General features: G+C 38.4%; 2 pseudogenes; one reads left to right on the forward strand and one right to left on the reverse strand.

The window, feature by feature from the left end:
* Positions 1 to 10,113: 10,113 nt before the first annotated feature.
* LOC128576933 (putative high mobility group protein B1-like 1) lies at positions 10,114 to 74,352 on the forward strand (annotated as a pseudogene).
* Positions 74,353 to 125,064: 50,712 nt separating this feature from the next.
* On the reverse strand, positions 125,065 to 126,431 carry LOC128577655 (probable ATP-dependent RNA helicase DDX47; annotated as a pseudogene).
* Between the last annotated feature and the right edge of the window lie 17,748 nt (positions 126,432 to 144,179).

The following is a 144,179-nucleotide window of genomic DNA, read 5'->3' on the forward strand; positions in this document are numbered from 1 at the left end:
ACATTGGTTTGTTCAAAATTTTTAATTCTTTCTGGTTGAATTTAATGAGGTGATGTGAGATCAGGTATTGGTCAATTTTCTCTACATTTTCAAATTTATGATCAGAGAGTTTTTTGTAGTTATCAGTGATGATCTTTTCTATCTCTGTGGTATCTGTTGTTATTTCATCTTTTTGGTTTCTGATTGTGGTTATTAGATCTTGGTTTTCTGTTTCTGTTTAATCTCGCTGAAGGTTTATCAATTTTCTTAATCTCTTCAAAGAAACAACTTTTTGTTTTGCTCATCTTCTAAATGGTTCTTATGTTCTCAATTTTATTTAATTATGATCTAATTTTCCATTTTTCTTTTCTTATGCTAGGTTTGAGATCGGATTACTCTCCATTTTCCAGTTCCTTAAGATGACTCATTACATTGTCATTTTGCACTTTTTCCGGTTTTGGGATGTGAGCATTAAATGTGATAAATTTCCCTCTTAAAACTGCTTTGCAATTTCTCATAGGTTTTGATAGCTTGTAGCTTTATTGTTATTTTGTTTAAGAAATATCATGATTTCCTCTTTTTTCTCCCTCCTTGACCCAGCTGTCATTCAGCATAAGGTTGTTTAGTTGCCACGACTTTATATGGGGATGAATATTTTTGTTGGAGTTTTTTTATTCCATCACAGTCCAAGAAGATACATAGTATAAATATTATTCTTTTATATTGGTTGATGTTTGATTTGTGCACTAAGATATGATCAATTTTAGAGTATGATCCATGGACTGACAAGAAGAGCATATACTCAAAGTTATTAAGGTGGAGTGTTCTGTATGTGTTTGTTAAGCCTATGTTCTAAAATCATGTTTAAGTCCATTGACTATTAATTTAGTTTTTGTTTAGAGGTTTTGTCCAGTTCTGTCAGAGGGGTATTGAAATCCACAATTACTATGCTATTTCAGGATATCATACAGTTCAGATATGTTAGGCTTCATTTTATGTAACTCAGCGTTTAAGTTGGATGTATAGATATTTTGAATCAAAATGTCTTCTTGTTGTATTGCTCTCTTGACCAGTATATAGTGTTCATCTCTGTCTTCCTTTTCTTTTGTTGGTTTGAAGCCCAAGGAATCTGCAGATAAGGTGGTGAGTTCTGCTTTTCTTTGATTTCTGTGTGCCTGAAATATGGTTTTCCAAGCCCTCACCTTAAATCCTATTTTGTCCTTGGAGGTTTCATGAATGAACATATACTTGGCTTGTGGCTTTTAATCCAGTCAGCCAGCCTGTGCCCTTTCAGTGGGGAATTCAAGCCATTAACATCAACTGAGAAAATTGATAAGTTTGGTGTTGTTTCTGTTCTTGTTTCATGAAGGTCTGTTACACAGTTTTATAACTTACGCCATTATGGAAGCTAGCCTTTGTCTTTTTGTTTCTGGTTGTCTTTGGTTGTAGCCTATTGTTATGGTCAGTGTGAAGAATGGGTCTGAGTACTTTCTTCATAGCTGGTCTTGTTGTGGTGAATTTCCTCAATGTTTGTTTGTCAATAAAATATTTAATTCCCTCCATTGAATATAAAACTTAATGCAGCTGGACACAGAATTCTAGGATGAAAATTGTTTTGTTTGAGAAGGTTAAAGACAGATGAACTCTCTCTTCTGGCTTCAAATGATGGCTGAAAAGTCTGCTGTCACCCTGATGTTTTTCCCCTTTTGCTAAGAAGTTTCTTACACCTGGCTATTTTCATAATCCTCTCTTCATTTTGTCTTTGACCAAGCTAATTACAATGTATCTAGTACATGCTTTGTTTTACTTGAGTCGTTCTAGGGTTCTGAAACTATCTAGTATTTAAATTTCGAGGTCTCTCCCAATACTTGGGAAATTCTTCTTATGATGTCTTGAAGTAGAGCTTACATGCTTTTACGACTTTCTTCTCTTTCAGGAATCCCTATGATTCATGTTTGAGCACTTTATGTAGTCCTATATCTCTCTAAGAGACTGTTCTGCTCTTTTCTTTCTGCTGTTTTGAATGATTGGTTACTTCAAAAGTCTTGCCTTTGATTTCTGACATTCTTTCTTCTCCATGTTCTACTCTGTTGCTGAGATTCTCTACTGTGTTTTGATATTCCTTGAATGCCTCTTTTGACACTTTAATCTCTGTTATATCTTTTCTGATTATGTCCAGATCCTTGGTGACATTGTCTTTAATTTCATTGATTTCTTGAGACAGTTTTTAGAGTTTTTTTCATTTTTTTCTATATTATCTTCAATTCCATTCATCTTATTTGGCATCGATATTCTAAATCTATTTCTGTTATTTCAACCATTTCTCTATGAATGGTTTTTCAACTGTATCACCCTGTAATATCTTGGGGGAATTTATATGCTCTGATTTTCAATGTTGCCAGGGTTGTTCTGATGATTCCTCCCCATGTGTGTTTTCAATTTATTTACATATTTATTATACTATTTAAGGTGTAATTGCCAGTTGTCATTAAATTATTATTGAGAAATATTCTAATTGGAGTCCCTCAGACAGCAACCAAGAATTGTTGTGGGCTGAAAGGTGGAGCCTGCAGCAATGGATTGCAGCACTTATTTTTTTCTTTGTTTTTTATTAAAAAAATCTGTATACATTAATGTGATCTTGGGGTACCATACACTGGTTTAATAGACCGTGTGACACATTTTCATCACACATGATTAACATAGCCTTCCTGGCATTTTCTTAGTTATTGTGTTAAGACATTTACATTCTACATTTAGAATGTAACAAGGTTACATAGCCTTGGTTAACATATGTAACATACATATGTTAACAAGGTTAACATAGCCTTCCTGGCATTGTCTTAGTTATTGTGTTAAGACATTTACGTTCTACACTTACTAAATTTCACATATACCCTTGTAAGGTGCACGACAGGTGTAAGCCAACCAATCCCTATACCACCGCCCAACTCCCCTATCCCTTCCCTCCCTTTCTCCCTTTCTCCTATTCTTGGGGTATAACTGGGTTATAGCTTTCATGTGAAAGCCCCAAATTAGTTTCATACTAGGGCTGAGTATATTGGGTACTTTTTCTGCCATTCTTGAGATACTTTACTAAGAAGAATATGTTTCAGCTTCATCCATGTAAACATGAAAGAGGTAAAGTCTCCATCTTTCTTTAAGGCTGCACAATATTCCATGGTGTACATATACCACAATTTATTAATCCATTCGTGGATTGATGAACACTTGGGCTTTTTCCATGACTTAGCAATTATGAATTGGGCTGAAATAAACATTCTGGTACAAATATCTTTGTTATGATATGATTTTGGTCTTCTGGGTATGTACCTAGTAGAGGAATTATAGGATTAAATGGCACATCTATTCTTAGATCTCTAAGTGTTCTTTAAACATCTTTCCAGAAGGAAATTATTAGTTTGCATTCCCACCAGCAGTGTAGAAGTGTTCCCTTTTCTCCACATCCACACCAACATCTCTGGTCTTGGGATTTTGTGATATGGGCTAATCTTACTGGTGTTAGATGATAACTCAAAGTAGTTCTGATTTGCATTTCTCTGGTGATTAAAGATGATGAGCATTTTTTCATATGTCTGTAGGCCGTGGGTCTGTCTTCTTCAGAGAAGTTTCTCTTCAAGTCCCTTGCCCAGCCTGCGATGGGATCACTGTTCTTTTCTTGCTTATATGTTTGAGTTCTCTGTGAATTGTGGTTATTAAACCTTTGGCGGAAACATAACCTGCAAATATCTTCTCCCATTCTGATGGCTGTTTGCTTGCTTTTTAGTTTGATCAGGTCTCAGTAGTGTATTTTTGAAGCTGTTTTAATTGCCCAGAGGGACTTCCTCATAAAATACTCACCCAGACCGATTACTTCAAGGGTTTTCCATGCACTCTCTTCTAGTATTTTTATAGTTTCATGTCTTAAGTTTAAACCTTTAATCCAGTGAGAGTCTATCTTAGTTAATGGTGAAAGGTGTGGGTCCAGTTTCAGTCTTCTACAGGTTGCCAGCCAGTTCACCCAGCGCCATTTGTTAAATATGAAATCTTTTCCCCACTGAATGTTTTTAATTGGCTTGTCAAAGATCAAATAATAGTAAGTAGTGGGATTCATCTCTTGGTTCTATATTCTGTTTCAGACATCTACTTCTCTGTTTTTGTGCCAGTAACTTGCTGTTTTGATCACTATCGATTTATAGTATATCTGAGGTCTGGTAGCATGATTCCTCCTGCTTTGCTTTTATTTCTGAGTAATGTCTTGGCTATTCGAGGTTTTTTTCTGATTCCATATAAAACGAAGTATTATTTTTTCAAGATCTTTAAAGTATGACACTGCAGCTTTAATAGGGATTGCATTAAAATTGTATATTGCTTTGGGTAGTATGGACATTTTAACAATGTTGATTCTTCCCAGCCATGAGCATGGTATGTTTTTCCATTTGTTAACATTTTCAGCTATTTCTTTTCTTAGAGTTTCATAGTTCTCTGTATAGAGATCTTTCACATCCTTCGTTAGATAAACTCCCAGATATTTCATCTTATTTGGCAATACTATGAATGGAATAGAGTCTTTAACGGTTTTTTCAGCTTGACTATTGGTGGTATATATAAAGGCTACCAATTTATGAATGTTGATTTTGTAACCTGAGATGCTGCTGTTTTCCTTGACCACTTCTAAGAGTTTTGTAGTAGAATCCCTGTTGTTTTCCAGATATACAAACATATCATCTGCGAAGAGCGAAAGTTTGATCTCTTCTGACCCCCTATGTAGGTACCCTTGATCACCTTTTTTCCCAATTGCGGTGGCTAAAACTTCCATTACAATGTTAAAGAGCAGTGGAGACAATGGGCAGCCTTGTCTGGTTCCTGATCTGAGTGGAAATGCTTTCAATTTAACTCCATTCAATACGATATTGGATTGGGTTTGCTTTAGATGCCTCTATCAGTTTAAGAAATGTCCCTTCTATGCCAATTTTCTTAAGTGTTGTGATCATGAAAGGATGCTGGATATTATCAGAAGCTTTTTCTGCATCAATTGAGAGAATCATTTGGTCTTTGTTTTTTAATTTTTTTATGTGCTGAATTATACTTATAGATTTACGTATATTGAACCAGCCTTGAGACCCTGGGATAAAACCAATTTGGTCATGATGTATAATTTGTTTGATGTGTTGCTGTATTCTGCTTGTTAGGATCTTTTTTTTTTATTATTATTGTTATTAAATCAAAGCTGTGTACATTGATATGATCATGGGGCATCATACACTAGCTTCACACACGGAATTTCTAATTCTGACTTTTGAATTGCTGCTTGAATTTCTTATTCCAAATTTTCCTCCATTTTGTTCATCTTATTTGCCATCCAAATTCTGAATTCAATTTCTGACATCTCAGCCAACGGTTTATGAATGGGATCTTCAGTTAAATCTGCCATATCTTTCCTTGGGGCGGTTGATCTATTCTGGTTATTCATGTTATCAGAAGTTTTCCACTGATTCCACCCCATGATTGTTTTACGCCATTTGATTTTTCCCCTGGAGCTTTGTCGAGGACCCATACAGTGCTATGGCCACAAAACTGGTGACCTGTTTCGTGTGGTGGGGCTAAGTGGTTCTGTCTTGTTTTCATCTGGTCTCTGTTTGACCCTAGTGAAACAGTTACTCTGGGTTGAAGTCTCAGCTGTGGAGAAATACCAGCAATTAAGTCACCCTGCCCACCACAGGCAACAATTGGAAAAGGAAAATGAAACTTTCCTACACCCACACACACAGAGCACCACCTGAATAGTCCTCAGGCATTTGCCTCAGTTCAAAAGGTCCAAAGAAATTGTCTCAGTCAGCACCTGCCTCAGGTGGGAGAGTTTAAGAGGTCTCCGGCAACTGGATCACAGGGGTCTGGTGACTACTCTGATATGGCTTTCTCCAGTGCTCCATGGAGTCAGGAGCACCCACCCAGCAAATAGATCAGTCTGGGAAGGTTGATGTCTCCTTCCCCACCTTGCACCTCTCTCACACCCAGTCACTGATATCCCACAGGGCTTTGACCCATTTGCCTGTAGTGAATAGATACTCCATGGGTTTGCATCTGCCTGAATCGCAAGGAAATCTATTTCTGCTCAGCTGGGCTGCTGTGCTTTGCCTCTATCCAGCAGGGGGAGGTGAGGCCTGACAACCTTGGGTGCTTAATGGAGGCTGGGGGGCTGTTCACTCAGTTCCAGCTCTGCCCCTGTTTGATGTCACTGACAGAACAGAACAGAACAACTTTGTGAAAATTTATTTCTGTCCATGCTAAATTCTCCTGCAGAAGAGAAGCTCTTTTGAGTTCCCAGAGCCTGCGCCTCAGGCCCTGTCTTTGCTCCTGCAGGTTTGTATTCCGTAACCTGTTAGTTTTAGCCTAGCCTCCTGCCTTCCTTTGTCTATCGGCTGACGATCCCCTGAGGGCTGGGTGCATCTTAGGCTCAGTAAAGCGATCCTGTGTGTCAGCCCCACCCTGGAACTTCCCTGCTCTTTACATGTATTTCTAGACCCCATGCTCCACCCAAGCCAGTAATGCTTCAGGCAAACCTTTTACTTGTGGGGCCTGCGTTTCCATCCCAGATCTGTTCCGTGGTGGTTGCCACGGCCAGATGCCCCACCTCCTCTGGTTGCCCAGGGAGACAGTGGGTGTGGCTTCAGAATATCCGGGAGTGAGCCCTATTGTTGCTAAAAGATGGCTGCTGCTCTGTGCCTCATGGCACTGCCACTCTAGTGTGGTTCCCTCTCAGCTGACTGTCCTCTCTTCACTCCCGTGCCCCAGGGCCAGCACTGACCAGCTCCAGTTTAGGCCCTGTCCACACCCCTCTATAAATTACCCAAGAATCTGGACTGCTGGGGGACAGGCCTCCAAACCTCAGAGTGAGAGTGGAGGGGAGTGCTGGGAGCTCAGAGTTGCAGGTAGAGAATATATATAGTTTTATGCCTGGCAGGAGAATGCCGTGGCACCCTAGTAGAGGAGGTAGGTCCAGTTTTTAGAGGGTGTCTCCCGTGTGGTATAGTGGGAGGACCTTTGAACTCCGCTCGTTTATGTGTGAGGCACTCCGAGCCATTCTCATGGAGGAGGGGACTCCCATCCGCTTGGTGATAGATTTTGTACATTTTGTTTGTATCCTTGTGGTCGCAGCTTCTCTCAGCAGGGTTGATGTGCATTCTTCAACCTTCTGTCTTGGTGCAGCTCAAATCCACCAGGGTACTTGCTAAATTTCTGTCCTGTAACTCCCCTTCTGAATGGGAGCCTCTGTGGAAAGCTGGCTTCAGTTTGCAGCACTTATTTATTTGTAAGAGTGCAATTCATCTAGCTGTGGGCCATTTTCGATGTTGAGTCAGATGGGCTGATAGTGACACTGGCTTCCCTGAAGCACAGAGCTTTCCATGCCCTTTTAGAACTTGCCAATGCCTACTGGCATTTCCTTGTTCCTCTAGCTACTCAGAAAGTATTAGGGTTATTTGGCTGCCTGTTTTAGAACCATTCCCCCCACCACCCCGGGATCATTTTCTTTTTCTTTCTTTCTTTTTTTTTTTTTTTACTATTAAGGATATATTTTTCTTTTTTCTTTTTTTTTTTTTATTAAATCATAGCTGTGTACATTGATGTGATCATGGGGCATCATCCACTAGCTTCACTGACCGATTACCAAGTTTCACATATACCCTTGTAAGATGCACCGCTGGTGTAATCCCACCAATCCCCTTCCCTCTACATACCTACCCCCCTTCCTCCCCTCCCTTTCCCCCTTACCCTTATTCTTAGGTTGTAACTGGGTTATAGCTTTCATGTGAAAACCCTAAATTAGTTTCATAGTAGGGCTGAGTACATTGGGCACTTTTTCTTCCAGTCTTGAGATACTTTACTAAGAAGAATATGTTTCAGCTTCATCCATGTAAACATGAAAGAGGTAAAGTCTCCATCTTCATTTAAGGCTGCATAATATTCCATGGTGTACATGTACCACAATTTATTAATCCATTCGTGGATCGATGGGCACTTGGGCTTCTTCCATGATTTAGCAATTATGAATTGAGCTGCAATAAACATTCTGGTACAAATATCTTTGTTATGATGTGCTTTTTTGTCTTCTGGGTATATGCCCAGTAGAGGGATTACAGGATTGAATGGCAGATCTACTTTTAGATCTCTAAGTGTTCTCCATATCTCTTTCCAAAAGGAATGTATGAATTTGCATTCCCACCAGCAGTGCAGAAGTGTTCTCTTTTCTCCACATCCGCGCCAACATCTCTGGTCTTGGGATTTTGTGATATAGGTTAGTCTCACTGGAGTTAGATGGTATCTCAAAGTAGTTTTGATTTGCATTTCTCTGATGATTAAAGATGATGAGCATTTTTTCATATGTCTGAAGGCCGTGCGCCTGTCTTCTTCAGAGAAGTTTCACTTCAAATCCCTTGCCCAGCCTGTGATGGGATCCCTTGTTCTATTCTTGCTAATGCGTTTGAGTTCTCTGTGGATTCTGGTTATTAAACCTTTGTCGGAGACATAACCTGCAAATATCTTCTCCCATTCTGAGGGCTGATTACTTGCTTTACTTACTGTGTTCTTGGCTGTGCAGAAGCTTTTTAGTTTGATCAAGTCCCAGTAGTGTATTTTTGAAGCTGCTTCAATTGCCCGAGGGGTCCTCCTCATAAAATACTCGCCCAGCCCTATTTCTTCAAGGGTTTTCCCTGCACTCTCCTCTAGTATTTTTATAGTTTCATGTCTTAAATTTAAATCTTTGATCCTGTGAGAGTCTATCTTAGTTAATGGTGAAAGGTGTGGGTCCACTTTCAGTCTTTTACAGGTTGCCAGCCAGTTCACTCAGCACCATTTGTTAAATATGGAATCTTTTCCCCACTGAATGTTTTTAATTGGCCTGTCAAAGATTAAATAATGGTAAGTAGCTGGATTCATCTCTTGGTTCTCTATTCTGTTCCAGACATCTACTTCTCTGTTTTTGTGCCAATACCATGCTGTTTTGATCACTATTGATTTGTAGTATAGTCTGAGGTCTGGTAGCATAATTCCTCCTGCTTTGTTTTTATTTCTGAGTAATGTTTTGTCTATTCGAGGTTTTTTCTGATTCCATATAAAACAAAGTATTGTTTTTTCCAGATCCTTAAAGTATGACAGTGGAACTTTAATAGGGATTGCATTGAAATGATATATTCCTTTGGGTAGTATAGACATTTTAACTATGTTGATTCTTCCCAGCCATGAGCATGGTATGTTTTTCCATTTGTTAATATTTTCAGCTATTTCTTTTCTTAGAGTTTCATAGTTCTCTTTATAGAGATCTTTCACGTCCTTTGTTAGATAAATTCAGAATTATTTCATCTTCTTCGGCACGACTGTGAATGGGATAGAGTCCTTAACTGTTTTTTTCAACTTGACTGTTGTTGGTATATATAAAGGCTACCGATTTATGAATGTTGATTTTGTAACCTGAGACGCTGCTGTATTCCTTGATCACTTCTAAGAGTTTTGTAGTAGAGTCCCTAGTGTTTTCCAGACATACTATCATATCATCTGCAAAGAGTGAATGTTTGATCTCTTCTGACCCTATATGGATACCCTTGATCACCTTTTCTTCCCTAATTGCAGTGGCTAAAACTTCCATTACAATGTTAAAAAGCTATGGAGACAATGGGCAGCCTTGTCTGGTTCCTGATCTGAGTGGAAATGATTCCAATTTAACTCCATTCAATATGATATTGGCTGTGAGTTTGCTGTAGATGGTCTCTATCAGTTTAAGAAATGTCCCTTCTATACCGATTTCTTAAGTGTTCTGATCATGAAGGGATGCTGGATATTATCAAAAGCTTTTTCTGCATCGATTGAGAGAATCATATGGTCTTTGTTTTTTAATTTGTTTATGTGCTGGATTACATTTATAGATTTACATATATTGAACTAGGGTTGAGACCCTGGGATAAAACTGACTTGGTCATGATGTATAATTTGTTTGATGTGTTGCTGGATTCTGTTTGTTAGGATCTTGTTGAATATTTTTGCATCTATATTCATTAGTGATATCGGTCTATAATTTTCTTTTCTTGTTGGTTCTTTTCCTCGTTTTAGAACCATTTGTATGCCTAATCTGAGGGGCTGATGTTGCTGTCAGAGGCCCTGAGATTTGGAGCTTGCTTCAGCCCATCCAGGATCTGCCAGAGCAAAGCAGCTGCTTGGTACAGAGTTAGTCTGCTTAGAAGTGACTTGGAACAGTTGATTACTGAAACTTGTGACTGATATTGGTTTCAAGGGTCCTCTGTGTGAAGTTCACCATGTTACTTCCAGGACCTCTCAAAGAGATGGCCACTTGTTGTTAGCTTGATCCTCTCAACAGGGTTTTAAGACTGTCTGGAAACTAAAACAGTGGGCTGAAATCAGAGCCAGAGGCCTCAGGATATGGAGCTTGCCACTCCTTTCACCACTGACTGTTTATTATACTTGTGGCCCTTCCTGCACATAGCCTCCCAAAAATCCCTTTTGGGGCTACAATGTGAGGGTCCATGAGGACTGGTCTTGCTTTTTCAATGCTAGGTGGAGTGGCACTAGGCGCAGGACTTCCATGTAAGGCTTCTAGGCCAGGGGTGGCTCCCAGATAGCAAGTGAAACTCTTCTAGCCCAAGTACCAGTTCTACACACAAACAAATTTAAAAAGCCATGGTTTTTTACCCTAATACCAGCTATAACAGATTTGAAACACCGTGGCTTTCACCTATGGTTCAGGGATGGAAATCTGCAGCTTGCCATAGAGGCAAGCTTCCCTCTTGGGATTTCCCAGAGGGATCTGTGCAAATTTAAATGAATTTTAGACATATACATAAACTGCTAAACGTTTTACGTCTAGTTACCATGAAGTACAAACTAATGAGCCATAGTCAAGTAAAAAGAATATGCATTTTTTTAAGAATATGCATTTTATAGTCACATTACCTGGGTTCTAAACTGCATTTCTGTCTTACTAATTAAATGACCTCAGGCAAGTTATTCAATGTCTCTAAGCATCATACTTTCTTATTTGAATCCTCAAAAAGAAGGCATAATTATCTCCACTTTATAGATGAGCAAACTGTGTAATACACAGTCTCATAACTAATATGCCAAAAGAACCATTTTAATCTTTATAAATAATGTACATCATTAAATGTGTTATATTAACTTTTTACTGAACATTGTTTGATAATAACAGATATATTATGTATGATAATATTATTCTCCTAGAATTCTTTTTCATCCAATCCCTACATATCCTGCAGTATCCTTTAAAGTCTTACTCAGAATGCTATCTCCTCTATATAGACTTCCAGATGCCCCCAGTGAAAAACATTATCTCTCTTTTCTGAAGTATCAACATTTTGTGCTTTTTGGGTGTGTATTCTATTTTAATTATACCTACAATTATTTACATTTTTTTCATCCTTAGAGTTATAGGACTTTGGAACTGGAAGGAACATAACACACAATCTCACCTAGTCTCTTCATGTTACATAAGAGGAAAGAGATACTGAAAGGGGAAATGAATGATCAAAAGTCAGACAAAGCTTTAAGAATAACTGTGCTTTCTCAACTATGAATAGAATATTTTCCCACTATATTGTTTGTCTTCTATTTCCTAATTTTCTTCTATCTCCCCTACCTTGATTATGCTCAATCAACCAGTCTTACCAGCTGTCTTTCTCTGTTTAGTGTTGCTATAAAGGAATATCTGAGGCTGGGTAATTTATAAATAAAAAAGGCTTAATTAGCTCATGATTCTGCTGGCTCAAAGTTTTAAGACTGAGCATCTGGTACAGGTTTCATTTTGGAAAATGAAGGGGAATCAGCATGTGTAGAGTCACATGGTGAGAGAGGAAGCAAGAGAGAGAGCAGGTGGGGGGAAGAGGACCAGGTAAACAACCAGCTCTTGTAGGAATTAATACAGTAAGAACTTTCTTATTCCTCATTCTCTCCCCAAGGAGGGTGTTAATCTATTCTACTCATGGCTTCCATTAGGTCCCACTTTCGACGTTGGAGATCAAATTTCAACATGAGTTTTGTAGGAGACAAATATACAAACTATAGTACCAGCTTTATGTGACTTTCATTTCTTTTCAAATTCTCTTTATAACAATATATTTCATGGAATAACAACAACAGACCTGGAACTATTATTTTTCCATGTCTAAAATTGTCTTCTCATTACAAGTCTCTTTCTGGTTCAAATCACAGTATAGCATACTGCCAGGTTAACCTTTGAAAACACCAACTGTCATTCTACTACTCAAAATATATCCATGACTCCACATTACACCTAACACTTTCTGGAACTGGAGGCTCTTTACAACCTCTACTTACTTTTTGTTGCTTAAAAATGCTGGCAAACTAACTTAGGTGGAAGTAAAAAGCTCAAAATTTCTATCTTTCTCGTTTCTTCTCCAGATTATTCCTCTGTCCCATAGGTGTGAACTCTTCATCTATCTTTGCCTTTGGCTATTTAATTCTCTTTACTCTGAATACTATCCTTTATTTCTATTTACTTAATAAACACCATCCTTATAGATCCAGCTTTAATTATAGTTACTGATGAAGATTCTCCTGACTATCCCACTCCATAGGAGTTGCATCTACTTTTGTTTTCCTAGATGTATTATTATTATTATTAGAATATTTCACTTTGTATTCTTGTTTCTCAATCATGGTCTATCTTCAAATAGATTTTAGAAAAATTGCAAGAAGGATCATAACTTGTATATATTTTTATCTTAGTATTTGACAATTAATGTTTATTGAGCATAGTAATACATTCCTTTTGGTATGTGTAAAAATGTCTCAAAAAGACAATATTATTCTGGGTTGGGTGATTCAATAGCATTTTCCATAGCCAGATGTATTTGTTTTTCTGATGGTTTCTTAGAACTTGATTGCATTAGATAACTTCTAGTACTAGTTTAGTTCTCTTTAAGAAATATTTTTTTGCACAGCTTGTTTCAAAAACTATAGTCTATAAGACAAAACAAAAAGTATGCTTGAATCACTTTCACATTGCAGCATGTTATTGGCATCATGTGGCTCTCAATGTGGTTTTCATAAACTTTGAATGTAGTATAATGTCTGTTCAGAAAGAAATGACAGGACTCATCAGCTTATGTGATTATATAAAAAGGTTGTCATATAGTGAGTAATTATGGCCTGAATCACATTTGTCATGTGCATGTGACTAAAAGAGTTCAGCTGTAATATCAAGCCAGATTTAAATAAATTATATCAGACTTTACAATCTGGGTTAAATAACCGAAAGTCTACACAGGTTATTCTCTCTCTTCATTGCAAATAGATTGCATAGGAAGTAAAATGAATTGATAAATGAGATATGGCTTAGTGTAAAATTAATCTGTGGGCTTTCTAAGTGAAATACATAGTTTGAATTTTAGATGCATAATGTAGAACTAAATGTCCTTAATCTAAAAAATAAAAAGTATGCTCCTGAAATTTTAAATAATTTATTATATTATAATTCTGTTTTAGAGGTAAATTCTATAATAACAATATGTGAGTCAGTAATATTTTTAAACTGCACATTCAAGTGTGGAACCCCAATATCAGAGTGATTCACTGAGAAGACATGTTTTAATTCCATTCCCAGTATGGAAGTGCTCTTTGACTTTGGAAATGCCATTTTTAAAGCAGCACTCATGGGGCCCCAGCTGAACACAAAGCTTTCCACATTCACATAAAGGTAAGTATCTGGTCCAGGTTGACAGAATGGCATATCCCCCTCTCTGCCACTAGAGTTAAGATTTATGTCCAAGTTCAAAAGTCTTTCCTTCAGAGAACGTGGTAGGTCAGTAATTCCAAGGTGTTTTCAATAAAGCATTTGGAAAAAAGAGTGGAAATTGAAATTGTTTCTGCATAGTATATCCTTATCATAAATGACAAATAAGAAAAATGTAATATAAACTACCGTTTTATTAAATGTCACTCAGCATTCATGATTTCATCATTCAGGTAAACTATAGGGTACAATGTGGCCAATATTCCCAGAATCAATGAATATACTTAGAGTAATACAGTGTGTAAGCTATGGAAAACCTGTGGAAGAAATGTTAAAATGCAGAAAAAACAAATTCACATACAGAAAAAAAGCAACTCAATTACTCTGGAAGTGTTATTGCAATTCACTTAAATTATATTCTTCACATGCATAGCTCCAAATTGTTTACTTTGCTGTTTATCTTTGTGTGTGTTCATGTCTGCCTTTCTGGATCTCCCTTTCTCTGTGTATTTACATATAGTACATATGGAAAGGGTTAAATCAAATAAAATTATAACACGTATGTGAATAAAACAAGTGCTTGATTTAAGTCTGCGATAGTAGACAGTGACATGAGTCAAGAAAAAAGAATTAATGTGGCACCTACAATTTACCATGGCACATTTACAGAAAGTAGTATCTATGAAAAGGTCTTGAGAACTGATTACATTGAGATTACATTGAACAACAAAGAAATACACACAGAAACACATACTCTCTGATCTATGTATAAACAAGAAGAAAAATTTAGCTTTGAAATTCAGTAAACAGAATTTTCTAATGTATTCTATCCCAAATAGAAATATAATTAGTATCTAGAACTAGAAAGACTTAGTTTCTTGCTAACTTTACACATGTATAGTTTAATACATGGTAGATAAAATAAAAATGTGAGTCAATGTGTGGATTTTATTTTTTGAAATGTCAAAATATTCAATTAGACTTACATTTCCATCTATAATGGAGTAAGACAGAATAGATTTACCCAATTACTTTAAACAACTAAAAATCAAGAAAAATATTAAAACAAGAGACATTGCAGGGTTGTTAGCAGTGAAAGAAATTTTAAAAATAAGCTGATTGCCCAACTTGCTGTCTAGAGAGAGATTCCAGACTGTAGTGCAAGGAGGGGAAACCCAAACAGGACCTAACACTCTCCCTGAATTGAAACAAAATTCGGCATTCAAAGAAATTAAGATGGCTGGAATTTATAAGGCAGTGCTACCTAGAAAGACACAGTCCAAAGGTTTACAAAAGTATTCTTTTGTGTTCTTGGCTCTATATTGACCTACAGTGTGTGTCAAAGAAAGAACCACCCGAAAGGAGCAAGAAGAAAAACTAATGGAGTTCACACAGGGCTGGGAATGCCTAATGTTCCATTAATCCAAAGTGGCAAAATCATCTAAAAACCAGAGAACAAAATGGAGGCCTCAGAAGGGTGTTTGTGTCAGCAGTGAGGGCAAATTAGCTCTAAAACGAAGGCTTTTTTAGATCTATATATCAAAACCTAAAAGTAAAACTATAAAATGGTCAAAGTGTTTTAAAGCACCTTACCTACATCCTAGAACAAAGTTCTAAAATTTTCAGAAATAACAAAAAATTGAGCACCAGTGAGGAAAAGCTCAAACACAATGTCTAGTATCCAATTAAAATGACCAGGCATTCAAAAAAAAACAGGAAAATATTACCCTTCATATGAAGTACAATCAAGTAAAGAAAGAAAAACACAAGATATGAGACAAATTAAATACTTAGTAGGAAAGGACATTAAAATAACTATTACAGATATATTTTGTATTCTTAAGAAGGTAAAGAAAGATATAAGAATGATAAAAATAGGCGTGGATGAAAAAGCAATGACCCAAATTGAATATCTGAAGTTGAAACATACATGATCTGAATTAAAAAACACAGTTGATGTCATAATCAGCAGGTTAGATACTGTCCAAGAAAATATGAGTACAGTGGAGACAACATTAGAAGCTATCAAAACTGAAAAAAAAGAGAGAGAAAAAAGCCTTCCAAAAAGAAAAACCTTTAACATACTATTGCACAACATTACATATGACAAAGACAAGATTGTCAACTTTCAAATATTTCTATTTAACACTTATTGAAGGTTCTCACTAGTACAATAATGAGAGAAGAAAAAGAAGTCATCCAGATTAGAAAGGAAGAAGTAAAACTGTCTTTAACAACATATGAAATGATCATCTGTAGAAAACTAGAAATCTACAGAAATTATACTAAAACTAATGAATGGATTAGCAAAGTTGCAGGACAAAAGTTCAATAGACAAAAATTAATCTAATTTCTATATTCTATTCAAGAGCAATTGGAAGTTAAAATTCTAATGAACCATCTTAAAGAAACAGAAAAGGCAGAAATCAAAGGACAGAACCTAACCTCCACACTGATGCAAAAGATAAAACTAAGCAATGGACTCTCACCAAATAAGACGAATAGAATACTACCACACTTATCAATTATCTCAATAAATGTTAATGGCTTGAATTCCCCACTGAAGAGACATAGATTGGCTGACTGGATTAAAAAACACAAGCCATCCATTTGCTGTCTGCAAGAAACACACCTGGCTTCAAAAGACAAATTAAAGCTCCGAGTCAAGGGTTGGAAGACAATTTTTCAGGCAAATGGAATTCAGAAGAAAAGAGGAGTTGCAATCTTATTTTCAGATACATGTGGATTTAAAGCAACTAAAGTCAAAAAAGACAAAGATGGTCACTTTATATTGGTCAAGGGAAAACTACAACAAGAAGACATTTCAATTCTAAATATTTATGCACCCAATTTAAATGCTCCCAGATTCTTGAAGCAGACCTTACTCAGTCTGAGCAATATGATATCTGATAATACCATCATAACAGGGGACTTTGACACCTGTTACAGAGCTGGACAGATCCTCTAAACAGAAATTAAACAAAGATATAAGAGATTTAAATGAGACCCTAGAACAACTATGCTTGATAGACACATATAGAACACTCCACCACAAAGATAAAGAATATACATTCTTCTCATCACCCCATGGAACATTCTCCAAAATTGATCATATCCTGGGACACAAAACAAATATCAACAGAATCAAAAGAATTGAAATTTTACCTTGACCATAAGGCACTAAAGGTGGAGCTCAACTCTAATAACAAAAATGCTCAACCCCAACCAAAGGCATGGAAATTAAACAATCTTCTGTTGAATAACAGATGGGTACAGGAAGAAATAAAACAGGAAATCATTAACTTCCTTGAGCATAACAACAATGAAGACACAAGCCACCAAAACCTGTGGGATACTGCAAAAGCAGTTTTGAGAGGAAAATTCATCGCTTTAGATGCCTACATTCGAAAAACAGAAAGAGAGCACATCAACAATCTCAGAAGAGATCTTATGGAATTGGAAAAAGAAGAACAATCTAAGCCTAAACTCAGTAGAAGAAAAGAAATATCAAAAATCAAATCAGAGATCAATGAAATTGAAAACAAAAGAATCATTCAGAAAATTAATGAAACAAGGAGTTGGTTTTTTGAAAAAATAAATAAAATAGATAAACCATTGGCCAGACTAACTAGAAATAGAAAAGGAAAATCTCTAATAACCTCAATCAGAAATGATAAAGGGGAAATAAAAACTGATCCCACAGAGATACAAGAGATCATCTCTGAATACTACCAGAAACTCTATGCCCAGAAATTTGACAATGTGAAGGAAATGGATCAATATTTGGAATCACACCCTCTCCCTAGACTTAGCCAGGAAGAAATAGACCTCCTGAACAGACCAATTTCAAGCACTGAGATCAAAGAAACAATAAAAAAGCTTCCAACTAAAAAATGCCCTGGTCCAGATGGCTTCACTCCAGAATTCTATCAAACCTTCAAGGAAGAGCTTATTCCTGTACTGCAGAAATTATTCCAAAAAATTGAGGAAGAAGGAATCTTCCCCAACACATTCTATGAAGCAAACATCACCCTGATACCAAAACCAGGAAAAGACCCAAACAAAAAGGAGAATTTCAGACCAATCTCACTCATGAATATAGATGCAAAAATTCTCAACAAAATCCTAGCCAATAGATTACAACTTATCATCAAAAAAGTCATTCATCATGATCAAGTAGGCTTCATCCCAGGGATGCAAGGCTGGTTTAACATACGCAAGTCCATAAACGTTACCCACCATATTAACAGAGGCAAAAATAAAGACCACATGATCCTCTCAATAGATGCAGAAAAAGCATTGGATAAAATCCAGCATCCTTTTCTAATTAGAACAGTGAAGAGTATAGGCATAGGTGGCACATTTCTAAAACTGATTGAAGCTATCTATGACAAACCCACAGCCAATATTTTACTGAGTGGAGTAAAACTCAAAGCTTTTCCTCTTAGAACTGGAACCAGACAAGGTTGTCCTCTGTCACCTTTACTATTCAACATAGTGCTGGAAGTTCTAGCCAATACAATTAGGCAAGACAAGGAAATAAAGGGAATCCAAATGGGAGCAGAGGAGGTCAAACTCTCCCTCTTTGCTGATGACATGATCTTATACATAGAGAACCCCAAAGACTCAACCACAAGACTCCTAGAAGTCATCAAAAAATACAGTAATGTTTCAGGATATATAATCAATGTCCACAAGTCAGTAGCCTTTGTATACACCAATAACAGTCAAGATGAGAAGCTAATTAAGGACACAAATCCCTTCACCATAGTTTCAAAGAAAATGAAATACCTAGGAATATACCTAACGAAGGAGGTGAAGGACCTCTATAAAGAAAACTATGAACTCCTCAGAAAGGAAATAGCAGAGGATATTAACAAGTGGAAGAACATACCATGCTCATGGATGGGAAGAATCAACATTGTTAAAATGTCTATACTTCCCAAAGCAATCTACCTATTCAATGCCATTCCTATCAAAGTACCTACATCGTACTTTCAAGATTTGGAAAAAATGATTCTGCGTTTTGTATGGAACCGGAAAAAACCCCGTATAGCTAAGGCAGTTCTTAGTAACAAAAATAAAGCTGGGGGCATCAGCATACCAGATTTTAGTCTGTACTACAAAGCCATAGTGCTCAAGACAGCATGGTACTGGCACAAAAACAGAGACATAGACACTTGGAATCGAATTGAACAGCAAGAAATGAAACTAACATCTTACAACCACCTAATCTTCGATAAACCAAACAAGAACTTACCTTGGGGGAAAGACTCCCTATTCAATAAATGGTGTTGGGAGAACTGGATGTCTACATGTAAAGACTGAAACTGGACCCACACCTTTCCCCACTCACAAAAATTGAGTCAAGATGGATAAAGGACTGAAATTTAAGGCATGAAACAATAAAAATCCTCAAAGAAAGCATAGGAAAAACACTGGAAGGTATTGGCCTGGGGGAAGACTTCATGAAGAAGACTGCCATGGCAATTGCAACAACAACAAAAATAAACAAATGGGACTTCATTAAACTGAAAAGCTTCTGTACAGCTAAGGACACAATAACCAAAGCAAAGAGACAACCTACACAATGGGAAAGGATATTTGCATATTTTCAATCAGACAAAAGCTTGATAACCAGGATCCATAGAGAACTCAAATTTATCCACATGAAAAAAGCCAACAATCCCTTATATCAATGGGCAAGAGACATGAATAGAACTTTCTCTAAAGATCACAGACCAATGGCTAACAAACACATGAAAAAATGTTCATCATCTCTATATATTAGAGAAATGCAAATCAAAACAACCCTGAGATATCATCTAACCCCAGTGAGAATGGCCCACATCACAAAATCTCAAAACTGCAGATGCTGGCGTGGATGTGGAGAGAAGGGGACACTTTTACACTGCTGGTGGGACTGCAAACTAGTACAACCTTTCTGGAAGGAAGTATGGAGAAACCTCAAAGCACTCAACCTAGACCTCCCATTCGATCCTGCAATCCCATTACTGGGCATCTACCCAGAAGGAAAAAAATCCTTTTATCATAAGGACACTTGTACTAGACTGTTTATTGCAGCTCAATTTACCATTGCCAAAATGTGGAAACAGCCTAAATGCCCACCAACCCAGGAATGGATTAACAAGCTGTGGTATATGTATACCATGGAATACTATTCAGCCATTAAAAAAAATGGAGACTTTACATCCTTCGTATTAACCTGGATGAAAGTGGAAGACATTATTCTTAGTAAAGCATCACAAGAATGGAGAAGCATGAATCCTATGTTCTCAATCTTGATATAAGGACAATTAATGACAATTAAGGTTATGGGGGGGGAAGAAGAAAGAGGGATGGAGGGGGGAGGGTGGGGCCTTAGTGTGTGTCACACTTTATAGGGGCAAGACATGATTGCAAGAGGGACTTTGCCTAACAATTGTAATCAGTGTAACTGGCTTATTGTACCCTCAATGAATCCCCAACAATAAAAAAAAAAAAAAAAAAGAAACAGAAAAGGAAAAGTAATCCAATCCCAAACCTAGCATGAGAAAAGAAATAACCAAAATTAAATTAGAAATAAATGAAACTGAAAATAAAAGAACCATTCAGAAAATTAATCAAGCAAAAAGTTGGTTCTTCTGTTTTGGCGCCCGTAGCTCAGTGGTTAGGGCACCAGCTGGCGAGTTCAAACCCAGCCCAGGCCTGCTAAACAACAATGACAACAACAACAAAAATAATTGGGCATTGTGGTGGGTGCCTGTAGTCCCAGCTATTTGGGAGGCTGAGGCAAGAGAATCGCTTAAGCCCAAAAGTTTGAGGTTGCTGTGAGCTGTGACTTCATTTCACTCTACTGAAGGCAACATAGTGAGACTCTGTCTCAAAAAAAAAAAAAAGATTGCTCTTCAAAAAGATAAATAAAATTAATAAACCATTGGCCAGATTAACCAGAAATAGAAAAGTAAAATCTTGAATAACCTCAATCAGAAGTGAAAAGGGGAAAATAGCAACAGCTACCACAGAGATATAAGAGATTATTTCTGACTATTACCAAAAACACTATGCCCAGAAATTTCACAATGGGGGAGGAAATGGCCAATACCTGGAATCACAGTATCTCCCTAGACTTAACCAGGAAGAAATAGATATCTTGAACAGATCGTTATTAACCACTGAGATTTCAAAAATAATAAAAAAGCTTCTAAAAAAATAATAAAGCCCAGTACCAGATGGCTTCATATCAGAATTCTATCACACCTTCAAAGATGAGCTTGTACCTCTACTTCAGAGCTTATTCCAAAGCATGGAGAAGGAAGGAACCTTCCCCAACACATTCTATAAAGTAAACATCACCTTGATTCCAAAACCAGGAAAGGACTCAACTAAAAAGGAGAACTACAGACCAATTTCACTAATGAATATCAATGCAAAAATACTCAACAAAATCTTAGCTAATAGATTGCCATACATTGATCTCCATAGAGACAGCTCAGGGGCAAGTGAGAGCTGGACAGACACTGGGAAAATCTGTACCTCGCTGAGGAAAAAAAATCATGAACAAAGGCGATCCCAAGAAGTTGAGAGGCAAAATGTCATCACATGCATTCTTTGTGCAAACCTGTTGGGAGGAGCACAAGAAGAAACACCAAGATGCTTCCACTAACTTCTTATAGTTTTCTGAGAAGTGTCAGAGAGGTGGAAGACCATATCTGCTAAAGAGAAAGAAAAATTTGAAGATATGGCAAAGTTAGACAAGGCCTATTATGAAAGAGAAATGTAAACCTATATCCCTCCTAAGGGGGAAATTAAAAAGTAGTTTAAGGATCCCAATGCACCCAAGAGGCCTCCTTCAGCCTTTTTCTTGTTCTGCTCTGAGTATCACCCCCAAATCAAAGGAGAATACCCTAGCCTATCTACTGGTGATGTTGCAAAGAAGCTAAGAGAGATGTGGAATAATACCAGCCTTATGAAAAGAAGGCTGCAAGGCTGAAGGAAAAAAATACAAAAAGGATATCATGCATACCAAACTAAAGGAAAGCCTGATGCAGCAAAAGAGAGAGTCGTCAAGGCAAGAAAAGCAAGAAACAGGAAAAAGAGGACGATGAGGAAAATGAAGAGGATGAACGGGGGAGAGGGCCAGGGATGAAGATGAAGATGATGATGAATAAGTTGGTTCTAGCACAGTTTTTTTTTCTTGTCTATAAAGCATTTAACCACTCCATACACAGCTCACTCCCTCTAAAAAAAAAAAATTGAAATGTAAGGCTGTTTAAGATTCGTTTTTAAACTGTACAGTATCTTTTTTTGTATATTAACATGCTACTGAATGTGTCATTAGATAGCCCTGTCCTGGTAGTATTTTCAGTTGCCACTAATCTTGCCTGGTACAGTATGTGGGTTGTAAATTGGCATGGAAATTTACAGGTTCTTCTTGGTGCACAGCACAAATTATTTATATATGGGACTGGTAGTTTTTTCATCTTCGGTTGTCTCTGATACAGCTTATACAAAATACTTATTGTTCTGTTAACTGCATACAACTCTATAGCTGCAAAAAAAAGTTGCAGTTGTTTTGTTAACATTGTGAATGCTTCTAAGTAAACACAAATTTTTTATTTTAAAAAAACATTAGTTAATAGATTGCAGCTACACATTAAAAAAATTATACATCACAATCAAGTAGGCTTCATCCAAAAGATGCAAGGCTGGCTTAACATACACAGATCTGTAAATGCAAGACACCATATCAATAGAAGCAAAAAACAAAGACCATATGATACTCTCAATAGATGCAGAAAAAGCTTTGGACAAAATTCAGCATCCTTTTCTAATAAGAACACTTAGGAAAATAGGCCTAGGTGACACTTTTCTTAAGCTAATTGAAGCCTTCTAGGACAAAGTCACAGATAATATCATACTGAATGAAGTAAAACTGAAAGCTTTTCCACCAGAACCGGAACCAGACAAGTGTGTTACACTATCATCACTATTATTCAACATTGTGCTGGAAGTTCTAACTTATGCAATTAGGCAAAAGAAGGCTATAAAGGGCATCCAGATAAGGGAAGAGGCTGTCAAAGTCTCACTCTTTGCTGATGATATGATTTTATACTTAGAAAACCCCAGAGACTCAACCACAAAATTCCTGGAAGTGATCAGGAAATACAGTAATGTCTCAGGGTATAAAATCAATGTCTACAAATTAGTAGCCTTTGTATACACCAATAACAGCCAAGTTGAGAAGCAAATCAAGGACTCAATTTCCTTCATAGCAGCTTCTACAAAAAGAAATACTTAATAATATACCTAACAAAAGAGGTGAAGGATCTTTACAAAGAGAATTATGAAACCTTAAGTAAAGAAATTGCAATAGACACTAACAAATGAGAGAACAAATCATGCTCTTGGCTGGGAAGAATCAACATTGTCAAAGTGTCTATTCTACCCAAAGCAATCTACATATTTGAGGCAATCCCCACTAAAATACCAACATCATGTTTTGAAGAACTGGGAAAAAAAAATACTTCATTTTGTATGGAACCAGAAAAAAAGCTATATAGATAAGGCTATTCTTAGTAATAAAAACAAAGCCAGCAGCATCACCCTAGCAGACTTCAGGCTATTTTATAAGTCCACAGCAATCAAAGCAGCATGGTATTGGCACAAAAATAGTGATATAGACATATGGAACAGAATAGAAAACCAAGAGATGAAACCAGTGTCTACTTGTTATCTGATCTTTGAGAAACCAATAAAAGGCATACAGTGGACAAAGAATGCCCATTCAACAAATGGTTCTAGGAAAACTGGATAACCACATGTAAAAGACTGAAACTCGACCCACACCTTTCACCACTTACAAAAATTGACTCAAGATAGATAAAAGATTTAAATCTAAGATGTAAAATGATGAAAATCTTAAAAGAAAGTGTAGGGAAAACTCTTAACGATGTTGGACTGGAGAAAGATTTTATGACAAAGACTTCAGCAGCCAGGACTACAACAGTAAAAAATTAACAAATGGGACTCAATTAAGCTGAAAAGCTTCTGTACAGCTAAGGACACAATGAGTAAATCAAAAAGACAACCTTCAGAATGGGAAAAGGTATTTTCGTGGTATGAATATGAGCAAGGGTTTATTACTAGACTCTACAGAGAACTCAAATTAATCAACCAAAAAAGAGCAAACAATTCCATCTACCACTGAGCAAGAGATATAAACAGAACCTTCCCTGTTGAAAACGGATGAATGACTAACACACATTAAAATGATCATCATTCCTAATCATCAGAGAAATGCAAATCAAAACCACCCTGAGATATCACCTAACCCCAGTGAGAATAGCCCACATTGTGAAGTTTCAAACCTGCAGATGCTGGCATAAATATGGAGAGAAGGGAAAACTTTTGCACTGTTGGTTGGACTGGAAACAAATACAACTTTTTTGGAAGAAAGTATGGAGAATCCTCAAAGAACCCAAATTAGACCTCCCATTTGATCCTGCAATCCCATTACTAGGCATCTACCCAGAAGAAAAAAAAAATCATTTTAATCATAAGGACATTTGCACCAGATTGTTTATCGCAGCTCAATTTACAATCGCTAAAATATGAAAACAACCTAAATACCCACAAAACCAGGAAAGAATTAACAAGCTGTGGTCTATGTATATCATGGAATACTATTCAGCCTTTAAAAAAGATGGAGACTTTACATCTTTTGTATTTACCTAGATTGAGTTAGAACACATTCTTCTTAGTAAAGCATTATAAGACTGGAGAAGAAAGAATCCAATGTACTCAATTCTAATATGAAGCCAGTAGACGATCTCAAATTAAGTCAAGGTGGGGGGCAGGGAAATGAGGGATTAGGGAGAGGGGCATATGGAGGGGGGTGGGGGATTATGACATATGGCACACCTATTGTGGGCAGGGCACAATTATAAGAGGGACTTTAACAAATGCAATCAGTGTAACCTAATTCTTTGTATTGTCAGTGAACTCCAAACAATAAAAAAAGGAAAAAAAAAATACCAAAAGCATGAACTACATCAAAAAAAATGATATTTTCTACTTTATTAAAATTTAGAACATTTCTCTTCAAAAAACACTGCTAAATAAAAGAAAATGTAAACCACAGACTGGTAGAAAATATTTATAAAACAATATCCAACCAAGAACATCTGTGTGTACTACAGTACATAAAACACATGCTTATAATTCAACAATTGGGAGACAGCAATCCTATTAAAACAATTTGAGTAGTTACTTCACCAAAGAATGTTTTCAGATTGTAAATATTGACATGAGAAAATGATCAACAGTCTTGGTCTTTAAGGAAATACAAGTTAAAACCACACGTTGATACCCCTATGCAACATGTAGAATGTAGAAAATTTAGACATCTAGCCATATCAAGCGTTGTTGAGGATATGTACATAGTAGCTGTGCCTCCCATACATTCATAGTGATAAAATACAATATTTTAAGCACTTTATAAAATAAAATGTATTAGGTTTTTAGGCCTGCAATAACAAATTACTACAGATTTGTTAGCTTTAAAAAAAAAACACAGAAATTTATTCTTTCGAATTTCTGGAGGCTGAAAGTCTGAGATTAAGATGTCAGCAGCTTCAGCTTTCTCTGCAAAGGCTGTAGTGGAGAATCCTTCCTTGTCTTCTCCCATTTATGGTGATTCCAGAAATTCTTAGCTGTGGCAACATAACTCCAACCTCTGTCTCTGTGCTCACATGTACTATTCCTTTGTGTCTATGTCTTTTCCTCTTCCATTTCTTGCAAAAAAACAGAAACAAACAAACAAACAAAAAACTTGTCATTAGTTTAGGGTTTATCTGGATAATCCCAAATGATCTTAAGGGGAAGAAAATATACTTTTTCTCAACTTCCATAAATTCACAGATGTGAGAGATTCCTATTGACAAAAGACAGATTAACAAGAGAAAAAAGCATTTTTATTTACATGGGCAGTGCCAATCAAGCAGGAGAAAACTCAATTCAAAAGCATCATTTTCTGGAAAGTAACTCTTTCAGAGCAGTGGCTTAGAACAATGGTTCCCAACCTTTGGAGTACCAGGTACCAGTTACGTGGAAGACAATTTGTTCATAAGTCAGGGTGGGGGAATTCTGTCAGGATGACTCAAGCACATTACATCTCCACTTCAGATTGTTAGGCATTAATTTCTCATAAGGAAGGCACAGCCTAGATCCCTCACATGCAGAATTCACAGTAGTTTCATGCTCCTATAAGAATCTAATGCCTCTGCTTGTCTAACAGTTGGTGGAGCTCAGTGGTAATGCAAGTGATGGGGAGCAACTGTAAATACTGATGAAGTTTCATTTGCTCACCTACCACTCATTTCCTGCTGTGAAGCTTGGTTCCTAACATGCCACAAATCAGTACCTGTCTGTAGCCCAGGGTTGAAGAACTACAGGCTTAGAGGCCTGGCTTAAATAGGAAAATAAATTTTAGCTTAGTAACAAAACAAAGGGGTAAGCAGCTTCAGAATAGGTCAGAGAACTGTAGAAAGACAGTAAAGTTTGCTCCCAGATTCCCCTGGCCCAGGTGGTGTTGTTTCTGAGCTGATAAAGCTCAGTGACTTCTCTAATAAAGACAGGAGTTACACTCTGCCTTTAGGCTGTAAGGGGAGGCAGAAAGTCCCCTGCATCTTTTCTTGTTGTTGTATTGAGACAGGTCTTGCTTTGTCATCCCAGCTAGAGTGCAGAGGCATCATTATAGCTCATTGCAATCTCAAACTTCTAGGCTCAGAATCCTCCTGGGCAATCCTCCTACCTCAGCCTTCCAAGTGGCTGCAACTATAGGCATACGCCACATGTCTATTTTTCTGTTTTTAGTAGAGACAGGGTCTCACTTTTGCTCAGGCTGATCTTGAATTCCTGAACTTAAGCAGCCTCCTGCCTCAGCCTCCCAACATACTAGGGATTACAGGAATGAGCCACCATGCCTGACGTGTGCATCTTTTCCAAAAGAATTTTTAAGGCCTCCCATAAGGAAGAAAGAGCAACTTGGAGCCCACCCTTCCTGTAACTGTTGCTTCCCAATTGCCCCTGGATTAAAATACTTATTTCAAATGGGAATATTTGGGGATGAAATATTCTTGTCTTCTTCAATCTCATCTCAAGATGGTTGACTCAGCTCGCGCAGCTGAATGGAGCTAGGTAAACACCAGAGACCTGAGAGCCGGAACACTTGGCCCTCTGCGGCTTTCTCCTCGCCTACGACCTCCCTGGCGCCACATTCCCAGGTGGGATCAGTTCCTCGCCTCACTCCTGGCTGGCGTTGAAAGCCCCGGGCTGAGGCCACCTGGGGCCACTTCGTAAACTGGAAGTTTTAAGTGGAGGCAAGCTGCAGAGACCACCCAGCCCCTTTCTTGTACAGAGGAGGACACAGGCCAGAGCAGGGAAGGGACTTGGCAAAAGGCACGTAAGCATTTGGAGCTAGGCCAGAGATGGATCTCAGGGCCCTAGATTACATCCAGGGCGTTCCTGGACCCTTAACAAAGCTATAGAAATTAAGAGCTGAAAGGATCCTTAAAGAATCTTTTGTTCCTGCTAACATTTTTTGCTCACTTACTGCTCCAGGCCTTCAGGTGCATTATTTTGTTTGCACAATCGCCCCACTAAAGTGGGTTGTATCCCTCTCCCACACCACCCCTTTTTTTCCACCAAGCACAAAGTTAGATGACTTCAGTAAGGAGCTGAGCCAAATTGCAAACCCAGGTGAGCAAATCCAGAGGCTACCTTCGACCCTACCTACCTCCATGTGGGCTAAATACCCAACAAGCTGTGGGATATCCTAGACAGTAAAGAGCAGTAACTTCCTTTAAGGTTAGGAGCATTTTTTTTTTTTTGGAGACAGAGCCTCAAGCTGTCACCCTGGGTAGAGTGCTGTGACAACACAGCTCACAGCAACCTCCAACTCCTGGGCTCAGGCGATTCTCCTGCCTCTGCCTCCCAAATAGCTGGGACTACAGGTGCCCGCCACAATGCCCAGCTATGTTTTGGTTGCAGCTGTCATTGTTGCTTGGCGGGCCTGGGCTGTATTCAAACCTGCCAGCTCAGATGTATGTGGCTGGCGCCTCAGCTGCTTCAGCCACAGACACTGAGCCTAGGAGCACATTTTTAAATGCATAGTTTTCTTGTTCTTCTTCTTTTTTTTTTTTTAAGTAAGTTTTAATTCAAAAAGTGGAAGGGCCTAACCTTGGAAACCTAACTTTTTTTTTTTTTTTTCTCTCGAGACAGCAGTCTGTGTGCTCTGTCTTCTGGGATAGAGTGCAGTGGCATCATCACACCTCAAGGCAACCTCCAACTCCTGAGCCAAGCAATACTACTGTCTCAGTGCCTCAGGTAGCTGGGACTACAGGTGGTTGCAGCCAGGAGGATACCTGGGAAAAGTAAACTCTAAAAAGTAAAGGCTTCTCAGAGAAGCCCAAGGACACTCCTGCAAGATCCTCCCTTTGGTAACCCAATCCCTAAGAATTTGTAAAACTTAGCTTCCTACTTCCTTGAAACTAATACTAGCTACTTGCTTCTACTTCTGTAAACCCTGCTCGGTATTTGACACCTCCGGTGAGAAATAATATGGTAATTTCTTGGTCTGCTTGTAAGTCCAATAAAAGCACAGGAACAGAGCTGATCAGGGGCTCATTACTTTAAGGCTGATGGCGTGCTGAGTTTCTCTGCTGGCAAATAAAATTCCTTCCCCTTTAAAAAAAAAAAAAAGATGGTTAACTCAATTTTATCTCTAAACCTGCTTTTTCCAAATATGGTCACATTCACAAGTTCCAGAGCTGGGCTAAGATATGGACATCTCTTTGGGGGGCAAGAGGGACACCAATAAACCTTCTACACATACTTGGCAATTTCTCTAGAAAGTTAAATAAACACCTGCCAAATGATCCAACCAACCCCTTCATTCCTAGGTATAACTGAAGATAAAATACATATCCATGTATAGACTTGCATATGAATATTCGTAGCAATTTCATTTGTAATAGGCAAAAATAGGTTTGGGAGCCCAAAAATGTCCTCAGCCCAATTAAAAGACATTCCAAACTATGAAGCTTGGCCAAGCAGAAGCTTTCCAAGGAAAGCACTTATCCCTGGAATCTCCCCCGGTATGGCTGCCTGCTTATCCAGTGCACCAAGTCCAGTCTCTCACCAGCTTCCTGTGTCACCAAAGGGAAGCTTCTGGGCAAAACCCACTGGCCAGAGATGCCTGGAGTCTTCTCTCGCCACTCTCACTGCTCCCTGCTGCACAGAACCTGTTACTCAATTGCCATCTTTTTTCAACCTCCAAATGGACTCAGGTTTTTTTCCTTGAATTAATTTTGTATGTGATGAGACATATGGATATTCTTTCATTCTGAACAAGGATAACTTAATGTCTTTTTTTATTTTTTATTTTTTTGCAGTTTTTGGTGGGGGCTGGGTTTGAACCTGCCACCTCCAGCATATGGGGCAGGCACCATACTCTGCTGAGCCAAAGGTGCCACCTAATGTCTTTTGCAACAATTTGAATGGAACTGGAGACTGTTATCCTAAGTGAAGTATCCAAGGAATTGAAAAATAAACACCACATGTATTATTAAATTGGAATTAGTCTATTAGCACACATGTGCACAGAAGGAAGTAAAATTTAATAGGAATCAAGCAGAGGGGACGGGGTATGAGATGATGGGCAAAAACCTACCTAAATGATACAATAAACACTATCTGAGTGATAGGGACACTTATCACCCTGATTCAAGTGTTATGAAACTGATTCATGTAGAAAAAATACTCTTGTACCCCGTTAATACTTGGAAATTTAAAAAAATATATAGTATCTTCTGTATGAAGCAATTTATTTGAAATTCTGGAGAAGTCCCACTACTCTATAATGACAAAAAAATCAGTGGTAGCCTGCAGATAGGAGAGCAAGGAGGGAGATAGTACAAAGAGGTATGAGGATACTTTTGGGTGTGATGCATTTGTTCATCATCTTGATCATGGGATAGTTTCATGGGTGTATACACAAGTTGTAATTATTCAAATTTTACAATTTTAATACTTGCAGTTTATTTTAAATACTTCAATAAACAAGAATGAAAATAAATTTTTTTAAACTAGAAATTTCAACTATAACTCTTGAGTATTTCAGTCAAGCTGTTATCTCGGGCTATGAATATAGGGGATGGTATGTGTTGATTTTGTCTTATCATCAATGAATATCTCCTGCTACTGTCTGTTTCTTTGATAATCAGTCAAAGATATCTTTCTCCATGATTACAGTCTTGGTCTCACCCAGTCCTCTGAGGTTCTTATTTGATTCTTCTCCTGATGGCTTCCCTTTGAACACTAGATATAGGGACCATTTTATTTATATCTCCTCTCTTCAAGACTAACCCTGTAAGTGAATTGAATGGGAAGTTACCAGGTTAGTGAGATTTGAGGCAATGTCATTATCTCCTACCCATAAATGTCTTCCCTTTCAAACTTTACTTTTTCTTTCTTCATGTTCTGAAATTTCCAACACACTAGATACTTACAGTTAGGCAACATGAGCTAGAGAATTTGCTTCAAGATAACACTGTTAAAATGTTTCTGATGTGCCTATTTCTCTCTGGTTAACCTGTTAGTCCACATTTGTTAATTAGATTATCTAACTATCCTTTTGGAAAGCTCAGAGAATTTCCTTTTGAGGGAGTAGGATATAATATCCAAAAGTTTCAAAGAGAAGTAGCAAAGAAATGACAAATACAAGATAGAAGTAGTGGTAGTTAGGGAAAGGGAAATTTCTGAGTACAGATGGGTCACTGAGAGGGCTGGGCCTCAGTCTTGTTTGGAAATAAGGAAGTTAGTAAAAAAGGGAAATTGTGCTCTATTTATAAATTTCTCTAGAGGCAATCTTGACAAAATGTTTTTGTTTTGTTTTGTTATTATTTTAGAGAAAAAGAGAGGGCTGAAGAAAGAAATAGCAGAAAGTAGAATTAGCTCAAAGTGCCAGCAGGTATGAGGGTAGCTTGACATTATTTGATGTTAGATATTTTTTCTCTATACTTTGGATGTGGTTTTTGCATACATAGTTTCCTCTATATTTCTGAATTGAGAGAGAGTTCAGAGAATGAATTATGTAGTTCTGACGTTAGAGGAAAAGACTCTACATAGTCTTCTAGTATATTCCATACATATATATGTCCCCAAGCAGTGAAATTTAATAAATATTTGGAAAATAAATTTTGTATATCTATAATTATGAATGTTTCCATTACTATTCCGTGGCATGTATTTAAAATTTCATATAAATAGAGTGAGTTTGAATCTAATGTTTATATTGGTGGCATAATGAAAAGAAAAATCCTCAGTTTCAGCTCCATTTAAGTAACACAGAGTTTTGAATACTGGGGCTTTTACTCTCCAAAATACAGTGTTCTTGGCTTTTTTTTTTTTTTTTTACAATTTGAACACTTTTCTTTTATTTCTTTTTTTTTAATTTATTTTTTTATTGTTGGGGATTCATTGAGGGTACAATAAGCCAGCTTACACTGATTGCAATTGTTAGGTAAAGTCCCTCTTGCAATCATGCCTTGCCACCATAAAGTGTGACACACACCAAGGCCCCACCCCCCTCCCTCCGTCCCTCTTTCTGCTTTTCCTACAATAACCTTAATTGTCATTAATTGTCCTCATATCAAAATTGAGTACATAGGATTCATGCTTCTCCATTCTTGTGATGCTTTACTAAGAATAATGTCTTCCACGTCCATCCAGGTTAATACAAAGGATGTAAAGTCTCCATTTTTTTTAATGGCTGAATAGAATTCCATGGTATACATATACCACAGCTTGTTAACCCATTCCTGGGTTGGTGGGCATTTAGGCTGTTTGCACATTTTGGCGATTGTAAATTGAGCTGCAATAAACAGTCTACTACAAGTGTCCTTATGATAAAAGGATTTTTTTCCTTCTGGGTAGATGCCCAGTAATGGGATTGCAGGATCAAATGGGAGGTCTAGCTTGAGTGCTTTAAGGTTTCTCCATACTTCCTTCCAGAAAGGTTGTACTAGTTTGCAGTCCCACCAGCAGTGTAAAAGTGTTCCCTTCTCTCCACATCCACGCCAGCATCTGCAGTTTTGAGATTTTGTGATGTGGGCCATTCTCACTGGGGTTAGATGATATCTCAGGGTTGTTTTGATTTGCATTTCTCTAATATATAGAGATGATGAACATTTTTTCATGTGTTTGTTAGCCATTCGTCTGTCATCTTTAGAGAAAGTTCTATTCATGTCTCTTGCCCATTGATATATGGGATTGTTGGCTTTTTTCATGTGGATTAATTTGAGTTCTCTATAGATCCTAGTTATCAAGCTTTTTTGTCTGATTGAAAATATGCAAATATCCTTTCCCATTGTGTAGGTTGTCTCTTTGCTTTGGTTATTGTGTCCTTAGCTGTACAGAAGCTTTTCAGTTTAATGAAGTCTCATTTGTTTATTTTTGCTGTTGTTGCAATTGCCATGGCAGTCTTCTTCATGAAGTCTTTCCCCAGGCCAATATCTTCCAGTGTTTTTCCTATGCTTTCTTGGAGGATTTTTATTATTTCATGCCTTAAATTTCAGTCCTTTATCCATCTTGACTCAATTTTTGTGAGTGGGGAAAGGTGTGGGTCCAGTTTCAGTCTTTTACATGTAGACATCCAGTTCTCCCAACACCATTTATTGAATAGGGAGCCTTTTCCCCAAGGTATGTTCTTGTTTGGTTTATCGAAGATTAGGTGGTTGTAAGATGTTAGTTTCATTTCTTGGTTTTCAATTTGATTCCTAGTGTCTATGTCTCTGTTTTTGTGCCAGTACCATGCTGTCTTGAGCACTATGGCTTTGTAGTACAGACTAAAATCTGGTATGCTGATGCCCCCAGCTTCATTTTTATTACTAAGAACTGCTTTAGCTATACGGCTTTTTTTTCCGGTTCCATACAAAGCGCAGAATCATTTTTTCCAAATCTTGAATGTACGATGTTGGTATTTTGATAGGAATGGCATTGAATAGGTAGATTGCTTTGAGAAGTATAGACATTTTAACAATATTCATTCTTCCCATCCATGAGCATGGCATGTTCTTCCATTTGTTAATGTCCTCGGCTATTTCCTTTCTGAGGATTTCATAGTTTTCTTTATAGAGGTCCTTCACCTCCTTCGTTAGGTATATTCCTAGGTATTTCATTTTCTTTGAAACTATGGTGAAGGGAGTTGTGTCCTTAATTAGCTTCTCATCTTGACAGTTATTGGTGTATACAAAGGCTACTGACTTGTGGACATTGATTTTATATCCTGAAACATTACTGTATTTTTTAATGACTTCTAGGAGTCTTGTGGTTTAGTCTTTGGGGTTCTCTGAGTATAAGATCATCTCATTAGCAAAGAGGGAGCGTTTGACCTCCTCTGCTCCCATTTGGATTCCCTTTATTTCCTTGTCTTGCCTAATTGTATTGGCTAGAACTTCCAGCACTACGTTGAATAGTAAAGGTGACAGAGGACAACCTTGTCTGTTTCCAGTTCTAAGAGGAAAAGCTTTCAGTTTTATTCCATTCAGTAAAATATTGGCTGTGGGTTTGTCATAGATAGCTTCAATCAGTTTTAGAAATGTGCCACCTATGCCTATACTCTTCAGTGTTCTAATTAGAAAAGGATGCTGGATTTTATCTAATGCTTTTTCTGCATCTATTGAGAGGATCATGTGATCTTTATTTTTGCCTCGTTTATGGACTTGCGTATGTTAAACCAGCCTTGCTTCCCTGAGATGAAGCCTACTTCATCATGATGAATGACTTTTTTGATGATAAGCTGTAATCTCTTGCCTAGGATTTTGTTGAGAATTTTTGCATCTATGTTCATGAGTGAGATTGGTCTGAAATTCTCCTTTTTGTTTGGGTCTTTTCCTGGTTTTGGTATCAGGTTGATGTTTGCTTCATAGAAGGTGTTGGGGAAGATTCCTTCTTCCTCAATTTTTTGGAATAATTTCTGCAGTACAGGAGTAAGCTCTTCCTTGAAGGTTTGATAGAATTCTGGAGTGAAGCCATCTGGACCAGGGCATTTTTTGGTTGGAAGATTTTTTTATTGTTTCTTTGATCTCAGTGCTTGAAATTGGTCTGTTCAGGAGCTCTATTTCTTCCTGGCTGAGTCTAGGGAGAGGGAGTGATTCCAAATATTGATCCATTTCTTTCACATTGTCAAATTTCCGGGCATAGAGTTTCTGGTAGTATTCAGAGATGATCTCTCGTATCTCTGTGGGATCAGTTGTTATTTTCCCTTTAGCATTTCTGATTGAGGTTTCTAGAGATTTAATTTTCTGTTCCTCGTTAGTCTGGCCAATGGTTCATCTATTTTATTTATTTTTGAGAAAACCAACTCCTTGTTTCATTAATTTTCTGAATGATTCTTTTGTTTTCAATTTCATTGATCTCTGATTTGATTTTTGATATTTCTTTTCTTCTACTGAGTTTAGGCTTAGATTGTTCTTCTTTTTTCAATACCATAAGATCGCTTGTGAGATTGTTGATGCGCTCTCTCTCTGTTTTTCGAATGTAGGCATCTGAAGTGATGAATTTTCCCCTCAAAACTGCTTTTGCAGTATCCCACAGGTTTTTTTAGCTTGTGTCTTCATTGTTGTTATGCTCAAGGAAGTTAATGATTTCCTGTTTTATTTCTTCCTGCACCCATCTGTTATTCTACAGAAGATTGTTTCATTTCCATGCCTTGGGGTAGGGTCGAGCATTTTTGTTAGAGTTGAGTTCCACCTTTAGTGCCTTATGGTCTGAGAAGATACCAGGTAAAATTTCAATTCTTTTGATTCTGTTGATATTTGTTTTGTGTCCCAGGATATGATCAATTTTGGAGAATGTTCCATGGGGTGATGAGAAGAATGTATATTCTTTATCGTTGGGGTGGAGTGTTCTATATGCGTCTGTCAAGCACAGTTGTTCTAGGGTCTCATTTAAATCTCTTATATCTTTGTTTAATTTCTGTTTAGAGGATCTGTCCAGCTCTGTAAGAGGAGTGTTAAAGTCCCCTGTTATGATGGTATTATCAGATATCATATTGCTCAGACTGAGTAAGGTCTCTTTCAAGAATCTGGGAGCATTTAAATTGGGTGCATAGATATTTAGAATTGAAATGTCTTCTTGTTGTATTTTTCCCTTGACTAATATAAAGTGACTTTCTTTGTCTTTTTTGACTTTAGTTGCTTTAAATCCACATGTATCTGAAAATAAGATTGCAACTCCTCTTTTCTTCTGAATTCCATTTGCCTGAAAAATTGTCTTCCAACCCTTGACTCGGAGCTTTAATTTGTCTTTTGAAGCCAGGTGTGTTTCTTGCAGACAGCAAATGGATGGCTTGTGTTTTTTAATCCAGTCAGCCAATCTATGTCTCTTCAGTGGGGAATTCAAGCCATTAACATTTATTGAGATAATTGATAAGTTCTATTCGTCTTATTTGGTGAAAGTCCATTGCTTAGTTTTATCTTTTGCATCAGTGTTGAGGTTAGGTTCTGTCCTTTAATTTCTGAGTTCTTACTTTGCTGCTGATCCATTGTGGTGGTCAGTGTGCAGAAGAGGTTGAAGTATTTCCTGTAGAGCTGGTCTTGTTGTGGCAAATTTCCTCAATGTTTGTATATCCGTAAATGTTTTGATTTCTCCGTCAATTTTTACGTTTAGCTTAGCAGGGTACAGAATTCTGGGCTGGAAATTGTTCTGTTTAAGTAGATTAAAGGTAGATGACCATTGTCTTGTTGCTTGGAAAGTTTCATTAGAAAAGTCTGTGGTCACTCTTATGGATTTGCCCCTGTAGTTGAACTGGCGCTTATTCCTGGCATATCTACTATGTTGGAATGCTTCATAAAGTCCCATAATTCTGACAGTGAATGTTCTACTTTCTCACTCTTCTTTTCTGCCTCTTTTACTATCTGAGTTATCTCAGGAACTTTGTCTTATACCTCTGAAATTCTTTCTTCTGTATGGTCTAACCTGTTGCTGATACTTTCCATTCCATGTTTAAGTTCCCTAATTGACTTTTTCAGTTCCTTCAGCTCTGCTATATCCTTTTTATATTCTTCGTATCATTCATCTCTTATTTGATTCTGTTTTTGGATTTCCTTTTGGTTATTTTCCACTTTATTAGCAGTTTTCTTCATTGTTGCCATCATTTCTTTCATTGTTTTCAACATGTGTATTCTAAATTCCCTTTCTGTCATTCCTAACATTACTTTATAGGTGGAGTCATCTGCAGTAGCTACCTCATGGTCCCTTGGCGGGGTTGTTCTGGACTGGTTCTTCATGTTGCCTGGAGTTTTCTGCTGATTCTTCCTCATGAGTGATTTCTTTTATCTGTTTCCTTGCCCTAATTTTCCTTTCACTTCCTCTTGCTCTTTAAGTTCTTGTGCCTGTGGACTAAGGGTTACAGGACCAGAAGGGTGAGAAGGTTAAAGAGTAGAAAAGGGATGAAAGAAAGGAGGACCGAGTGATTAGAAAAAAAAAGAAAAATAGAAAACGGAGAGCGGTGGGTAAAAGGAATATTGACAAAAAGAAGAGAGGCACAGAAAGAGGGAGACAGAGCAATATAGATGTACAGTAGGGTACTTTGACACAACCTTAAAAAATCCCCCACCTTCTGGGTTTGCCCATTTGGGTGGGTCCCTTGAGGTCAGCAGCTCTTTGTAACCTGATCAGACACAGTACCCCACCTCCACCAAGTAGAGAGGAAAGACAAAAGTGCTATAATTCAAACCAAAACAAGCAAACAGAAAACTTTTAGGGATAATATTGGGTGAAAAACCAAATAATAGCAGTAGAAACACTAGCAAAAATGAAGTTCTAGTTATTGAAAAAGGCAGCAATGGGAAATTATAATTAAACTAGAAAAATTGAGAAAGAAAAAGGATCTATATGGAAAAGGTTCAAATTAAAAAAGAAAACAACATCAACAACATCAAAATAAACAAAAAAAATAAACTACGAAACCAAAAAACAAAAAACAAAAAAAAGACAACCAAAAACAAAGCAGTATGTGTATGTTATTGAACATTGTTCGGGCAACACGTGGTCTTCTGGGGTATGCGATGTTAATCACAGTTCTGATACGACTGGAGGCTGCTGATTTCTCAAACTGCAGCAGATAGACACCCTAAATCTCTCTTCAGCCCACTTAAAAGGCACTTTGAACTTGTAAACTTGCTGAGCAGAAGGTTTCCCAGGAAAGTGCTTGTCGCTGGAATCACTGCTGAAGTGGCTATCCACTTACCCAGTGTGCCAAAACCGGTCTCACTCTGCCCCTGAGGGTTAGGGCTGCAAGGCAGCTCAAACCCCACCCTTAGGCTACTTGGTTGCTGAGTTACCAGCTCTCATCTTATTCTAGCTCTGAGACCCTGAGGGCAGAGCTTGCAGGGGCACATCGCTCACTATTAGCTCCATTTGGCTCCGCGGCTCAGACTGGGGCCCTAGACAATGGCCAAAGTTCTCCGCACTTTCGCTCAGGCTCTCCCCAAGGCAGTTCAACTGAGTGCCAAGTCCAAAGACACCAAAACAGTTCACAGGTAAGGCCGTTCTGGCTTGCAGTCTCGCTGCTGTTGATCTTATAGTTGCGGGCGGGTTTAGATGGATTGAACACTCGTGACCACTTGCCGTTTTTCCACTGTTTTAGTCCTCCTCTTGGGGTCCAGAAGTCTCTCGCTGACTCCCTGTATCCTCATAGGGGTGATGATAGGCAGATCCCACCAGCCAGAGATGCCTGTAGTCCTATCTCCCCAGACTCATGGTGCCCAGATGAAAGGAAGCTGTTACTCGGCCACCATCTTGCTCTGCCTCTCGGCCTTAATTTTCTTTATATTCTTGCCTGCCTGGATTTGGAATTGTACCAGTAACAGAGTAAGAGTCACTCCATCTTAAATCTCATTAATAATTCTTTTTTTTTACAATGTCTAATTTTGTGTTTGCTTAAGAATCCAAAGGAACTAACGTTGAACCACTTACCCTGAAACCAAGATTATGGGACTCCCCTCCAAGGGAAAAACACTGAACAGTAAAGCTTCAATTCTATTGCAGTGTAGCTGATGCAGTCTAGGTTACCAGATTGCCACTACCCAAGATAACAGTCAGAACAAGATATGATGACCTGTATGTAGCCAGATCCTCCACCTAGTTTGCCAGAACTCTTTCCTGTTTAAAATCATCCAGTCAGCCTGAAATATTTGAGATGATTTTCGTGAGATTATAGTCTGCCTTCTCAAGGTGTGGGCTCTTGAATGAACTCATTTCCTATCACCAACACTTGTCTTCTGAGTCTAGATTCCCAAGTAATGGGCAGCCAGACTTGTGTTCAGTAACAGTATCAGGGTAATTGTGGCCTTTAGAGAATGAGTTTGTTAGTACTTCTCTCTCTTCAACATATTTGTAAAGGTAGCAGAAAGGGTGTATATATATATATATTTTATGTTTAGTAGAATTTAGTGGTGAAGCTATCAGGTCCTGGGATTTTCTTTTTTATGGGACACATTTTATTATGACTTTGATATCATTACTCATTGATTTGTTGAGGTTTTTTTGTTTCCTCGTGGATCAGTTTTGCTGTTGCATATGTCCAAGAATGTATAATTTTTTTTTCTAGCTTTGCTAATAGTAGTTCATAATAATCTGTAATGATAATTAGAATTTCTGTAATCTCAGTTTTAATGCCCATTATTTTATTTCTAATTTCATTTATTTGAAGCTTCTCTTTTTTGTTCTTAGTCTAGATAAAAGTTTGTTGATTTTGTTTTTCTCTTCCAAAACCCATTTTTAAAATATCATTGATCTTTTGTATTATTTCCTTAGTCTTGACTTTTTTTATTTCTGCTATGAGCTTTATTATTTCTTCCTAAGAATTTTGCCTTTGGTTTGTTCTTGATTGTTTATATGAAGTCTTTCTACTTTTTTGATATAAATATTTATTGCTATAAGCTTCCTTTTAAATACTTCTTTAAATGTATCCCATGGATTTTGGTATATTGTATTTCTTAATTCATTTGTTTCAAAAAATTTTTATTCCCTTCTTAATTTCTTTATCGATTCCTTAGTCATTCAGCATCACGTAGTTCAGTTTCTTTTGTGTTTGTTTTCTGAGGTTCTTCTTCTTATTAATTTCTACTTTTATTCTATTTTGGTAAGAAAATATACTTGATACAATCTCTACTTCTTTTCATTATGTTTGTACACTGTTTTGTGATCTAAGATATGGTCTATTCCAGGGAATATTCCATCTACTGTTGAAAAAAATGTACTCACTTGGGTGAAATATTCTTTTTTTAAGAGATAATAGATTTATTTAATGCTTAATAACTTGTAAATAATTATTATGGAATATAAACAATTATACGCCTTAATTAGTATTTTGTTTAAAAGACTAGAATTTAACTCTTCTACTCCTTTGTGTTTGAAATTTTTCTATTTTGCCATGTAAGATTTATTTATTTATTTTTATTTTGGATTAAATCATAAACACATAGATCATGTGTACATTAATGCATTTTTGGTTTACAATGTGCTAATTTCATATACAATTTGGAACATCTACATCACACTGGTTAATATATACCTCATCTCATTTACTTAGATGTTATTGTGTTATTTACTTAGATGTTATTGTGTTAAGATATTTATACTCTATACTAATAGATCTGATATATACCCTTGCATTATGCACCAAAGGTATAATCCTACAGTTCACCCTCTTTCGATCCGACCTTTCCCCTACCCTCCCACTTCTCTCCTCCCTCTTTCAATTTGGACCATAGTTGTGATCCATTGTTCATATGAAAGTGTGAGTGATTGTGAATTGGTTTCATAATAGTACTGAGTACATTGGATACTTTTTCTTCCATTCTTGAGATACTTTACTAAGTAGGAAGTTTCATCTCCATTCATGTAAATATAAAAGAGGTAAAGTCTCCATCTTTTTTAAGACTGCATAATATTACATGCTATACATATGCCACAATTTATTAATCCTTTCATGGGTCGATGGGCACTTGGGCTTCTTCCATGACTTGGCTATGATGAATTGAGCTGCAATGAACAATCTGGTGCAAATATCTTGGTTATAAAGTGATTTTTGTTTTTTTGAATATACACCTAGTAGAGGAATTGCAGGATCAAGTGGTAGGTCTACTTTTAGATCCCTGATTATTCTCCATACTTCTTTCCAAAAGGGGCGTATTTGCTTTCACTCCCACCAGCAGTGCAGAAGTGTGCCCTTTTCTTCACATACACACCAACATCTGTAGTTTTGGGATTTTCATATGTGAGCCACTCTTAAGGGACTTAGATGATACCTCAAAGTGGTTTTGATTTAAATTTCTCTGATAATTAAAGATGATGAGCATTTTTTCATGTGTCTGTAGGCCATGCCTCTATCTTCAGATGAGCTTCTGTTCAAGTCCCTTGCCCACAATGAAATGGGATTACTTGTTCTTTGCTTATTAATGTTTCAGTTCTCTGTGGATTCTAATTATCAAACCTTTGTCAGAAGCATAACCTGCAAATATCTTCTCTCATTCTGAGGGCTGTCTGCTTTCTTTACGTACTGTGTTCTCAGCTGTGTCTAAGATTTTTAATTTGATCAGATCCCAGTAATGTATTTTTGGTGTTGCTTCAATTGCCCTGGGCTCCTCCTCATAAAGTATTCTCCCAGGCTAATTTCTTCAAGTATTTCTTCTGCACTCTCTCCAAGAATCCCTATATTTTCATGTCTTAAATTTAAATCTTTTATCTAATGAGAGTCAATGTTTTTTAGTTGTGACAGGTGTGGGTCCAGTTTCAGTCTTCTACAAGTCGCCAGCCAATTCTCCCAGCACCATCTGTTAAATAGGGAATCTTTCCTCCAATTTATATTTTTGATGGCCTTATCAAAGATCAAATGACAATAAGTGTCTGGGTTCATCTTTTGGTTCTCAATTCTGTTCCATACATCTACTTCTCTATTTTTGTACCAATACCATGCTGTTTTGATCAATTTAGATTTATAGTACAGTTTGAAGTCTGGGAGCACGATTCCTCTTGAATTTGTTTTTATTTCTGAGTAATGTCTTGGCTATTTGAGTTTTTTTCTGGTTCCACATAAAATGAAGTACAATTTTTTCCAGATCTTTAAAGTATGATGGTGGTGCTTTGATAGGGATTGCATTAAATTTGTAAATTGATTTGGGTAATATGGGCATTTTAACAATGTTGATTCTTCCCAGTCCTGAGCATGGTATGTTTTTCCATTTGTTAACATCTTCAGCTATTTCTTTTCTCAGAGTTTCATAATTCTCTTTATAGAGATCTTTCACATCCTTTGTTAGGTACATTCCCAAATATTTCATCTTCTTTGGCACAACTGTAAAGGGAATAGAGTCCTTGACTGTTTTTTTGTCTTGACTATCATTTGCATATATAAAAGCTACTGATTTATGAGTATTGATTTTGTATCCTGCGATGCTATTGTATTCCTTGATCATTTCTAAGAGTTTTATGGTTGAATCCCTGGGGTTTTCCAGATATAAAATCATATCATCTGTGAAGAGTGGAAGTTTGATCTCTTCTGACTCTTTGTATACCCTTGATTGCCTTCTCTTGCCCAATTGTGAAGGGTAAGACTTCCATTACAATGGTAAATAGCAAGGGAGATAATTGGCAATCTTGCTTGATCTGAGTGGAAATGTTTTCAATTTTACTCCATTCAATGTGATATTGGTTGTGCATTTGCTGTAGATGGCCTCTATCAGTTTAAGAAAATTCCCTCTGTACCTATTTTCTTAAGTGTTCTGATCATGAAAGGATGCTGGATATTGGCAAAAGCTTTTTCTGCATCTATTGAGAGAATCATATGGTTTTTGTTTTTTAGTTTGTTTATGTGATATAATATATTTATTGATTTATGTATATTGAACCAACCTCGAGACCCTGGGATAAAACTCACTTGGTCATACTGTATAATTTGTTTGATGTGTTGCTGGATTCTGTTTACTAGGATCTTATAGAATATTTTTGCATCTATGTTCATTAAAGATAACTGTCTATAGTTTTCTTTTGTACTTGGGTCTTTCTGGTTTGGAGATTAGGGTGATATTTGCTTCATAGAAAGTGTTGGGAAGTTTCCTTCTTTTCCTATGTTTTGGAAAAGGTTAAGTAATATAGGTACTAGTGTTTCTTTAAAGGTTTTGTAGAATTCTGATGTGAAGCCATCTGGTACTAGGCTTTTGTTTTTTGGGAGATTTCATATAGTTGATTCTACTTCAGTACTTGATATAGGTTTGTTCAGCATTTCCAATTCATTTTGAGTAAGTCTAAGAAGTTGGCCTGCTTCCAAGTATTGGTCAATTTCTTTCAGATTTTTATATTACTGAGAATAAAGATTTTTGTATTCATTAAGAATTTTTTGAATTTATGAGGTGTCTGTTGTTATTTCACCTTTGTCATTTCTGATTGATGATATTATGGACTTTAATTTTCCATTTTTGGTTTTGGCCAAAGGTTTATCAATTTTGTTGAATTGTTTGAAACAACCAACTTTTGATTCATTAATCTTTTGAATAATTCTTTTGCTCTAAATTTTATTTAACTCTGCTCTAATTTTAGTTATTTCTTTTCTTCTGCTGGGTTTGAGGTTGAAATATTCTTCCTTTTCCAGTTGTTTAAGATGTCCCATTAAGTTATTGACTTCCTCTCTTTCTGTTTTCTTGAGAAAGACTTGCAACACTATATTTTTTCCTCCTAGGACTGCCTTTGCAGTATCCCACATGTTTTGGTAATTCATGTCCTCATTATTGTTTTGTTCCAAAAATTTGGCAATTTCTTTCTTAATCTCATCTATGACCCACCTATCATTAAGCATAAGGTTATTTAGTTTTCATGTCTTTGTATGAGTATGCAGATACCTGTTATTGGTGAGTTCAACTTTTATTACCTGATGGTCTGAGAAAATACAAGGAGTAATTTCTATACTTTTACATTTGCTGAGGTTAGACTTGTGACCTAAGATGTGATCAATTTTGGAGGATGTTTTAATGGGCTGATGAGAAGAATGTGTATTCACTTTTGTTAGGATGAAATTTTCTGTACATGTCTTTTAAATTTAATTGTTGTATGGTGAAGTTTAAGTCCAAAATTTCTTTTCTAAGTTCCTTATGGAAGGAACTATCCAACTCTGTCAAAGGGGTGTTAAAATCTCCAACTTTTATGGTGCTGGAAGATATTAAATTGCTCATGTCTGTTAGGGTCTCCCTTATAAATTGAGCAGCATTCTGGTTGGGCACATAAATGTTATTAATTGACATCTCATCATGTTAAGTGTTTCCCTTAACAAACATAAAGTGGCCATTTTTGTCTTTTCTTACTTTTGTTTTTAAAGCCTAGTGTATCTGCAAATAAAATTGCCACCCCTGTTTTCTATGATTTCTGTTTGCCTGGATTACAGATGCCCAACCCTTCACCCTGTGTCTATATTTATCCTTTAAAGTAATATGAGATTCTTGTATGCAGCAGATGTCTGGCCTGGATTTTTATATCCAGTCAGCCAACCTGTGCTTCTTAAGAGGACAGTTTAAGCCATTCACATTAATTGACAGTATTGATAAGCCTGGTAGTATTTTGGATATCAAGATTTTTGAAAGTCCAGTGGACATTTTGAATCTTTTCACCACTGTGGAAATTGGGTTTTGGTCAAGAATTTCAAAGTGAATTTACATTGGTGGTAGAGCATTATGCTGGTCATTATGGAGGATGTGTCTGAGGATATCCTGAAGAACTGGTTTGGTTATTGCAAATTTCTTCAATGTGTATATGTCATTAAAATATTTAACTTCTCCATCATGAATGAAGCTCAATTTAGCTGGATACAGGTACCTGGGCTGAAAGTTGTTTTGTTTTACAGGATTGAAGATTGATGGCCACTTCTTGCTTCAAAAGTTTCAGCAGAGAGATCTGTAGTCATTCTAATATTCTTCCCCTTGTAGCTTATGATTTTTTCATGTCTGGCTGCTTGCAGGATTTTGTCCTTCTCATTGACTTTGGCAAATTAAATTATAAGGTGTCTAGAAGATGCTTTATTTAGGTTGAGTCATGCTGGGGTTCTGAAACTGTCTGCTATCTCCATTTCAGTATCTCTTACCATGCTTGGAAAGTTCTCCTCAATTATCTCTTGGAGTAGGATGTCTGTGCCTTTCAGACCATCCTCTTCTCCATCAGGGATTCCTATGAGGCAAATGTTTGTTCTTTTGGAGTGGTCCCACAATTCTTTCAGGGAACGATCCATTTTTGCTCTCCACTTCTCTTCCTCTAAGAGAGTTTGAGAGTGTTCAAAAGCTTTATCTTCAATATCGGAGATCCTTTCTTCTGCCTGCTCCGTTCTGTTACTGAGGGAGTCTATGGTATTTCTCAATCTTTGAGGGGTAGAAGTTCTTGCCTCAATGTGTCAAAATCTTTGGTGATTTTGTCTTTGAATTCATTTAATTCTTGAGACAACTTTTGAATTGCTCCTTGAATTTCTAATTCCAACGTTACCTCCATTCTTTGCAATCCAAATTCTGAATTCGATTTCTGACATCTCAGCCATTTGTTTGTGAATGGGATCTTCTGTTGTGCCTTTTTTGTCTTTCCTTGAGTGAGTTGATCTACTCTGATTATTCATGTTTCCAGAGTTTTTCAACTGATTCTACCCCATGATTATTTTTCACCTTTTGGCTAAGGTGAAATTGAATTGAGGACTCCTGGAATTGTAATTAACTAGCCCTTCACCTAGGAACTGGGCCTGGTGATTGCAGCTTTTCCCTTAGAACTTTACAAAGGTCCCATTCAGAACTACAGCCTGAAACTCTGGGGACCTGCTTGGTGTGGAGGGGCTAGATGGCACTGACTGGAATTCAGCCAGTCTCTGCCCAATCCTGTGAATCTGTGGCTTTCAGATGAAATCTCAGCTGTGGAGTTATATACGTCCCTTTCTCCCCCAACCCCCTGACAGGTGACAACTGGAAGGGGAGAATCCCCCATTCCCACATCAACACAACCAGGGTACAACCTCGGTCCCCTGGTGATTGGACCAGGTCAAGAGTTCCATACCAATTGTCTTGGTCAACACAAACACTGATCAAGTGGGAGAGTTCAAAAGGTATTCAGCATCTAGGCAGCGGGGGTCAAGTGGCAGTTCAATTTGACCCCAATGGGAGGGACTGTGGAGCCACCAGCACTGTTACGTGTGGGGCTGCCTCTGTTGAGGGTACTGCTGTGCAGGTTGCAGGACCTGGTAGGGAGCACTGCCACTGGCAACAAGGGTCACAGGAGCAGGACAGGGAACCATAGAGTGGAGCCACTGACCCCTGGCCTCAGGCACTGGTGCTGGGTGGGGAACTGTAGGGCAGAGCTGCTGATCTCCAGCCTCTGGCTGGGGACTGGGTGGGAAGCCAGAGGGTAGAGTTGCCACCTCAGGGGCTGGGCAAGAGTCTCTGGCTGCAGGCCACAGGTCTCAGGAACTGGGTGGGGAGCCAAAGGACGGAGTTGCCATCCGGATTGTGGGCCTCAGGAGCCAGTCAGGGAGCTGAAGGGTGGAGTCAGTGGCCACAGGCTGTGGGTTGCTTGAGCTGGGTGGGAGTCACTGGCTGCAGATCATGGGTTTCAGGAGCCATGTGGGGATCTGGAGCAAGGAGTTGCTAGCCATGGGCTGCATGGGTTGCAGGAGCTGGGCAGGAGTCACCTGCCTGCGTCGGAGGGGCTGGGCTGGACTCACAGGCCACTGGCAGGTTGCAGGAGCCAGAGGGAGGAGTTGTCAACTGTGGGCCGAACTGGTCACAGGAGCTGGGTGGGAGTCACTGGGCACAGGTTGCAGAAGCCAGGAGAGTGTTGCCAGATCGCAAGGGCCAGGTAGGAGTTGCTGGCTACATATCTCAGGTCGCAGGAGCTGGGTGGGAGTTGCTGATGCAGTCGCCAGTTGCAGGAGCCTAGCTGGGAGCCAAGCTGCCCACCATGGGCTGCTGAGCTGGGGAGCCGGTGGGTTGCTGTCTATGCTCATTCCAACGCGGGGCAAATCTCTCTCCCCTTGTCACTCCCCACCTCTATTAAAGTTATAGGTTCAGTGAAACTGCCCCACAGCTCCTGAGGTGCCCCGTCCTAGCAAAAATCTGCCAAATGTCAGGAGGGTTCTCTTCAAGACAACCAGGAGAGGTGGGGAGGGCTGAATTGGGAGTTCAGGAAGGTGGGGAGAATATTAGATCAACTTTCGGCCCAGGCAAGAGATTGCCTGGGCTTGTAGCAGTATCTCTCTGTGGAGGGAGTCCCAACCTTCAGGCATTCCAGCTTGGATGCACACCTATCCATCCTCTCTCTCTGCTCAGCTCCCTATCTTCTGCTTTATTTTGTTATTTGGGGCCATTACTTATCTCTCTGAATGGGAGCCTCTGCTGAAAGCTGGCTTTAGTCAGCCATCTTGCCTCCAGGAATACACGTCTATTAGCTGTCTTAATGCTTCATCCAGAATGAATATCACATGAGAAGAATATCCAGAGGTTTTTTTTTTTTTTATCTTTTACCCTGAGATGTTACTGTATTTCTTTATATCTTCCAAGAGTCTGGTGGTTGAGTTGCTGGATTTTTCTGAGGATAAGATAATATCATCAGCAAAGAGTGAGAATTTGACCTCCTCTGCCCCCATTTGATACCCTTTATTTGGATCCTTCTCTTGCCTGATTGCATTGGCTACAACTTCCAGAACTATGTTAAATAGTAGGTGTGATAGAGAACATTCTTATCTAGTTCCAGTTCTAAGTGGAAATGCTTTCAGTTTTATTCATTTCAGTATCATATTAGCTGTGAGTTTGTTAGAGATGGCTTTAATCAGTTTAAGAAAATGCAACCTCTGCCTATATTCCTGTTCTTGTAAAAAAAAAAAAAAGCTAAATTTTATCCAGTGCTTTTTTTTGCATCTATTGAGAATATTATATGTTCTTTGATTTTGCTTTTATTGATATGGTTAATTACATTTATGGATTTGCATATGTTAAATCAGCCTTGCAGACCTGAGATGAAGCCTACTTGATTGTGATGTATAATTTTTTAAATATGTAGCTGTAACCTATTAGCTAAATTTTTTTTCAGAGTTTCTGAACCTGTATTCATTGGTCTGTAGTTATACATTTTAGTTGGGTCTATTTCTGGTTTGGTGTCAGAGTGATGTTTGCTTCATACAAGTGTTGGGGAAGGTTTCTTTGTCCTCCATGTTTTGGAATAGTGCCTGCAGTATAGGTATCAGCTCTTCTTTGAAGATTTAACAGAATTCTGGTGTAAACCCATCCGGTCTAGGACTTTTTTTATTTTTTATTTATTTATTTATTTTTCTTTTTTTTTTATTAAATCATATCTGTGTACATTAGTATGATCATGGGGCACCATACACTTGGTTCATAGACTGTTTGACACATTTTCATCACACTAGTTAACATAGCTTTCCTGGCATTTTCTTAGTTATTTTGCTAAGACCTTTACATTCCGCATTTACTAAGATTCACATATACCCTTGTAAGATGCACTGCAGGTGTAATCCCATTAATTCCCCTCCCTCCACCTCCCTCCCCCCTCCCTCCCCTCCCTTTCCCCCTTCTCCCTATTCTTAGGTTGTAACTGGGTTACAGCTTTCATGTGGAGGTCCTACATTAGTTTCATAGTAAGGGTGAGTACATTGGGACATTGGGTACTTTTTCTTTCATTCTTGAGACACTTTACTAAGAAGAATATGTTCCAGCTCCATCCATGTAAACATGAAAGAGGTAAAGTCTCCATCTTTCTTTAAGGCTGCATAATATTCCATGGTGTACATATACCACAATTTATCAATCCATTCGTGGATTGCTGGGCACTTGGTCTTTTTCCATGACTTAGCAATTATGAATAGGGCTGCAATAAATATTCTGATACAAATATCTTTGTTACAATGTGATTTTTGGTCTTCTGGGTATATGCCCAGTAGAGGGATTACAGGATTGAATGGCAGATCTATTTTTAGATCTCTAAGTGTTCTCCATATCTCTTTCCAAAAGCAATGTATTAATTTGCATTCCCACCAGCAGTGCAAAAGTGTTCCCTTTTCTCCACATCCGCGCCAACATCTCTGGTCTTGGGATTTTGTGATGTAGGCTAATCTCACTGGAGTTAGATGATATCTCAAAGTAGTTTTGGTTTGCATTTCTCTGATGATTAATGATGATGAGCATTTTTTTCATATGTCTGAAGGCCGTGCGCCTGTCTTCTTCAGAGAAGTTTCTCTTCAAGTCCCTTGCCCAGCCTGCAATGGGATCCCTTGTTCTTTTCTTGCTAATGCGTTTGAGTTCTCTGTGGATTCTGGTTATTAAACCTTTGTCGGAGACATAACCTGCAAATATCTTTTCCCATTCTGAGGGCTGTTTGCTTGCTTTACTTTCTGTGTTCTTGGCTGTGCAGAAGCTTTTTAGTTTGATCAAGTCCCAATAGTATATTTTTGAAGCAGCTTCAATTAGGACTCTTTTTAGTTGGAAATTATTTTTTTATTATTTCTTCAATTTTAGTGCTTTATATTGGGGTGTTCAAGAGGTCCATTTCTTCCTGGTTAAGTCTGGGGAGATGGTATAATTCCAGATATTGTTTTGTTTCTTTTACATTGTTAATCTTCTGGACACAGTGTTTCTTTTAGTAGTCAGAAATCATCTATTGTTATCTCTGTGGTATCTGTTATTTCCCTATTTCCATTTTTCAGTGTAGTTATTAGAGATTTTACTTTTCTCTTTCTATTTAAACTAGCTAATGGTTTATCAATTTTATTTACCTTTTTGAAGAACCAACTTTTTGTTATGGTAATTTTCTGAATGATTCTTTTATTTTCAATTTCATTTATTTGTGATTTAATTTTGATTTTTTACTTTCTTCTGCTGGATTTGAGATTGGATTACTCTTTCATTTCTATTTCCTTAAAATGATTCATTAGGTTGTTGATGTTTAATGCTGTCTTTCTGTTTTTCAAATGTGGGCATCTAATGTGATAAATTTCCCAGTTAGAACTGTTTTTGCAGTATCCCAAAGGTTTTGGTACCTTGTAGCTTCATAGTTGTTATGTTTGAGTAATTTGACAATTTCTTCCTTTATTTCTTCTTTGACTCAACTGTCATTCATCATAAGGCAGTTTACTTTCCATTCCTTTGTGTGGGGATGAAAATTTTTGTTGGAATTGAGTTCCACCTTTATTGTCTCGTGGTCTGATAAGATACAAGGTATAATTTCAATTCTTTTGATTTTGTTCAGGTTTGATTTGTGTCCTAAGGTATGATTTTGAAGGATGTTACATAGACTGATGAGAAGAATATATATTCCTTGGTTTGGGATGTTGTATTCTGTATATGTATATACATATGTATTATGCCCAAATGTTCTAAGGTCATCTTAAAGTCTCTTGCAACATTATTTAGTTTTGTTTAGAGGATTTTTCCAGTTATTTCAGAGAGGTGTTAAAGTCTCTAGTTATTATGAAGTTATAGAATATCATATTGCCCAGACCAATTAAGTTCTGTTTATAAATCTAGAAGTATTTAGTTTGGGTGCATAAATATTTAGAATTAAAATATCCTCTTATACTCTGGTTTTTCTTCTGATTGAATAAAATGTCTTCTTATGGTATTGTTCCCTTGATCAGTATGAAGTGAGTCTTTGTCTTCCTGAGCTTTAGTTGCTTTAAATTCACTTGTATCTGAAAATGAGATTGTGACCCCTCCTTTCTTGTGATTTCCATTTGCCTGAAATACTGTTTTACAATCAACACTTCACCTTGAGTCTTGTTTTGTCCTTCAAGGTTAGGTTTGTTTCCTGGAGATAGCATACAGATGGCATTTGCTTTTTTTATCCAATCCAATCAGCTATCCTGACTGGATAGCTTTTACATATATTAAGAGAGTTGATATGTGTTGTGAAGTTCCATTCCTCCTATTTTGTGAAAGTCCGTTGCTTAGTTTTATCCTTTGTCCCAACGTGGAAGCTAGGATTTGACCTTTAATTTCTGGGTGTTTACTTTGCTGTTGGTCTGTTGTGATGGTAAGTGTGTAAAATTAGTCTAGGTGCTTCTTGTACAGCTGTTCTTGTATCAAATTTTATGAGTGTTTTCATATCAGTGAAAGATTTGGTTTCTCCATCAGTTTTGAAGCTTACTTTAGTGGGATACAGAATTAATGGCTGAAAATTCTGCCTTGAAATGTTTCAGCTGAAAATTCCACTGATGGATCTGCCCGTGTAGGTCTATTGGCACTTACTCCTGGCTGCTTGCAGAATTTCCTCTTTCATCTTGACTTTGGACAGGTTCATTACAATGTGTCTTGGAGATGCTTTATTTGATAGCCCTCTAAAATGAGTGTGTCAGAATATTTGGTGATACTTGGGAAATTTTCATTTATGTCATGTGCCAATAGGGCTTTCTTTCCTTTGGGATATTCTTCTTCTCCTTCTGGAATACCTATAATTTGTATGTCTGAACACTTTAATATATATATATATATATATATATATATATATATATATATATATATACACATATATATATATACTGGATACCAGGTGGTGCTGTGTGTGATGTTAACAGACAGAGAACACATAGGCTGATTTTGTTGTATAAGATGGGGGCCAAAAGCCACTATCTAATTGCCAAGGAGATGTGATGCTGTCTTCCTGATTTATTTCCCCTCAGTCAGGGCTTGGTCATTTTGATAGCATTGAGTCCCTGCAGAATTGGGATCTTGAGGCTCTTGCCAGATTTCTTAGGAGGCTCACCTTCACATTCCAAACAGTGCCTACTGGTCGTAATATGGCTTTCCCAGGGATTTGGGAGCCATTTAATTAACCCCAAGTATGGCTGCTCAAGCACTGCAACTGCACCAAAGCCAGCCATCCACTAGGACCCTGCAGACTATTCCTCCTAGGCAGCCCTCCTACAATGATGGCACACCGCTAATAGCCAAGCCATCCAATGATTCAATCCTGGCTGCCAGGTAATGTTGAAATTTACTTGCTCACTCAAGCCCCTCCAAGGTAGCTCCAGCGACCAGTCAAGTCCAAGAACAACAACAACAACAACAACAACAACAACAACAACCTGTAGGACAGGTCTTTCCTGTCTCTAGCCCTCCACTGGAGTACTGATTGGCCTCTTCCCATACCCAGGCACTGTCCTCAACTCCTGACCTCCTGATTGGCTACTGGTGACCCTATTGCCTCACTCTGTCCCGGTGTTTCCAGGAAGGATCCCCCAGCCAAAGGAGGCTGGAGTCCTCTCTTTTCTGTCTTACTGTATGTGTTTGGTAAGGTGATGTCTCTAGTCAGCCATCTTCCTCCTAAAGTGTCCACAGGGCACTTTTTCAACACAAATAGCTGAAGTAGAGAAGCTGAAGAATTTTGAAGAATAAATTGTTTTCAGGAATTTGGCTCCCCTTCCACAAACCAAAAATGTGCTTCCTCATGTGCAGCAACCTTGTTTCTGAGGCTCACATTCAGCAGGGCAATTGGCCCTGGATGGGCAAGGTTTAGGCATTGGTACAGAACATGGGCAGGGATGACCCAGGGAGTGCATTGACAGAGGGATCCTCCACATGTACTTATGTTTACCAATGGGTTTTATGCTGTTAATATTTTCTGTTTGCACATTTATATATTTTATTCTTTAGATTGAAGAACTCCCTTTAGCATTTCTTGAAATATAGGTGTGATGGTGGTGAATTCTTTCATCTTTTGACTGAGAAAGACTTTACTTTTCCATCATATTTGAAGGATAGCTTTACTGGATACAGTATTCTTGGATGACAGGGTTTTTTTGTTTTCTTTCAATGCTTGTATTACATTGTTTTAGTCTCTCTAGGCCTGTAGGGTTTCTATTGAGAAGTCTTCTGCCAAACAAATTGAAGCAGCAAGAAAATTGTAATTAGCTTTTGTTTCTTTTTTATTTCTTTTTCTTTGTTCTTTCTTTCTTTTCTTTCTTTCTTTCTTTTTTTTTTTGCTGCTTTTAGGACCATCTCTTTGACCTTTAACAGTTTATTATATGTGTTGGGGTGGGATTATTATCATCTAATTTATTTAGTGTTCTGTAGCCTTTCTGCACCTCAATATTTATCTGTTTGTCAAGTTTTAAAACCTTTCAGGTTATTATTCTCCCAAATAAAATTTCTATGCCTTGCCCTTCCTCAATGCCCTCTTGAACAGCAATAATTCCTAGATTTGGTCTTTTTTTTTTTAATGTTGGGGATTCATTGAGGGTACAAGAAACCAGATTACACTGATTGCAACTGTTATGTAAAGTCCCTCTTTTAATTGTGTCTTGCCGCCAAAATGTGTGTCACACACTGAGACCCCCACCCCCCTCCCACCTTCCCTCTCTCTGGTCTCCCCTTACCCCATCTCCCACCATGTCTTAGGTCAATATTGTCCTCATATTAGACTTGAGTACATAGGATACTTGCTTCTCCATTCTTGTGATGCTTTACTAAGAATAATGTGTTCCACTTCCATCTTAATAGAAAAGATGTAAAGTCTCCATCTTTTTTAGTGGCTGAATAGTATTCCATGGTATACATATACCACAACTTGTTAATCCATTCCTGGATTGTTGGACATTTAGGCTATTTCCACATGTTGACAATTGTAAATTGAGCTGCGATAAACAGGCTAGTGCAAATGAGGCTGTGGTAAAAGCACTTTTTCCTTTTGGGTAGATGCCCAGTTATAGGATTGTAGGATCAAATGGGAGATCTAATTTGAGTTCTTGCAGGGCTCTTCATACTTCCTTCCAGAAAGGTTATATCAGTTTGCAGTCCGACCAGCAGTATAAAAGTGCTCTTTTCTCTCCACATCCATGCCAGCATCTGCAGTTTTGAGATTTTTGATGTGGGCCATTCTCTCTGGGGTTAGATATCTCAGTTTTCATTTGCATTTCTTTAATAATTATGGACAATGAGCATTTTTTTGTATGTTTGCTAGCCATTCATCTGTCTTTTTCAGACAAGGTTCTATTCATCTCTCTTGCCTAGTGATATATGGGATTGTTGGTTTTTTTCATGTGGATTAATTTGAGTTCTCTGTAGATCCTAGTTATCAAGCTTCAGTCTGATTCAAAATATGCAAATATCCTTTCCCATTGTGTAGGTTGTCTATTTGTTTTGGTTGTTGTCTCCTAGCTGTACAGAAGCTTTTCAGTTTAATTAAGTCCCATTTGTTTATTTTTGCTGTTGTTGCAATTGCCCCCAAAGTCTTCTTCATAAAGTCTTTCCCCAGGTCAGTATCTTCAAGTGTTTTTGCAATGTTTTCTTTGAGGATTTTTATAGTTTTATGCCTTAGATTTAGGTTTTTTATCCATCTTGAATTAATTTTTCTGAGTGGAGAAAGGTGCAGATCCAGTTTCAATCTTTTACATGTGGAAACCCAGTTCTACCAGCACCATTTACTGAATAGGAATCCTTTCCCCCAGTGTATGTTCTTGTTGGGTTTATCAAAGATTAGGTGGCTGTATGGTGTTAGTTTCTTTTCTTTTATTTTTTTTATGAAATCATAGCTGTGTACATTGATATGATCATGGGGAATCATTCACTAGCTTCACAAAGTGTTTGACACACTTTCATCACACTGGTTAACATAGCCTTCCTGGCCTTCTCTCAGTTACTGTGCCAAGACAATTACATTCCACATTTACCAAGTTTCACATATACACCTGTAAGATGCACCGCTGGTGTAATCCCACCAATCCCCTTCCCTCTACCCACCTCCTGCCTCCCTCCCCTCCCTTTTCCCCTTCCCCCTATTCTTGGGTTGTAACTGGGTTATAGCTTTCATTTGAAAGCCCTAAATTAGTTTCATAGTAGGGCTGAGTACATTGGGTACTTTTTCTTCAATTCTTGAGATACTTTACTAAGAATAATATGTTCCAGCTCCATACATGTAAACATGAAAGAAGTAAAGTCTCCATCTTTTTTTAAGGCTGCATAATATTCCATGGTATACATATACCACAATTCATTAATCCATTTGTGGATTGCTGGGCACTTGGGCTTTTCCCATGACTTAGCAATTAAGAATAGGGCTGCAATAAACATTCTGATACAAATATCTTTGTTATGTTGTGATTTTTGGTCTTCTGGGTATATGCCCAATAGAGGGATTACAGGATTGAATGAAGATCTATTTTTAAATCTCTAAGTGTTCTCCATATCTCTTTCCAAAAGGAATGTATTGATTTGCATTCCCACCAGCAGTGCAAAAGTGTTCCCTTTTCTCCACATTCGCGCCAACATCTCTGGTCTTGGGATTTGGTGGTATAGGCTAATCTTACTGGAGTTAGATGATATCTCAAAGTAGTTTTGATTTGCATTTCTCTGATGATAAAAGATGATGAGTATTTTTTCATATGTCTGAAGGCCACGCGCCTGTTTTCTTCAGAGAAGTTTCTCTTCAAATCCCTTGCCCAACCTGCGATGGGATCCCTTGTTCTTTTCTTGCTTCTACATTTGCGTTCTCTGTGGATTCTGGTTAATAAACCTTTGTCAGAGATATAACCTGCAAATACCTTCTCCCATTCTGAGGGCTGTTTGCTTGCTTTACTTTCTGTGTTCTTGGCTGCGCAGAAGCTTTTTAGTTTGATTAAGTCCCAGCAGTGTATTTTTGAAGCTGCTTCAATTGCCTGGGGGGTCCTCCTCATAAAATGCTTGCCCAGACCCATTTCTTCAAGGGTTTTTCCTGCACTCTCCTCTAGTATTTTTATAGTTTCATGTTTTAAGTTTAAATCTTTAATCCAGTGAAAGTCTATCTTAGTTAATGGTGAAAGGTGTGGGTCCACTTTCAGTCTTCTGCAGGTTGCCAGCCAGTTCAACTAGCACCATTTGTTAAATAGGGAATCTTTTGCCCACTGAATGTTTTTAATTGGCTTGTCAAAGATCAAATAATGGTAAGTAGCTGGATTCACCTCTTGGTTCTCTATTCTGTTCCAGACATCTAATTCTCTGTTTTTGTGCCAATAGTATGCTCTTTTGATCACTATCAATTTGTAGTATAGTCTGAGGTCTGGTAGTGTATTTACTCCTGCTTTGTTTTTATTTCTGACTAATGTCTTGGCTATTTGAAGTTTTTTCTGATTCCATATAAAATGAAGTATTGTTTTTTCAATATCTTTAATGTATGACAGTGGAGCTTTAACATGGATTGCGTTGAAATTATATATTGCTTTGTGTAGTATGGACATTTTAACAATGTTGATTCTTCCCAGCCATGAGCATGGTATGTTTTTCCATTTGTTAACATTTTCAGCTATTTCTTTTCGTACAGTATCATAGTTCCCTTCATAGAGATCTTTCACGTCCTTTGTTAGATAAATTCCCAAATATTTCATCTTCTGTGGCACTACTGTGAATGGGATAGAGTCCTTACTGTTATTTCAACTTGACTATTGTTGGTATATATAAAGGCTACGAATTTATAAATGTTGATTTTGTAACCTGAGATGCTGCTATAGTCCTTGATCATTTCTAAGAGTTTTGTAGTAGACTCCCTAGTGTTTTCCAGATATACAATCATATTATCTCCGAAGAGCGAATGTTTGATCTCTTCTGACCCTATATGGATACCCTTGATCGCTTTTTCTTTCCTAATTGTGGTGACTAAAACTTCCATTACAATGTTAAAAAGCAATGGAGACAATGTGCAGCCTTGTCTGGTTACAGATCTGAGTAAAAATGATTCCAATTTAACCCCATTCAATATGATATTGGTTGTGGGTTTGCTGTAGATCGTCTCTATCAGTTTAAGAAATGTCCCTTCCATACCAATTTTCTTATCTGTTCTGCCTGGATATTATCAAAAGTTTTTTCTGCATTGATTGATAGAATCATCTTGTCTTTGTTTTTTAATTTGTTTATGTTCTGAAGTACATTTATAGATTTACGTTTATTGAACCAGCCTTAAGTCTCTGGGATAAAACCCACTTGGTCATGATGTATAATTTGTTTGTTGTGTTACTGGATTCTGTTTGTTAGGATCTTGTTGAATATTTTTGCATCAATATTCACTAGTGATATCGATCTATAATTTTCTTTTCTTGTTGGGTCTTTCCCTGGTTTGGAGATCAGGGTGATGTTTGCTTCATAGAACGTGTTGGGTAGACTTCCTTCTTTTTCTACCTTTTGGAACAGGTTGAGTAAAATAGGTACTAATTCCTCTTTAAAGGTTTGGTAGAATTCTGATGTGAAACCATCTGGTCCCAGGCTTTTCTTTTTGGGGAGATTTTTTATGGTTGATGTTATTTCCGAACTTGATATGGGCCTGTTCAACATTTCCACTTGATTCTGTCTAAGTCTTGGAAAGTGATTTGCTTCCAAGTATCGGTCAATTTCCTTCAGATTTTCATATTTTTGATAATACAGTTTCTTGTAATATTCATTAAGGATTTTTTTGATTTCCGAGGAGTCTGTTGTTCTTTTGCCTTTGTCGTTTCTGATTGTTGAGATTAGAGATTATAGTTTTTTTTTCCTAATTGGGTTGGCCAAAGGTTTATGTATTTTATTGACTTTTTCGAAAAACCAGCTTTTTGATTTATTGATCTGTTGTATTATTCTTTTGTTTTCAATTTCATTTAATTCTGCTCTAATTTTGGTGATTTCTTTTCTTCTCCTGGGTTTAGGGTTGGAATGTTCTTCCATTTCCAGTTGCTTGAGATGTCCCATGAAGTTTTGACTTCCTCTCTTTCTGTTCTCTTGAGGAAGGCTTGCAGTGCTATAAATTTCCCTCTTAGAACTGTCTTTGCAGTGTCCCAGAGGTTCTGATAGTTCGTGTCTTCATTTTCATGGTTTTCCAAATAGTTGGCAATTTCTTTCTTAATCTCATCTCTGACCCAGCTATCATTCAGCATAAGGTTATTTAACTTCCATGTTTTTGTATAAGTATGCAGATTCCTGTTGTTACTCAGCTCAAGTTTTATTCCATGGTGGTCCGAGATGATGCATGGAATAATTTCCGTTCCTTTAAATTTACTGAGTTTAGCCTTGACCTAAGATGTGATCAATTTTGGAGTAAGTTCCATGGGCTGATGAGAAGTATGTGTATTCAGTTTTGTTGGGATGAAATGTTCTGTAGATGTCTGCTAAATCCAAATGTTGGATGGTTAGGTTTAAATCTTAAATTCCTTTGCTCAGCTTCTTGGAGGATCGATCCAACACTGGTAAAGGAGTGTTGAAATCTCTGACTATTTTGGAGCTGGAGGAAATCAAGTTGCTCATGTCTGTTAGATTTTCTCTTATAAATTGAGGTGCATTCTGGTTGGGTGCATAGATATTAATAATTGAAATCTCATCATATTGAGATTACCCTTAAGAAGTATGAAGTGACCATTCTTGTCCTTTCTTACTTTTATTGGTTTAAAGGCTATTGTATCTGCAAATTAAATTGCAACACCTGGTTTTCTCTGATTACAATTTGCCTGACGTATGGATGACCATCCTTTCATCCTGAGTCTGTATTTTTCTTTTAGTTAAGATGTGATTCTTGTATGCAACAAATATCTGGCCTGAGTGTTTGTATCCATTCCGCTAACTTATGTCTCTTTAGAAGACAGTTTAAACCATTCACATTGATGGAGAACATTGATAAGTCTTCTATTGATGAGAAATTTTGGATATCGAGTTTTTCAAAAGTCCAGTGCATAGTTTTAATTATTTCTCCAGTGTGGAAGTTGGAGTTTGAACCGAAGTTTCTGAGTGAGTTTACTTTTGTTTTATAGGATTAGGTTGGTCATCATGGACGACTTGTCTCAGAATATCCTGAAGAGCTGGTTTCGTTATGGCAAATTTCTTCAACATATGAATGTCATTAAAGTATTTAATTTCTCGATCATAAATGAAACTCAGTTCAGCTGGATAGAAGATCTGGGGTTGAAAGTTATTTTGCTTTAGGTGATTAAAAGTCGATGACCACCCTCTTCTGTCTTGAAAAGTTTCAGCAGAGAGATCTGCAGTCATTCTAATATTCTTCCCTTTGAAGGTAATGGTTTTCTTCCTCCTGGCAGCTTTGAGAATTTTTTCCTTCATATTAACTTTAGTGAAGTTAATTACAATATGCCTGGGGGATGTATTTTTTGGGTTCAGTCGTGCTGAGGTTCTGAAGCTGTCTGCTATCCGAATTTCAGAATCTCTAGGCATGTCTTGAAAATTATCCTTCATAATTTTATGCAGAAGGGCCTCTGTGCCCAGCTAGGCCACTTTATATGTTTCAGGAACTCCAATTATTTGAATATTGACATTCCTCGAATTATCCCAGAGCTCTCTGAGAGAATGATCCATTTTTGCTCTCCATTTTTCTTCCTCTTTGAGAGTTTGGGACCGTTCAAAGGCTTTACGTTCAATGTCAGAAATCCTTTCTTCTGTTTGCTCCATTCTGTTGCTGAGGGATTCTACTATATTTTTTATGTCTTTGAGGGCTACAAATTGTTGCTTCAGTGTGTCTAAGTCTTTGGTGGTTTTGTCTTTAAATTCATTAAGTTCTTGAGACAACTTTTGAATTTCTCCTCGAATTCCTAATTCCACTTTATTAATCTTGTCTGCAATCCAAATTCTGAATTCAATTTCTGTCATCTCAGCCAGTTGTTTATGAATGGGATCTTTAATTACATCTGCCATATCTTTCCTTGGAGGGGTTGATCTATTCTGCTTATTCATGTTACCAGAGCTTTTCCACTGATTCCGCCCCATGGTTGTTTTACTCCCTCTGATTTATTTCCCCTGGGGATTTGTTGAGGGCCTGTACAGTGTTGTGGCCTGAGAAACTGGGGCCCTGTCTGGTGTGGTGGGTCTAAGTGGTTCTGTCTTGTTTTCAGCTTGTTTCTGTTCTACCCTAGTGAAACAGATACTCTGGATCGAAGTCTCAGCTGTGGAGAAATATCTGCAATTATGTCACTCCTCTCCCCACAGGCAAACAATTGGTAAAGGAAAATCAAACCTTTCTACCACCACACACCCAGGGCACCAACTGATTTGTCCTCAGGCAATCAGTTGAAAAGGTCCAAGTCAATTGTCTCAGTCTGCACCTGTCAGTGTGAGAGAGTTTAAGAGGTCTCTGGGAACTAAATCACATGGGTCTGGTGACTACTCTTTTGTGGCTTGCTGTCTGGAGTCAGGAGGAGCCACCCAGCCAATAGATCAGTCTGGGAAGGTTGATGCCTCCTTTCCCAGCTTGCACCACTGTCACTCCCAGTCACTGATAGCCCTGCATTTGGCTGACCCAGTTTCCTGTAGTGAACTGATACTCCAGGTGTTTGCACCTGCCTGAATCACAAGGAAGTCTGCCAGACCACTGTGCTCTGCCTGTCTCCAGCAGGAGGAGATGAGGCCTGACAACCTCGGGTGCTTGATGAAGGTTAGGGGTTTTCACTCAGGTCCAGTCTCACCCCTATTAATGTTACTGACAGAACAGAAGAGAACAACTTTGTGGTTCCCCTGTAGAAGAGAAGCTGAATTGAGTTCCAAATCATCTTGTATTTGCTCTTGTATTGTCTATAGTCTGACGATTCCCTGAGGACCAGGTGCATCTTAGGCTCAGTAATGTGGACCTCTGGGTCAGCTCTAGCCTGGGAGTTTCCCCCATTTGCAAGTTGGAGTTGCCTCAGGCAAATCCTATACTCACAGTCTGGTTACCCAGGGAAACAGGGGTGTGGCTTCAGAATATTTGGTAGTGAGCCATATTACTACCAAAAGAGGGCTGCTCTTTTATGCCGCAGGTTACCGCTGCTCCGGGGCAGCTCCCTTGCAGCCAACCTTTCTTGCTCCGCTCCCACGCGCCAGAGTCTGTACCGACCGGCTGTAGCCCCTGCACTGTCCACACCCCTCGAGCAATCGCCCAAGAGTCTGGACTCCTGGGGACAGACCTCCAGATCTCAGAGTGAGAGCGGAGGGGAGTGTTGGGAGCCCAGGGTTGCAGGGAGAGAACACACACAGTTCCACACAGTTTTATGACTGGCTGTATTGTCACCAAAAGATGGCTGCCACACTGTGCCTTAGGGAACCACCGCTTCCGTGCTGCTCCCTCTAAGCCAACTGTCCTCTCCTCACTCCAGCACCCCAGAGCCAGATACACCGGCTGCAGCCCAGGCACTTCCACACACCCCCGAGAAACCACCCAAGAGTCTGGACTCCTGGGGGCAGGCCTCCAGACCTTGGAGTGAGAGCGGAGGGGAGCACTGGGAGCCCAGGGTTGTGGGCAGAGAATACACACAGTTTTACACAGTTTTATGCCTGGCCGTATTGTCGCCAAAAGACAGCTGTCACACTGCCCCAGGGAACCGCTGCTCTGGTGTGGTCCCCTCTCAGCCGACTGTCCTCTTCTCACTCCTGTGCCCTGGAGCTGGTGCTGACCAGCTGCAGTGCAGGCACCATCCACACCCTTTGAGAAATCATGCAAGACTCTGAACTCCTGGGGGACTGGCCTCCAGATCAGTGTGAGTGGATGGGAGCGCTGGGAGCTCAGAATTCCAGGTAGGAACTATATACAGTTTTATACAGTTTTATGCCTGGCAGGAGGACGTCGTGGCACCCTAGTAAGGGAGGTAGGTCCACTTTTTAGAGGGTCTCTCACGTGGAGTGTAGTGGAAGGACCTTTGAACTCTGCCCGATTGTTTGTGGGGCACTCTGAGCCATTCTCATGGGGGAGGGGACTCCCGTCTGCTTCGTGATGGATTTTGTACCTTTTGTTTGTATCCTTGTGGTTGCAGCTTGCCTCAGCACGGTTGATGTGCGTTCTTCAACCTTCTCTCTTAGTGCAGCTCAAATCCACCAGGTTACTTGCTAAATTTTTGTCCTTTAACTCTCCTTCTGGATGGGAGCCTCTGTGGAAAGCTGGCTTCAGTCAGCCATCTTGTCTCCTCCCCCGATGTTAGTTTCATTTCCTGGTTTTCTATTCTATTCGAAATGTCTATATCTCTATTTTTGTGCCAGTACCATGCTGTTTTGACCACTATGTTCTTGTAGTACATCCTAAAATCTGGTATGTTGATGCCCCTGGCTTTGTTTTTATTACATAGAACTGCCTTAGGTATATGTCTTTTATTTTTTTTCTTGTTCCATGAAAAACACTGAATCATTTTCTCCAAGTCTTGAAAATAGGATGTTGGCATTTTAATAGGGATGTCACTGAAACTGTAGATTGCTTTAGGAAGTATAGACATTTTAACAATGTTGATTGTGTCCAGCTGTGAGCATGGTATGTTTTTCCATTTGGTAATATCCTCTGCTATTTGTTTTCTTAGGATTTCATAATTTTCTTTACAGAGCTCATTTACTTCTTTTGTTAGGTGTATTCCTAGGTATTTCATTTTCTTTGAAGCTCCGGTGAAGGGAGTTGTGTCTTAATTAGCTTCTCACTTTGGCTGTTATTGATGTATACAAAGGCTACCGAACTTGTGGACATTGATTTTTGTATCCTGAGACATTACTGGTTTTTTTGATGATTTCTAGGAGTTTTGTGGTTGAGTCCTTGGGGTTCTCTAAGTATAAGATCATATCATCAGCAAAGAGGGAGAGTTTGACCTCCTTTGCTCCCATTGGATGCCTTTTATTTTCTTCTCTTGCCTTATTGTATTGGCTAGAACTTCCAGCACTAGGTTGAATAGTAGTGGCAATATGAGACAACCTTTTCTGGTTCCAATTCTAAGTGGAAAAGCTTTCCCTTTTACCCCATTCAGTAAAATATTGGCTGTGCATTTGTCATAGATAGCTTCAATCAGTTTAAGAAATGTGGCACCTATGCCTATACTCTTCAGTGTTCTACTTAGAGAAGGATGGTAGGTTTTATTGAATGCTTTTTCTGCATCTATTAAGAGGATCACATGGTCTTTGTTTTTGCTTCTGTTGATGTGGCGAATAACATTTATGGACTTGTGTATGTTAAACCGGCCTTGCATCATGGGGATGAAACCTACTTGATCATGATGTATGACTTTTTTGATGATAAGCTGTAATCTTTTAGCTGGTATTTTGTTGAGAATTTTTGCATCTATATTAATTAGTGAAATTGGTCTGAAGTTCTCTTTTTGAGTTGGGTCTTTTCCTGATTTTGGTATCAGGGTAATGTTTGCTTCATAAAACATGAGTTGGAGAATTTTTTTTGGAATAATTTCTGGTGTATGAGAATAAGCTCCTCTTCCTTGAAGGTTGAATAGAATTCTGGTGTGAAGCTATCTGGACCAGGACATTTTTTTGTTGGAAAATTTTTTATTGTTTCTTTGATCTCAGTGCTTAACATTGCTCTGTTCAGGAGATCTATTTCTTCCTGGCTGAGTCTAGGAAGAGGGTATGTTTCCAAATATTGATCCATTTCTTTCACATTGTCAAATTTCTGGGCATAGAGTTTCTGGTAGTAGTATTCAGAGATAATCTCTTGTATCTCTGTGGCATCTGTTCTGATTCCCCATTTATCATTTCTGATTGAGGTTACTAGAGATTTTACTTTTTTATCTCTAGTTAGTGTGACCAAAGTTTTATCTATTTTATTTTTTAAAAAAAAACAACTTTTCGTTCATTAATTTTCTGAATGATTCTTTTGTTTTCTATTTCATTAATCTCTGAGTTAATTTTGGTTGTTTCTTTTCTCCAGCTATGTTTAGGCTTAGATTGTTCTTCTTTTTCCAATTCCATAAGGTGGCTTGTGGTTTTGTTGAGGCCCTCTCTTTCTGTTTTTCAGATGAAAGCATCTAAAGCAACAAATTTTCCTCTCATGACTGCTTTTGCTGTATCCCACAGTTTTTGGTAGCTTGCATCTTCATAGTTGTTATGCTCAAGGAAGTTAATGATTTCCTGTTTTATTTCTTCCTGCATCCAACTGTCATTCAGCATAAGACTATTTTATTTCCATGCCTTTGTGTGGGGTTGAATGTGTTTGTTGGACTTGAATCTCACATTTAATGCCTATGGTCTGAGAATATACAAGGTAAAATTTCAATTCTTTTGATTCTGTTGAGGTTTGTTTTGTGTCCTAGGATATGATCATTTAGGGCAATGTTCCTTGGGCCAATGAGAACATTTATTCTTTCCCTCTGGGATAGATTGTTCTATATATGTCTATCAAGCACAGTTGTTCTAGAATCACATTTAAGTCCCTTATATCTTTTTTAAAATTTCTTTTTAGAGGATCTGTCCAGCTCTGTAAGAGGAGAGTTAAAGTCCCCTGTTATTATGGTGTTATAGGATATCAGGTTGCTCAGACTAATTATGGTGTGTTTCAAGAATCTGGGTGCATTTAAGTTGGGTACAAAAATATTTAGAATTGAAATGTCTTCCTGTTGTATTTTTCCCTGGACAAATACGAAGTGTCCATATTTGTCTTTTTAACTTTAGTTGCTTTATATCTATGTGTATTTGAAAATAAGATTGAAATCCCTCTTTTTTACTAAATTCCATTTGCCTGAAAAATTGTCTTCCAAACCTTAACACTGAATTTTTTTTTTTTTGAGACAGAGTCTCATTATACCACCCTTGGTAGAGTGCCATTGTATCACAGCTAACAGCGATCTCAAAGTTTTGGATTAAGCTATTCTCTTGCCTCAGTCTCCCAAGTAGCTAGGACTACAGGTGCCTAGTACAATGCCTGGCTACTTTTTGTTGAAGTTGTCAATATTGTTTTGCCAGCCCAGGCTGGGCTCTAACCCACCAGCTTTGGCATATGTGGATGGTGCTGTACTCACTGAGCTATAGGCACTTAGTCCCTTAACTCTGAGTTTTAATTTGTCTTTTGAGGCTAGGTGTGTTTCCTGCAGACAGCAGTGGCTTGTGGCTTTTAATCCAATCAGCCAGTCTGTGCCTCTTCAGTGGGAAATTCAAGCCATGTTCATTTATTGAGATAATTGATAAGTGTGGTGGAGTTCTATTCATGTAATTTGTGGAAGTCCATTACTTAGTTTTATCTTTTGCATATTTGTGGAAGCTAGGTTCTGTCCTTTAATTTCTGGGTGCTTGCTTTTGTGATGGTCAGTGTGTAGAACAGTTTGAAGTATTTCCTATAGAGCTGGACTTGTTGTGGCAAATTTCTTCAATATTTGCATATCAGTAAAAGATTTGATTTCTCCATAAATTTTATAGTTTAGTTTAGCAGGATATAAAATTATGGGCTGGAAATTTTTTTTTTAAGTAGATTAAAGTTAGATGACCATTGTCTTCTTGCTTGAAAAGTTTCATTAGAGAAATCTGTTATCACCCTGATGGATTTGCCCCTGTAGTTCAATTGGTGATTACTCCTGATAGCTTGAAAAATCTTTTATTTTGTCTTGACTTTGGATAGGCTCATCACAATGTGTCTTGGAGAAGCTCTATTTGAGTTGAGGTGACCCTGAGTCCAATATTCCTCTGAAAGCAGTGTGTCAGAAATTTTGGTGATATTTGGGAAATTTTCATTTATAATATTCTCTTGTATGGCTTCCTTTCCTTTGGGGGCATTCTTCTTCCCCTTCTGGGATATCTATATCTACTATGTTTGAGTGCTTCATAAAGTCCCATATTCTGTCAGTGAATGTTCTGCTTTCTCTCTCTCTTTTTCTGCCTATTTAACTATCTGAATTATCTCAAGAGCTTTGGCATCTACCTCTCAGATTCTTTCTTCTGCATGGTCTAATCTGTTGTTGATACTTTCTATTGCATCTTTAATTTCCACAATTGACAGCTTCAATTCATTCAGCTCTGCCATATTCTTTCTATGCTCTTCATATTATTCATGTCTTATTTGATTCTGTTTTTGAATTTATTTTTGGTTATTTTCTACTTTCTCAGCAATTCCTTCATTTTTTTTTCTTATCTCCACTTTCTCAGCAATTTCCTTCATAGTTTTCATCATCTGCATTTTAAATTCCCCTTTTGTCATTCCTAACATCTCCTTACAGGTGGAATCCTCTGCAGTAGTTACCTCATGGTCCTTGTGAGGGTTGTTCTGGAGTGGTTTTTCCTGGTTCCAGGATTTTTCTACTGATTATTTCTCATGAGTGTTTTCTTTTTATCTGTTTCCTTGCCTTAATTTTCCTTTCACTTCCTCTCACCCTTAAAGTTAGCATGCCTCTTTCCTAATGTTTTGATGAGTCCTTTGGTACAGGAATGAAAGGATGAGAAGATCGAAGAGCAATAAGGAAAAAAAGATTAAAAAAAGAAAAAAAAAAGAGAAAGGAGGTGGGCGAGAAAGAGGGAGATAGCAGTAATAAAGGCATACAGTATGGTACTTTGACCCACACTTTAAAAACTCCCCAACCTCTGGGGGTGCTGAATTGGGTTGTTCCCTTCAGGTCAGCAGCTCATTGCCAGTTTGAGCAGATACTGTACCTCATCTCTACCAAATAGAGAGGAAAGGCAAAAACACTACAAATCAAACCAAAAAACACCAAACACAAATCCTTACAGGATAAAATTAAGGGAAAGACCAAATAACAGGGGCAGAAACACTAGCAAAAATGCAGTTCTCATTGTTAAATAAGGCAACAATGGAAAATTATATTTAAACTAGTAAAATTAAGAAAGAAAAGGAAAAAAAGGAAAAAAAGAAAAATCTAAGAGGGAAATGTTGAAATAAAAAAAAAAACCTAAAGCAGTGTATATATCTCGCTGAATTTGACTGGCTAAAAGGTTATCATCTGCGGTATGAGATCCTAATCACAATGGTGATACAGCTATAGGAGATGGAGATTGGAGGCCACAGCTGACTACTTTGCTATCAAACCCTGCAGAGTTGAGAACCTGAATCTCTCCTCAGCCTGCTTAAAAGAAACTTTAAACCATTAGCCTTGGCTAAGCAGGAGCTTTCCCAGGAAAGCACTTGTCACTGGGATTTCTCCTGAAGTGGCTGCTAACTTATCCAGTCCACCAAAACTGGCCTCACTCTATGCCCCTGAGGGGCAAGGCTGCAAGGCAGCCTTTCCACTACCAAACACTGAAAGCTCCACTATTCCCTGGCATCTCAGGTCTGGCCTTTGGCGCTGCTCACAGTCACTATGTCACTCGCCCAAGTTCTCCTTGCCTGAGCCTCGCTCTGTGAGCCTGAGGTCAGCGCCTCCCAAGGTAGTTCTCCAACAATGCCTGCACACCTGGCCCACTGCCAAACAATATTAGCTCCGTTCTGTACCAATGGCTCAGTCCTGGACACTGGAGAACTCTTAATGTCACCTGCACTCTTGCCCAAGTTTTCCCAAGGTAATTCAACTAAATGCCCAAGTCAAAAAACCCAATACAACCCACAGGGAAGGCCTTCCCTGTCTGCAGTCTCACTGCTGTTGTAGTTACAGCTGTTGCAGCCTCAGACTAATGGCAACCACTTGCCAGTTCTCCACTGTTTTTGTCCTCCTCCTGGTGTCCAGAAGTCTCTCACTGTCTCTCTGCTTCCCCAAAGGGATGTTTCTGGGCAAAGCCCACAAGTGAGAGATGCCTGGAGTATTCTCTCCCTAATCTCACTGCTCCCGGTTGCAAAGAAGCTGTTACTCGGTCACCATCTTGCTCCCTTCCTCTCCTAGATTTGGTCTTTTGAGACAATTTCCTGTCTTGTAGGTGATCTTTGTTCCTTTTAATTTTTTAATTTTTTAAATTCTTTATTAAATCATAACTTTTTTCTTTTAACTCTGCATTTTCAAATAGTCTGTCCTCAAGTTCACTTATCCTTTTCTTTGCTTGATCCATTCTTTTGTTGAAATCCTGTAAAGACTTTTATATTTCAGCCCATGTCTTTCTCAGATCCATGATTTATTTTTTATTGTTTATCATTTTAATCTCTTTGTTAAATATCTCTGAAAAATTTCTGAATTGCTTTTCTATGTTATCTTAAAGATCACCAAGTTTCCTAAAACTGCTTTTTTGAATTCTGAGTCAGAAAGTTCACATACCATAATCTCATGGGGGTCATTCACTGGTTCCTTACTTTGTTTGAGGAAGTCATGGTTCCTTATTTGCTGTTGTTTCTTGTGAATGTACATCTTTGTCTTTACGTTGAAGGATAAGTTATTTATTTGATTCTACTTTCTCTGGCTTGTTTTGGTTTTTATTGAATATGTTTGCTTAGATATTCTTTGTAAATTTTCTCTCGATTTTATTTGTTTTCATTTCCTAACATATCCCTGACTCCTTTTTGGCACTATATGGTGTCTTAAGCCCATATTTGTTTCACTTTTAGTATACAATAAGAATGCCACCAATCCCAAGCAGAGAAGTTTCCAAAATGAATATCTCAGTGTTATAGAAAGGCTGGCTAGATTTTGTGTTTATGGAACCTACAATGCAGTGCTACTGAACAACCACTGTGATTTGACATATCTTTTGGTTGAGTTACAGAGCAGAGTTTTCAGAGCTGAGGATGGTAGTGCTGTTTCCTTAATTTTTGTCTGAATGTCTTAGTGTTATTTATACCTTCAGATACTCTCAATGCTTCACATGAGTTGAGGCAAGGACAGGTATCTTACCAAGGAAACCGAAATAGTGAGAAAGCTTGTTGTCCACATTGATCTCATTTTTTACAGTGTAGAAACCATGAATTTGGGAGTGGGAGATTTTGTGCATTCTTGGGATGGGGAAGCAATTCGAGCCTTGCGAAGTGGAGATTGGGCAGATTGGGAAGTGGAGCATTGCAGATATGAAACACTGATTCTCTCACCATCTGCTCAGAACATTTTCATTTCTCTGTGGCCTAGAGAACTGTATCCTCCTCATATTTTAGTTCTGGGATATTGCTTATGATAATCTTAGTACTATGCATTTGCTTTTTTGCTTTGTTTTGTTTTCTGTTTGGGGGTAGGGGGAGTGAAGCCAACTTCCTTCTACATCTCCATTTTGGAACCAGAAATTTTGTTTTGTTTTATTTTGTGACAGAGTCTTACTCTGTTGCCCAGGCTAGAGTGTCATGGCATTAGCCTGTCTCACAACAACCTCAAACTCCTGGATTCAAGCAATCCTCCTGACTCAGCCTCCCAAGTAGCTATTATTACAGGTACCGGTCATAATGCCCAGCCAATTTTTCTATTTTTAATAGAGATGGGGTCTCACTCTTGCTCAGGGTGATCTCAAACTCATGAGCTCAAGTAATCCTCCCACTTTGGCCTCTCAGAGTGCTAGGATTATAAGCGTGAGCCACTGAACCTGGCCTGAAGCAAGAAGTGTTAATATAACTTATTACTATTGATGTTAACTTGTATTAACATTATTGTTTCTTAGGTTTTCCCACTGTAACATTACACTTATTTTCTCTTTCTTTCCATGCTATAGTCTTTAGAAAAATCAATGCTTACAGCCCAATGTTAAGGAGTGGAAACTTACACTCTATTTCCTTAAGGTGTGAGTGGCTGCATAAATTATTTTTAATTCTCCATGAGATATTTGTCTCTTTCCCCCATTCATTCATTTGTTCAATCATTTATTTATATCAGTATGGATTTATGAATTCTTATTTAAACTTCGAGGTGTAATTTTGCTCAAAAGACTCACCCATTGAGAGAATTTTCAATTGGATTCTGTGAAACTCTAACAAAACCCCTTCCCCACTGATGTGCTTTTCTTATATTCTCTTCTCTTTCTCTTTCTTTCTTTTCTCTTTCCTTTTCTTTTTGAGAACTTTCTTACTTTTAGACACCAAAAAGTGTTCTGGGATTATCTTCTATATTTCCTGCTTGAATCACTCATTTCTCCAAGAAGGCTTGTTTTTTTTTATTAGGAAATGGTCTTTGAAACTAAAATCTGTGTTTGCTCATTGCCATTGTGGTATTGTTAATTATAGCCTCTCTTAGCTGACACAGCAAGAAAACATACAGATGTATACTAATTATATTATATACAAGATGGCCATAAAGTTTGTGTGCAATTTAAAATGGCACACTATTTTAAATTGCACACAAACTTTATAGCCACCCTGTATAATATGAATATCTACACATATTTGTGTATGTATCTATTTGCAACTCTTTTAAGCTACTGATACCTTTATTCTACTGATGCCTTTAACCCTAATTAATTCATTAAGACTTGGATCATTTTTGACTCCTTCCTTGCTTATCTGTAAACTTCTACTCGAATAGTGAAAAATCTGATTCTTCCCATCTTCTATGCACTTTCTTAATTTCTCAATTCTACTTTAAATGTATGTGTAGTATCAGAATTGTTAGCCAATAATATTCTGGTGGGAAACTTCTTTATGAATTGGAGTTTATTTTTTATATGTAATCTTACGGGCTCCAGTCATTTCCAAAGTTACTTAGGTCAGCATCCGATTCCCACTAAATTCTTCAGTGAAATTTTAACATACATTTATAAAATATAGATTATTTTGCCACATTCTGCAATTTATAAACTAATGATTACTCTTTGTGCTGTAAAGTTCCATTGGTTTTGACAAATACTTAATGTCTTATATTCACCATTACTATATCACATAAAATACTTTCCCTGTCCTAAACAAATCTGTGTTTCAGCTAATCAAATTCCATTCCCAAAAATCTTACCAACCATGAATTTGTTTACTATCTCTATTGTTTTGTCTTCTTCAGGATGTCTAAAATGCATTTATATCATAAATAGCTTCTTCAAAGTGGCTTCTTTGATTTAGCAATATGCATTTAAAATGAATTACTATTTTTTTGTGACTTCATAGCTCATTACTTTTTCTTATTAATAATATTTGTGTGTATACTAGATTTTGTTGTCCATTAACCTACTAAAATACTGCTTTATTACCTCCAGGTTTTGGTGATCATGAATAAAGTTATGAATAAGCATTTGTGCATAGGTTTTTTTTGTGGACATAAGTTTTCAGATGACTTTGGTAAAAATTACTGTGATTACTGGATAATATGATAAGATTATGCTTAGCTTCAGAAAAAAACTATCAAACTATTACTGTTTTCCAAAGTGACTTTATTAACTTTCACTCCCAGCAACAATGCAGGACAGCTCTTATTGCTCTGAATGCTTGCCAAAAATTGATAACGTCAATTTTTTTTATTAACCATTCTAATAGGTGTGTGATGATATGTCATTGTTTTAAGTTATAATTCCATAATGATAAATAATGTTGAGCATCTTTTCATATGCTTATTTGCCAGCTGGATGTCTTCTCTGGCAAAGTGTCCATTAAGATAATTGTCCCATTTTTTACTTGGGTTATTTGATTTCTTTTTTTTGAGTTTTTTAATTTTTTTGTATATTTTAGATGTCAATTCTTTATGAGATAGACAATGTGTAAATATTATCTCAGAATCTGTGATGTTTTAGTTCATTAACTGTCCTTTATTAAGCAGATTTTAATTTTAATGAAGTCTAATTTCAATATTTTCTTTCTTGGACTATGATATTTGTTTTAATTTTAAGGCAAGAGGGACTTTACCTAACAATTGCAATCAGTGTAACCTGGCTTATTGTACCCTCAATGAATCCCCAACAATAAAAAAAAAAAACAACTTACCAGCAAAACCAGGGTCATTTAGACATTCTCCTCTGTTTTCTTCAAGAAATCTTAGAGTTTTACATTTTACATGACTGATTCTGAGTTAACATTTTTCTGAAAAGTGTAAGTCTGTATCTAGGTTTATTTGTTTGCAATTGTTCAAGCATGGTTTGTTTAAAAGATTGTCATTTCTCCTTTGAATTACCTTTGTTTTTTAAAAAAAAATTGATTAAGTCATATACACATAGATCACGAGTACATTTATGCATATGTGGAGTACAATGTGTTGATTTTTTTTATACAACCTGATGTGCTTACATCAAACCAATCAACATAGCTTTAATACTTTATTATTGTTTTAAGACATTTATGTTCTACACTTGACATATTTGACTTGTACTTTTGCAATATGCTCCATAGGTGTGGTCCCAGCCTTTTACCTTCCCTCTATCAACCCCACTCTCTTCCCACTCCATTTCTCTCCTTCATCCTGGGCTATAGTTATGTTCCTCTACTAGAAGTATATCCAAAAGATCAAAAATCACTTTGCAAAAAAGATATTTGCCCCAGATTATTCATTGAAGCTCAATTTGTAATAGCCAAGCCATGGAAGAAGCCCATGTGCCCATTGACCCATGAATGTATTAATAAATTGTGTTATGGATGGTGTCTGTGGCTCAGTGAGTAGGGTGTTGGCCCCATATACTGAGGGTGGTAGGTTCAAACCCAGCCTTTGCCAAACTGCAACAAAAAAAATAGCCAGGTGTTATGGCAGGTGCCTGTAGTTCCAGCTACTCAGGAGACTGAGGCAAGAGAATCACCTAAGCCCAAGAGCTGGAGGTTGCTGTGAGCTGTGATGTCACAGCACTCTACCGAGGGTGACAAAGTGAGACTCTGTCTCTAAAAATAAAATAAATAGTGTTATATGTATACCATGGAATACTATGCAGCCTTAAAAAAGATGGAGACTTTACCTCTTTTATTTTTACATGGAGGGACCTGGAACATATTCTCCTGTGTAAAGTATCTCAAGAATGGAGGGAAATGTATCCAATGTACTCAGCACTTCTATGAAACCTTTGTTTCTTTGTCAAAGATCAGTTGACTATATCTGTGTGAGTCTAGTTCTGTGCTCCTTATTCTGTTCCACTGATCAATTTATTTTTTTGCCAATACAACTTTTTTGTGCTTAATGTAGTCTTATAGTACAATATAATATTGTACTCTTAAAATTTGAAAGTGTGAGTTTTTTAAATTTTGCTTTTTGTCTTCATTGATGTGTTCACTATTCTGACATTTTATACAAACCTTAGAATCAGTTTTTCGATATCTATAAAAGAGCTTACTTAGATGTTGATTAGAATTACATTGAATGTATAGATAAAGTAGAGAAAAATTAATATTATAACAAGATTGAGTCTGATAATTCATGAACACAGAATATCTTTGCATTTATTTGAATTTTTTATTAAATCATAGCTGTGTACATTAATGCATTTATGGGGTACAATGTGCTGGTTTTATATACAATTTATATACACTTTCTTAACTATTGTGTTAAGACATTTATACTCTACATTTAGTAGATTTGACATGTACCCTTGTAAAATGCACCATAGGTGTGGTCCAACAAATTACCGTCCCTCCACCCATCCTGCCCCCTCCTGTCCCTTCCCCCTCCTCTTTCCCCTTCATCTTTGGCTACAGTTGAATTATAGCTTTCTTTAAAAAATATATATATATATATATATAATATGTATAATTAAATCATAGCTATAAACATTAATTCATTTATGGGGTACAATGTGCTGGTTCTACACACTATTTGAAATACTTAACAACAAACTGGTTAACATAGCCTTCATCACACTTTCTTAATTATTGTGTTATGACATTTATACTCTACACTTAGTAGATTTGACATGTACCCTTGTAAAATGTGCCATAAGTGTGGTCCAAACAATTACCCTCCCTCAACCCATCTTTCCCCCTCCCCTCCCCTCCCCTCCCTGTCGTCTTCCCCCTTCATCTTGGGCTGTATTTGGGTTATAGCTTTTATATGGAAGTGTGGTTGATTATATATTGGTTTTATAATAGAGCTGAGTACTTTGGATACTTTTTCTTCCATTCTTTTTTTTTTTTTCTTTTTCTTCCATTCTTGAGATACTTTACTAAGAAGAATATGTTCTAGATCCATGCATGTAAACATAAAATAAGTAAAGACTCCATCTTTTTTAAGGCTGCATAATATTCCACGATGTCCATATGCCACAATTATTTATTCATGGGTTGATGGGCACTTGGGATTCTCCATGACTTAGAATTATGAATTAAATGTTTTAGCTGTGTTTTGTGTTTTTTTTTTCAAATATGGCCTATACATAAATTGTAAGTTTATACCTATAGATTCATACCTAAGTATTTTATTGGAGGGAGAAATTTTTAATTATATATATACATGAACTTTGAATACTAATTATTTATTACTGGAATATAGGAAAGGAATTGACTTTTGTATATTAATATTTTATCTTATGACCTTGCTATAATTATTTATTAATTATATTTTTCTTATTGTCATTAACTCTTTGGGATTTTCTACATAAAAAATGAAGGACATCAAAATGTTTGACCCAAAAGCATAATTATATTGCATATTTTCAAATGGTGGTTCAGAGGGCCTACAAACAGAAAGAGCTATGAAAAGCTATTTGTGTGTGGGGGGTGAGGTGGGGTGGAGATTAGCATCTGTAGAGAACATCTGCATTAATGCAACCAAGATTTCTCTGAGTTTTTCTTTTGCCTGAGTCTGAGAATTAGCTAGGAGTCTGACACATTTAAAGCTCTGAAAAAAACAACCATTTATTCACCCTAAGGGCTACTACCTGTAAAACTCAATCTACATAATATGACTACCTTTGCTGGTCAGGGTTCCTCTTCTCCCACCTCCTTAACCTGTCCTGCAACCATTCAAATCCACATTCTTACTGAAATCTACAGATGATGGTAAGTTTCTGAACTCCATTGGAGGATTGGGATAATCACTCTGGTTCTCCCCAATATGCTTATTAGTAAATTATCATGCCTTTTATTCAACTATTCTGCCTATTCTCAGTTTATTTTTCAGCAAACTCAGAAGGTGAAGGAGAAATTTCCTTTGGCATCTTCATTAATCATGTTAATCTATGACTACAGATGGTTATATTTCTTCCTTTGCAACATATCTACCTTTTTTGCTTCTTGTCTTACTGCACTAGTTAATATTTCCAGCATAATGTCATATAAAAGTGGAAAGAGAGGACATTTTGTCTTGTTCCCATATTTGAAGAGTCAATGTCCAATTTCTTACCATTAACTATGACGTTATGTATAGTTTATGCAGTACACGTTTCTTATTAAATTAAGAAAGTTCCCTCTTTCCTAGTTCCTGAGAGTGTTTAATCATAAATGGATGTTATATTTGCTCAAATGCTTTTTTTGTGTCAATTGATATGATCAAATAATTTTTTGATCTTTAGTACGATGATATGGTAGATTACACTGATTGATTTATAAATGTTGAGGTATTAGAAATGTTGATTTCTAAAAGTTGCTTTTATGTGGTGATCCTGAAGATAAGAATAAACCACCAATTGAAATTGGTTCAGATGTTGAAAAGAGATGATGCCCTATACACACACTAGAATATGATAAGTTTTAGGAATGACATAATAAAAATTTCTAGGACGAGCCTGGTGGCTGCCAAGAAGGTCCAAAAAACGTGCCAGCTAGGGCCAGGGGACACCGCTGGCAACCGCTGGGCCTCCCCACACCTGACCCATCTAAGGACTCCGCTGACAAACAAGGCCCTGCACCTGTGTCTGGCACCCACCGGCTCTCTGCCTGACCCAGCCAGGAACTCCAGGAGCCTCACAACATGCATCCTCCCTCCCATACCCTCTCTGCCTCCCCACCAGCCCACCCATCTGGCCAGGGACACTGGTAGCTGTGCGACCAGCACCTTCCCTAAGGAGCCCTTCCTGCCGGTGCATGGAGCCCTCGTCCTGGCAAGAGACTGCTGGAGCCTTGGGCTCTCTGTGCCAAAGTCACCGGTCACCAGGCACTAACAGAATGATGTGCACCATCCCATGCCCTGTTGCTGGATCTGGGTGTGCCACACTTTGGAGCTGCTCCCACAGCTAAAACTCCCAAGCTGGGGCAGTACCAGAGGAGCTACACAGGGTCATTCCCTACAAAGTTACAGCAATAGTGGAGTGATCCGGTTGGGGTCTAATCTTGAAGACACATCTCCCAACTCTGAGGATGGCCAGAGGCAATGGTGAAAAACAATCATGAGGTGGAATCAATGGAAAAGCTCTGGCAACATGAATAATCAGAGTAGATCAACTACCCCAAAGAATAACAAGGCAGACACAGTACAAGATCCCATGCATAAACAAATGGCTGAGATGTCAGAAACTGAATTAAGAAACTGAATAGCAAATAAGATCGAATTAGCATTTCAAGCAGCAATCCAAAAAATGTCTCAAGAATTCAACAAATTCAGAGACCAAATGACCAAAGATTTTGACACATTGAGACAAGAAGTTGCATACCTCAAAGATCTGAGAAATACAGTAAAATCCCTCAGTAACAGAATGGAGCAAGTAGAAGAAGGGATTTCTGACATTGAACACAAAGCTTTCGGATGCTCCCAAACTTTCAAAGAGGAAGAGAAACGGAGGGCAAAACCAGATCATTCTCTCAGAGAGCCTGGGATAATTTGAAGAAAACTAATATTTGCCTTATAGGGATCCTCAAAAATGGCGATGTAGCTTTACAAGGCACAAAGTCTCTTCTCCATGAGATTATAAAAAAGAACTTTCCAGACATGCCAAGAGATTCTGAAATTAAGATATCAGATAGTTTCTGAACCACAGCATGACTCAACCCGAATAATACATCCCCCAGACACATCATAATCAATTTCACTAAAGTTAATATGAAGGAGAAAATTCTGAAAGCAGCCAGACATTACAAAATCATAACCTACAAGGGGAAGAATATTAGAATAAGTGCAGATCTCTCTGCTGGAACCTTTCAAGCTAGAAACTGTTTAATATAGCCTTCATGGCATTTTCTTAGTTATTGTATGACGACATATGTATTCTGCATTTAGTAAGTTTCGCCTGTACCCATTCTAAGATGCACCATAGATGTGGCCTCAACAATTTCCCAACGTCCTCCCAAACCTTCCCCCTCCCCTCCCCTCCCTTGGCCCTATGCCCATATTCTTGTGCTATAGCTGGGTTAGAGCCTTCATATGAAAGCTATAAATCAGCTTCATAGTAGGGCTTAGTACATTGGATAATTTTTCTTCCATTCTTGACATACTTTGCTAAGAAGAATATGTTCCAGCTCCATCCATGTAAACATGAAAGAGGTAAAGTCTCCATCCTACTTTAAGACTGCATAATATTCCATGGTGTACATATGTCACAATTTATTATATATTTCTGTTCTGAATTTTATTATCATTATTGTTATGATTTTCTGCTTGCTTTAAGCTTCGATTGCTCTTCTTTCTCTAGATTCCTAAGGCTGAAACTTAGGTTATTGAGTTTAGATTTTTTTTTTATTAAATCATAGCTGCGTACATTGATATGATCATGGGGAATCATACACTAGCTTCATAGACTGTTTGACACAATTTCAATACACTGGTTAACATAGCCTTCCTGGCATTCTCTCAGTTACTGTGCCAAGACACTTATATTCCACATTTACCAAGTTACACAGATACCCTTGTAAGATGAACTGCTGGTGTCATCCCACCAATCCCCCTCCCTCTAACCACCATCCCCCTCCTTCCCCTCCCTTCCCCCTTCCCCGCTATTCTTAGGTTGTAACTGTGTTACAGCCTTCGTGTGAAAGCCCTAAATAAATTTCATAGTAGGGCTGAGTACATTGGGTACTTTTTCTTCCATTCTTGAGATACTTTACTAAGAAGAATATGTTCCAGCTCCATCCATGTAAACATGAAAGAGGTAAAGTCTCCATCTTTCTTTAAGGCTGCATAATATTCCATGGTGTACATATACCACAATTTATTAATCCATTCGTGGATGGATGGGCACTTGGGCTTTTCCCATGACTTAGCAATAATGAATTGGACTGCAATAAACATTCTGGTACAAATATCTTTGTTATGATGTGATTTCTGGTCTTTTGGGTAGATGCCCAGTAAAGGAATTACAGGGCTGAAATGCAGATCTACTTTTGGATCTCTAAGTGTTCTCCACATCTCTTTCCAAAAGGAATGTATTAATTTGCATTCCCACCAGCAGTGCAAAAGTGTTCCCTTTTCTCCACATGCATGCCAACATCTCTGGTCTTGGGATTTTGTGATATAGGCTAGTCTCACTGGAGTTAGATGATATCTCAAAGTAGTTTTGATTTGCATTTCTCTGAAGATTAAAGATGATGAACATTTTTTCATATCTCTGAAGGCCATGCGCCTGTCTTCTTTAGAGAAGTTTCTCTTCAAATCTTTTGCCCAGCCTGCGATAGGATCCCTTGTTCTTTCCTTGCTAATGTGTTTGAGTCTCTGTGGATTCTTGTTATTAAACCTTTGTTGGAGACACAACCTGCAAATATCTTCTCCCAGTCTGAGGGCTGTTTGCTTGCTTTACTTACTGTGTTCTTGGCTGTGCAAAAGCTTTTTAGTTTGATCAAGTCCCAGTAGTGTATTTTTGAAGCTGCTTCAATTGCTGGGGGTCCCCCTCATAAAATAATAGCCCAGACCAATTTCTTCAAGACTTTTCCCTGCACTTTCGTTTGTATTTTTATAGTTTCATGTCTTAACTTTCAATCTTTAATGTAGTGAGAGTCTATCTTAGTTAATGGTGAAAGGTGTGGGTCCAATTTCAGTATTTTGCAGGTTGCCAGCCAGTTCACCTAGCACCATTTGTTAAATAGGGAATCTTTTCCCCACTGAGTGTTTTAATTGGCTTGTCAAAGATTAAATAACGTAAGTAGCTGGATTCATCTCTTGGTTCTCTATCCTATTCCAGACATCTATTTCTCTGTTTTTGTGACAATACCATGCTGGTTTGATCACTATCGATTTGTAGTATAGTCTGAGTTCTGGTAGCGTAATTCCTCCTGCTTTGGTTTATTTCTCAGTAATGTCTTGGATATTTGAGTTTTTTTCCGATTGCATATAAAACGAAGTATTGTTTTTTCAAGATCTTCAAAGTATAACAGTGGAGCTTTATTAGCGATTGTGTTGAAATTACATATTGCTTTGTGTAGTATGGATATTTTAACAATGTTGATTCTTCCCAGGCATGAGCATGGCTTGTTTTTCCATTTGTTAATATTTTCAGCTATTTCTTTTCTTAGAGTTTCATAGTTCTCTTTATAGAGATGTTTCACATCCTTTGTTAGACAAATTCCCAAATATTTCATCTTCTTTGGCATTACTGTCATTGGGATAGAGTCCTTAACTGTTTTTTCAACTTGACTGTTGTTGGTATATATAAAGGCTACTGATTTATGAATGTTGATTTTGTGACCTGTGACACTGCTGTATTCCTTGATCAATGCGAAGAGTTTTGTAGTGGATTCCCTAGTGTTTTCCAGATATACAATCATATCATCTGCTAAGAGCGAAAGTTTGATCTCTTCTGACCCTATATGGCTACCCTTGATCACCTTTTCTTCCCTAATTGTGGTGGCTAAAACTTCCATTACAATGTTAAAAAGCAATGGAGACAATGGGCAGCCTTGTCTGGTTCCTGATCTGAGTGGAAATGATTCCAATTTAACTCCATTCAATATGATATTGGCTGTGGGTTTGCAGTAGATAGCCTCCATCAGTTTAAGAAATGTCCCTTCTAGACCAATTTTCTTGAGCGTTCTGATCATGAAAGCATGCTGGATATTTTCAAAAGCTTTTTCTGCATTGATTGAGAGAATCATATGTTCTTTGTTTTTTAATTTGCTTATGTGCTGAATTACATTTATAGATTTACATGTATTGAACCAGCGTTGAGATCCTGGGATAAAATTGACTTGGCCATGATGTATAATTTGTTTGATGTGTTGTTGGATTCTGTTTTTTATGATCTTGGTGAATATTTTTGCGTCTATATTCATTAGTGATATTGGTCTATAATTTTCTTTTCTTGTTGGGTCTTTTCGTGGTTTGGGGATCAGGATGATGTTTGCTTCATAGAACGTGTTGGGTAGTCTTCCCTATTTTCTTGCCTTTTGGAACAGGTTGAGTAATATAGGTACTAATTCCTCTTTAAAGGTTTGGTAGAATTCTGACGTGAAACGATCTGGTCCCGGGCTTTTCTTTTTAGGGAGGTTTTGTATGGTTGATGCTATTTCCGAACTTGATATGGGCCTGTTCAACATTTCCACTTGATTCTGGGTAAGTCTTGGAAGGTGATGTGCTTCCAAGTATCGGTCAATTTCCTTCAGATTTTCATATTTCTGAGAATAAATTTTCTTGTAATATTCATTAAGCATTTTTTTGTTTTCTGAGGTGTCTGTTGTTATTTCATCTTTGTCGTTTCTGATTGATGAGATTAGAGAGTTTACTCTTTTTTTCCTGATTAGGTTGGCCAAAGGTTTATCTGTTTTATTGACCTTTTCGAAAAACCAGCTTTTTGATTTATTGATCTGTTGTATTATTCTTTTTTTTTCAATTTCATTTAATTGTGCTCTAATTTTGGTTATTTCTTTTCTTCTACTGGGTTTGGGGTTGGAATGTTCTTCCTTTTCCAGTTGCTTGAGATGTCCCATTAAGTTGTTGACTTCCTCTCTTTCCGTTCTCTTGAGGAAGGCTTGCAGTGCTATAAATTTCCCTCTTAGAACTGCCTTTGTGGTATCCTAGAGGTTCTGATTGTTCGTGTCCTCATTGTTGTTTTGTTCCCAAAAATTGGCAATTTCTTTTTTAATTTCATCTCTGACCCAGCTATCATTCAGCATAAGGTTATTTAACTTCCATGTTTTTGTATGAGTATGCAGATTTCTGTAGTAACTTAGCTCAAGTTTTATTCCATAGGGGTCTGAGAAGATTCATGGAATGATTTCTATTCCTTTAAGTTTACTGAGGTTAGATTTGTGACCTAAGATGTGATAGAGTTTGGAGTAAGTTCCGTGGGTTGATGAGAAGTATGTTTCTTCAGTTTTGTTGGGATGAATTGTTCTGTAGATATATGCTAAATGCAAATGTTTGATGGCTAGGTTTAAATGTAAAATTTCTTTGCTCAGCCTCTTGTTGGAGCATCAATCCAACACTGCCAAAGGAGTGTCGAAATTTCCGACTATTATGGAGCTGGAGGAAATCAAGTTGCTCATGTACGTTATAGTTTCTCTTATAAACTGAGGTGCATTCTGGTTGGGTGCATAGATATTAATAATTGAAATCTCATCATATTGAGTATTACCCTTAACAAATATGAAGTGACCATTCTTGTTTTTCCTTACTTTTCTTGGTTTAAAGCCTTTTGTATCTGAAATTAAATTGCAACACCTGCTTTTTTCTGATTACCATTTGCCTGAAATATGGATGACCATCCTTTCACCATGAGTCTATATTTGTCTTTTAAGGTAAGATGTGACTCTTGTATGCAACAAGTATTTGGCCTGAGTTTTTGTATGCCGTCAGCTAACCTATGCCACTTTAGTGGACAGTTTAAGCCATTCTCATTAATGGAGAATATTGAAAAGTCTGGTGAAATTTTGGGTATCGAGTTTTTCAATAGTTCAGTGGACATTTTTATTCATTTTTCCAGTGTGGAAGCTGGAGTTTTATCCAAGGTTTCTGAGTGAGTTTACTTTTGTGGTATAGATTGGGTTTTCATTATGGAGGATAGGTCCGAGAATGTTCTTAAGAGCTGGTTTGGTTATGGCAAATTTCTTCAACATATGAATGTCATTAAGGTATTTAATTTCTCCTTCATAAGTGAAACTCAGTGTAGCTGGATACAAGATCTGTGGTTTAAAGTTATTTTGCTTTAGGAGATTAAAAGTCGATGACCACCCTCTTCTGGCTTGAAAAGTTTCAGCAGAGTGATCTGCAGTCATTCTAATATTCTTCCCTTTTTAGGTAATGGTTTTCTTTCTCCTGGCAGCATTGAGGATTTTCTCCTTCATATTAACTTTAGTGAAGTTAATTATGATATACCTGGGGGATGTCTTTTTGGGGTTGAGTTGTGCTGGGGTTCCAAAGCTGTCTGCTATCTGAATTTCAGAATCTCTAGGCATGTCTGGAAAATTCTCTTTCATAATTTCATGCAGAAGGGCCTCTGTGCCCAGCGAGGCCACTTCATTGGTTTAAGGATTTCCAATGATTCAGATATTTACCTTCTTTGAATTATACCAGAGCTCTCTGAGAGAATTATCTGTTTTTGCTCTCTATTTCTCTTCCTCTTTGAGAGTTTGGGAGCATTCAAAGGCTTTATCTTCAATGTCAGAAATCCTTCCTTCTGCTTGCTCCATTCTGTTGCTGAGGGATTCTACTGTATTTTTCATATCTTTGAGAGCTATGAATTCTTGCTTCAGTGTGACTAAGTCTTGGGTGGTTTTGTCTGTAAATTCTTTAAATTCTTGAGATGACTTTTGAATTTCTCCTCGAATTCCTAATTCCACTTTATTTATCTTGTCTTCAATCCAAATTCTGAATTCGATTTCTGACATCTCAGCCAGTTGTTTATGAATGGGATCTTCAATTACATGTGCCATATCTTTTTTTGGCAGGGTTGATCTGTTTTGGTTATTCATGTTACCAGAGTTTTTCTGCTGATTCCACCTCATGGTTCTTTTACTACTTTTGATTTTTCCTCTGGGGCTTTGTTGAAGGCCCATATAGTGTGGTGGCCTGAGAAACTGGGGCCCTGTCTGGTGTGGTGGGGCTAAGTGGTTCTGTCTTGTTTTCAGTTGGTTTCTTTTCAATCCTAGTGAAACATTTACTCTCGTTTGAAGTCTCAGCTGTGGAGAAATACCAGCAATTAAGTCACCCCGCCCAGCACTGGCAACAATTGGAAAAGGAAACTTTCTGCAAGCTCACACCCAGGGCACCAAACGAAAAGTCCTCATACTATTGGTTCCGTTCAAAAGGTCAAAATCAATTGTCTCAGTCAGCATCTGTCTCATTTGGGAGAGTTCAAGGGATATCTGCTAACTGGATCACAGGGGTCTGGTGACTACTCTGATATGGCTTCCTCCAGTGCTGCGTGGAGTCAGGAGGAGCAACCAAGCAAATAGATCAGTCTGGGAAGGTTGATGCCTCCTTCTCCACCTCTCCCATCTGTCAGACCCAGTCACTGATATCCCTGCAGATGACTGACCCAGTTTCCTGTAGTGAACAGATACTCCAGGGGTTTGCACCTGCTTGAATTGCAAGGAAATATGCCAGTCCACTGCACTCTTCTGCTATCTAGCAGGAGGAGGTGAGGTCTGACATCCTCAAGCACTTGATGAAGGTTGGGGGCTGTACACTCATTCCCAGCCCTGCCCCTGATTGATATAACTGACAGAACTAAACAGAACAGAAGAGAACAGAACAAATTTGCCGGATTCTGTGTTTGTTCCTGCTAAATTCACCTGCAGATGAGAAGCTGTTCTGAGTTCCAACATCCTGTCTTTGTTGCTGGAGTTTTGTATTCGGTTACCTCTCTGAGTCGGCCCTGCCCTGGAAACTTCCCAGGTTTGTGAGTCACCTCAGGGAAATCCTTTACTCACAGGTGGCCTCATCTGGTGCCCAGGGAGACAGGGGTGTGGCTTCAGAATATCCAGGAGTGAGCTGTTTTGCTGTTAAAAAAAAGGGCTGTTGATCCGCCTCTGGAAATTGCTGCTCTGGTGTGGCTCCCTCCCAGCCGAACCTTCTCTCCTCGCTCCCGTGCCCCAGAGTCAGCACTGAACAGCCACAGTTCAGGCACTGTCCACACCCCTCAAGAGATCACCCAAAATCTGGACTCCTGGGGGACAGGACTCCAGATCCCAGAGTGAGGGCGGAAGGGAGTGCTGGGAGTCCAGAGCTGCAGGTAGCGAGCACACACAGTTCCAGACATTTTTATGCCTGGCCACACCACTGCCAGAAGACAGCGGCCACTCTGTGTCCCAGGTAAATGACGCTCTGGAGCGGTTTTCTCCCAGCTGCCCGGCCTCTCCTAGCTTCCGCACCCCAGAATCAGCACAGCTCAGGCACTGTCCACACCCCACAAGAGATCACCCAAGAATCCGGACTCATGGGAGACAGGCCCCCAGACCCCAGAGTGAGAGTGGAGGGGAGTGCTGGGAGCTCAGTGTTGCAAGCAGGGAAGATACACAGTTTCACACAGTTTTATGTCTGGCCATATTGCTGGCCGAGGAGGGCTGCTGCACCACGCCTTAGGGAAGCACCGCCCTGGCATGGCTCCCCCTTAGCCAACTGTCCTCTCCTCGCTCCCGTGCCCCAGAGCCCATCCACAGCTCGGGCACTGTCCACACCCCTCGAGAAATCACTCAAGAATCCGAACTCCTGTGGGACAGGCCTCCAGACCTCAGTTTGAGTGGAGGGGAGTGATGGTAGTTCAGAGTTGCAGGCAAAGGATATTTACAGTTTTATAAAGTTTTATGCCTGGCAGGAGAGTGCCATGGAACCCTAGTAGGGGAGGTATGTCCAGTTCTTAGAAGGTCTCTCCCAGTGGAGTGTAGTGGGAGGGCCTTTCTAGATTTTTTTCTATAATATTTGCATGTAATGCTATAAACTTCCTTTTAAATGCTGATTTTACTACATCTTTCAAATTTGATAAATTGTATTTTCATTGTTATTTAGTATAAAATAGTATTTTTATGGTTTAGGCTTCTTTTTTTACCTATGTGTAGTAAAGAAAAGTGTTTAGTTTCCAAGTCTCTGGACATTTCAGCTATTTTTCTATTATTAATTTATAATTGAATTCCATTATGGTCTGATAGCATAGCTTTCATGATTTTTCTTCATAAGAATTCTGTAGTTTATCTTAATGAATGCTGTAGTAATTTTGAGGAGAAGTGTGCATTCTGTTTTTGTTAGATGTAGTATTTTGTAAATGTCAAATATATCCAATTTATTAATAGTGCTATTCAGATTAAATATTATCATTACTGATTTTCTGTTTACTTCATCTATCCGTTACTTCATAGGTATAATGAACTCAATGGTAGTAGCAAATTTATCTATTTCTCCTTGCAGTTTTCTAAATTTTTGTCTCATATGTTTTGATGTTCTTTTGTTAGGTTCATACACATTTATGATTGTTAGATTTTCTTAGAAAAAAATCTGTGCATTGCTCCCCTTTATCCCTGATAATTTTTTTTATTTTGAAGCATACTTTGTCTTAAATTAATATAGCTATCCCAGCTATGTTTTCACTAGAGTTAGCGTAGCATATCTTGTAGACAAATATGACTGGGTATTGTTTTTTGATCCATTTTGACAATCTCTGTCTTTTATTTGGTATATTTAAACCATACACATTTAAAGTGATTACTAATATACGAGAATTAGTATCAAGTATAATATGGACTATAATCCACGATTATATTGGATCCTCGTTGGAGAGGTGGAAGGTAGGAAAGCATTTTATATTGTTTTAACTAAATGTGAACTTTCCAGTTGGCATGTATGTCTGGCTGTGACTTTCACAAAGATTTCTTCTATAGTTTTTTCTTTTTTCCTGATTGGGTAAGACAGGAAGAACCGCAGCTGGAGAGCCTTTACTCATGGCTCTGAGATACCATTATGGTAAATTATTTCCCCTGGAGGGTAGTCCTTTGCTATGAAGAAGGTCTGGATGTACCTCACGAGTAATACTCTTTCACTCTAACTGCCAGAGCAAACTTCTCATTGATTTGTCTGGAGAAATTGGTGGGGTTCCTGGAGGTAAAGTTTGAAAATGTGTAAGTAAGAATTTTCTTACTCTTATGCTAGTCCATAGTCAGCCTCTAGCTGTTCATAAAAGTTCAAAATTACCATTTAAGAAATTCTTCCAGTTTATGGCCCCAGTGCTTCTGGTCTAGGTAAACAGATCTTTGCTCTGACTTCTTCAGTCTCTCCAAATTTAAGAGTTGTTTTCCTTGTGATCTCAGTTTTATGATGCAAGAAAAATCTTTCTCCAGCTTTCTCTTAGTATGATGGACTGATGGATTCCTAAGCTCTTTACTTGTTGGAGCTAAAACTGGAAGTCCTTGGAAAATATTTTACAGTGTACTTAATGTTTTGCAAATATTCAGTACAGAGAACCTGATTGCAAATTTCTTCCTACCAGAAAGAAGACCATTCCTATTTCAAATATGAAATTAAATAAAATAGAACCTTTCCATTCATCCCTCTTGAAATTATAAGGATAAATTGTATTATTTTTGCATTATAGAACTGGCAAGAAAAATGACCTATATTATCAGGTTCCACCATAATGAGACATGATGTCAGTAAGTAATGTCCTTATACTCCAAACAAAATAATATTTAAGCTTTACATTTCTCTTTAGAATTCCATTCCCACATTCAATTTTATAGAATGAATTACTTTAGTGGACACTGATACCAAGTCTGAGGCATATATTTTAATCATTGAGGTAAGTATTTTACCTCATTAACCTCACCTGGTAACATCCATACATGGCTTTGATAGTAACAACAAAAGTATATTATTAATGCATAAAATGTCATAGAGAATAAAATTAACTGAAATTGCTTTAACAAAAAATTTCTGCCTATTGTTAAAACCTATGAAAATCGTCAGTATATTTTTAGAAAGCTAAAATCAGCAGTAGTTACCTAATGAAAATAAAATCATGAAGAAATACCCTATGCAGCATTTTTTTCAACAATTGATTAACCATGGGGATATATATGTCTACATATCCCTCCCTTGATAAAAGAGCTTGGTTGAAAAACAAATCAATAGCTAATTTTTCTCTTCTTTTACTCAAAATATGTATTGCTTATGTATCGCTAGTTGTACTATATTGTTTGACATAAATCAAATGCTACTTCTGCCATCTTTTCCTTCATTGAATTTGTGATGTAAAATGAGATATCAAGCCTTTTGTATTTTGTTTTAGTACTAGAATACTATAAGAATTTGTAGGGATAAAAAACTAACTTTACCATTTTATAGTTGTAGAAATTGAGGTCCAGAGATATCAGGTAATTCTTTATATAAAGAGGAATGACTACATACTCAGTAAGTAGTTCCAATCAATATCACATAGAAGAAATTGACTTCAGTGACAGGGGTAAAATTAAAAACAAACGAAAACAAAAAACTATTTAAATCCTCTGAAAATGGCCTTGAATATGAAGAGAAAGTGAAGAAATATCCATTTGAACCAAGGCTATTACCTTTTTCCTTTCCACCTCTCAGTTCAACAAGAAAAAGACTACACTCAAGACTTCTGCAGCCATGAGCACAGAGCTCCTTCTCTCATCAGTGTCCATTGAAGGCTTTCTTCTAGGGAGAAGAATGTCAGTGAGGCTCATCCTGTTTCCAGATAAGTGTTGATTAGGCTATGTCCAGAGAAAATACAATTGAGAGGGGACTCCCTTTTCTAAATTGTTTACAGAACAGAGGTACTACCTTGGGCACAGCATGCTGAGAATACTGGAACCCTAATCACATTTGCTTCAGCTCATATGACTGTGTTTCATCTTAGTAGAGATGATCTAAAAATACCCTAGTTTCTAACCATGATGTGTGCTTATAAGTGTGATGAAAAACAACTGGGAGAAGATTCAAGATACAAGCTATGCTACAGGATAGGATAGTTTTCAGGAGAGAAACAAAAATAAGGCAGTTTGGGTAAGCCTTCTTGGTATCAGAACAAAAATTAAACTTGGACCTCAGAAGCTATTTCTCCAAAGGACCTCAGAAGCTATTTCTCCAATGTTACTGAGTTAACTTGTAGAAAAATTTATGCCCTCAGGACATTTTAAAAAAGCAATAGAGCAATCAGTGGACAATTGTTGGAGTATAACAGTTTCACACGATCATGGAAAGAGAGAAAGAGAGCCCTGTATAAACTATCATTTCAAGTTGATGGTGGCTATATATTAAAAGCTGTGTCTTCTTCAACAATAATATCAGAGGATGAACAATGCAGGCATGGTAGGAAGAACAGACTTCACTAAAAAGACACTACCTCTAAACAAATAAAAAAATAAAAAAATAGTAACAAGTTCCAAGGGGGATGATAATACCCAGAGTTGTCATAATATATTATCTAAAATGTCTAGTTCACAACAAAAAGTTATGAGACATGTAAGGGGAAAACAGAGTATTACCCTTACATTTGGGAAATAATTAGACAACATAAACTACCTGTGAGAACATAGTCACAGGGCTAAACCAAACTATAATTAAAGAAGTAAAGGAAGGTATGGCAATAATATGGCATCAAAGGAAATTATCAGTAAAGAAATATAAAACAGAGAAAAATTCAAGTTGTAGAGCTGAAAACCTACTGAAAAATTTTAAAAATAACCAAAGGAGATCAACTAGAAGATATTTAAATTGACAGAAAATAAATCAGCAAGATTAAAAGTAAAGACAAAAAGCAGAGAGAAAAAGTGAGGTAGAAAAATGGGAGAAAAGTGTGCATTATCAAGTGAACAAAATTACAAATAATATAAGTATAAAAATGAGAAAAGAGAAAGAAAGGAGCAGAAAACATATTGAAGAAAAAATAGCTACCAACTTTAAAAATATATTGAAAAAAATAACCTGGGGCGGGGGAAGGTTGGCTGATTGGAGCCAGCTTTCAACAGAAGCTCCTGTCTAGAGGGAGAGATAATAGCCAGAAAAACAAAACAAAACAATAAAGCTGAAGGTCGGTAGTTGAGCTGAGAGACAAGATTGATAACTGCATGTCATCTCTGCTGAGGCAAGCTGTGACTCCAAGGAAGCAAATTTCAGGTACAAAACTCATCCCAAAGAGGACAAGTGTCCATCCCTTCCCCCAAGAGAGTGGCTTTCTGTGGGATCTCTACAAGCAAGTGGTGAACTGAAAACCTCTTATCTCACCCCATGGGAAAGAGTTGCTGGAGGCTGGGACTCCTCCTCCAGAGTGACCCTGCTGTGGGCCTAGAATAAAAATTGCCTGGCATGAATGTTGAACAAATATTTTACCTGCCATTTTGAACTCCCAGTCCACCCTTCCCAGCTCCTCTGGCTGTTTAGAAGCCCAACCCCTGCAGATACAGAAATTTATGTGCTTCTTTGCTAGGACCAGGCATTGCATGGGCCATGACAGTGCAGCTGCACTGAAACAGTGAATCCAGTAGCAGTACAGAAAGGCGCAGAGGGAGGGTGTCTGGCCTGGCTCTGAAAAAGTGCAAATCAGCAGTGGTTCGAGTCTCTGAAATCCGCTTGGAGGCACTTCCCACTCAGCATCAGTGATAGTAAAGTAATCCCCCGGGATCAAACTTCAGAGAGACACCTCCCCAATTCTGTGGACTGCCAGAGGCAGCCAGACCTCACCCTGCAGGGGTACCAGAGGAGCAGTGCAGCTGGGGCAGAGGCATAGACTCTGAGGGAGAAAAACATTTGTTGCTTTGTTAACCACTGGCTGGTAATAAACTCAGGAGGAACACTCTGCAGGTTCCACTGAGCCCCGGAGAGTGTCAGGCTCCAGCTCCCACTGATGGCTGGTGAAAACAGCCTGACTGAGGAGGCATTAACTCCCCTTTGACCCTGGCAGGTGCAAATCCCTGGTGCATTTGCTCATGGGATTGAACTGGGCCACAGCTCTTTGGGGTTACAAGTGACTGGGTGTGACAGAGGTACAAAGTGGGGAAGGAGGCACCAATCCACCTAGACTAACTCTTTTGCTGGGTGGGCATTTCTGGCTTCAAAGAGCACTGGAGCGAGTCACACTTGGGCTTCCAGTGGACCCCTGCTGTCTAATTGCTGGAGACTTTTTGAACTCTCCCATTTGATCTGCATCTGTGCTGACCAGGACAATTGGTTTGGAACTCTTGACCTGGGCTGATCACCCAGGGTTTCTCCAAAATTGTAGCATGGTTGTGTTATAGTGGGAAGGTCTGATTCTCCTCTTCCAGTTGTTTCCCCAGGGGGGGCGGGGTGTCTTAGTTGCTTGTATTTCTCCACAGCTGAGATTTCAGCCCAAAGCCACTGACTCACTAGGATTGGACATAGACTAGCTGAATGCAAAACAGAGCCACTTAGCACCATCACACCAACCAGGTCCCATGAATTTCAGGCTGAAGTACTGAACAGGTCCTTTGTAAAGCTATAGGGGAAAAGCCACAGTCACCAGTCCTAGCTCTTTGGTAAAGTTCTGGTTAATTACAACTCCAGGAGCCCTGAATCAAATTTCACTTTACCAGGTTCTCTAGCCAAACAGTGAAAAATAATCATTGGGTGGAATCAGTGGGAAATCACTGGCAACATGATTAATCAGAGTAGATGAACTCCTCCAAGGAATGACAAAGGAGACAAAACAGAAGATCCTATTCATAAACAAATGGATGAGATGTCAGAAATTGAGTTCAGAATTTGGATGGCAAATAAGATTAACAGAATGGAAGTAAAGTTGGAATTAGAAATTTAAGGAGCAATTCAAAAGTTGTCTGAAGAATTCAATGAATTCAAAAACAAAATAGCCAAAGATTTACTCACAATGACACAAGAAATGTCAGCATTCAAAGATTTGAGAAATACATTAGAATCCCTCAATAACAGAATGGAGCAGTCAGAAGAAAGGATCTCTGACATTGAAGACAAAGTTTTGAATACTCCCAAATGCTCAAAAAGGCAGAGAAGTGGAAAGCCAAATGGATCATCCCTGAGAGAGTTGTGGGAGGAGCACTCCAAAAGAGCAAACATTTGCCCTATAGGAATTCCTGAAAGAGAAGAGGATGTTACAAAAGGCACACATGCTCTATACCAAGAGATAATCAAGGAGAACTTCCCAAGCATGGCAAGAAATACCAAAATTCAGATAGCAGACAGTTTCAGAACCCCAGCATGACTCAATACAAAAGAGCATCTCCTAGACACATTGTAATTAACTTTGCCAAAGTTGACATGAAGGAGAAAATTCTGTAAGCAGCCAGATGTAAGAAAATCATATCCCACAAGGGGAAGAATATTAGAATCACTTCAGATGTCTCAGCTGAAATTTTTCAAGCCAGGAGAGGATGGTCATCAACCTTGAATATCCTAAAACAAAATAACTTTCAGCCCAGAATCCTATATCCAGCTAAAGTGAGTTTCATTTGTGATGTAGAAATCAAATACTTTAATGACATACACATGTTGAATAAATTTGCCATAAGTAAACCAGCTCTCCAGGATATTCTCAGATCCATCTTCCACAATGAACAGCACAATGCTCTACTACCAAAGTAAATGCACTCAGAATTTTTTTTATCAAAACCCAACCTCCACAGTGGCAAAAGGATTAAAAACATCCACAAGACTTTTGAATAAGTTGACAAACAACATACTATCAGACCTATCAATTTTTCAATTAATATGAATAGTTTAAATTGTTCTCTAAAGAGGCACAGGTTGGCACACTGGATACATAAAATCAGATGAGATACCTGCTGAATACAAGAATCTCATCTTACCTTAAAGGATAAATATAGACTCAGGGTGAATGATGGACATCTATAATCTAGGCAAACAGAAATCAGAATAAAGCAGGGTTCGCAATGTTATTTGCAGATTCATTTGGCTTTAAACCAAAAAAAGTAAGGAAAGATAAGGATGGTCACTTTATGTTTGTTAAGGGAAACACTCAAGATGAAGAGATTTCAATTATTAACATTTATGCGCCCAACCAGAATGCTCCTGTTTATAAGGGAGACCCTAACAGACATGAACAATTTGATATCTTCCAGCATCATAATAGTTGGAGATTTTAACACCCCTTTGGTACTGTGGGATAGATGCTCCAATCAGAAAATAAAGAAATAAATTTTGGACTTAAACGTGACCCCACAACAAATGGACTTAATAGAAATCTACAGAACATTTCATCCTAACAAAACCGAACACACATTTTTCTCATCAGCCCAATGAACATCCTCCAAAATTTGTCACATCTTAGGTCACAAGTCTAACCTCATCAAATTTAAAAGAATAGAAATTATTCCTTGTGCTTTTCTCAGACCATCATGGAATAAACGTTGAACTACACAACAATAGGAATCTACACACTCATACAAAAACATGGAAAGTAAATAATCTTATGCTGAATGATAGCTGGGTCATAGATGAGATTAAGAAGGAAATCACCAAATTTTGGAAACAAAGCAATAATGAAGACACGAATTATCAGAATTTGTGGATATTGTCAAGGCTGTACTAAGAGAGAAATTTACAGTGTTGCAAGCCTTCCTCAACATAATGGAAAGATAGGCAGTCAACAACTTAATGGGAAATCTCAAGCAAATGGAAAATGAAGAACATTCCAAGCCCAAACCAAGCAGAAGAAAAGAAATAACCAAAATTAGAGAAGAATTAAATGAAATTGAAAAAAAAGAATTATTCAAAAGATCAGCAAATGAAAAAGTTGATTTTTTGAAAAGATTAATAAAATTGATAAACCTTTGGCTAACCTAACCAGAAATAGCAAAGTAAAATCCCTAATATCATCAATCAGAAATGACAAAGGTGAAATAACAACAGACACCTCAAAAACTCATAAAATTCTTAATGAATACTACAAAAAACTCTATTCTCAGAAATATGAAAATCTGAATGAAATAGACCAATACTTGGAAGCATGCCACCTTCGTAGACTTAGCCAGAAAGAATTGGAAATATTGAATAGACTGATATCAAGTATGGAAACTGCATCAACTATATGAAATATGCCAAAAAAGAACAGTACAGTAGGAGATAATTTCACATAAGAATTTTACCAAACCTTTTTTTTTTTTTTTTTTTTGTAGAGACAGAGTCTCACTTTATGGCCCTCAGTAGAGTGCCGTGGCCTCACACAGCTCACAGCAACCTCCAACTCCTGGGCTTAAGCAATTCTCTTGCCTCAGCCTCCCGAGTAGCTGGGACTACAGGCGCCCGCCACAAGGCCCGGCTATTTTTTTTTTTTTTGGTTGCAGTTTGGCTGGGGCTGGGTTTGAACCCGCCACCCTCGGTATATGGGGCCGGTGCCCTACCCACTGAGCCACAGGCGCCACCGAATTTTACCAAACCTTTAAAGATGAACTTGTACCTATATTATATTACCTTTTCCAAAACAGAAAAAGAAAGAATACTTCCTAACACATTCTATGAAGCAAATATCACCCTGATCCCCAAACCAGGAAAAGACCCAACAAGGAAAGAAAATTATAGACCAATACTTTTAATGAACATAAATGCAAAAATATTCAGTAAGATTTTAGAAACAAAATCCAGCAACACATCAAACAAATTATACACCATGACCAACTTGTTTTTATCCCAGTGTCTTAAGGTTGGTTCAATATACATAAATCTATAAATATAATACATCACATAAACAAAAATGCAAAATAAACACCACATGATTCTCTAAACTGATGCAGAAAAAGCTTTTGACAATATCCAGTATCCTTTCATGATCAGAACACTTAAGAAAAATAGGTATAGAAGTTTAAATATTAAACTGATAGAGGCCATTTATAGCTAACCCATAGCCAATATTGTATTGAACGGAGTAAAACTGAAAACATTTCCACTCAGATCAGGAACCAGGCAAGGTTGCCCACTGTCTCCTCTGCTTTTTAACATTGTAATGGAAATCTTAGCCATTGCAATCAGGCAAGAGAAGGTGATCAAAATGTATCCAAAAAGGATCAGAGGAGATCAAATGTTCACTTTTTGCAGATGATAAGATTGTATATCTGGAAAACCCCAGGGACTCAACTACAAAGCTCTTAAGGAATACAGCAGCATCTCAGGTTACAACATCAGTACTCACTAACCAGTAGTATTTATATATACCAAAAATAGTTGAGCTGAAAAATCAGTCAAGGAATCTATTCCTTTTACAGTAGTGCCAAAGAAGATGAAATATTTGAGAGTTTACCTAACAAAGGACATGAAAGATCTCCATTAGAGAATTATGAAACCCTGAGAAAATAAATGGCTGAAGAGGTGAACAAATGGAAAAACATATCATACTCATGGCTGGGAAGAATCTACATTGTTAAAATATCCATACTACCCAAAACAATATACAAATTTAATGCAATCCCTATTAAAGCATCGCTGTCATACTTTAAAGATGTGGAAAAAATAGTACTTCATTTTAAATGGAATCAGAAAAAACCTTGAATAACCAAGACACATACTCAGAAATAAAAACAAATCAGAAGGAATCATGCTACCAGACTTCAGATTATACTATAAATCTATAGTGATCAAAATAGCATAGTACTGGCACAAAAATAGAGAGGTAGATGTATGGAACAGAATAGAGAAACAAGAGATGAACTCAGACACTTATTGTTATTTGATCTTCGATAAGCCTATCAAAAACATAAATTGGGGGGCAGCGCCTGTGGCTCAAAGGAGTAGGGTGCTAGCCCCATATACCGAAGGTGGTGGGTTTAAACCTGGCCCTGGCTGAAAACTGTAAATAATAATAGTAATAATAATTTTGGGGAAAGATTTCCTATTTAACAAATGGTGCTGGGTGAGTTGGCTAGCGACTTGTAGAAGACTGAAATGAGACCCACACCTTTCACCATTATCAAAAATTGACTCACTGGGTAAAAGATTTAAACTTAAGACATGAAGCTATAAAGATACTAGGAGAGAGTGCAGGGGAAACACTTGAAGAAATTGACCTGAGAGAATACTTTATGAGGAGGAGCCCCTGGGCAATTGAAGCAACACCAAAAAATGCATTACTGGGATCTGATTTAAACTCAGAAGCTTCTACCCAGCCAAGAATACTGTAAGTAAAGCAAGCAGACAGCCCTCAGAAAGGGAGAAGATATTTGTAGGCTATATTTCTGACAAACGTTTGATAACAGGAATCCATAGAGAACACAAACTTATTAATAAGAAAACAACAAGTGATCCCATTTCATTTTGGGCAAGAGATTTGAACAGAAGCTTCTCTGAAGAAGACAAGCATATGGCTTACAGACACATGAAAAAATGCTCATCATCTCTAATCATCAGAGAAATGCAAATCAAAACCACATTGAGATATCATGTAAGTCCAGTAAAAGTAGATCACAAAATCCTAAACTATTGATGTTGGCATGGATTTGGAGAAAAGGGAACACTTCTGCACTGCTGGTGGGAATGCAAGCTAATACTTTCCTCCTGAAAAGAAGTTTGGAGAGCACTTAGGAATCTACAAATAGATCTGTCATTCAATCCTTCAAGTCTGCTACTAGGTGTATATCCAAAAGACCAAAAATCACTTTACAACAAAGATATTTGCACCAGGTTCTTTATTGTAGCTCAATTTGTAATTGCCAAGTCATGGAAGAAGACAAAGTGCCCAACAACCCATAGATGGATTAATAAATTGTGGTATATGTATACTATGGAATATTATGCAGCCTTAAAAAAGATGGAGAAGTTACCGTTTTAATTTTTTTTTAATTTTAATTATTAGTATTATTATTTTAAGAGACAGAGTCTCACTTTGTCACCTTCTGTAGAGCGCTATGGCATCACAGCTCACAGCAACCTCCAGCTTTTCAGCTTAGGTGATTCTCTTGTTTCAGCGGCCCAAACAGCTGGGACTACAGGCACCCACCACAACACCTGGCTATTTTGTTGTTGTTGTTGCAGTTTGGCCAGTGCTGGATTTGAATCCGCCACCCTCAGTATATGGGGCCGGCACCCTAGCCACTGAGCCACAGGCACCGCCCCAACTTTGCCACTTTTATGTTTACATGGATGGAGCTGGAATATATTCTTCTTAGTAATGTATCTCAAAAATGGAAGAAAAAGTATCCAATATACTCAGTAGTATTATGAAACCAATTTATAATCACCCACACTTTCATATGAAAGACAAACACAACTATAGCCCAGGATGAGGGAGTGAAGAGGAGGGGGATGAGAGGGGAGGGAGGAGTTTGTATGGAAGGAGGGTAAATGGTGGGACCACATCTATGGTGCATATTGCAAGGGTAAATGTCAAAACTATAAATGTCTTAACACAATAATTAAGTAAGTAAGGTGAATTCTATGTTAGTCAGTTTGATGTAGGCATTCCAAATTGTATATAAAATCAACATATTGTATCCCATAAATGCATTAAAGTATACATGATTTATGTATTTATGACTTAATTAAAAATAAAAGAAAAAAGAAAAAAAAACCCCTGCATATCAAATCAAAACAACTTAATGAACTCTAAGGAGGATAAACACAAAGAGATTTACAAACACATAAAAGTGAAAAGGTGGACAATCAAAGGCAGAGGAGAAATCCTAAAAGCAGCAAAGGAAAGATGACTTGTTATTCTAAAGGGAGCATCAATAAGTTTAACAGCTTACTTCTCTGCAGAAATAATGGCACTCAGAAGACAAAGTCCTTAGGGTGAGGGGAGCAAGAATTCTGTATCCAGCAAAGTTTCTTTCAAAAATGAATGCAAAGGAGGGGGGAGACAAGATGGCGGACTGAAGCCAGCGTCAACAAAGGCTCCCGTCCAGAAGGAGAGTTAAGGGACAGGAATTTAGTAAGTATCCTGGTGGACTTGAGCCTCACCAAGAGAGAAGGCTGAAGAACGCACATCAACACCGCTGAGGCAAGTTGTGATCACAAGGACGCAAACAAAAGGTACAAAATCCACCACCAAGCAGACGGGAGTCCCCCTCCCCCATGAGACCGGCTCAAGAGCCCCACAATTGAACAAGTGGGCAGAAATTAAAGACCCTCCCACTACACTCCACGGGATAGACCTTCTAAAAACTGGACCTACCTCCCCTACTGGGGTGCCGTGGCATTCTCCTGCCGGACATAGGGCTGAATAAAACTTTGGGAATCTTTGCCGGCAACCCTGAATCCCCGGCACTCCCCTCCCGCCCACTGAGGTCTGGAGGCCTGTCCCCCAGGACTTCGGATCCTTGGGTGATGTCTCAAGGGGAGTGGACAGTCCCCGAGTTGCGACTGGTCAGCATTGACTCTGAGGCGCTCAAGTGAGGAGAGGGCAACGGGCTGAGGGGGAGTCATGCCTCGCGGCACTTCCCTGCGGTGCAGTGCAGCAACCCTCCCCGGGCATATGGGGCCCAAGACTGAATAAGTCTCTGGCCTCCCCGCTGAGAGCTGAGAACCCCTACTCTCACTCGGGGTCTGAGGGCCTATCCCCCAGGAGTTCGGCTCCTTGGGTGATTTCTCGAGGGGAGTGCACAGTGCCTGAGCTGCGTCAGGTCAGCGCTGACTCTGGGATACGTGAGCGAGGAGAGGGCACTCTGCTGAGGGGAAATCAAGCCTTGGTGGCACTTCCCTGCGGTGCAGTGCAGGAGCCCTCCCTGGACCGTAGTATTGCGTAAAACTGAATGAAACTCTAGCTTCCCCCCCACACTCCCAATCGGGGTCTGGGGGCCCATTCCCCAAGAGTTCTGATTCTTGGGGGATCTCTTAAGGGGTGTGGACCCAGCACAAATGGCAGCCGCTCAGTGCTGACTCTGGGGCGCGGGACAGAGGAGAAAAGGGTCGCCTGAGTGCCCACACCAGAGCAGAAGTTCCCTGGAGGTAGATCAACAGCTGTTTTTTCTTTAACGGCAGAACGCTCACTTCTGGATATTCTGAGGCCACACCCCCTGTCTCCCTGGGCAACCAGAGGAGGCCACCAGTGACATGGCTCAAAAACCCGGGAAGCTTCCAGGGCGGGGCCAACCCAGAGAGGTGTTCAGACGCAATTCTCCAGCAGCAAAGACGTTTGAACTCAAAACAGCCCGTCTTCTGTAGGCGACGACAGGAACAGAGACAGAACCTCACAAAGTTGTCTGTTCTGTTCTGTTCTGTTAGCAGCATCCATCGGGGACGGGGCTAAGCCTGAGTGAACACCTCCTTCCCATCACCTGCATCAAACACTCAAAGATGTCAGGCCCCATCTCCTCCTGCTAGATAGCGGCAGTCTGCGGGGGCCTGGCAGACTTCCTCGCGATTCAGGCAGGTGCAAACCCCTGGAGTGTCTGTTCACTGCAGGCAACTGGGTTAGCCATCTACAGAGATACCAGTGACTGGGTCCGATGGAGGGGCAAAGTGGGGAAGGAGACGTCAACCTTCCCAGACTGCTCTGTTTGCTGGGTGGCTCCTCCTGACTCCACGCTGCACTGGGGTGAGCTGTGTCAGAGGAGTCACCAGGCCCCTGTGATCCAGTTCCCAGAGACCTCTTGAACCCTTCCACCCGAGACAAGTGCCGATTGAGACAGTTGATTCGGACCTTTTGAACTGGGCTAATAGACTGAGGACTCTTCAGGCGGTGCCCTGGGTGTGCGATTGTAGGAAGGTTTGATTCTCCTTTTCCAACTGGGGCCAGAGGTGGGCAGGCGGGGTGACTTAATTGCTGATTTTTCCACACAGCTGAGACTTCAAGCCAGAGTAGAAGTTGCAATAGGATCGAACAGAAACCAGCTGAAAAGAAGACAGAACCACTTTGCTCCACCACACCAGACAGGGCCCCAGTTTCTCAGGCCACAACACTGTACGGGCCCTCGATAAAACACCAGGGGAAAAACCAAAGGGAGTAAACCATGGGGCGGAATCAGCGGAAAAACTCTGGTAACATGAATAACCAGAATAGATCAACCCCCCCCAAGAAAAGATACGGCAGATGTGATGGAAGATCCCATTCATAAACAACTGGCTGAGATGTCAGAAGTCGAATTCAGAATTTGGTTTACAGACAAGATTAATAAAATGGAATTAGGAATTCGAGGAGAAATTCAAAAATTGTCTCAAGAATTTAACGAATTTAAAGACAAAACCACCAAAGACTTAGAAACACTGAAACAAGAACTTACAGCCCTCAAAGATATGAAAAATACAGTAGAATCCCTCAGTAACAGAATGGAGCAAGCAGAAGAAAGGATTTCTGACATTGAAGATAAAGTCTTCCAACGCTCCCAATCTCTGAAAGAGGAAGAGAAATGGAGAGCAAAAACGGATCACTCACTCAGAGAACTCTCAGATAATTCAAAAAAAAAAAAACAACATAAGGGTTATAGGAATTTTGGAGAACGATGAAGTGGCTGCCAAGGGCACAGAGGCCCTTCTACATGAAATTATGAAAGAAAATTTTCCAGACATGCCTAGAGAATCTGAAATTCAGATAGCAGACAGCTTCAGAACCCCAGCACGATTCAACCCCAATAAGCCATCTCCCAGACATATCATAATTAGCTTCAATAAAGTTAACATGAAAGAGAAGATTCTCATAGCAGCCCGGTGAAAGAAAACTATAACGTACAAAGGTAAGAATATTAGAATAACTACAGATCTCTCTGCTGAAACTTTTCAAGCCAGAAGAGGCTGGTCATCAACTTTTAATCTCCTAAAGCAAAAAATCTTTCAACCCAGGATCTTGTATCCTGCTAAACTGAGTTTCATCTATGATGGAGAAATTAAATACTTCAATGACATTCATATGTTGAAAAAATTTGCCATAAGTAAACCAGCTCTTCAGGATGTTCTCAGACCTATCATCCACAATGACCAACCCAATCCTATACCACAAAAGTAAACTCACTCAGAAACTTCGGATCAAACTCCAACTTCCACACTGGCGAAAGGATTAAAAATGTCCACTGGACCTTTGAAAAACTCGATACCCAAAATTCCACCAGACTTATCAATACTCTCCATCAATGTGAATGGCTTAAACTGTCCTCTAAAGAGGCATAGGTTAGCTGACTGGATACAAAATCTCAAGCCAGATATTTGTTGCATACAAGAGTCACATCTCAACTTAAAAGACAAATACAGACTCAGGGTGAAAGGATGGTCATCCATATTTCAGGCAAATGGTAATCAGAAAAAAGCAGGTGTTGCAATCTTATTTGCAGATACAGTAGGCTTTAAACCATCAAAAGTAAGGAAGGACAAGAATGGTCACTTCATATTTGTTAAGGGTAATACTCAATATGACGAGATCTCAATTATTAATATCTATGCACCCAACCAGAATGCACCTCAATTTATAAGAGAAACTCTAACAGACATGAGTAACTTGATTTCCTCCAGCTCCATAATCGTTGGAGATTTCAACACTCCCTTGGCAGTGTTGGATCGATCCTCCAGAAAGAAGCTGAGCAAAGAAATCTTAGATTTAAACCTAACCATCCAATATTTAGATTTAGCAGACATCTACAGAACATTTCATCCCAACAAAACTGAATACACATACTTCTCATCAGCCCACGGAACTTACTCCAAAATTGATCACATTTTAGGTCACAAGTCTAACCTCAGTAAATTTACAGGAATAGAAATTATTCCATGCATCTTCTCGGACCATCATGGAATAAAACTTGAATTGAGTAACAACAGGAATCTGCATACCCATACAAAAACATGGAAGTTAAATAACCTTATGCTGAATGATAGCTGGGTAGAGATGAGATTAAGAAAGAAATCACCAATTTTTTGGAACAAAACGACAATGAAGACACAAACTATCAGAACCTCTGGGACACTGCAAAGGCAGTTCTAAGAGGGAAATTTATAGCACTGCAAGCCTTCCTCAAGAGAACGGAAAGAGAGGAAGTTAACAACTTAATGGGACATCTCATGCAACTGGAAAAAGAAGAACATTCCAACCCCAAACCCAGTAGAAGAAAAGAAATCACCAATATTAGAGCAGAATTAAATGAAATCGAAAACAAAAGAATAATACAACAGATCAATAAATCAAAAAGCTGGTTTTTTGAAAAGGTCAATGAAATAGATAAACCTCTGGCCAACCTAATCAGGAAAAAAAGAGTAAAATCTCTAATATCATCAATCAGAAACAACAAAGACCAAATAACCACAGACTCATCAGAAATCCAAAAAATCCTTAATGAATATTACAAGAAACTGTATTCTCAGAAATATGAAAATCTGAAGGAAATAGACCGATACTTGGAAGCAAGCCACCTTCCAAGACTTAACCAGAATCAAGTGGAAATGTTGAACAGACCCATATCAAGTTCATAAATAGCATCAACTATACAAAACCTCCCTAAAAAGAAAAGCCCGGGACCAGATGGTTTCACGTCAGAATTCTACCAAACCTTTAAAGAGGAATTAGTACCTATATTACTCAACCTGTTCCAAAAGGTAGAAAAGGAAGGAAGACTACCCAACAGTTCTATGAAGCAAATATCACCCTGATCCCTAAAACAGGAAAAGACCCATCAAGAAAAGAAAATTATAGACCAATATCACTAATGAATATAGATGCAAAAATATTCAACAAGATCCTAACAAACAGAATCCAGCAACACATCAAACAAATTATACATCATGATCAAGTTGGTTTTATCCCAGGGTCTCAAGGCTGGTTCAATATACGTAAATCTATAAATGTAATTCAGCATATAAACAAATTAAAAAACAAAGACCATATGATTCTCTCAATTGATGCAGAAAAAGCTTTTGATAATATCCAGCATCCCTTCATGATCAGAACACTCAAGAAAATTCTTCTAGAAGGGACTTTTCTTAAACTGATAGAGGCTATCTACAGCAAACCCACAGCCAATATCATATTGAATGGAGTTAAATTGGAATCATTTCCACTCAGATCAGGAACCAGACAAGGCTGCCCATTGTCTCCATTGCTTTTCAACATTGTACTGGAAGTTTTAGCCACTGCAATTAGGGAAGAAAAGGCGATCAAGGGTATCCATATAGGGTCAGAAGAGATCAAACTCTCGCTCTTCGCAGATGATATGATTGTGTATCTGGAAAACACTAGGGACTCTACTACAAAACTCCTAGAAGTGATCAAGGAATACAGCAGCGTCTCAGGTTACAAAATCAACATTCATAAATCGGTAGCCTTTATATACACCAACAACAGTCAAATTGAAAAAGCAGTTAAGGACTCTATCCCATTCACAGTAGTGCCAAAGAAGATGAAATATTTGGGAATTTACCTACCAAAAGACGTGAAAGATCTCTATAAAGAGAACTATGAAACTCTAAGAAAAGAAATAGCTGAAAATGTTAACAAATGGAAAAACATACCATGCTCATGGCTGGGAAGAATCAACATTATCAAAATGTCCATACTACCCAAAGCAATATATAATTTCAACGCACTCCCTATTAAAGTTCCACTGTCATATTTTAAAGATCTTGAAAAAACATTACTTCGTTTTATATGGAATCAGAAAAAAACTCGAATAGCCAAGACATTACTCAGAAATAAAAACAAAACAGGAGGAATCACACTACCAGACCTCAGACTTTACTACAAATCGATAGTGATCAAAACAGCATGGTATTGGCACAAAAACAGAGAAGTAGATATCTGGAATAGAATAGAGAACCAAGAGATGAATCCAGCTACTTACCGCTATTTGATTTTTGACAAGCCAATTAAAAACATTCAGTGGGGAAAAGATTCCCTATTTAACAAATGGTGCTGGGTGAACTGGCTGGCAACCTGCAGAAGACTGAAATTGGACCCACACCTTTCACCACTAACTAAGATAGACTCTCATTGGATTAAAGATTTAAACTTAGGATATGAAACTATAAAAATACTAGAGGAGAATGCAGGGAAAACCCTTGAAGAAATTGGTCTGGGTGAGTATTTCATGAGAAGAACCCCCCGGGCAATTGAAGCAGCTTCAAAAATACACTACTGGGACTTGATCAAACTAAAAAGCTTCTGCACAGCTAAGAACACAGTAAGCAGAGCAAGCAGACAGCCCCCAGAATGGGAGAAGATATTTGCAGGTTATATTTCTGACAAAGGTTTAATAACCAGAATCCACAGAGAACTCAAACGCATCAGCAAGAAAAAAACAAGGGATCCCATCGCAGGCTGGGCAAGGAATTTGAAGAGAAACTTCTCTGAAGAAGACAGGCGCACGGCCTTCAGACATATGAAAAAATGCTCATCATCTTTAATCATGAGAGAAATGCAAATCAAAACTACTTTGAGATATCATCTAACTCCAGTGAGACTAGCCTATATCACAAAATCTCAAGACCAGAGATGTTGGCGTGGATGCGGAGAAAAGGGAACACTTCTGCAGTGCTAGTGGGAATGCAAATTAATACATTCCTTTTGGAAAGATATATGGAGAACACTCAGAGATCTAAAAATAGATCTGCCATTCAATCCTGTAATTCCTGTGCTGGGCATATACCCAGAAGACCAAAAATCACAACATAACAATGGTATTTGTACCAGAATGTTTATTGCAGCCCAATTCATAATAGCTAAGTCATGGAAAAAGCCCAAGTCCCATCCATCCACGAATGGATTAATAAATTGTGGTATATGTATGCCATGGAATCCTATGCAGCCTTAAAGAAAAATGGAGACTTTACCTCTTTCATGTTTACATGGATGGAGCTGGAACATATTCTTCTTAGTAAAGTATCCCAAGAATGGAAGAAAAAATACCCAATGTACACAGCCCTACTATGAAACTAATTTGGGACTCTCACATGAAAGCTATAACCCAGCTACAACTTAACAATAGGGGGAAGTGGGACGGGGGGGGTGGGTAGAGGGAGGGGAATCGGTGGGATCACACCTGTGGTGCATATTACAGGGGTATTTGCGAAACTTGGTAAATGTAGAATGTAAATGTTTTGGCACAGTAACTGAGATAACGCTGGAAAGGCTATGTTAACCACTGTGATAAAAATGTGTCAAATGGTTTATGAAGTGAGTGTATGATGCCCCATAATCATATCATTGTATACAGTTATGATTTAATAAAAAAAAATGAATGCAAAATAAAGACTCTAAGACAAACAAAACCTGAGAGAAATTGTTGCTGACAAACATGTCAAATATAGGAGGAAACTATCACAATTCATTATACAATCTTTGATTTATTATCTCAAGGACAAATAGGACTTAAGTCTAATAGTAGGTACATTATAGTTTTTTTCTGACTCATAATTTTTCTCTCTACAGACACCTCCATTTCTACCAAAGATCATGATATTAAGACTAATTCGCTTGCAAAATATCTTTAGTCTCATTAAACTTGGCCTGATTATTTACATAAAGAAAGATTAGTAATTGACCGTAAAGACTATTTTAAAGCATTACAGGAGCTCTTAATAGGGAATCTCAGATTAGAATTCAGGAAGCCAACCTAAGGAATCACCATCAACTATGCCTGCAATACCTGTAGATTTGAGTGAATGCCTTTCTTCTTATGGTCCACAACATATGTTGAGATTGTTGAACCTACCAGAAAGTTACTTTCAAAACTCAACCTCCTTTCAAAACTCAATCTCAACCTCCTATAAGGCTAGGAGTCCTTGAAGCTGGGTACCATGGCAGTTTTTTCAAGGTGTTTTATTTGGTACATAAAATCAATCTCAGTTTCTTAAAACTGTCTGTTCATATTGGATTCTGTGCACATCCTTTAACATGATATTCCAATCAAAATATTGGCAATATATATAATTTTTTAAATTGTATTCTGTTACAAAAAGAACAGATTCTTATTGAACTTACATAAATAACTAACTGTATTGTCACAAAAATAAATATACTCACTGATAATTTTTGAATTCTGAAGGGATCAGATAAGGAGAAAAAGTCAATGTTTCAACTCCATTTACAAAGGTATAAATTACCAAATTGTTGTAAACTATAGATAGCTTAAGAAAGAATATAAAAATGTTTCTTTAATCTGGTAAACAAAACACTAAAGAACCAGTGATATTTCAGTCCTTTGAAAGCAGAGGGTTCTAGTACTCAAGTGGCTAATGAGCTTGAGAGGAAAGAAAAAAGTATAGCAAGGGTGAACAGAGGGATGGAGGGAGTCAGGCTTTGAAGGGGAACATATCAAGAATTCAAGGGAAGTGAATGAAAGTTGAAGGTATTAAAATAAGTAAGGAAGAGCAGAAGCGAATGGAAAGAAGAAATCTTAGAGGAGGTGGTTTAGGGTGATCTTAAGTTTCCCAAGGAAGCCATTGAATGTCCTCAGCAAAAATTACACCAACAAGAGATGAAAATTTCAAATAAGTCTGAAACTTGAACTCAACTTCAGAGACAGAGAGTATACTCAGATTCTTTCTTTTCTTTTCTTCTTTTTAATTAAATCATAAATGTGTACATTGATATGATCATGGGGCATCATTCACTAGCTTCACAGACCATTTACCAAGTTTCACATATACCCTTGCAAGATGCACCACTGGTATAATCCCACCAATCCCCTTCCCTCTACCCACCTCCCCACTCCCACCCCTCCCTTTCCTCCTTCCCCCTATTCTTAGGTTGTAACTGGGTTATAGCTTTCATGTGAAAACCCTAAATTAGTTTCATACTAGGGCTGAGTACATTGGGTACTTTTTCTTCCATTCTTGAGATACTTTACTAAGAAGAATATGTTCCAGCTCCATCCATGGAAACATGAAAGAGGTAAAGTCTTCATCTTTCTTTAAGGCTGCATAATATTCCATGGTGAACATATACCGCAATTTATTAATCCATTCATGAAATGATGGGCATTTGGGCTTTTTCCATGACTTAGCAATTATGAATTGGGCTGCAATAAACATTCTGGTACAAATATCTTTGATATGATGTGATTTTTGGTCTTCTGGGTATATGCCCAGTAGAGGGATTATAGGATTGAATGGCAGATCTATTTTTAGATCTCTAAGTGTTCTCCATATCTCTTTCCAAAAGTAATGGATTAATTTGCATTCCCACCATCAGTGCAAAAGTGCTCCCTTTTCTCCACATCCTCACCAACATCTCTGGTGTTGGGATTTTGTGATATAGGCTACTCTCACTGGAGTTACATGGTATTTCAAAGTAGTTTTGATTTGCATTTCTCTGATGATTAAGGATGATGAGCATTTTTTTTCATATGTCTGAAGGCCACGCGCCTGTCTTCTTTAGAGAAGTTTCTCTTCAAATCCCTTGCCCAGCCTGTGATGGGATCCCTTGTTCTTTCCTTGCTAGTACGTTTGCGTTCTCTGTGGATTCTGGTTATTAAACCTTTGTCAGAGACATAACCTGCAAATATCTTCTCCAATTCTGAGGGCTGTTTGCTTGCTTTACTTTCTGTGTTCTTGGCTATGCAGAAGCTTTTTAGTTTGATCAAGTCCCAGTAGTGTATTTTTGAAGCTGCTTCAATTGCCCGGGGCAGGGGGTCCTCCTCATAAAATACTCGCCCAGACCAATTTCTTCAAGGGTTTTCCCTGCCCTCTCCTCTAGTATTTTTATAGTTTCATATCTTAAGTTTAAATCTTTGATCCAGTGAGTCTATCTTAGTTAATGGTGAAAGGTGTGGGTCCAGTTTCAGTCTTCTACAGGTTGCCAGCCAGTTCACCCAGCACCATTTGTTAAACAGGGAATCTTTTCCCCACTGAATTTTTTTAATTGGTTTCTCAAAGATTAAATAACGGTAAGTAGCTGGATTCATCTCTTGGTTCTCTATTCTGTTCCAGACATCTACTTCTCTGTTTTTGTGCCAATACCATGCTGTTTTGATCACTATCGATTTGTAGTATAGTCTGAGGTCTGGTAGCGTAATTCCTCTTGCTTTGTTTTTATTTCTGAATAATGTCTTGGCTATTCAAGGTTTTTTCTCATTGCATATAAAACAAAGTATTGTTTTTTTTCAAGATCTTTAAAGTATGATAGTGGAGCTTTTATATGGATTGCATTCAAATTATATATTGCTTTGTGTAGTATGGACACTTTAACAATGTTGATTCTTCCCAGCCATGAGCATGGTATGTTTTTCCATTTGTTGATGTTTTCAGCTATTTCTTTTCTTAGAGTTTCATAGTTCTCTTTATAGAGATCTTTCACGTCCTTTGTTAGATAAATTTCCAAATATTTCATCTTCTTTGGAACTACTGTTAATGGGATGGAGTCCTTAACTGTTTTTTCAACTTGACTATTGTTGGTATATATAAAGGCTACCAATTTATGAATATTCATTTTATAACCTTAGATGCTCCTGTATTCCTTGATCACTTCTAAGAGTTTTGTAGTAGAGTCCCTAGTGTTTTCCAGATATACGATCATATCATCTGCAAAGAGCGAAAGTTTGATCTCTTCTGACCCTATATGGATATCCTTGATCGCCTTTTCTTCCCTAATTGCAGGAGTTAAAACTTCCATAACAATGTTAAAAAGCAATGGAGACAATGTGCAGCCTTGTCTGGTTTCTGATCTGAGTGGAAATGATTTCAATTTCACTCCATTCAATATGATATTGGCTGTGGGTTTGGGGTAGATGGTCTCTATCAGTTTAAGAGTGTCCCTTCTATACTGACTTTCTTAAGTGTTCTGATCATGAAGGGATGCTGGATATTATCAAAAGCTTTTTCTGCATCGATTGAGAGAATCATATGGTCTTTGTTTTTTAATTTGTTTATGTGCTGGATTACATTTATAGATTTAAGTATATTGAACTAGCCTTGAGACCCTGGGATAAAACTGAATTTGTCATGATGTATAATTTGTTTGATGTGTTGCTGGATTCTGTTTGTTAGGATCTTGTTGAATATTTTTGCATCTATATTTATTAGTGATATCGGGCAATAATTTTCTTTTCTTGTTGGGTCTTTTCCTGGTTTGGGGATCAGGGTGATGTTTGCTTCATAGAATGTGTTGGATATTCTTCCTTCTTTTTCTACCTTTTGAAACAGTTTGAGTAATGTAGGTAGTAATTCTTCTTTAAAAGTTTGGTAGAATTCTGACGTGAAACCATCTGGTCCTGGGCTTTTCTTTTTAGGGAGGTTTTGTATAGTTGATGCTATTTCTGAAGTTGATAAGGGCCTGTTCAACATTTCCACTTGATTCTGGCTAAGTCTTGGAAGGTGATGTGCTTCCAACTACCGATAAATTTCCTTCAGATATTCATATTTCTGAGAATAAAATTTCTTGTAATATTCATAAAGGATTTTATTGATTTCTGAGGAGTCTGTTGTTATTTCATCTTTGTCGTTTCTGATTGATGAGATTAGAGATTTCACTCTATTTTTCCTGATGAGGTTGGCCAAAGATTTATCTATTTTTTTGACCTTTTCAAAAAACTAGCTTTTTGATTTATTGATCTGTTGTATTATTCTTCTGTTTTCAATTTCATTTAATTCTGCTCTATTTTTGGTTATTTCTTTTCTTCTACTGGGTTTGGGGTTGGAATGTTCTTCCTTTTCCAGTTGCGTGAGATGTCCCATTAAGTTTTTAACTTCCTCTCATTCCGTTCTCTTGAGGAAAGCTTGCAGTGCTATAAGTTTCCCTCGTATAACTGCCTCTGCGATGTCCCAGAGCTTCTGATAGTTCGTGTCTTCATTGTTGTTTTGTTCCAAAAAGTTGGCGATTTCTTCCTTAATCTCATCTCTGACCCAACTGTCATTGGTTATTTAACCCAGCATAAGGTTATTTAACTTCCATGTTTTTGTATGGGAATGCAGATTCCTGTTGTTACTCATCTCAAATTTTATTCCATGGTTTTCCAAGAAGATGCATGTAATAATTTCTATTCCTTGAAATTTAGTGAGGTTAGACTTGTGACCTAAGATGTGATCAATTTTGGAGTAAGTTCCATGGGCTAATGAGAAGTATGTTTATTCAGTTTTCTTGGGATGAAATGTTCTGTAGATGTTTGCTAAATCCAAATGTTGAATGGTTAGGTTTAAACCTAAGATTTCTTTGCTCAGCTTCTTATTGGAGGATCGATCCAACACTGCCAAAGGAGTGTTGAAATCTCCGACTATTATGGAACTGGAGGAAATCAAGTTGCTCATGTCAGTTAGAGTTTCTCTTATAAATTGAGGTGCATTCTGGTTGGGTGCATAGATATTAATAATTGAGATCTCATCATATTGAGTATTACCCTTAACAAATATGAATTGACCATTATTGTCCTTCCTTACTTTTGTTGGTTTAAAGCCTATGGTACCTGCAAATAAAATCGCAACATCTGCTTTTTTCTGATTACCATTTGCCTGAAATATGGATGACCATCCTTTCACGCTGAGTCTGTATTTGTCTTTTAAGTTAAGATGTGACTCTTTTTTTTTTTTTTTTTTTTGGTTTTTGGCCAGGGCTAGGTTTGAACCCGCGACCTCCGGCATATGGGTCTGGCGCCCTACTCCTTGAGCCACTGGTGCCACCCAAGATGTGACTCCTGTATGCAACTAATATCTGGTCTGAGTTTTTGTATCCAGTCAGCTAACTTATGCCTCTTTAGAGGACAGTTTAAGCCGTTCACTTAAATGGAGAATATTGATAATTCTGGTGAAGTTTTGGGTATCGAGTTTTTCAAAAGTCCAGTGGGCATTTTTAATCCTTTCGCCAGTGTGGAAATTGGAGTTTGATCCGAAGTTTCTGAGTGCGTTTACTTTTGTGGTATAGTATTGGGTTGGTTATTATGGAGGATAGGTCTGAGAATATCTTGAAGAGCTGGTTTGGTTATGGCCAATTTCTTCAACATATGAATGTCATTAAAGTATTTAATTTCTCCATCCTAAATGAAACTCAGTTTAGCTGGATACAAGATCCGGGGTTGAAATTTATTTTGCTTTAGGAGATTAAAAGTCGGTTACCACCCTCTTCTGGCTTGAAAAGTTTCAGTAGAGAGATCTGCAGTCATTCTAATATTCTTCCCTTTAAAGGTAATGCTTTTCTTTCTCCTGGCAGCTTTGAGAATTTTCTTCTTCAGATTAACTTTAGTGAAGTTAATTATGATATGCCTGGGGGATGTCTTATTGGGGTTGAGTTATGCTGGCCTTCTGAAGCTGTCTGCTATCTGAATTTCAGAATCTCTAGGCATGTCTGGAAATTTCTCTTTCATAATTCCATGCAGAAGGGCCTCTGTGCCCAGCAAGGCCACTTCATCAGTTTCTGAAACTCCAATGATTCGGATATTGCCCTTCTTCAAATTATCCCAGAGCTCTCGGACAGAATGATCCATTTTGGCTCTCCATTTATCTTCCTCTTTGAGAGTCTGGGAGTGTTCAAAGGCTTTATCTTCGATATCGGAGATCCTTTCTTCTGCTTGCTCCATTCTGTTGCTGAGGGATTCTACTGTATTTTTCATGTCTTTGAGGGCTGGAAATTGTTGCTTCAGTGTGTGTTAGTCATTGGTGGTTTTGTCTTTAATTTCGTTTAATTCTTGAGACAACTTTTGAATTTCTCCTTGAATTCCTAATTCTACTTTTTTAATCTTATCTGCATTCCAAATTCTGAATTCAATTTCTGACATCTCAGCCAGTTGTTTATGAATGGGATCTTCAATTACATCTGCCATATCTTTCCTTGGGGGAGGTTGATCTATTCTGGTTATTCGTGTTACCAGAGTTTTTCCACTGATTCCGACCCATGGTTGTTTTACTTCCTTTGATTTTTTCCCCTGGGGCTTTGTCGAGGGCCTGTACAGTTTTGTCGCCTGAGAAACTGTGGCCCTGTCTGGTGTGGTGGTGCTAAGTGGTTCTGCCTTGTTTTCAGCTGGTTTCTGTTCCACCCTAGTGAAACAGATACTCTGGATTGAAGTCTCAGCTGTGGAGAAATATTATCAATTAAGTCACCCTGCCCCCACTGGCAAACAATTGGAAAAGAAAAATCAAACCTTCCTACCCCTGTGCACCCAGGGCACCACCTGATTTGTCCTCAGGCAGTTGGTTCAGTTCAAATGGTCCAAATCAATTGCCTTAGTCTGCACCTGTCTCGGGTGAGAGAGTTTAAGAGGTCTCTGGGAACTGGATCACAGGGGTCTGGTAACTACTCTGGTGTGGCTTGCTCCAGTGCTGTGTGGAGTCAGGAGGAGGCACCCAGCCAATAGATCAGTCTGGGAAGTTTGCTCCCTCTTTTCCCACCTTGTACCACTGTCACACCCAGTCACTGATACCCCTGTTGTTGGCTGACCCAGTTACCTGTAGTGAACTGGTACTCCAGGAGTTTGTACCTGCCTGAATCACAAGGAAGTCTGCCAGGCCACTTTTCTCTGCCTCTCTCTAGCAGGAGGAGGTGAGGCCTGACAACCTTGGGTGCTTAATTAAGGTTAGGTGGTTTTCACTTAGATCCAGTCTCGCCCCTGTTTAATTTTACTGACAGAACAGAACAGAACAACTCTGCAGTTCCCCTGCAGAAGAGAAGCTGAATTAAGTTCCAAATCATCTTGTCTTTGTTCTTGTATTGTCTATAGGCTGACAGTCCCCTGAGGGCCAGGTGAATTTTAGGTTCAGTAAGCGGACTTCTTGGTCAGCCCCACCCTGGTAGCTTCCCCAGTTTGCAAGTTGTAGTTGCCTCATGCAAATCCTATACTCACAGTCTCTGGTTTCCCAGGGAGACAGGGGGTTTGGCTTCAGAATATTCGGTAGTGAGCCGTATTGCTAGCAAAAGACGGCTGCTGTTTTATGCCTCAGGCAACCGCCTCTCCAGTGCAGCTCCCTTCTGGCCAACCATTGTCTCTCCGCTCCCATGCCCCAGAGTCTGCACCAACCATCTACAGCCCGGCACTGTCTATACCCCTCGAGCAATCGCCCAAGTGTCTGGACTCCTGGGGGACAGGCCTCCAGACCTTGGAGTGAGAGTAGAGGGGAGTGTGGGGAGTGCTGGGAGTCTGGTGTTGCGGGTAGAGAACACACACAGTTTTACACTTTTATTCCTGGCTGTATAGTCAGCAAAAGATGGCTGTCGCACTGTGCCTCAGGGAACAGCCACTCTCACGCTGTCCCCTCTCCGCCGACCATCCTCTCCTCACTCCCATGCCCTGGAGCTGGCACTGACCAGCTGTAGTCGAGGCCCCATCCACACCCCTCTAAAAATCACCCAAGACTCTGAACTCCTGGGGGACTGGCCTCTAGACCTCAGTGTGAGTGAAGGGGAGCACTGGGAGCTCAGAATTCCAGGTAGAAACTATATACAGTTTATATAGTTTTATGCCTGGCAGGAGGATGCTGTGGCACCCTAGTAGGGGAGGTAGGTCCAGTTTTTAGAGGGTCTCTCCTGTGGATTGTAGTGGGAGGACCTTTGAACTCTGCCAAATTGTTTGTGGGGCACTTTGGGCCTTTCTCATGGGGGAGGGGACTCCCGTCCACTTGGTGATGGATTTCGTACCTTTTGTTTGTATCCTTGTGGTCGCAGCTCACCTCAGTAGGGTTGACATGTGTTCTTTAACCTTCTCTCTTAGTGCAGCTCAAATCCACCAGGTTACTTGCTGAATTTTTGTCCTTTAACTCTCCTTCTGGATGGGAGCCTGTGTGGAAACCTGGATTCCTGTACCTGGATAAACACAATGGCCTTCCCCATGCGCACACCATCTCGCTTTATCAGCTTATTACAAAGAATACAGATGAAGAGACTCCCTGGGCAAAGTGTGGGGGAAGGGATAATACATCCTCCATGAACTGCCACGTGTTCAGCTACCCAGGTCCTACTCAGATTCTTAAGAATAAAAACCTTTTCTTATCAGCTTCAGTAAAATTTTGTTGAAGCAGCAGTTCAGAAGTCTGGCTCACCAGTATATCCCTCATCAGTCGTCAGGAGGGAAGACAAATTTTTCAAAAATGCACACTTTGGGTCTTTGGTGACTGGTTTGGGAGTTCATTGGTAATTTTGATCCTATCCAAATCATGTCACCATAACAGGATAGGAATCACTGCAATGGGGTTTTGTAGTGGGAGAGAGGTAATGGACTGAACTCCATCTCCAGCAAGTACAAGCAAGATTTATAACCAAGAAGGGTAGGAGGGTCAGTGGATAAAAATTTACTGAAATGAAACATCAAGGATAAATGATTTCTGGCTAAATTGACCTGATAAGATTATTGCAGAAGGGAGGTCAAAGTGATAAGGTATTGAGGATGGTCAGACAAGTGTGGAGGATTTTTGCTATACTGACATAGCAGGATTCCAGTTCAAACAGTATTCTACAAAGAGAAAGAAAGAAGCACAAGCTCAGGTTAAGCAAAAAGACCCAAGACCCTTATTTCTATATTATCTTTAGCTTTACGTCCCTTTTAATCTCTTGAGGAAATTGATCTACTTTGGTTTTTCATGTTGCCAAGGGTCTTCTGCTGGTTCCTCTTTATGTGTATATTCAACCTTATTTTTATATTAATTTTACTTTTTAAGATGAAATGTTAGGTTGTCCCTCAATAGTTATTGAGAAATAATCTAATTGGGGACCATTAGACAGTACCCACAGACATGCTTGGCTAATCCAGTGTTCATCAGTTGATTTATGAATAAGCAAAATGTAATATATTGATTTAACAAAATGTTATTCACCATTTAAGTAATGAAGTTCTGATACATAATACAACATGAATAAACATAGAAAGCATTATTATAAAGAAAGAAGCCTGTCATCAAATGACATTAATATGTCATTTTACTCATACAAAATTTCAGAACCTAAAAATCTCTAGAAACTGAAAGTAGGTAAATGGTTGGTTAGGCCTGGGGGAAGGATCAGAAATAAGAAGGTGAAGCTAAAACATATAGGTTCTTTTTGAGATAATGAAGATATTCTAAAATTGACTGTGGTGATGAGTGCACAAATCTGTGAATACACTAAAAACCATAGAACCATACACTTTAATGGGTGACTTAGAATTATATCTCCAATAAAGCTGCTAAAATGATTACATAGGAATTTTTTAAGATTAAAATAGGCAAGTGTTAATCCTCTCAATTGACAGAGTGAAACTGAATCTCCAGCAAAGTGCTTTTCTGGCATTGGAGTGGTTGCCACCATAGTTGGTACTTGCAGAAAATTTGGCCCACTCACTGGTATGCCTTGATCCAATTCTGTACAGAGGTAGGGTGGCCCACCCAACGAAAAAGAATAGAAGTCAGGTTTTCAGATTTTCATAGCATATGCTTCCTGCTCAACTGCTCCGCAAAACTCTCATGGTTAAAACTCATGATACCTAGGTTCCACCAAAAGCCTACTGAAGCCACCTAATAATTATGGCTAAGAGATAAGGATAGATTGATGAAATTTTTCGGTAAAGAGCCACATTGTAAATGTGGGTCCCACAGTCTCTATTGCAAGTTCTTAGATTGGCAATCAGCATGATTAACTGGCAATGACATATATGTGAACCAATGAGCCTGGCTGTACTGAAATCAGCCATGGTCACTTAAGTTTTAATTTCCTATGATTTCCATGTGTCATGAAATATTATTTTATTTCTTAAAAAACATTGTAAATTATAAATACAATTCATAGCTCATGGACTGTACCAAAACAGCAGCTAGCTGGATTTGGTATTTGACTTACGGTTTGTTGATCTGAACGATTTATCCATTAACACTAACTATTTTCTTCTTTTTTGAAAAATTTTTTATTTTTATTATTAAATCATAGCTGTGATCATTAATGCGATCATGGGGCACCACATACTGGTTTTATACACCATTTGACACATTTTCATCACACTGGTTAACATAACCTCCCTGGCATTTTCTTAGTTATTGTGTTAAACATTTACATTCTACATTTACTAAGCTTCACATGTACCATTCTAGGATGCACCGTAGGTGTAATCCCATCATTCACCCTCACTCCGCGCATCCACCCCTCTCCCTCCAATGCCTCTCCCCATTCCCCCTATTCTTAGGCTATAACTGGGTTACAGTTTTCATGTGAAAGCCATAAATTAGTTTCATAGTAGGGCTGAGTACATTGGATACTTTTTCTTCCATCCTTGAGATACTTTCCTAAGAAGAATATGTTCCAGCTCCATGTAAACATGAAAGAGGTAAAGTCTCCATCTTTCTTTAAGGCTGCATAATATTCCATGGTGTACATATACCACAATTTATTAATCTATTCGTGGATTGATGGGCACTTGGGCTTTCTCCGTATCTTAGCAATTATGAATTGGGCTGCAATAAATATTCTGGTACAAATATCTTTGTTATGATGTGATTTTTGGTCTTCTGGGTATATACCTACCCTGTTTCCCCAAAAATAAGACAGTGTCTTATTTTAAGGTGTGCTCCCAAAAAATGCGCTAGGTCTTATTTTCAGGGAACGTCTTATCTTTCCTGTAAGTAGGCCTTATTTTCGGAGGATGTCTTATTTTTGGGGAAACGGGGTAGTAGAGGAATTATAGGATTGAATGGCAGATATACTTTTAGATCTCTAAGTGTTCTCCAAACATCATTCCAAAAGGAATGCATTAATTTGCATTTCCACCAGTAGAGTAGAAGTGTTCCCTTTTCTCCATATCCACACCAACATCTCCGGTCTTTTGACTTTGTGATATCGACTAATCTTACTGGAGTTAGATGGTATCTCAAGGAAGATTTGATTTGCATTTCTCTGATGATTAAAGATGATGAGCATTTTTTCATATGTTTGTAGGCTGTGTACCTGTCTTCTTCAGAGATGTTTCTCTTCAAGTCCCTTGCCCAGCCTGCAATGGCATCACTTGTTCTTTTCTTGCTTATATGTTTGAATTCTCTGTGGATTCTGGTTATTAAACCTTTGTCAGACACATAACCTGTAAATATCTTCTCCCATTCTGAGGGCTGTTTGCCTGCTTTACTTACTGTGTTCTTGGCTGTGTAGAAGCTTTTTAGTTTGATCAAGTCCCAGTAGTGTATTTTTGAAGCTGCTTCAATTGCCCGGGGGGGGGGGGGTCCTCCTCATAAAATACTGGCCCAGGCCAATTTCTTCAAGGGTTTTTCCCTGTACTCTCTTCTAGTATTTTTATATTTTCATGTCTTAAGTTTAAATCTTTAATCCAGTGAGAGTCTATCTTAGTTAATGGTGAAAGGTGTGGGTCCAATTTCAGTCTTCTACAGGTTGCCAGCCAGTTCACCCAGCACCATTTGTTAAATAGGGAATCTTTTCCCCACTGAATGTTTTTAATTGGCTTGTCAAAGATCAAATAACAGTAAGTAGCTGGATTCATCTCTTGGTTCTCTATTCTGTTCCAGACAACTACTTCTCTGTTTTTGTGCCAGTACCATGCTGTTTTGATCACTATCGATATATAGTATAGTCTGAGGTCTGGTAGCGTGATTCCTCATGCTTTGTTTTCATTTTTGAGCAATGTCTTGGCTATTCGAGGTTTTTTCTGATCCAGATAAAATGAAGTATTATTTTTTCAAGATCTTTAAAGTATGGCAATGGAGCTTTAATAGGAATTGCATTAAAATTGTATATTGCTTTGGGTATTATGGACATTTTAGCAATGTTGATTCTTCCCAGGCATGAGCATGTTATGTTTTTCCATTTGTTAACATTTTCAGCTATTTCTTCTCTGAGAGTTTTATAGTTCTCTTTATAGAGATTTTTCACGTCCTTTGTCAGATAAACTCCCAAATATTTCATCTTCTTTGGCACTACTGTGAATGGAATAGAGTTCTTATCTGTTTTTTCAGCTTGTCTATTGTTGGTATATATAAAGGCTACCAATTTATGAATGTTAATTTTGTAACCTGAGACATAGCTGTATTCCTTGACCACTTCTAAGAGTTTTGCAGTAGAATCGCTGATGTTTTCCAGATATACAATCATATCATCTGAAAAGAGCGAAAGTTTGATCTGTTTTGACCTTATATGGATACCCTTGATCGCCTTTTCTTCCCTAATTGGGATGGCTAAACTTCCATTGCCATGTTAAAGAGCAGTGGAGACAATGGGCAGACTTGTCTGGTTCCTGATCTGAGTGGAAACGATTTCAATTTAACTCCATTCCATATGATATTGTCTGTGGGTTTGCTGTAGATGGCCTCTATCACTTTAAGAAATGTGCCTACTATACCAATTTTCTTTAGTGTTCTGATCATGAAGAAAAGCTGGATAATAAAAGATTTTTCTGCATCAATAGAGAGAATCATATGGTCTTTGTTTTTTAATTTGTTTGTGTGCTCAATTATACTTATAGATTCACATATATTGAAGCAGCCTTGAGACCCTGGGATAAAACCGAATTGATTATGATATATAATTTGTTTGATGTGTTGCTGGATTCTGTTTGTTAGGATCTTGTTGATAATTTTTGCATGTATATTCATTGGTGATATTGTTCTATAATTTTCTTTTCTTGTTGGGTCTTTTGCTTGTTTGGGGATCAGGGTGATGTTTGCTTCATAGAACGTGTTGGGTAGTCTGCCTTCTTTTTCTACATTTTCGAAGAGATTGAGTAATGTAGATACTAGTTCCTCTTTACAGGTTTGGTAGTATTTTGACGTGAAGCCATCTGGTCCCGGGCTTTTCTTTTTAGGGATATGTTGTATGGTTGATGCTATTTCAGAATGTGATATTGGCCTCTTCAACATTTCCAGTTGATTCTGGCTATGTCTTGGAAGGTTACGTGCTTCCACATATTGGTCAATTTTGTTCGGATTTTTATATTTCTGAGAATAAAGTTTCTTGTAATATTCATTAAGAATTTTTTGAATTTTTAAGGTATCTGATGTTATTTTGTCTTTGTTGTTTCTGATTGATGAAATTAGAGATTTTACTCTTTTTTTCCTGGTTAGGTTGGCCAAAGGTTTATCTATTTTATAGACCTTTTCAAAAAACAAACTTTTTGATTTATTGATCTGTTGTGTAATCTTTTGTTTTCAATTTCATTTAATTCTGCTCTAATTTTGGTTATTTCCTTTCTTCTACTGGGTTTGGGGTTGGAATGTTCTTCCTTTTCCAGTTGCTTGAGATGTCCCATTATGTTGTTAACTTCCTCTCTTTCTGTTCTCTTGAGGAAGGCTTGCAGTGCTATACATTTCCCTCTTAGTACCCCCTTTGCAGTATATCAGAGGTTCTGATAATTCGTGTCTTCATTGTCATTTTGTTCCCAAAATTTGGCAATTTCCTTTCATGTTTCATCTCTGACCCAGCTATCACTCAGCATAAGGTTATTTAACTTCCATGTTTTTGTATGAGTATGCAGATTCCCTTTGTTGCTGAGTTCAACTTTTATTCCATGGTGGTCAGAGAAGATGCAAGGAATAATTTCTATTCCTTTAAATTTACTGAGGTTAGACTTGTGACCTAAGATGTGATCGATTTTGGAGTATGTTCTGTGGGCTGATGAGAAGTATGTTTATTCAGTTTTGTTGGGATGACTTGTTCTGTAGGTGTCTGCTAAATCCAAATGTTGGATGGTTAGGTTTAAATCTAAAATTTTTTTGCTCAGCTTCTTATTGGAGGATCTGTCCAACACTGCCAAAGGAGTGTTGAAATCTCTGACTATTATGGAGATGGAGGAAACCAAGTTGCTCATGTCAGTTAGAGTTTCTTTTATAAATTGAGGTGCATTCTGGTTGGGTGTATAAATATTAATAATTGAAATCTCATCATATTGAGTATTACCCTTAACAAATATGAAGTGACCATTCTTATCCTTCCTTACTTGTGTTGGTTTAAAGCCTATTGTGTCTGCAAATGGAATCACAACACCTGCTTTTTTCTGGTTATCATTTGCCTGAAATATGGATGACCATCTTTTCACCCTGAATCTATATTTACCTTTTAAGGTAAGATGTGACTCTTGTAAGCAGCAAATATTCTGCCTGAGTTTTTGTATCCAGTCAGCTAATCTGCGCCTCTTTAGAGGACAGTTTAAGCTGTTCACATTAATGGAGAATATTGAGAAGTCTGCTAAAATTTTGGGTATCGAGTTTTTCGAACTTCCAGTGAACATTTTTATTCCTTTCGCCACTGTGGAATTTGGAGTTTGATCAAAGTTTCTGATTGAGTTTACTTTTGTGGTATAGGATTTGGCCGGTCATTATGGAGGATAGGTCTGAGAATACCCTGAAGAGCTAGTTTGGTTATGGCAAATTTCTTCAACACATGAATGTCTTTAAATTATTTAATTTCTCCATCATAAATGAAATTCAATTTAGCTGGATACAGGATCCGGGGTTGAAAGTTATTTTGCTTTAGGAGATTAAAAGTCAATGACCACCCTCTTCTGGCTTGGAAAGTTTCAGCTGAGAGATCTGCAGTCATTCTAATATTCTTCCCTTTAGGTAATGCATTTCTAACGTCTGGATGTTTTCAAAATTTTCTCCTTCATATTAACTTTAGTGAAGTTAATTATGACATGCCTGGGGGATGCCTTATTTGGATCGGGTTGTGATGGGGTTCTGAATCTGCTATCTGAATTTCAGAATCTCTTGGCATATCTGGAAAATTCTCTTTCATAATTTCATGGAGAAGGGTCTTTGTGCATTGCCAGGCCACTTCATCACTTTCAAGGATTCCAGTGAGGTAGGTATTAGCATTCTTTGAATTATCCCAGAGCTCCCTAAGAGAATGATCCATTTTTTCTCTATATTTCTCTTCCTCTTTGAAGTTTGGGAGTGTTCAAAGAGCTTTGTCTTCAATGTCAGAAATCCTTTGTTCTGCTAGTTCCACTCTGTTACTGAAGGATTCTACTGTGTTTTTCAGATCTTTGAGGGCTATAAATTCTTGCTTCAGTGCATAAAAATCTTTGGTGGTTTTGTCTTTAAATTCATTAAATTCTTGGGATGACTTTTGAATTTCTTCTGGAATTTCTAATTCTGACTTTTGAATTGCTTGCTCAAATTTCTAATTCCAAATTTTCCTCCATTCTATTAATCTTGTTTGCAATCCAAATTCTGAATTCAATTTCTGACATCTCGGCCAGGTGTTTATGAATGGGATCTTGAGTTATATCTGCTATATCATTCCTTGGGGGGTGTTGATCTATTCTGGTTAGTAATGTTACCATAGTTTTTCCGTTGATTCTGCCCCATGATTATTTTACACCATTTGATATTTCCCCTGAAGCTTTGTCGAAGTCCCGTACAGTTCTGTGGCATGAGAAATTGCAGACCTGTTTGGTGTGGTGGGGCCAAGTGATTCTCTCTTGCTTTGAGCTGGTCTCTGTCCTACCCTAGTGAAACAGTTTCTCTGTGTTGAAGTTTCAACTTTGGCAAAATACCATCAATTAAGTCTCCCCGCCCCCCATAGTTAACAATTGCAAAAGGAAAATCAAACCTTCCTACAACCACACACCCGGGCACCACTTGAATAGTCCTCGGGTAATTGGCTCAGTTCAAAGGTCCAAATCAGTTGTCTCACTCAGCACCTGTCTTAGGTGGGAGAGTTTAAAAGGTCTCTGACAACTATATCACAGGGGTCTGGTGAAAACTCAAATATGACTTGCTCTGGTGCTCTGTGAAGTCAGGAGGAGCTACCCAGCAAATTGATTAGTCTGGGAAGGTTGTTGCCTCCTTCCCCACCTTGCAACTCTGTGACACCCAGTCACAGATAGCCCCGGAGTGTTGTGACAAAGTTGCCTCTAGTGAACAGATACTCCTGGGGTTTGCACCTGCCTGAATCACAAGGAAATATGTATCTGCCTATCCAGGCCGTTGCTCTCTGCCTCTATCCAGCAGGGACAGGTGAGGCCTGATAACCTTGGGTGCTTGATGGAGGCTGGGGGGTGTTCACTTAGTTCCAGCCCCATCCCTTATTGATATTACTGTCAGAACAGAACAGAACAACTTTGCAGGAATTTGTTTCTGTCCCTGCTAAATTCCCCTGCAGAAGAGAAGCTGTTTTGAGTTCCCAGACCCTGCGCTTCAGGCCCTGTCTTTGCTTCTGCAGGTTTGTATTTGGTTACTGTCAGTTCTAGCCTCCTGCCTTCCTTTGTCTATAGGCTGATGATCCCTTGAGGGCTGGGTGTATTTTAGGCTCAATAAAGCGGCCCTCTGGGTCAGCCCCACCCTGAGAAATTCCCGGCTCTGCGCTTGCACTTTCTAGTACCCCACTCCACCCAGGCAGTACCACCTCAGCTAAACTCTTTACTCATGGGGCCTGCATATCCATCCCAGATCTGTTCTTTGGTGGTTGACACCTGAGAAGATGCCTGGCCTCCTCTAGTTGCCTAGGGATATGGGGGTGTTGCCTCAGAATATCCGTCAGTGAGCCCTCTTTTTGCCAAAAATGGCTGCTGCTCTGTGCCTCGGGGTACCACTGCTCCAGTGTGGTTCACTCTTAGCCAACTTTCCTTTCCTTACTCCCGTCCTGCAGAATCAGTACTGACTAGCTGCATTCTAGGCCCTGTCCATACCTCTTGAGAAATCACCCAAGAATCTGGAATCCTGGGGGACAAGCCTCCAGACCTCAGAGTGAGAGTGGAGGGGAATGCTGGGAGCTCAGAATTGCAGGTAGAGAATATATACAGTTTTATACAGTTTTAAGCCTGGCAGGAACATGCCATGGCACCCTAGTAGGGGAGGTAGGTCCAGTTTTCAGAGGGTCTCTCCTGTGTAGTGTACTGGAAGGACCTTTGAACTCTGTTCTTTTGTTTGTGGGGCACTCTGAGCCATTCTCATGGTATAGGGTTCTCCCATCTGCTTGGTGATGGATTTTGTACCTTTTGTTTGTATCCTTGGGGTTGCAGCTTGCATCAGCGGGGTTGATGTGCGTTCTTCAACCTTTTATCTTGGTGCAGCTCTAATCTACCAGGTTACTTGCTAAATTTCTGTCCTTTAACTCTCCTTCTGGATGGGAGCCTCTTTGGAAAGCTGGCTTCAGTCAGCTTATCTCCACCCCCTCACTATTTTTTTCTTTTTATTTCCTTGTTTCTTTTTCCTTTTTCTGTCCTTCCTTTTGTTGTTGTTGTTGTTGTTGAGACAGAGTCCCACCCTATGCCCTGAGCAGAATACAATGCTGTCACAGCTCACTTCAGCCTCAGACTTTGGCTGTGGGCATCCTGCTGCCTCAACCTCTGCAAACCATGCTGCTGGGATTACAGGTTCTTGCTGGTGTGCCTCGTGGGGTTTTTCATTTTTTTATGAGTTGGGATCTCACTCTTCCCAAGCAATTCTCTCTCATCAGCCTTAGTAGTGGGATTACTGGTATGAGCCACTGTGCCTGGCAACACTAACAATTTTATTTTATTATAATTTTAATTAATTAATTAATTAATTTTTTGAGACAGAGTCTCAAGCTGTTGTCCCTGGTAGTGTGCTGTGACGTCACGGCTCACAGCAACCTGAAACTTTTGGGCTTAAGCAATTCCCTTGACTCAACATCCAATGTAGGTGGAACTACAGGCACCTGCCACAATGCCAACCTTTTTTTTTTGTTGTTGCAGTTTTCATTGTTAACTCAGCTGGCCCAGGGCGATTTTGAACCCACCAGCCTCAGTGTATGTGGCTGGGGCCGAGCCAACACTAGGTATTTTAAATTTTACCTTTGTAACTTAGAATCAACACATTTTTGTACCTTACTGTCATTAAAATAAACTTTGAGAAATGTTCTTACTAAGTTATATTTATCTTTAGCAATGACATAAAAAAGCTAACAAAGGATATTTAAAAGAAGTTTCTGTATCTTTCATGTAATACAAAGATGCCAATCATCATATGATGGCCCTTGTAAGAAGACAAATATAATAAATTAATTATGTAATTTAGTATAGGAAAGAGTTTAGTAGTATTCATAAAATCCAATGGTTTTTTTTAATTAAATAATAAGGATTGGATATTTCACCATGTTTTTATATTTTGCTGTTGGTTTCTAGAGTTGAACTTAATATTCAAACTCATTACATACATTAACCACAATTTTATTAGACTTATTACTCCATATTAAGTACTCTGTATTTTCATTTTCACAATTCTCTTGCACATTTTATTTTATAGCTACTCATATTTTGGGGGTCATTGAGATAAATATTTTAAAAGTTGTGAGAATAATGCAATTGTTACTTTAAAATTTGGCAACCAAATTCTGCAGAAAAAGAAATTATTTTTATTTAATAAAATATATTAATAGTTTCCTGGATATAAAACATTTGATCTCAAAGGTATGGCCTATCTGGAGAGTGGGATGGGGGACACACACAGAGTAAATGGCTGAATTTCTTTGGATAGAGTTGTCAAGAAGGGAGAGATGCTTGGGGTTAGTAACAATGAGGGACAAGATTAAAACAAGCAGAAGGGCTAAATAAATGACAATAAAATAGTGAGAACTTTCTAGTAACAAGAATGGCCAAAGAATGCTGATATCTCATTTAAAGTATACTTTTATACCCTGTATTTTGCCATCCTCCTAATGCCTCACACTTTCAATAAAAGGCTGCTACAACTGAATTCAGGACTAGTGCTATGTTAAGGGAGTAGTTCCAGTACAGCATTGAGTCAAGTTTGAAATATGTAAAAAGTATAGTATAGATCAAGGATATGGCAAAATCAAGAAATCAAAGACAGAATTGAGTAGGAGAAATGTAGATTCCTGAAAATCTAATGAATCCCTCTGAGAATCTTGAAGGACCCAAACTTCCCACCAAACATGGATGGAAATTTGAGTCAGTTTATTTAAATCTTAAAAGGTGGGTTGATCTTAGTGCATCAAAGGACTTGATCTAGGTGACTCTACCCTAAATTGCATAATAGGGTATGTTTACTGAATGTCAGAACCAAAATTACAACTTTAGATTCCTAACTTTAGTCTAGGTCTCTATCCTTTGTCATGTATTTAGAAGGAAGGAGGAAAAAAATTCTATCATTTGTGCATTTTGAAATAAGAATGTCTAGAAATTAGAAATGTATAAAAGTCATAGATGCAAGCTCCTGAATTTTAAAGTATTTTTCACAATAACTATATTGTTGTGACAGCAATTTTCTGAAAAATCTAGCTACCTCCCATATTTCTTAGTAGTCATTTATATGAAAAGCAGAAATTTCTCTGTCAAATAATAGTCAAAAAATGGAGCACTCTCTCCCCCTTCATTTCTATTTCCTAGCTAGAAAGCACTTACAATATTTTATATGTTGATAGTTGCAGGAAAAGAATGTGTAAATTTGGTGACATGGCAAGATTTGCTAGTCATGGCAATGTTAACCTCAGAGGAGGAAATGGTTAATAAAAATATGATGGTAGTTAACACGATGACAAAGGAGACAGGTCAAAAAAAAAGCAAAGCTAATAAACTTAGCTCTTCTTTTTTCTAATTCCTTTTATTATATAGTTGAGAGGAGGAGTTGCCATTCATATTGACTGCTATAGTGGTTTCCAAAAAACAGTACTTCTAAAACTGATATTCAGAGAAACACAACTAATATGATTTAATAAAGAGGATCCATTTATAAACAAGTCTGGGAGATGCTTTTTTTTTGTTGTTGCTCCTGCAAAATAACTCAGACTGTTAAATGGTATGTCATATGTGAATCTCCAATGGGAAAAATAGGATACTGTATTTTTCAAATTTATGAGAAAACCCTTGCACATGGTGCATCTATCAGGTAAGAGTTTTGACACTTAACCACTTTTCTTCTCACTAATTGTCAAATATCTCTTCATGTGAAAAGCCCAAAATATCAATTGGTGTACCACCTCCTTTCATATATTTCTTGGCTGATATTTTAGGCAATAATTTCACTCTCCACTCTATATCAAATTAATTTCCTGTCACTTAATATTAACATGAATTTAAAGAGTCATAATTTTTGTTGTTATCATATGTGATAGTTAATATTAGATGTCAACTTGACTGGATTAAGGAATATCTAAAGAAACTCGTAAAGCATTATTTTGGGATATGTCTGTGAGCATGTTTCCAGAGGAGATTGGCATGTGAGTCTGAGTGGATGGAGTTGGGGAAGATTTGATTTCAATTAGGATGGGCACCATCAAATCTGCTAGTGGCCCAAAGATAGAAAAAAAAAAAAAAAACAGAGGAAAGGTCTACTGGTCTCTCTTTTTCACCTGGAGCTTGGATATACTCTTCTTCTCTTTCTCTTAAACATCAGAATTCCAAGCTCTCCAGCTATCAGACTCCAGTAGCTCCACAGGTTCTCAGACCTTCAAATATGGGCTGAGTCATGCTACCAGTACTTGGGGCTCCAGTCTTCAGATGGCCTATTGGAAAGATTCTCAGCCTTTATAATCACATTAATTCTCTTACTATGTTCTCTCTTGTGTATCTATATATATATATATATTTTTTTTTTTTGTAGAGACAGAGTCTCACTGTACCGCCCTCAGTAGAGTGCCGTGGCATCACACGGCTCACAGCAACCTCTAACTCTTGGGCTTACGCGATTCTCTTGCCTCAGCCTCCCGAGCAGCTGGGACTACAGGCGCCCGCCACAACGCCCGGCTATTTTTTGGTTGCAGTTTGGCCGGGGCTGGGTTTGAACCCGCCACCCTCGGCATATGGGGCCAGCGCCCTACTCACTGAGCCACAGGCGCCGCCCAATGTATCTATATATATTTTTATTGGTTTTGTCTCTTTGGAGAACCCTTACTAATACAAAATATCATATATATATATATATATTTTTTTTTTTTTAGAGCAAACAACAAAACAAGCCACACACTGTTTCCATTCATAAAAAATGCCTTCTCCATAGCCACTGCTCTTGGGTTACATGGTGGTAGAAAGCACCTCATCCCTGTGTTTACAGAGATCTCCCTGCATTGAATAGTCCACCTCAGGGTCACCACAGGGAATTTACTGCCTGTGCTTTTCATGTCTCACCAGATGCTTGGGAAAGTGCACTTTCCTTTATGATGTATATGAAAAGTTTCTCTTCTATCAAACTCGACTCCCACACTTAATCCATCAGTGATTCTTAAGGCTTTTATCCTGGTTTAGCCACTCCAGACACACTCTCTTCTAATAAAATTGTTAGAGTCAACAAAAATTATTAGGTATCTTCGTGTGAGACAGCCCTGAGAACACAACTTTGTTCAGGACCAGGAAGTCTGGAGTTGTTTGTGATTTGCGGCAACTCTCCCTTCTCCAGTCCCTACAGTGCAGGTGTCTACTTCCTCCCCAGGAGCTAAGGACCCAGTACTACAGCTCCTGAATTTGATTATCCAACAGATGGGGACGAAAGAGGGAAGAGAGCAGCCAATGGGCACCCGTGACAAGCGGATGAAATTAGGTGTAGAAGTAACATACATTTCCGATGCATACTGATTATACTGTCATCACCTAGGGTAAGAGTTCTACATAGGAAACCAGTCCTTCTAACCACATGCTTAACCCAGGGAACCAGAGAAGTGAATCTATTTATGGATATGAAAGACCTCTGCAGTCTTACCGGGTTTTGCTCATCCCTCTCAAAAAACACAACCTTTTCTAAGCAAGACTTCTCTTTCAAAGGCATCCATCATCTTGTTTCTTTGTTGATTTTTTTTAATGTCATAAATGTTTATTCTAACTTAAGGAATTACCCATGTAACTGCCACTGTCAATTCTGACTTATTAGCAAATTCTCACTTAAATTTATAAAGTTCTTTAATCCCAAGGTTTTTAAGGAGCATGAATCTTTTAAAAATAGTATTTAAGTAATTGTTTCACGTTTGGTCTAATGAGGCATAAGCTGAGATGTCTTAAGTATCTCTTACAGACGTCCAAGTTTCTTTCCTTTTCCATTACAGGTCACGAGCTTCATCAACTAGTCCTTGACTTGCAGCTAAAAAAAGTAAAATGTCTGTGTGAAGTGACAGAAAGGCACACCTATTGATGCCACAGGCAAGGAATCAACGCTGAGGAAAAGTAACGGTCTCGACAGGAGTACTGTAAAAGTGATCCTGCAGTCAGGACACTCCAGGGAATGAGTGTTGAATTAGCTGAGCACATTCTGGCCGTAACACTGACAGATTCAGTCTAAAGAACTCTGTTGGCAGAGATGTCATTCTCTTCTTCAATTCTCTTTTACAGAAAAGAAAGCAGAATTCAAGTCTTTCTAAAAGCGATTAACGGCCTTTCCATTTCTTCATTTTTCCTCCAGCCACCTTGTTCCTGACACCTAGAGCACCCTCTGTGTCATCACTGTCCCCAGCATCCTCTCGCGTTCATTTCTTCTTTTCTCCATGTTCCCTTAACTCCATTCGGGCAAATCTTTGGGCTTCAATCACACGTTCTGTCAACATAATAACATCATCCTGTGTCGGAAAGACAGGAAGTTTCTACCCAATTAAGTGTTCTATGCGTTGGAAGAGCTCCACATCATACTGTGTGACAAAAGTAATAGCCTTTCCAGAGCGCCCAGCTCTAGCTGTTCGACCTACTCGATGGATATAATCTTTGGAATGTGTAGCAATGTCAAAGTTGACAACTACATCCATGTGGTGTATGTTCAAACCTCGGCTTGCAACGTTGGTCGCTAGAAGAATGGAACGAGCCTTTGCCTGAAATTTATTAAGGGATCCCAGGCGCTTACTCTGACTCATCTGTCCATGGAGGGGGATGGCAGTGAATCCAAGATTTCGGAGTAGCAAAGCTGTTCTCTGAGTATTGTTACAGGTGCTACAGAATATCATAAAGGAGTTTCCAGCCAATTCATTTAGAATATAGACCAGGTAGGTATCTGGTCTATATTCTAAATGAATTGAATTTAGAAGGAATAAAAAGACAGTATTGCTGTAATTTCTCAACTGTCTGGTATTTAGAGGAAACAGCGCATTTCACAGGATTCTTCAGAGCTGCTCGCTGAAGCTTTTGCACCTTCTTGGCATCGTGGCAGAGAAATGTTTTCCGATCTCGGGGAATCACTTTGAGGATCTTGTCAACCTCTGTTTCAAAATCCATGTTCAATATTCGATCAGCTTCATCCATGACCAAGTATTTGAGAACTCTTAAGTTGAAGTCTTTTGTATTTTCCAGATGGTCAATTAGTCGACCAGGAGTTGCTATTATTATATGTGTTTTTTTTTTGCCAGGGCCAGAGATTGAGACATTGAATCAATTCCACCCACAATCACAGCACACTGCACTCCAATAGAGGACCCCAAGGCTTCCAACTGCTCTGAGATCTGAAAAGCCATCTCCCGAGTGGGAGTGAGAACTAGGGCAAATAAATGCTGGGGTGTCTCCAGCAGCGCATTCAGAATGGGCAAAGCAAAAGCCCCTGTTTTTCCAGAGCCAGTTTCTGCTACCCCAATGATATCACGACCTTGTAAGGCCAAAGGAATAGCTTCAATCTGTATCTTGGTGGGCTTTGCCCATCCCAACTGGTCACAAGCTTCACACAATACATCTGTTACACCCAATTCTTTAAATGTTTTAGTTTCCTCCTCCTCCACTGTCGGCTGGGGACTCTATGCTCCTCGGGGGCAGCCATCTTGTCCTTCATAAATATTTTTAAACACAAAATTTCAAGAGCAATATGCCTTTTGTCTTCAATTTTCTGGCTATCTATGATGGTAGCTATTAATTATTAGTTGTATGCAAATCCATATATTTAATTTCAATCTATATCGCCAGTTTACTTATCGCAAGCTTAACATTTTGAGTACTTGATTTTTATTCCTCTCTCAGTTGTCTGTAGCATTCAACATCTCTTAAAGTAACATTTTCTGTATGGGAACAGGAGTAAGATCCTTTCAAAACCTTTGTGTACATGAAAATACTTCCATTGTCATTGCTAGTTCATATATTAGTTCTCTTTGGTTATTTTAGAAAATAACCACAAACTTGGTCATTTTAAAACAACAGAAATCTAGTTATCATCATTCTAAAGGCTGAGAATCCCAAGATCAAGGTGCTGAAAGATTCAGAGTCTGGTGAGAGCTTGTACTCTGGCTTATATATACTTCCTTCTTGCTATATCCTTACACCATGGAAGGAGTGAGATAGCTCTCTGGGGTCTGTTTTATAAAAGCACTAATCTCATACCTGAAAGCTCTATTGTCATGAGCTTATCACCTCCCAAAGCACCCCTCCCCTTTAATAGCATCACCCTGAGAAGCAGAAAATTTGGCAGTACACAAACATTAGAGTATAGCAAGCTTTTTGTATATACAGCTTTTCTTGGGAATCTTAAGTATCTTTTGCATCTCCTAAACTAATATTTATTCTTCATATCTAAGCTTAAATAACATTTCCCTTAAGAAGTTTTTATGGAAATAATTCTTCATTTTGTATAGAACCAGAAAAAAAATCCATATAGCCAAGGCAATTCTTAGTAATAAAAACAAAGCCAGGGCATCAGCATACCAGACATTAGTCTGTACTACAAGACCATAGTGATCAAAACAGCATGGTATTGGCACAAAAATAGAAACACAAACATCTGGAACTGAATAGAAAACCAGGAGACAAAACTAACGTCTTACAGCCACCTAATCTTGATAAACCAAACAAGACCATATACTGGGGGAAAGAATCCCCATTCAATAAATGGTGCTGGGAGAACTGGATATGAACATGTAAAAGACTGAAACTGGACCCACACCTTTCTCCACTAACAAAAATTGATTTAAGGTGGATAAAAATCCTAAATCTAAGGCACAAAACAATAAAAGTCCTCAAAGACAGTGTAGGGAAAACACTTGAAGATATTGGCCTGGGGAAAGACTTTATGAGGAAGACCTCCAGGGCAATTGCAACATCAACAAAAATAAACAAGTGGGACTTAATAACTGAATAATTTCTGTACAGCTAAGGAGACAACAACCAAAGCAAATAGACAACCTACATAATGGGAAAGGATATTTGCATATGTTTAATTGAACAAAAGTTTGATAACTAGGATCTACAAAAAACTCAAATTAATCAACATAAAAAGAGCCAACAATCCCTATATCACTGGGCAAGAAAGATGAATAGTACCTTCTTTAAAGAAGACAGATATATGGCTAACAAACATACAAAAACATGCTCATCATCCCTAATTATTAGAGAAATGTAAATCAAAACCACCCTGAGATATCATCTAACCCCACTGAGAATGCCCCACATCACAAAATCTCAGAACTATAGATGCTGGTGTGGATGTGGAGAGAAGGAAACACTTTTATACTGCAGGTGGGACTGCAAAATTATATAATCTTTTTGGAAGAATTATGAAGAACCCTCAAAGAACTCAAACTAGACCTCCCATTTGATCCTATAATCCCATTATTAGGCATCTACCCAGAAGAAAAAAATCCTTTTATCGTAAGGACACTTGCATTAGACTATTCATTGATGCTCAATTTACAATTGCCAAAATGTGGAAACAGCCTAAATGCCCACCAACCAAGGAATGGATTAATAAGCTGTGGTATATGTATAACATGGAATACTGTTCATCCACTAAAAAAGATGGAGACTTTACATATTTTGTATTAGGATGGAAGTGGAGCACATTATTCTTAGTAAAGCATCACAAGAATGGAAAAGCAAGAATCCTATGTATTCAATTCTGATATGAGGACAATTATTGACTTAATACACCATGGGGGTGAGTGATGGGGAGAGCAAAGCAAGGGAAGGAGGGAGGGAGTGGGGACTCACAGGTTTGGTACACCTTTTTGGGGAGGGATACAATTATAAGAGGGTCTTTATCTATCAAATGCTGTCAGTGTAACCTGGTTCTTTGTACACTCAATGAATCCCCAACAATAAAAAAAAAAGTTTTTCTGAGTTTCCTAATATTGAGCTATATGCTTTGCCTATATATACCTAGAACACCTCATACTTATCTTATTACAGCATGTATAGTACTAAGTTATAATGGTCTGCCTCTTCAAGAGCAACTTGAAGAAATAGATTATGATTTGTCCCCATTATATCATCAAAACCTAGTATAGTACTAAGCATCAGTAAGCATTTGATGAGACTTTGTTGAATTAGGGGGAGGAGCAAGATGGTGGATGGGAAATGTCACAAGCCAGTGTGGCGAAGGGGAGTGAACCAGAGTAGAATGGGTGGAGAATGAGGAAAATACAGCACAAGAGAAGACACAGAGACAAAGGATGGGATAGGGAGGACTGACTGGGATGATGGTTGCAGTCAGCACCAAAGCACAAAATCAGCTTTATTTTACAGTATCTGTACAGGGTTGTCCGGGGGGAAGTAGCATAGACAAGATGGGGAAATAGCATAAACAAAAGAAAGTTTTGGTCTTATAGTACAATAGGAGAATGTAAATGACTTTAATAAAGACAAATTATCTTGTTAATGGTTTTTACTCAACTTCATTAACATATGACAAGAAGCAGGAAGGGAAAGATCACGAGGATCACAGCATAGTTAACAAAACAAAGGAAGAATTATGTGACTTAGTGTTTACTACTTAACCCTGACAGCATATGACAAGGAGAGGGAAGGGAAAGATTACAGGGATCTCCACATAGTAAATAAGACAAAGAAAGAGCTACATGACTTCTGGCAGAGGGAGCATGAGGAAAGGAATATGGCTGTTTTGGGAATGGAAGAAAAGCAGTTTGGGGCTCATTCCCTGAATGTGCCCCAGGCTGTGAGGGCCCTGCCATCTCATAGCCCACTCTCCACAGAGAAACAGCTTCTTTGTAACCAGTCACAGTTAGATTGGGGAGAAAAGACTCCAGGCATCCCTGGCTTTTGGGCTCTGCCCAGAAACATCCCTTTGGGGATGCAGGGAGGCAGCAGGAGACTTCTGGACTCCAAGAGGAGGATGAAAGCACTGGAGAGGTGGCAAGTTTTTGTGTTCAGGCTGAGGCTGTGGTGGCTACAGCTACAGAAACATTGAAAGTCTGCAGATATGGAAACCCTTCTGTGAAGGTTGTTTTGTTTGTTTGGACTTGGGCACTCAGTTGAGTTATCTTGGGAGACCCTGGGCAAGTAAGCAAGTGACTTTCAGCTGTGCCCAGAGGTTGTGACTGAGCCACTGGGCTGGAAAAGAGCTTTCATTGTTTTTCTGTGGGCCTTGCGCAGCCATTGTGAGAGAGCTGCCCTGCAGGCTTGGCCTTCAGTGTCTCAGAGTGAGGCCTGTGCTGGGAGACCTTGGGCAATTGAACAAGTGAATTTGAAGAGCACCCAAAGGCTGGTACTGAGATTCTGGAGAAGAGCATAAATTTGACTGTACTGGGGTATACAGGGGTGAACAGCGAGGCTGATTCTGGTGTGCCTGTTAAGCAGGAAGCCACTTCAGGAAAGATCTGAGTGACACATGCTTTCCTGGGAAAGCCTCTGCTTAGCCAAGGGTCATGGTTTAGAAAGGTCGAGACATATCTATTAAGTGAGCTAAGGAGAGATTCAGGTTCTCAACCCTGTGGGGTTTGAGAGCAAAGAAGTTAGCAGAGACCTTCAGTCTTCATCTTATACGAATGTTTCAGCATTGTGATTAGTATCTCATACCCTGGAAGATGAACTATTAATATTCAACAAAATATATATGTGTGTATACACACACACACATATTCAATGGTTTTTGCTTTTCTTATTTTTATTCAACTTCCCCCCCAGATTATTCTTTTTCATTTTTCTTCATTTTTCTCATGTAAATACAATTTTTCATTGCTTTCATCTTTAATAATAAGAACATCATTTTGCTAGTTTTTTATGCTCCTGTTGTTTGTTCCCCCAACTTTATACTGTAAGATTTTTTTGTTTGTTTTGGTTTGATTTATACTATTTTTATTTTCTTCTTTATTAGATAGAGGTGTGGTTACTATGTCTACTCAGGCTGGCAAAGAGCCACAGACCTCAGGGGAACCACCCAAGCCAGTAATCCTAGAGGTTGAGGATTTTTAGGTGTGAGACAATGTACCCTACTCCACACCGCTATTACTCCAGTGTCTCTCTTTCAGTGCCTTTCTTCTTTTTGTCAATCTTCCCTTTTACTCACCCCCTTTCCTTTCTCTTTCTTTTCCCCCTTCTTGCTCTTCAATCTTCTCATCATTTTAGTCCTCTACCAAAGGGCATATCAAACCTTAGATCAGAGGAATGGTAACTTAAAGAGCAAGATGAAGTGAAAGGAAAAAGTATGACAAGAAAACAGACAAAAGAAAACACTCATGAGAAAGAAACAGAAAAATTCTGGCAACCTGAAAAACTAGACAAGAGCAACCGCCTCCCTCCAAGGAATCATAAGGTAGCTACTGCAGAGGATTCTGCCTAAAAAGAAATGTTAGAAATGACAGAAGGGGGATTTCAAATATGGATGATAAAACAATGAAAAAAATACTGAGAAAGTAGAAAATAACCAAAAAGAAGTCCAAAAATAGAATCAAATAAGAGATGAATGATATGAGCAGTATAGAAAGGATACAGAAGAACTTAAAGAATTGAAGCAGTCAATTAGGGAACTTAAAGATGCAGTAGAAAGTATCAGTAACAGTATAGACCATTAGACCTCTGGGAAAGAATCTCAGAGCTAGAGGACAAAGCTTTTGAGCTAAGTCAGATAGTGAAAGAAGCAGGAAAAAAGAGAGAGAAAGCAGAATGTTCACTGACAAAATTATGGGACTACATGACATGTTCAAACATACAAGTTACAGGTATCCCAGATGAAGAAGAAGAATGGCCCAGAGGAATGGAAGTCATACGGGAGATTATTATAAATGAAAATTTCCCAAATATCACCAAAGATTCTGACACACTACTATAAGAGGGATATCAGATCCTGGGTTGTCTCAACTCAAATAGAGCTTCTCCAAGACACATTGTGATGAACCTGTCCAAAATCAAGGGAAAAGAAAAAATTCTGCAAGCTACAAGGAGTAAGCTCAAATTGACCTACTTGGGAAAATCCATCAGGGTGACTGCAGACTTCTCAAGTGAAACATTACAAGCTAAAACACAATGATCATCTATCTTTAATCTACTTCACCAAAACAGTTTTCTTCCCAGAATTCTACATCCTGATAAGCTAAGCTTTAAAATTGACAGAGAAATCAAATCTTTTACTGATATGCAAGCATTGAGGAAATTTTCCAGAACAAGACTAGCCTACAGGAATTACTTCAACCTGTTATACCTACTGACCATCACAATGGACCACCAGCAAAGTAAGCACCCCAAAACTAAAGGACAAAACCTAGCTTCCACAGTGATGCAAAAGACAAAACTTAAGAATAAACTTCCAAAAAATTACATGAACAGAACTCCACCACAGTTATTAATTATCTCAAAAAATGTTCATGGTTTGAATTACCCACTGAAGCAGCATAGACTGTCTGATTGGATAAAAAAACAGAAGCCATCCACGGCTAGTTTCAACACACCTAGTCTCAATGGACAAATTAATACTCAGGGTTAAGGGATGGAATATGCTTTTTCAGAAAAATGGTATTTAGAAGAAAAGAGGCATTGCAATCTTATTTTCAGATTCAAGTGGATTTAAATTAAAGTAAAAAAAGAGACAAAGATGGACACTTCATATTGGCTAAGGAGAAAATACAACAAGAAGACATTTAAATTTTAAATATTTATGCACCCAACTTAAATGCTCCCAGGTTCCTGAAACTGACCTTAATTAGTCTGAGCAATATGATATCCCATAACACCATAATAGCAGGGGAATTTAACACTCCTCTTGTAGAGCCGAACAGATACTCTAAACAGAAAATAAACAAAGACAGAAGGGAATTAAATGTGACCCTAGAGCAACAGTACTTGATAGATGTATATAGAACAATCTATCCCAAAGATAAAGATTATAGGTTCTTCTCATGAGCTCATAGAACATTCTTCAAAATGCATCATATACTAGGACACAAAACAAACCTCAACAAAACCAAAAGAGTTGAAATTTTACCTTACATATTCTCAGATCATAAGGCATTAAAGGTGGAACTCAACCCCAATAAAAACATTCAACCCCACTAAAAGGCATGTATATTAAATAACCTTATGCTGAATGACAGTTGGGTGCAGGAAGAAATAAAAGAGGAAATCATTAACTTCCTTGAGCATAACAACAATGAAGACACAAGCTACCATGACCTGTGGGATACAACAAAAGCAATCCTGAGAGAAAAATTTATCACCTTAAATGCCTACATCCAAAAAAAAAAAAAAAAAGACAGAGCACATCAACAAACTCACAAATGATCTTACGGAATTGAAAAAAGAAGAAAAATCGAAGCCTAAACCCAGCCAAATAAAAAAAATATATATCCAGAATTAAATCAGAGATTAAAGAAATTGAAAAAAAAAGGATCATTCAGAAAATTAATGAAATAAGAAGTTGGTTGTTTGAAAAAACAAACAGAATACATAAACCTTTGGCCAGACTAACCAGAAATAGAAAAGTAAAATCTCTAGTAACCTCAATCAGAAATGATAAAGGGGAAATAACAATAGATGCCACAGACATACAAGAGATTATCTCTGAATACTACAAGTAACCCTATGCTCAAAAATATGTCAATGTGAAGGAAATGGATCAATATTTGGAATCACACCCTCTCCCTAGATTTAGCCAGGAAAAACAGATCTCCTGAACAGACCCATTTCAAGCACTGAGATCAAAGTAACAACTAAACAATCTCCCAACAAAAAAATGCTCTGACCTAGATGGCTTCACACCAGAATTCTATCAAACCTTCAAAGAAGAGCTTATTCCCATACTGCAGATATTATTTAAAAAATTGAGGAGGAAGGAATCTTCCCCAATGCTTTATACAATGCAAACATAACCCTGATACCAAAATCAGAAAAAGACCCCACTCAAAAGGAGAACTTCAGACCAATTTCAATAATTAATATAGATGGAAAAATTCTTAACAAAGTCCTAACCAATTGACTACAGCTTCTCATCAGAAAAGTCATACGTCATGATCAAGTAGGTTTCATCCCAGTGATGCCAGGCTGGTTTAACATACTCAAGTCCATAAATGTAAATCATCATATCAACAGAAGTAAATATAAAGACCATATAATCCTCTCAATAGATGCAGAAAAAGCATTCAATAAAATTCAGCATCCTTTTCTAAATAGAGCCCTAAAGACTATAAGCATAGGTGGCACATTTGTTAACCTGATCAATGCTGTCTATGACAAATCCATAGCTAATATTTTACTGAATGGAGTAAAACTGAAAGCTTCTCCACTTAGAACAGACAAGGATGTCCTCTATCACCACTACTATTCAACATAGTGCAGGAAGTTCTAGTCAATACAATCAAGCAAGAGAAGGAAACAAAGGGCATCCAAATGGGAGCAGAGGAGGTCAAACTCTGCCTCTTTGCTGACGATATCATCTTATATTTAGAAAACCCCAAAGAATTAACCACAAGATTCCTGGAAGTCATCAAAAAAATACAGCAACGTCTCAGGATATAAAATCAAGGTCCACAAGCCAGTAGCCTTTGTATATGCCAATAACAGCCCAGATGAAAGGCTAATTAAAGACACAACCCCCTTCAGGATAGCTTCAAAGAAAAAGAAATACCTAGCAATCTGCCTAACAAAAGAGGTGAATGATCTCTATAAGGAAAATTAGGAAACCCTAAGAAAAAAAATAGCAGAAGATATTACCAAATGGAAGAACATACCATGCTCATGACTGGGAAGAATCAACATTGTTAAAATGTCTATACTTGCCAAAGCAATCCACAGATTCAATGCCATCCCTTTTAAAATACCAGCATCATATTTTCAGGACTTGGAAACAAGAATTTTTCATTTCGTATGGAACCAGAAAAAACCCTGTATATCTAAGGCACTTCTCAGTAATAAAGACAAAGCCAGCAGTATTGTTCTCCCAGCCCTTCAGCTATATTACAAGGCCATAGTGCTGGAGTCAGAATAGTATTGGCAGAAAATTAGAGACATTGACATTTGGAATTGAATAGAATACCATGATATGAAACTAACATCTTACAGCCACCTGATATTTGACAAACCAACCAAGAACATACACTGGGGAGAAGAACACCTATTCAATAAATGGTGTTGGGAGAACTGGATAACCACATGTAAAACACTTAAACTTGGCCCACACCACTTACAAAAATTGACTCGAGGTGGAGGAAAGATTAAAGTCTATGGTATCAAGGCATAAAAATCCTTGAAGTAAGTGTTGAGAAAACAGTTGACGATATCAGACTAGGGAAAGAGTTTATGAAGAAGACTTTGGTGGCAAATGCAACAACAACAAAAATAAACAAATGGGACTTAATTAAACAGCATCTTTCCTTAATTAAACAGCTAAGGAAACAACAACCAAATCAAATAGACAACCTTCAGAATGGGAACGTATATTTGCATTTTATGAACTGGACAAAAGCTTGATAACTAGCATGTAAAGAGAACTCAAATTAATCAACATGAAAAGACCCAACAATCCCATATATCACTGGGCAAGAGACATGAATAGAAATTTCTCCATAGAGTACATACAAATGGCTAACAAACATATGAAAAAATCCTCATTGTCCCTAATCATCAGAGAAATGAAAATCAAAACTACCCTGAGATATCAACAAACCTCAGTGAGAATGGCCCGCATCACAAAGTCTCAAACTTGCAGATGCTGGTGTACACATGAAGAGAAGGGACTATTTTTACATTGCTGGTGGAACTGTAACCTAATACAACCTTTTTGGAAGGAAGTATGGAGAATTCTCAAAGAACTCAAATTAGACCTCCCATTTGATCCTGCAATTCCATTACTAGGCATCTACCTAGTAAGAAGAAAACACATCCTTTTAGCATAAGGACATTTGCACTAGACTGTTTATCGCAGTTCAATTTACAATCACCAACATATGTAGATGGTCAAAAATGCCCACCAACCCAGGAATGGATTAACAAGCTGTGGTATATGTATACCAGGGAATACTATTCAGCCATTAAAAAGATGGAGACTTTGCATCATTTGATGGAGGTGGAACAAACTATTCTTTTGTGAAGCATCGCAAGAATGGAGAAACAAGAATTCAATGTGCATAATTCTAATAGGAAGGCACTGGATGAACTAATACAAAGGGTACAGTAGAGGGATGAGGGAGTGAGAAGAGGGGAGGAGTGAGGGGGATGGGGTCACAGTGTATGTCACACCTCTTAACAAATGCCATCAGTGTAATGTAATTCTTTGTACCCTCAATGAATCAGAAACAATAAAATTCGTTTTAAAAAATCAACATGTACCAGAGTATTACAATGATAAACAATTGAAAGGTCATAATTTTGATATTTAAGAGGGCACAATTGAGAATTTTATTTAAGAGAATGAAATAGACTAAAAAACAAAAAGCACACTTGTAATGTTAATTGCTAAAATTCACTAGGAACATGTTACTTATTAATACTTATGTACCCAGTAATGCAGCAGATACATAATTTTGTGGAGCAACAGTGACAGAAGGAGAATTATGAAAAATTGTGTTACTACTGAGGCTGTTTAATTTTGTGCCCAAACGCAAGAACAGATTAAAATTGGGGGATTATGTGAGAATAATGATAAGGAAAACAGAATATATCAGAATAGAAAATATTGTAGGCATCTTAAATATTACTTACACTGCTAAAGAAAAAATAAATAAATGACTTGAATATTAAATTCAGAAAGCCTTGACATAATCTAAAAGTATGAAGGCAAAAATAGTACTTAGAGGTGGAAGTTGAAATGAATGTGTTGGAAAACAAAAGTACAGCGAAATTTTATGTAGGAGGATGTTCTCCAGATCCTTCCAGGTAAATACAAAACATGTAGTCTCCATCTTTCTTTATGGCTGAATATAGGGGTATACGGCACACTTTCCATGTGAAGGGTTCAACTACAACTTGCACTTTACCAAACAAATGCAAATAGTGTAATCTGATATTATGTACCCCTCTTATATTAGCCTGAATTTAAAAAAGTACAGTGAAATTCATGTATAAGAGGACTGGTTTACTTGGGTGGATATCAAAAACATGAAAAGTCACTGGATAAGTCAATCAAAAGGGAAGAAAGACAAATCCCCCAAATTTAAAATGACAAGGGTGCCATATTCTTCAAGTGCAAAGTTTGCAGAATTCTATCGAAACACATTTGAACACAGATGCAATGGATAATTTTCTAGTGAAACACAATTTACCCACATTGACCCCAGGAGAGGCAAAAAGTCCAACGAGACAATCACATACAACACGTACTGAATTTGGATCTATAATTCTTTTTTTTTTTTTTAATTTTTTTATTAAATCATAAGTGTATACAATGATATGATTATGGGGCATCATACACTCACTTCATAAACCATTTGACACATTTTTATCACAGTGGTTAACATAGCCTTTCCGGCGTTATCTCAGTTACTGTGCCAAAACATTTATATTCTACATTTAACAAGTTTCGCAAATACCCCTGTAATATGCACCACAGGTGTGATCCCACCGATTCCCCTCCCTCTACCCACCCCCCCCTTTCCCACTTCCCCCTATTTTTAAGTTGTAGCTGGGTTATAGCTTTCATGTGAGAGTCCCAAATTAGTTTCATAGTAGGGCTGTGTACATTGGATATTTTTTCTTCCATTCTTGGGATACTTTACTAAGAAGAATATGTTCCAGCTCCATCCATGTAAACATGAAAGAGGTAAAGTCTCCATCTTTCTTTAAGGCTGCATAGTATTCCATGGTATACATATACCACAATTTATTAATCCATTCGTGGATCGATGGGCACTTCGGCTTTTTCCATGACTTAGCAATTATGAATTGGGCTGCAATAAACATTCTGGTACAAATATCTTTGTTATGTTGTGATTTTTGGTCTTCTGGGTATATGCCCAGCAGAGGAATTACAGGATTGAATGGCAGATCTATTTTTAGATCTCTGAGTGTTCTCCATATATCCCTCCAAAAGGAATGTATTAATTTGCATTCCCACCAGCAGTGCAGAAGTGTTCCCTTTTCTCCGCATCCACGCCAACATCTCTGGTCTTGAGATTTTGTGATATAGGCTAGTCTCATTGGAGTTAGATGATATCTCAAAGTAGTTTTGATTTGCATTTCTCTGATGATTAAAGATGATGAGCATTTTTTCATATGTCTGAAGGCCGTGCGCCTGTCTTCTTCAGAGAAGTTTCTCTTTAAATCCCTTGCCCAGCCTGCGATGGGATCCCTTGTTTTTTTCTTGCTGATGCGTTTGAGTTCTCTGTGGATTCTGGTTATTAAACCTTTGTCAGAGTTATACCCTGCAAATATCTTCTCCCATTCTGAGGGCTGTCTGCTTGCTCTGCTTACTGTGTTCTTAGCTGTGCAGAAGCTTTTTAGTTTGATCAAGTCCCAGTAGTGTATTTTTGAAGCTGCTTCAATTGCCCGGGGGGTTCTCCTCATGAAATACTCACCCAGACCAATTTCTTCAAGGGTTTTCCCTGCATTCTCCTCTAGTATTTTTATAGTTTCATGTCTTAAGTTTAAATCTTTAATCCAATGAGAGTCTATCTTAGTTAATGGTGAAAGGTGTGGGTCTAATTTCAGTCTTCTGCAGGTTGCCAGCCAGTTCACCCAGCACCATTTGTTAAATAGGGAATCTTTTCCCCACTGAATGTTTTTAATTGGCTTGTCAAAAATCAAATAGCGGTAAGTAGCTGGATTCATCTCTTGGTTCTCTATTCTATTCCAGATATCTACTTCTCTGTTTTTGTGCCAATACCATGCTGTTTTGATCACTATCGATTTGTAGTAAAGTCTGAGGTCTGGTAGTGTGATTCCTCCTGTTTTGTTTTTATTTCTGAGTAATGTCTTGGCTATTCGAGGTTTTTTCTGATTCCATATAAAACGAAGTAATGTTTTTTCAAGATCTTTAAAATATGACAGTGGAGCTTTAATAGGGAGTGCGTTGAAAGTATATATTGCTTTGGGTAGTATGGACTTTTTGATAATGTTGATTCTTCCTAGCCATGAGCATGGTATGTTTTTCCATTTGTTAACATTTTCAGCTATTTCTTTTCTTAGAGTTTCATAGTTCTCTTTATAGAGATCTTTCACGTCTTTTGTTAGGTAAATTCCCAAATATTTCATCTTCTTTGGCACTACTGTGAATGGGATAGAGTCCTTAACTGCTTTTTCAATTTGACTGTTGTTGGTGTATATAAAGGCTACCGATTTATGAATGTTGATTTTGTAACCTGAGACGCTGCTGTATTCCTTGATCACTTCTAGGAGTTTTGTAGTAGAGTCCCTAGTGTTTTCCAGATACACAATCATATCATCTGCGAAGAGCGAGAGTTTGATCTCTTCTGACCCTATATGGATACCCTTGATCGCCTTTTCTTCCCTAATTGCGGTGGCTAAAACTTCCATTACAATGTTGAAAAGCAATGGAGACAATGGGCAGCCTTGTCTGGTTCCTGATCTGAGTGGAAATGATTCCAATTTAACTCCATTCAATATGATATTGGCTGTGGGTTTGCTGTAGATAGCCTCTATCAGTTTAAGAAAAGTCCCTTCTAGACCAATTTTCTTGAGTGTTCTGATCATGAAGGGATGCTGGATATTATCAAAAGCTTTTTCTGCATCAATTGAGAGAATCATATGGTCTTTGTTTTTTAATTTGTTTATGTGCTGAATTACATTTATAGATTTACGTATATTGAACCAGCCTTGAGACCCTGGGATAAAACCAACTTGGTCATGATGTATAATTTGTTTGATGTGTTGCTGGATTCTGTTTGTTAGGATCTTGTTGAATATTTTTGCATCTATATTCATTAGTGATATTGGTCTATAATTTTCTTTTCTTGTTGGGTCTTTTCCTGGTTTGGGGATCAGGGTGATATTTGCTTCATAGAACGTGTTGGGTAGTCTTCCTTCTTTTTCTACATTTTGGAACAGGTTGAGTAATATAGGTACTAATTCCTTTTTAAAGGTTTGGTAGAATTCTGACGTGAAACCATCTGGTCCCGGGCTTTTCTTTTTAGGGAGGTTTTGTATAGTTGATGCTATTTCTGAACTTGATATGGGTCTGTTCAACATTTCCACTTGATTCTGGTTAAGTCTTGGAAGGTGGCGTGCTTCCAAGTATCGGTCTATTTCCTTCAGATTTTCATATTTCTGAGAATAAAGTTTCTTGTAATATTCATTAAGGATTTTTTGGATTTCTGATGAGTCTGTGGTTATTTTGTCTTTGTTGTTTCTGAATGATGATATTAGAGATTTTACTCTTTTTTTCCTGATTAGGTTGGCCAGAGGTTTATCTATTTTATTGACCTTTTCAAAAAACCAGCTTTTTGATTTATTGATCTGTTGTATTATTCTTTTGTTTTCAATTTCATTTAATTCTGCTCTAATTTTGGTTATTTCTTTTCTTCTACTGGGTTTGGGGTTGGAATGTTCTTCCTTTTCCAGTTGCGTGAGATGTCCCATTAAGTTGTTAACTTCCTCTCTTTCCGTTCTCTTGAGGAAGGCTTGCAGTGCTATAAATTTCCCTCTTAGAACTGCCTTTGCAGTGTCCCAGAGGTTCTGATAGCTTGTGTCTTCATTGTCATTTTGTTCCAAAAAATTGGTGATTTCTTTCTTTATCTCATCTCTGACCCAGCTATCATTCAGCATAAGGTTATTTAACTTCCATGTTTTTGTATGGGTATGCAGATTCCTGTTGTTACTCAATTCAAGTTTTATTCCATGATGGTCCGAGAAGATGCACGGAATAATTTCTATTCCTGTAAATTTACTGAGGTTAGACTTGTGACCTAAAATGTGATCAATTTTGGAGTAAGTTCCGTGGGCTGATGAGAAGTATGTGTATTCAGTTTTGTTGGGATGAAATGTTCTGTAGATGTCTGCTAAATCTAAATATTGGATGGTTAGGTTTAAATCTAAGATTTCTTTGCTCAGCTTCTTTCTGGAGGATCGATCCAACACTGCCAAGGGAGTGTTGAAATCTCCAACGATTATGGAGCTGGAGGAAATCAAGTTACTCATGTCTGTTAGAGTTTCTCTTATAAATTGAGGTGCATTCTGGTTGGGTGCATAGATATTAATAATTGAGATCTCGTAATATTGAGTATTACCCTTAACAAATATGAAGTGACCATTCTTGTCCTTCCTTACTTTTGATGGTTTAAAGCCTACTGTATCTGCAAATAAAATTGCAACACCTGCTTTTTTCTGATTACCATTTGCCTGAAATATGGATGACCATCCTTTCACCCTGAGTCTGTATTTGTCTTTTAAGTTGAGATGTGACTCTTGTATGCAACAAATATCTGGCTTAAGTTTTTGTATCCAGTCAGCTAACCTATGCCTCTTTAGAGGACAGTTTAAGCCATTCACATTGATGGGAGTAAGGATAAGTCTGGTGGAATTTTGGGTATCGAGTTTTTCAAAGGTCCAGTGGACATTTTTAATCCTTTCGCCAGTGTGGAAGTTGGAGTTTGATCCGAAGTTTCTGAGTGAGTTTACTTTTGTGGTATAGGATTGGGTTGGTCATTGTGGAGGATAGGTCTGAGAACATCCTGAAGAGCTGGTTTACTTATGGCAAATTTTTTCAACATATGAATGTCATTGAAGTATTTAATTTCTCCATCATAGATGAAACTCAGTTTAGCTGGATACAAGATCCTGGGTTGAAAGTTTTTTTGCTTTAGGAGATTAAAAGTTGATGACCAGCCTCTTCTTGCTTGAAAAGTTTCAGCAGAGAGATCTGCAGTTATTCTAATATTCTTACCTTTGTACGTTATAGTTTTCTTTCGCCGGGCTGCTTTGAGAATCTTCTCTTTCATGTTAACTTTAGTGAAGCTAATTATGATATGTCTGGGAGATGGCTTTTTGGGGTTGAATCGTGCTGGGGTTCTGAAGCTGTCTGCTATCTGAATTTCAGATTCTCTAGGCATGTCTGCAAAATTTTCTTTCATAATTTCATGTAGAAGGGCCTCTGTGCCCTTGGCTGCCACGTCATCAGCCTCCGAAATTCCTATAACCCTTATGTTATGTTTTTTCGAATTATCTGAGAGCTCTCTGAGTGAGTGATCCGTTTTTGCTCTCCATTTCTCTTCCTCTTTGAGAGATTGGGAGCGTTCGAAGACTTTATCTTCAATGTCAGAAATCCTTTCTTCTGCTTGCTCCATTCTGTTACTGAGGGATTCTACTGTATTTTTCATATCTTTGAGGGCTGTAAGTTCTTGTTTCAGTGTGTCTAAGTCTTTGGTGGTTTTGTCTTTAAATTCGTTAAATTCTTGAGACAGTTTTTGAATTTCTCCACGAATTCCTAATTCCATTTTATTAATCTTGTCTGCAAACCAAATTCTGAATTCGACTTCTGACATCTCAGCCAGTTGTTTATGAATGGGATCTTCAATCACATCTGCCGTATCTTTTCTTGGGGGGGTTGATCTATTCTGGTTATTCATGTTACCAGAGTTTTTCCGCTGATTCCGCCCCATGGTTTACTCCCTTTGGTTTTTCCCCTGGGGTTTTATCGAGGGCCCGTACAGTGTTGTGGCCTGAGAAACTGGGGCCCTGTCTGGTGTGGTGGAGCAAAGTGGTTCTGTCTTGTTTTCAGCTGGTTTCTGTTCTATCCTATTGCAACTTCTACTCTGGCTTGAAGTCTCAGCTGTGTGGAAAAATCAGCAATTAAGTCACCCCGCCTGCCCACCTCTGGCCCCAGTTGGAAAAGGAGAATCAAACCTTCCTACAATCGCACACCCAGGGCACCACCTGAAAAGTCCTCAGTCTATTAGCCCAGTTCAAAAGGTCCGAATCAACTGTCTCAATCGGCACTTGTCTCAGGTGGAAGGGTTCAAGAGGTCTCTGGGAACTGGATCACAGGGGCCTGGTGACTCCTCTGAGACAGCTCACTCCAGTGCAGCGTGGAGTCAGGAGGAGCCACCCCGCAAACAGAGCAGTCTGGGAAGGTTGACGTCTCCTTCCCCACTTTGCCCCTCCGTCGGACCCAGTCACTGGTATCTCTGCAGATGGCTAACCCAGTTGCCTGCAGTGAACAGACACTCCAGGGGTTTGCACCTGCCTGAATCGCGAGGAAGTCTGCCAGGCCCCCGCAGACTGCCGCTATCTAGCAGGAGGAGATGGGGCCTGACATCTTTGAGTGTTTGATGCAGGTGATGGGAAGGAGGTGTTCACTCAGGCTTAGCCCCGTCCCTGATGGATGCTGCTAACAGAACAGAACAGAACAGACAACTTTGTGAGGTTCTGTCTCTGTTCCTGTCGTCGCCTACAGGAGACGGGCTGTTTTGAGTTCAAACGTCTTTGCTGCTGGAGAATTGCGTCTGAACACCTCTCTGGGTCGGCCCCGCCCTTGAGGCTTCTGGGTTTGTGAGTCGTGACACAGGTGGCCTCCTCTGGTTGCCCAGGGAGACAGGGGGTGTGGCCTCAGAATATCCAGAAGTGAGCGTTCTGCCGTTAAAGAAAAAACGGCTGTTGATCTACCTCCAGGGAACTGCTGCTCTGGTGTGGGCACTCAGGCGACCCTTTTCTCCTCTGTCCCGCGCCCCAGAGTCAGCACTGAGCGGCCGCAGTTTGTGCTGGGTCCACACCCCTTAAGAGATCCCCCAAGAATCAGAACTCTTGGGGGATGGGCGCCCAGACCCGGATTGGGAGTGGGGCGGGGGGAAGCTAGAGTTTCATTCAGTTTCACGCAATACTACGGCCCGGGGAGGGCTCCTGCACTGCACCGCAGGGAAGTGCCGCCAAGGCTTGATTTCCCCTCAGCAGAGTGCCCTCTCCTCGCTCACGTATCCCAGAGTCAGCGCTGACCTGACGCAGCTCCGGCACTGTGCACTCCCCTCGAGAAATCACCCAAGGAGCCGAACTCCGGAGGGATAGGCCCTCAGACCCCGAGTGAGAGTAGGGGCTCTCAGCTCTCAGCGGGGAGGCCAGAGTCTTATTCAGTCTTGTGCCCGGGGAGGGCTCCTGCACTGCACTGCAGGGAAGTGCCGCCAAGGCTTGATTTCCCCTCAGCGGAGTGCCCTCTCCTCGCTCACGTATCCCAGAGTCAGCGCTGACCTGACGCAGCTCAGGCACTGTGCACTCCCCTCGAGAAATCACCCAAGGAGCCGAACTCCTGGAGGATAGGCCCTCAGACCCCGAGTGAGAGTAGGGGTTCTCAGCTCTCAGCGGGGAGGCCAGAGTCTGATTCAGTCTTGGGCCCCGTATGCCCAGGGAGGGTTGGTGCACTGCACCGCAGGGAAGTGCCGCGAGGTGTGACTCCCCCTCAGCCCGGTGCCCTCTCCTC

The sequence above is a fragment of the Nycticebus coucang genome, chromosome X, assembly GCF_027406575.1.
Source record: "Nycticebus coucang isolate mNycCou1 chromosome X, mNycCou1.pri, whole genome shotgun sequence".
Classification (NCBI taxonomy): domain Eukaryota; kingdom Metazoa; phylum Chordata; class Mammalia; order Primates; family Lorisidae; genus Nycticebus; species Nycticebus coucang.